This window comes from Phaseolus vulgaris, chromosome 7 (genome assembly GCF_000499845.2).
Source record: "Phaseolus vulgaris cultivar G19833 chromosome 7, P. vulgaris v2.0, whole genome shotgun sequence".
Taxonomy (NCBI): Eukaryota; Viridiplantae; Streptophyta; class Magnoliopsida; order Fabales; family Fabaceae; genus Phaseolus; species Phaseolus vulgaris.
Genome location: NC_023753.2, coordinates 28734153 through 28846384, shown reverse-complemented (window position 1 = coordinate 28846384; position 112232 = coordinate 28734153). Strand labels below are relative to the sequence as shown.

At 32.3% G+C, this 112232-nt stretch overlaps 5 protein-coding genes and 1 long non-coding RNA gene across 8 annotated transcripts; 2 read left to right on the top strand and 4 right to left on the bottom strand.

The window, feature by feature from the left end:
* Positions 1-37194: 37194 nt before the first annotated feature.
* LOC137829709 (mitochondrial Rho GTPase 2-like) lies at positions 37195-50226 on the bottom strand. The gene is made up of 14 exons (XM_068636591.1): positions 49794-50226; positions 49438-49570; positions 49184-49333; positions 48511-48687; positions 48169-48420; positions 47365-47433; positions 47182-47237; positions 44635-44716; positions 39343-39554; positions 39125-39194; positions 38825-38937; positions 37929-38079; positions 37646-37829; positions 37195-37526 (listed from the first exon to the last, which is right to left on the bottom strand). Exons 1-14 carry the CDS (start codon positions 49997-49999, stop codon positions 37450-37452), a joined length of 1932 nt encoding a protein of 643 aa, XP_068492692.1. The 5' UTR covers positions 50000-50226; the 3' UTR covers positions 37195-37449.
* An 11773-nt stretch (positions 50227-61999) lies between these two features.
* On the top strand, positions 62000-64689 carry LOC137829707 (pentatricopeptide repeat-containing protein At4g02820, mitochondrial). The gene is made up of 2 exons (XM_068636590.1): positions 62000-62414; positions 63081-64689. Exons 1-2 carry the CDS (start codon positions 62136-62138, stop codon positions 64335-64337), a joined length of 1536 nt encoding a protein of 511 aa, XP_068492691.1. The 5' UTR covers positions 62000-62135; the 3' UTR covers positions 64338-64689.
* A 2980-nt stretch (positions 64690-67669) lies between these two features.
* On the bottom strand, positions 67670-73986 carry LOC137829706 (uncharacterized). 2 transcript variants are annotated; one of them, XR_011084064.1, is made up of 3 exons: positions 73834-73986; positions 73651-73729; positions 67670-68466 (listed from the first exon to the last, which is right to left on the bottom strand). It is a non-coding gene; the product is annotated as an uncharacterized lncRNA (long non-coding RNA). The 2 variants fall into 2 exon arrangements; XR_011084063.1 differs by lacking the exon at positions 67670-68466 and adding an exon at positions 72473-72961.
* On the top strand, positions 68100-70524 carry LOC137829705 (uncharacterized). Of its 2 annotated transcripts, XM_068636589.1 has the most exons (5): positions 68100-68233; positions 68394-68486; positions 69250-69412; positions 69888-69977; positions 70083-70524. In XM_068636589.1, the coding sequence occupies exons 1-5, from the start codon at positions 68141-68143 to the stop codon at positions 70238-70240; spliced, it is 597 nt and encodes a 198-aa protein (XP_068492690.1). In that variant the 5' UTR covers positions 68100-68140; the 3' UTR covers positions 70241-70524. The 2 variants fall into 2 exon arrangements, with proteins under 2 accessions (XP_068492690.1, XP_068492689.1); XM_068636588.1 differs by having other exon boundaries at positions 69888-70490.
* A 1831-nt stretch (positions 73987-75817) lies between the features above and the next one.
* On the bottom strand, positions 75818-77704 carry LOC137829371 (uncharacterized). The gene is made up of 2 exons (XM_068636176.1): positions 77161-77704; positions 75818-76881 (listed from the first exon to the last, which is right to left on the bottom strand). The coding sequence occupies exons 1-2, from the start codon at positions 77702-77704 to the stop codon at positions 75818-75820; spliced, it is 1608 nt and encodes a 535-aa protein (XP_068492277.1).
* Positions 77705-80093: 2389 nt separating this feature from the next.
* On the bottom strand, positions 80094-94514 carry LOC137829702 (truncated basic helix-loop-helix protein A-like). Its single transcript, XM_068636586.1, has 8 exons — positions 93706-94514; positions 93264-93518; positions 90925-91021; positions 90290-90304; positions 90077-90133; positions 89461-89986; positions 80866-81407; positions 80094-80773 (listed from the first exon to the last, which is right to left on the bottom strand). The coding sequence occupies exons 1-8, from the start codon at positions 93807-93809 to the stop codon at positions 80378-80380; spliced, it is 1992 nt and encodes a 663-aa protein (XP_068492687.1). The 5' UTR covers positions 93810-94514; the 3' UTR covers positions 80094-80377.
* Positions 94515-112232: the final 17718 nt, after the last annotated feature.

Sequence of the window (112232 nt, the reverse complement as noted above, 5' to 3'; positions counted from 1 at the left end):
CGACCACCGACTACGCACACATGGAGGGCGCCGCTTTATCGACTGGCGATCATATTGGCCTTCCACGTGTCCTCATCCACATCGCCCCTCACTTCCAATGACCTTCTGTTCTTCAAAGACAGCGATGATGCACAACTTCGGCGACCACCGACTACGTACGCACGGAGATCGCCGCTTCATCGAAACTTTGGCGACCACCGACTATGCGCACATGTTGCGTACTTGATAAACAAGATTTCAACCTATCATTATAATTCAATACTAATTTGAAATAATAAGATTCGAATATAAAAATAAATTGTACCTGAATGGAGAGATGGGGACCAGGCACGGTCGGTTGACGTAGTATAATTGCTGATGTGTCGATCTTCTTCTCCTTCGGTCGGTCATTCCTTCTTAGTGTCTCCTTCGGTCGGGCGGGGGAGGGTACCTGCGAAGGCACTCCGACGCTCAAGTAAGTATGAGATTCCAAGTGATATTTAGTAAGTGAATGAAAACGTACCTTTCTCTGGCTTGAGCATAGTATTTATAGGATTGCCTAATGGGCTTTCTATCCCTTGGGCTCAGGGTGGTTATGGATAGGTCATGCCAGTCGTGCTCCGGAATACTCGAGGAACATATCTTCTTTAAATGCGTATTCCTTATTCTTCGGAGGTGTATCTTAACCACCTTAGTTTGTCACATAAATGCCCTTACATTTATTATGCATTCGGTCGGTCGGCCACGTGCGTTCGTCCGGTGCCTACCGGTACACTTGCCTCCCAGGCTCGAGGTGAATAAAAGTCGAAGAGTCGTAATGATTGTTGTGCCTTTCGAGGTGTCAGGCATTAAATGTAACGGAATGACGAGACATTTTGCTTTTGATTGGAGGGGACAGAGATCGATCCGACGGTGGAGATCGAGTGACGGTTCGACTTTCGACTGGCTGAGGCCGTCGGATGAATGTGCATCTAACGGTTGGGGGAGGAGGAGAATGCTATAAATAGCGTTCGCATTTGGATTAAGTTCGTGTTTTTGTGAATTTGGCATCCGAGTCGCTCCGAGTGTCGAGTCTATATTGCGAACGTGTGTTGCTGAACGAGCTGTAGTTGCCGACCGGCTGTTTGTTTTTGCACGTTGATGTTAGTTATGTCGTCTCAACTTTCTTCAAATAGGATAGTGAATATAGAGTCGCCTGGGAGTGAGGGCTCTTCGTCCGGGAGTGGTGAAAGTACAAGTGGGTCGAGGGGTCCAACGTATGATTGGGTGGATGTTAGTGTTAGAAGTTTTCCTACTATTTTTAGAAAACCGGACAACCTAGATAAGGTGATAGCGAGGGCACCGGTTGTGCGGTCGGGTTTACCCTCGGATATTCTAATAGCCGAAATATGTGGGTATTCCGACCGGGTTTGTCACGGGAGGGAGAATGCGCCGGTAGATTTTTTCTATGTGTATACCACATTATTTACTGATTTGAGGGTGACCCTGCCGTTCGACGATTTTACTATGGACGTGCTGCGAATCCTTAACCTAGCTCCGACACAGCTTCATCCGAATTCATGGGCATGTTTACAAGCCTTCCGAATGGTGTGTCAACTTTTTGAGTTGACACCCATGGCGGAAGTGTTTTTGTTTTATTATAGCACATATCCGGTTAGTCCGGTAAGCTGGGTTTCCTTGGTGAGCCGCCCGGGGAGTGTGCGCTTTGCGGCGTTTACCACATCTTACAAGAATTTCAAGGAATGGTATTTTAAGATATTCGTGGAGCCGGACGACCGAGAGTACTTTTACACTGCTGAGGGTGGAACTAGGTTTCCATTTCATTGGACGCAGAATCCCGTTGCCCTTAACTCTAATTCCCGTACAGCCGTGTCGGTGCTGGGTAAGGCTGTAATGGCGATATTCGACCAGCTCCCTCATAAGTTGCCGACAAGGGAAATAATTGCATTATATGCGTCGCCCGATCCCTGGGCGGATTTTATTGGTATGTGATTGCAAATTTGTTGTGATTGAATAACTTCATTAATAGTGTTTAATTCTTGTGTGTTTTGCAGAAATCATGACACGAACGGATGCATCCTTGAACGAGTATATGAACAACTTGCGCCAACAGAGGAACCGGCAGGCTGGTTCTCTTGAAACAAGTGGGGCGTTGGCCACCCGACCGACCTCAGTGGTGCCTGCTGCGGGGGCCACGGCCGCGGCCGCAGCGAAGAAAAGGGGTCGACCCCCGAAGGGAAATCAAGAAGGCCGATCGGGGCCTTCTCGAACGGTTGCTGAAGGCCAGCCTGGAAATAGCGACCCATTTGCAAACGGAGCTGACGGCCGAGGAGAACGAAGTGCTTTCCACCATCCCTACAACAAAATTGATGGTGGAGACATTAGAATTGCAAAGTCGGGCGCTCGTGGCAAGCCGAACGGTGATCGAAGAGCTCGAGAGAGTTACGACCGTCACCGTTCCTTGTTTGAAGAAAGAGGTAACTGAGGCCAACCAAGCTGCGAAGGCGTCGACCGAGATGGTCGAAAAGTTGAAGGCTCAAGTGGAGGAGAAGCAGGCGGCCGTGAAAGCGCAAGAGGGACTGACGAAGAACCTCGAGGCGCAACTAAAGGAAAGTTCCGACCGGGAGGAGGCGTTGAAAGCGGAAGTGGCCAAGTGCCAGGACTTCATACTTCGCATTAGCGAAGAGTATTTTCGGTTAGGCATCCGACAAGCGGCCTGTCTGCATGGAGCACCAACTGAGGACGACCGGTATGACATAGAAAAAATAGTAGTTGATGGAAAGCTGGTGCCGGCCAACCTCGATGATGACTTGGATGAGGAGGCCGAGGCGGAGACCCCTGGCCCACAGCCGGACGCTTCATTTGAAGAATTAATGAACAATGTTCCATAAAAAATTGTTGGACCCGGCATGTGGGCAATATACACTTCCATTTTGAATGTTTATAATTTCAGTTAGTACGTATAGTGCGTAGGCCGAACGGGTTATAGTTTCTAAACATGGTTTGGTTTATATAAGTAATGATTTATGAATTCGGATGCCGAACGAGGCGTAGGTAATTTCGATTACGTTAGTAATAAGTGAATCCGGATGCCGAACGAGGCGTAGGTAATTTCGATTACGTTAGTAATAAGTGAATCCAGATGCCGAACGAGGCATAAATAATTCCGATTACGTTAAAGTAATGATAATTCTGATGCCGAACGATGCATAAATAATTCGGATTACGTTAAAGTAATAAGTTAACTCGGATGCCGAACGAGACATAAATAATTCCAATTACGTTAGTAATAATGCGAATGCCGAACGAGGCATGGATGATTCTGATTACGTTAGTAATAATGCGAATGCCGAACGAGGCATGGATGATTCTGATTACGTTAGTAATAATGCGAATGCCGAACGAGGCATAGATTGAGAGTAATAAAAGGAATAGGAGACTTGGATTTTAATCTATAGTGCCTCGTTAAAACCTTTTCGGTCGTAAACCCTCCTTAGGGAAAAACCGACCGAGCGAGGAAAGAGTACACGTTCATTAATTTCAACTGTAATAAAATTTGAGATGCGTGGCATTCCATGTTCTCGGTATGTCCTTCCCAGATAAATGTTCTAAGTAATAGGCTCCACCAGCTGTCGTATCTGCTATGCGGAATGGTCCTTCCCAATTGCTAGAGAACTTGCCTCCTTCCTTCCGGGCGCCACTTCGATTTCGCCATACTAAGTCACCTATGTGGAACAGTCTCGGTTTGACCTTGGAATTGTATCGTCTGGCAGCCCGGATTTTGCATGCTTCTTCTCTAATTCTACACTTGTCTCGAAGTTCGTTGATGAGGTCGAGGCCGACCGAGAGGCTTTCCTTATTCAGATCAAGATCAAGGGTTTGTCGGCGGAGAGAAGGTTCTCCGATTTCAACGGGGATCATGGCTTCAGTGCCATACGTTAGGCTGTACGGAATTTCTTGTGTAGTCGTCTGAGGGGTACAGCGATATGTCCATAAGACTTCCAAGAGTTCTTCAGTCCAGTTACCCTTTGCTGGGCCGAGACGTTTCTTCAATTCGTTCAGAATGACCTTGTTTGCAGCTTCTGCTTGTCCGTTTGTTTGCGGATGTCGACTGAACTGGCGATGTGTTTGATGTGGAGCTTCTCGTAAAATTCAGCTAACGTCCGGTCGGTGAATTGCCGATTGCTATCGGTGATGATGATCTGTGGGAGGCCGAAGCGACAAACAATATTATTCCATACGAAATTTTGGACATTGCGAGCGGTGGTCGCAGTCAGAGGCTCGACTTCAATCCACTTGGTAAAGTAATCAATGCCGACCAATAAGAATTTACATTGGCCTTTACCGGGGGCGAAGGGGCCAATGATGTCCATACCCCATTGGATGAACGACCAGGGTGATAGCATAAAATGAAATTCCTCAGGTTTTTTATGGGACAAAGTACCAAACTCTTGACATTTAAGGCATTTATGGACAAAATCGGTACAGTCGCCTTGGACGGTCGGCCAATAGTATCCGGCTCGGACTACTTTGGCGGCCATTGTTCGCGCGCCTGAGTGAGTACCACAAATACCTTCGTGCAATTCCCGGACGACATAGGAGGCTTGATCGGGTGTCAAACATTTAAGGAGTGGCCGGGTATAACCTCGGGGATAAAGGTCGTCGCCGATTAAGACGAAACGGGCGGCCTGCAGCTTCATGGTTTTTTCACCTAGAGGACTACATGTACCATCAAGTAAATATTGCTTAATTGGGGTAATCCAAGTAGATTCCGCGTCAGTCGTTAGGCATTCCTGTAGGTCGATGCTTGGGCGTACAAGCGTAACATGGATGACCGACCGATGTATTCCCTTACACTTCGTGGTTGCCAGCCGGGACAAGGCGTCTGCGCGAGTATTGTGATCGCGTCGAATGTGTTGCATGAAAATTTTTGAAAATGTGCTCATCAACTGTTTGACTAAGTGATAGTATCGCTACAGAAAGCTTTCTCGGACTTCATATTCGTCATTAAGCTGACCGATGACTAGCCTGGAATCACTTTTACAAATTAACTTAGTGATTTCCAATTCTTAAGCGAGGCGTAGACCGGCTAAAATGACTTCATATTCGGTCTGATTGTTTGAAGTTTTGAAGTCGAATTTTAGGGCTTGCTCGATAACAATCTCCTCGGGTCCTTCCAGAACGACTCCAGCGCCGCACGACCTCTTGTTGGAGGAGCCGTCCACGTATAAAATCCACGATGAGTGTTCAGTCCCGGCCGAGGAAGGAGTGAGTTCGGCTGCGAAATCAGCAAGAGCTTGCGCCTTGATGGCTCCTCGTGGTTGGTACTGAATATGGAATTCGGATAGTTCGATCGTCCATCCGATCATTCATCCGACTAAATCGGGTTTAGTGAGAATCTTTACAATAGGGTAATTTGTCCGAACAATAATACGATGATTTTGAAAATACATACGCATTCGTCGGGCGGTAATGATGAGAGCCATAACCACCTTTTCGATCATTTGCTATCGGATCTCGGCGCCATGGAGGGCGCGAATAACGAAATAAACTGGACGTTCCTCACAATTGATTTCTTGCACCAAGACTGAACTAACGACTTCGTTTGAAACGGCGAGGTAGACTATAATCGGCTCTCGGGCGTCCGGTTTCTGGATGACTGGTGGGGAGGATAGAAAGGTTTTCAATTGGAGGAAGATTTCCTCACATTCGGCCGACCACTCAAAGCGAGATGCTTTTTTCAATAATTGGACGATGAGTCTCGTTCGTTCTGCAAGTTTAGGAACAAATCTGGATAAGGCGGTGAGCCGACCGATGAGTCTTTGAATTTCTTTAATGGAGTTGGGGCTTCTCATTTCGAAAATAGCTTTACATTTCTCAGGGTTAGCTTCTATGCCTCTATGGGTAAGCATAAAACCTAAGAACTTTCCTCCCTCGACGCCAAACGCACACTTGTCAGGATTGAGTCGCATCTGGTGCTGGCGGAGAGCTTGAAAAACTTCTTTTAGGTCAGCAACATGTTGCTTACATGAGTCGGACTTGACAACAATGTCATCGACATAGACTTCAACATTCCGACCGATCATGTCGTGGAAAACGTGGTCCATTAGTCTTTGATAAGTGGCTCCGGCGTTCTTGAGTCCGAAGGGCATAACTTCATAATAGAAATTATCGGAATCAGTCATAAAGGCCGTCTTCTTTCGGTCGGCCGGGTGCATTTGAATTTGATTATAACCTGAATAGGCATCAAGGAAGCTGAGGACGTGATGTTCGGCCGCCCCATCAACGAGACGATCGATGGTAGGCAGAGGATAAGAGTCTTTTGGGCATGCCTTATTGAGGTCCGTGTAGTCAACGCACATTCGCCATTTTCCATTTGCTTTCTTTACCATAACTATATTGGCTAGCCATGTAGTGTAATGGGCTTTTCGAATGAATCCGGCTTGTAATAACTTATCAGCTTCGGCACGTGCAGCTTGGCGTCGTTCGTCCCCTAAATTTCTTTTCTTCTGAGCTATTGGTCTAGCTTCTTTATATAATGATAGTCGGTGGGTAATGACCTTCGGGTCTACGCCAGGCATGTCAGCGGCTGTCCATGCGAATAGGTCGGCATTTTTAGCAAGCGTTGTGTCGATGGCCATTCGGTCGTCCGGCTTTAGTGAGGTGCCAATATGTGTAACGTGGCGATCATCGCGAAGTGGGAATGGATGCAAGTCTTCTCCTGCTTCCATGCGAGGGTTGTCCATACGAGGGTCGAGATCAACAAGGGCTATCATCTGACGACGGGACATGCGCTGTCCGGAATGTCGAGTTAGGGATCGTCCTCGTTTTTGTGGGAGTCGGTCGTCCGGATTGGTCGTGTAGGTCGCCGAGTTGGCTCACTTTTCAAACTCGCAACATAACATTCTCTAGCGATTTTTTGATCGACATGGATTGTTGCAATGTTGTTATTTGCCGAAGGGAATTTCATTGCTAAGTGTGGGGTGGAAACAATGGCTTTTAATCTGTTGATGGACGGTCGACCGAGCAGGATGTTGTAGGAAGTATGGGCGTTAACCAGAAGATATCGTACGTTTATTGTTTTATGGAGACCGTCTTGCTCACCAAAGGTTGTATACAAGTCTATATACCCCTTAGTGTCGACTTGTTCACCTGAGAACCCTACAATTTGTTCGTTATAGGGTTGAATGTCTCCTTCTGGAATGCGCATTTTCTTGAAGATTTCCCAGTATAATATATCGACCGAGCTACCCTGGTCTACCAAAGTCTTGGCAATTGCGAACTTGTCAATTTCCAGAGTGATTACCATAGGGTCGTCCTGGGCTGGATCTATGGCTGTGAAGTTGTCGTCAGTGAAAGTGATCGGAGGTATGTGTGGGCGCCTTCTCGTAGTAGCATGAGCGGACTGAATGTCCCGGAGATGTTTCTTTCAGGCGGAATTTGAGCACCCGCCACCGGCAAAGCCTCCGGCTATGTAATTTGCTTCGTGGTTTGGTTCGCCCAAGGTAACGGGTCCAGCAATCATATTGATGACTTCGCGAACTCGTTGACGAGGGCGGGCGTTTCGGCCGGGACTTGTGCTACGGGCCCGTGTACGCCGAACGGGGCTTTCACTGCGTTTCCGCGAAGCCTGGCTATGGTCAGTTCGGCGTTTGTAATTGTTACGGTATGACCGGTCGTCACCACGGGATGGACGATCGGTACTTCGTGGTGGGGATCTTGAATTCCTTATCTTCTTGATGAACTACCGCAAATGGCCAGCCTGGATGAGCTCTTCGATTTTGTCCTTCAACGCTTGACATCCTTCGATCGTGTGGCCGAAATTTCGATGGTACTGACAATGCTTAGCAGTATCTGCATTCGGTGGTGTTTTATATTGTTTTAGTGTCGGAATTAGATCCGTTTGTAGTGCTTCATCTAGGGCTCGTCCCCTCGGAACAGTTAAAGGGGTGTAACTGTTAAACCTGGGGATTCGGCCTCCTCTGTTCCGGTCGAACCTTGGAGTGGTTCGAACGGTCCGTTCGGTCTCGACTTCTCTTTCTTTGTTCGGGGTTTGATCTTTGAGGACTCCGGATCCGACGGCTTTGAACCGTTGGTGATAGTCAATGTGTTCCTCGATTTGCATGAATTTGGTTGCTCGAGTTCGAAGATCTTCCATGTCCTGAGGCGGCTTTTTGATGAGACTTTCGGTAAAACGGCTCGGCCGGATGACCGAAACCAAATGGTGTAATGCGACTTCCTGTTTGAGCCCTCGGATATTCATACATGCCTTGTTTAATCTATCTAAAAAGGTTCTGAGAGATTCACCTTTCTCTTGTTGTACCGCTAGGAGAGACATGGAGGATATTTAATGCGGTCGGCTGGTGGCATATTGAGTAGAGAATTTTGCGGCTAAGACGTCGAAGTCGTCAATGGAATTCGGAGGCAGCTCTGTGAACCAAGTAAGAGGTTCTCCCTGAAGCGACGTGGGGAATACTTTGCACCACACATTGTTATCTGTGGTATACAAAGTCATTTGCGTCTTGTAAACATTTAAATGCTCGTCTGGGTCGGTCGAGTCGTCATAGAGTTTAATGGTGAGACCTCTTCACTTGTCAGGAAGTGGTGTGGTGATGATTTCGTCTGTAAAAGGATGGCCCCTTTTACTTAACTTTCTTTCGACTATTTCAGTTCTGGAAGCAGGATTGGTGTCGGCCGGTGTAGGTATGCGAGAGGCAGTTCGGTCGGCCATATGGGATTGGCCTTCTCGTTCGGGATTATCAACCTGTCGCTGGAGTTGTGTATTTTGCTCTCTCAATAAGGCGATTTCTTCCTCTTGACGGCGTCTATCCTCTTCGTGTTGACGACGGTCTTCAATCCCCTTTTGTCGCAGTTCCTCCATCTGAGTTTGGAGGGTTTGAATCATAGTCATCTGTTCTACCATAGCGTCGTTGTTGTTCCTTGTTGCAACCATTATAGCTTTAAAAATTGAAATCTTGCCTCGGCCCCACGGTGGGCGTCAATTGTACCTGAATGGAGAGATGGGGCCCAGGCACGGTCGGTTAACGTAGTATAATTGCTGACGTGTCGATCTTCTTCTCCTTCGGCCAGTCGTTCCTTCTTAGTGTCTCCTTCGGTCGGGCGGGGGAGGGTACCTGCGAAGGCACTCCGACGCTCAAGTAAGTATGAGATTCCAAGTGATATTTAGTAAGTGAATGAAAACGTACCTTTCTCTGGCTTGAGCATAGTATTTATAGGATTGCCTAATGGGCTTTCTATCCCTTGGGCTCAGGGTGGTTATGGATAGGTCATGCAGTCGTGCTCCGGAATACCCGGGGAACATATCTTCTTTAAACGCGTATTCCTTATTCTTCGGAGGTGTATCTTAACCACTTTAGTTTATCACATAAATGTCCTTACATTTATTATGCATTCGGTCAGTCGGCCACGTGCGTTCGCCCGGTGTCTATCGGTACATAAATAAATTATGAATATATTTTTAATAATAAGATATAAATATCAGTAAATAAACTAGAGTATATTTATCTTATATAATTTTATCATAATCAAAATAATCTAGAAACAAACAGACAATATAATAAATCTTAATAAAAGTAATCAAGAGAAAAAAAATCGTTAAATTAAGATAATAATTAATAAAATAAAATCAAGAATACAAAATTTTTAATCCTTGAAAAAAAAAATTACAAGTACATGAAAATAATTTATTATAAATAGGATTACAAAAACCAAGAATAAATAGAAGATACTAAATGTTATAGCTAAAAAGATATTTATATTTGTTGACTAGATTTTTTTTTTCAAAAAAAATAAATTAAAAGAAATATTTAAGGGGTGTCCAACTCTCGTATAACATTCGCACGAAGATTGTAGACAACCGAAACAACTATTACAAACAAGATGAATCGGTATTCAACACTTTGGTTTGAATATTTTTCATGCTTTTTTCCATTCTCTTTGTTTTAGGTTCTCTTCGCCCAATTGTTGACTTTCTTCATAAGTTTTGATAGCTTAGTCTTTAAAATTTCTTCTTTGAAGTCGCCTTCTCTAACATTAACGTGTTAAGAGCGTCTGAGGTAGCTGATTATGAAGAACTTATTTGTTTGTTTATTTCTTGCCTTAATTCGGAGCAAATGTCAACATGTGCAATAGTACATGTTGAAGAAACATAAGTGTAAACCATCATTATCTCGAGAAATCAATATTATTAAATATGAGAATTGTAGATTATAAATGTGCAGTATTCGCCAACACATGTTTTATTTTTGAAATTATAGAGAATGGGAGTAACGAGTGCAAATTTGAAGTTGAAAGTATTTTATAGTATTTGCAAATTATAGTGAGAAAAATTATAATGAAGAGATTTTTAATTTAGCACAATTACAGGTTTGGTCCTGGATGAGGAGGAAGATTAAATCCTTCAGTTTTGCGCACTCTGATTGGGTATTATATCCTCTAAACTGCTTATATTCCTTATGATATTTATGTTGATTTATGGTATGTTGATGTACGATAGTGTTTGGCTTGGTTAGTTGTAATTGCTTATGTGTAATTAGTTTGAGAATTTTTATTAAAATGGTGCTACACAAGGGTTTCTGTTTATGTATGCAGTATAAGAAAGGCAGCAGCAAGAAAATAAGCATGGAAGGGAATGTGTGGTAAGGTTGGAGAATCAGTTGACAGGAAAACTAGGGAGCTTCCAAAAGGAAATAACAGTAAGTAGAAGAAGTGCCTTGAAGGAAAAAAGGAAGGATGAAGGACTTCATAGAGGAAGGAAGAATCTTAAGCTTGTCGCAAAGCTCTGCAACTGTGCAGTAACCAGAAATGCAAGATGTTGAGTGCAAGGTCAAGAAATAGAAATCAAAGTTGGCAGGGGGAGGAGATTAAGTCTCATATGCTCAAATTTTCTTAAGTTATATTGTTGTTCAGTAGTTAACACCTCAACTAAGCCTACCAACTTGGTCACTCTGTAGGAAATAGAAACCAAAATGGGTAGGGGGAGGAGATAAAGTTGTGACATATAGTTTCACAACGTGCTAAATTTGTAACAATTATGATTTTGTGTTTCTAGGGTCCTTTGTAACTATGGCTTGTTATTGTAGCTCTAGTTAATGGGATTCACGTTAATAGTTTCTATTAACTAAGCCTACCAACTTGGTCACTCTGTAGGAAATAGAAACCAAAATTGGTAGGGGGAGGAGATAAAGTTGTGACATATAGTTTCACAACGTACTAAATCTGCAACAATTATGTTTTTGTGTTTCTAGGGTCCTTTGTAACTATGGCTTGTTATTGTAGCTATAGTTAATGGGATTCACGTTAATAGTTAGGATTGTGTAGCTTCAGGTGTTGTTTGGTTGCTTTGAGCTGCATTCTTGGTTTGTTATTATAACTCTTGGTTTTTGTATACATATTGTGATACTCTTGAAGTATCTCATTTTATTCATTTTATTCATTTTATCATTTGTTTATAAAAAAAATAGTGAGTAAAAAAATGAATTTATAGTGTTTTCTAAAATTTATATTTTTTACTAAATACATTGTCTCATGGATTTCTTAACCAAGACTTTGTCTCTACTAATAAAAGAATACACTTGTTGAAACTCTTAAATTAGACGTTAAAATAAAATCAAAAGTTATATATGTAAGGTAATGATCTTGTAGGATTTTATTTGAGACCCAAAGTTCTTGTTGATATTAGAATGGAAGAGATTTTTTTTTTCCTCACAGGGTGTGTTTGGATTATGGAGGAGAATTGAGAGAGTGAATTTGGAGTGATTTGAGAGAAAACTGTGATTGTTTGGATTGTGATATCTTAAAGTAAATTTGTAAAGAAAATTTATTGAATTTTGTGACTCATATGATGATTGTGTAGAAGTTTTTAATTTTTTTAAAACGTGTAAAATATAAATTTACAAATTTACCCTTACTTTTAAAAATACATCAATAGTAAAAATTAATTAATTAATTTATATATTTATTTTATAATTAATAATAATATTATTATATAAATAACTAGATTTATTTATATTATTATTAATTTTTATTTATAACTATTTTAATTATTTATTATAATATCTATTTCATAAATTTATTATTTATTATAATTATTATTTTCTAGATTTATTAATATTTTTATTATTTTAATAATAATAATTATTATTTTTTATATTATATTATACAATTAATTATATTTATTTTATTATAATATAAATATTAATAAATTAATAATATGAAAATATAAACGTATATATAATAAAATATATATTCTTATGATTTACTTTCTTGCAAATCTTCACCATTATGCGAAGAAAAAAGGCCACACAAATTTTGCCTCATTTTCTGTTTTTAAATAATTTTTTATTTATTGAAGTGTCCATTCTTCACCATTATTTCCTCGCAAAATTGTCGAAAACAATCAAAGCATTAATGAAATATATACAGATATCTAATGACCAGTATTATGAAATATTAATTTATTCTATATTTCCTCATTATTTTTTATATCATTATTATTATTATTATTATTAATCTTATTGCAGAAAATTGACCTCAGATTTTATGAATACAAATATAATCTCTACCACCACATCAAAGAGTTTTTTTCATTATACTATGATTATTATTATTCTTATAATAATTATAATTATAATTATATTATTATAATTATTATTAATAGTAATAATAATAATAATAATGATAAAAATAATAATAATAAAAATAATAATATTCGTAGGTAATTACCTGGAAATATAAATGTGTAGAAAATTACTTACATATTTAAATGTAGTATATGTCGGCATTGATAGATAATGTTAATAATAATATTAATATTATTAATATTTTTTAATAATACTAATAATAATTAATAATATTAATAAAAATATTAAAATTTTCAATATAATAATAATAAGATTATTAATATTAATAATAATAGTAATAATAATAATATTCGTAGGTAATATCCACATGTAGTTAATAATTGTTGTTAAACTAATTCACTGTTACATAAAAAATAATCTTTAGACATGAGTGTTTATTACACAAATGATAAATCGATAATAGAGAGAATACAAGGTAAATTAAGGAACTACAAGAAAAAATTACACACATAAATAATGTGGTTTTGTCGAAGTGTTAATGGATTTCAATATATAGAATTCACTACGAGATTACAACTCAAGATTTCTTTCTCAATAAACTCTTGTTCAACTCTCATAGTTGTACAAACTCTCAGATAACAATTTATACAACATAAAAAACCATAACTAACTTCAGTGAAAGATGTCTAAAATAATAGAGAATATATATGAACAATATTTCTCGTTATTAAGTTGAAACCTAGTTGAACAGCTTCTCAAGATAACTAGTCTTAATAGAAGCTATATAAAAGACTAAAACATTCTTCTAAGACTATTCACCGTATATGTTAAAGTTACATATCTTTTATTAGATGGTTTGATGAACTTAGACAGTTTATAAACTTTAAAAAGATTTTACTTTAAAAAGATTTTACTGGATCTTTTATTTTAAATTTATACCATTATAATGGGATGCATTTTTTTTAATGATATTTTGTGTCATTTTTTATAAGATAATTGTATCCTTTAATAATGTACACCATTATACAAAGGGAGTATTTTTTTAACTACCTTATTATGATTTTTAAATAAAAAATAGATTTTTAATAATAAAAGATAAGTTTTTTAATTTAATAAAATCTTTAATTACATAATTTTTCTCTTCAAAATTGTATTAGTTAAATTAAAAAAATAACACACAAAATGTGAGGATGCATATATTTCCACTAATATATATATATATATATATATATATATATATGTATATGTATATACAGACTTGATTAAATTTGGTGTTTATAATAAATTTGAGTATTTTTACACTACATAATATTATTAAAGTGAAAAGTCTATATAAATAGAAATCCAATTATTCAGGTCTCATTTTAAAAGAATAATCATCTCTCTAAAAACTTATTTTTCCTTTCCTTTACCTTCTCTAAGAGATTCTAACCTCCTAGCTCATCAGATCAACTATCGGAATCCGCCATTAGACTCTTGGCAATGAACTCTACAAGATTGTTTGAGCAAAATCTTAGATAGAGTAAGTTCATTTTGACTCCTTTTCCTTTGAGTTAGTTTTGATCTGATTAGGTTTGCCTTTAGTTTAAGCTTGCATGTGATGTTTTTATATTTATAATTAGTCTATGTTAGCTTAGGGTCCTAGTGATATAGTTAGATTTTTTATCAAGACTTTGTGGTGCAGGTTAAGCTATCCTCGACAATTATAGGATTTGGAGCTCTTAGTGAGCATTTGTTCAAATTCAGGTAAGGTAAGCTAGTTTTAAATTTCCAATAGAACCCTAGGCTAGAAGATCTGGATGTGGGGGTGACGTGGTCACCAGTTCCAAATTTGTTTGCAAGATTGATTGTTTATGAGCAATGCAGGGTATTGTTTGAAATATAATGTGAATATGTTGATTTTGATATGGATGAATTATGGTAGATGTTTTTGTTTGAATCGTAAAATTTGGTTCATTTGTATAGTTGATATACTGTAAGTTACTCTTGAAGTGAATGAGTTGTTGAAATTGTTTTTGTTTGACTCTGAATGATGGAATTAGGCATAATTATGCAGATTTTTCTGCATATCTCGCTCAAGCGAGATAATTCTCGCCCAACCTTCAAACTCGTTCTATCTGCAAACTCGTTCACAACCTTCAAAATATCCTCTTTTAAAATCTCCCAACATAATTTTAAAAAGCCAAAAATTAAAGTTGTCAGGACCAGGACTCTTTGAACTATCACAACTCCACACTGCAAATTTTACTTCTTCTTCAAATATATCTTCTACCAACATTTTGTTATCCTCCCCAGAAACAGAGCTAAAACTAGCATTATCCAATCTGACAGGAACCCCATCGACCCCATCAAACTGAGATTTAAAAAAATTCCTAACCTTATCCTTTACCACCTCTTTATCATCACACCAAAGACCGTCCACGAAAATACCGTTTGAACCGTTCCTCACCCTCTCCTCCACTTAACATCCGAATGGAAAAAACTTGTATTAAGATCTCCCTGTTTCAACCATTGATGACAGGCTTTCTGCTTCAAAATGGCTTCTTGCTTAGAGAGAAATCGATTATGTTCTACCAGCAATAATCTCATTTCTTCCCTTCCTTGCTCATCAAGCTCACTTTCATTGTCTCTTGCATCCAACTCTTGTATTTTCTTTAGCATCTTGTCCCTAGCAAGGTTAACGTAACCAAAGACCTCCCTGTTCTAGATTTTTAAATTGGCCTTCAACTTCTTCAATTTTTCTTTAAAAACAAACATAACGTGTATTGATGCGTTAAATGAAGTATGCAATGATGTGAAAGTGTGATCAAAACATAGTATTTTCAGGCAAAGAAATATCGTATTGAGATTTTTATTAGGGTGTATTAATTTGTTAGGTCCTGCTAATGAGACGATCCTGACTCTATCGATATAATGAAATTACATAGATCAAGTTATTCAGTTGGTAAGAGTCAAAAGATGTTCATATGACTTTGTCTGCGGTTTGAAATATAATATGGTCTTTCAGGTCATATGAATTTATACCATGTCATATGAGATAGTGAGATATTGAGATGTTTATGTGTATGGTTGTGTGGATTCACAACGAGTAGTATGACAGGTGCAAGTGTCAAGATGCTAATTTCAATACACGAGTCTTTCGGAAGTAGAGTCAAGTGTCTATGTGTTGTGAGTTAGTAGAAATCTAACATGAGAAAGATGAATTATGATAAACACTTGATAGTTTGTGAAAATGTATGAGAATTGATGTCTTTATGTTGATATTTAAAGTTATAATTATATTATAAGTTTTGAAAATAGCTAGCTTACACTTTATGAAAGAGTTATATATATTGCAAATTATGGTTGTTAGATATGAAAAAAATATAGAGATGTTACAAATGAAAATAACTAAGTAGAAATCAATTTTAGAGATAAAAACTAATTAGTCCCTTTTGTTGACTAAATTAGTGACTAAATTGTTTTTATCTCTAAAATTGATTTCTATTTAGTGATTTTCATGTAGTGTTAGTTGATACCTATTAATTTTATTTATTTATTTGGTACTAAAACTTTTTATATTTTTTAATTTAGTCTTTGTCATTTAATTTTTCCATTAATTATGTGACGTGATTGCTATCTTAACCCATAATATTATTTACTTTGTTTTTATGTGTTAAAAAATGTGAGTTAGTGTGGTTAATATGAAACAATATTAAAATTAATGTACTGAATAATAAAGAACGGTATATATCACCTACATCAATGTTGGTGACAGATTATATGTCGCTTTAGATGATGATGTAAAGGAACACAATTACCTTGTTATCTAACTCATTTTCAATGAAAGTAATAAAACTTTTGTTATTCTATATAACAATAAAATTATTTTATATTGACCATACGTTAACACGTGGATATAAGTAAGTAAAACAAAATTAAAAAATATAAATTTAATTAAAAAATATATAATTTATGTACTTAATAGAAACAAAATTTCAGAAATTAAATTAAAAAAATATTTAAATTTTTGAAAAACTTAAAATTTAATTAAGTGTTATAAACTATGTAGCACATACACTGACACAAACACTGATACGACACGGATACGAAAATACGTACAATCTCTAAAATATAAGAGACGAAGACATATATATATATTATAATTATAAATTATATAAATTGACAATAAAGATTAATGTACACTAAATATGTTTCAGTTTTTTTTGGAATATAAAGATATTTTTTATGACTGGTTCAAAAATATTTGTTTCTTATTTTTATAATATAATAAAATTTTATATAATAAGTTTGAATTTTTTTTAAAATAACATATTTCTCTTTTTAAAATTGTGTTATACCTGTATTATAATTATTATAAATTTAATAAATATGTATCCCTGACCATTTATAAAAGAAGTGTGTCGTCTTCAAATAGGTTATAAATATATAAAAGGAATGTAATAATATGTATTAAGAAGAAACCGAAAACACATTAGTGATACCAGAAGATGTATCCCCACTTAAGAGACACATAGACACGACGTGCTACCGGTGTTAAGGAGAACCAGGTGAACACGTATCCTTCATTCATATCTTATCATTCTATCAACTACACCATCACAAATATTTCTTCATTCTGAAAACCATAAATTCTATTTCCCACTCTTAATTCTACTCTCCTTGTTTGACACGTGTACTCTGAATCCATGGATACTAGGCTATGAATCCTATTGTTGGATCCATGTCATAGGCCAAATCTACATTCCATTTGCTTCTGCCATTTCTTCAGGGGCTTTAAGTGTCCTACATATCACCATTGAATTCGATTTAGATCAAATCCATTACCAAACATCTCTAAGACATATCCCCATCTACCTCCTTTCTTCATTCAACTAAATGCATGCCCAATATCAGAGAACTGGACATGATTAACCAACCATCTTAAGCCATATAATTATAAATTGGAGGACCACATAACGATAACTTATGATATCATCCAAAGGAATAATAAGATAAGAGCCATATATCCTCGGAAAGGACATGGCCCGTCAAGTTGGGGCTGCCTACCTTAGCCACTATCGATCATACAAGCCTAAGTGGGTGGCGCTGATCGAGATTTTCCATCCACCCTGTGCTTTTCTGGGAATTTATTTTGATGATAACTTTATTCTTATTCATAACTGTTTTTGGATTTAACAACTCATTAGCTTAATATCATGGAAATAGCAGAATACACCACAGAAAAAATGTGTTTCATTAATTATGTAAGAAAAACATTGAAAACCATAATTAGAGAAATGGGTCGTTATTGCCTACCCTACCCTTCCCAGCCATTTAGAAAACTAATTAATCCAAGCTCGCGTGTTAGGATGCAATTAACGAAAAGAAAAGAAAATATAAGATATAAGGTCATTAAGATATAACAATATAACATCAATATAAGATATAAATATAATATATATATATATATACACGACACTATACATAGATACGACACGATATTGGGTAGTTGTTCTGTATATTTATTTACGTGTAAGGTAAGAGTAGTGTAGTATTTGTATGGGAGGAAAAGAAGTTAATCCATATTACCTTGCAACATGTGAAAAATAGACTTTAATGGTTTTGTACGGAAATTATAAAGTAAAACTATGCTTAGTTTGAGTATATTGTTTTGACTAGCTAAAATTATTGATGAAGATTTGTCATTAAATATCATTGTAAAAGAAATGGTTGAGTATAAATATTAATTTTGTCCTTACCAAGACTTAGGGGTGGCAATGCGGGCTGGCTCACCCCGCATAGGTCCGTCCCTCACTTGGCCCATAAAAAGTAGGTCGGGTTGGCCCGCCCCGCATAGAATTTGCGAGCTGATTTTTCTAACCCACCTCTTATAAGGGTTAACCTGCGAGTCAACCCGCATAATAAATATTTATTAAAAAAAATAATTTTTTAAATAAAAATTTTGAATTTTTTTTATTTAGATGCATTAAGTAAATTGTCTCATAATATTATTTTCACGAAACATGCGTAATAAGATGTTATTAAAAATTTTGGAATGTAAAATATGAAGCTACATGAAGAAAATATGGGGTGTAGAAAAAAAGTTATACATTTTAAAGTTATGTGGGTCAGTACGCCCTGCCCCGCACTTGGTGTACGGCCTACGGGTTATGCGGGGCGAGCCAGCAGGTTGAAATAAGCAACCGCCCCATGTTTTATCCAGTGGGCCCGCCCTGGCCCGTCCCACTTTGCTACTCCTATCGAGAATTGATAATTCTTGTACCAACATGTGGATGAATTTTTTTTATAAAAGATTATTTGAGTACCAAACATATATAGGCACACAAACTCTCTATCACTCTCGAATCAATTATGAAAATATATACTTTAAGTGCTCATTTATTAAATTATACTTTCTTTTAGTGAAAACGTTATTAAGGATTTAGAGCTTTGGTAAATATGAGTATATAAATTAAAAAAATTATTATGGTTAAAATAGTAAGTTATCTTTTAAGTATAATAATTGAGTTGTTGGTTGGTATTGGCTTTTGGTAGATGATAAATATTTTGTGAAATACTTGAATTTGGATAAGTACACAAAATCCTCAAACATAAAATATGCATAATTTTTTTTGTTGAGTAGGTGAAAATTTTGATTAATTCCTCAATATGAAAAAACTTTACCACTTTTGTAAGTTTTTTTACTTGAATTTCATTTTGGACCTTTCTTAAAATAGCTTATTTTAATGTTCATTTTGAAAAGATTGTAGTAAAATATTTAGTCCACATTTAGAAATATTGAAGCACAATGTTTATTGTTTGCTATAATAAAGATTAAGTATACTTATTTAGTGTTTACTTATAAAAATTAAAATATTTTTCTAGTGTTTGTTGATAAATATTGAAGCTCAATATTTAGCGCTTAATTAATATGATCTTTCTATAAAGATCAACCCACAATGTTTAGTATTTTTCTAAATCTTTTAGATTATTTTCATAGAGATCGGCACATAAGGTTTAATGCTAAACCAATAGTTATCAAAATCTTTTAATAGGATTCACACACAATATTTTGTGAAAATTGCTCGCAATTAAACTCTTTGTATAGATTTGTGTACAATAAATAATATTTAGTACATAATAACCTACATATCAGTGTACACTATTTAATACAATCTGAGACATTTTTGTATAGATAATCTATAACACTTAGTACATAGTAATCAAGCTCTTTGGATATATTTACGTACAACATTTAGTATAAACCAAAAAAGATACCACTGTTCAACATTTTGTATCAAACGATCAAACTTTTTGTATAGATCAATTTACAACCTATATTACAAACCAATAGCGATTAAACTCTTTACATAAATTAGTGTTAAATATTTAACATAAAGCGATATCAATTAAGAGTGATTGATCTCTTAATGCAAATCATTACAACTATAAATATTACTTAAGAGTTATTATACTTAATTTACATCATTCCACACTTTTTAGTACAACTTAGAACAATTAAAGTTTTGACATAAATTGTCATACAAATTTTGATACAGCTTATAGTAATTAAACTTTTACTAGAACTTTCTACGTCAAGTATTATGTCCAATGTAAATTTATATCTCCTACATCCATGTCGAAATATTATTTCACGTAATTAATCCTAAATACTCAATATAAAAAATCTCTTTTGTATTGGTGAATATTAAAGTAGTTAAACTCTTTATATAAATTATTATATACAACTTTTAGTATGACTTAGAGAGATTACATGTATAACTTTTAGTATAACTTAGACCATTTAAACTCCTAATTAATATAATATATATATATATATATATATATATATATATATAATTATTCCAATCATAGAGCGATTTAGTTATCCATAGCATAAAAATATATGAGATGAAGGAAGTGGAGTACAGGAATAATGAGAATTTTTCTACTTAATAAATATGTTCATTCTTAAATATAACCTCTCATAAACTGAGTTAAAATTTAGCTATTTGCGATAGTTGGAACAAAAATTATTGTTTTTTTAAAAAAAGAAAAAGTGGCAGTTTTATCTCAATTTAAATTTACTAAATAAGTCTAATTTATTCAACGACATTGGAAAGTGCGAGATGTGTTTTTAGGATAAAAAATGATGTTTGAGGTGGTGTTTGTCTTTTATTAAATGTATTTTTATTTGCTATTACTCTGGGGATTTTTGTAAAAGATATATAAATAATTTGATGGTATAATTCAAGTTGGTCTCCCAAACCCAAGTAGATAGGTTCTTCTCCCTTCCTCAGTGGATGACAAATTGATTCCAACAAAAAATCTAAAAGGGTATGGCCCTACCACCATCAAAATATACAGCAATTATTTTTATTGACAAAACTTTATCCACTGCACAATTAAAAATTAATCATTAGTTAAACAAGTTATAAAAGATATATATTATCATTCTAAAATTAGTGTTAGGAACGGGTTTAAACCCAATCTATGAGACCATGTTAATTAGTCCAATGTGTAAATGTACAATTGAGGATTGAAGTCAACATCTAAATAAGCTCAAGGTGCAAATCTTGTCCATAAACTTGGTTATCAGTATTCCAAGAATTCATATCAAGTTTAAATGGTTCCACGAAAAATAAATAGAGTTTAACCAATTATTATTTTCACTAAAAGTCAAACTTGATAGTCACATCATTCAACATAAAGTGTTTAACGTGCATTTGTGTATGAAGTAAAGTGATTTAGAATGAAGTAAACCTTATCATTAAAATAGTTCAGGATATTATTATTACCCTCAGGAGTTCCGTTCCTAATAACATAACTTTATTTTCAATTCAAGTGAGGTTGGGGTGTGGAGGGAAACAAAATCGTTTGGATTAGTTAACATTTGTAAATTAAAAAAGGAGATGGGCTTGGTATAAGATGCATTGACCTGTTTAATAAGGTACTCTTGGCAAAATAGTTATAGAGTATGAGATCCCTTCCGTCTGGAGTGTGGAAGGATGTCCTAGAGTCCAAATATGAATCCTGGAGGATAGTAAACTCAAGTACACCGGTTCGAAAAAATGTATAGATCTAGATGGTGGAATGATTAGCCTCTCAGATCAGGAAAGCAGTTGGTTCAAATCAAATATGGTTTGACAAGTACAGTCCGGAGAAAAGTTCAAATTCTGGGAAGATGTGTTGGAGATCCCACATCGACTAGAGATTAGAGCCTTTCATTGTATATAAGTGAGTGCAAACCTCAATCTTATGAGCCGGTTTTATGGGGTTGAGTTAGGCTTAAAGTCCACTTCGTAATATGGTATCAGAGCCATTTCGAGCCTATCCTAGCGAGTATTTGTTGGGCCTATCGTGCCACCCGCTATCGGGCCGCTATCGGGCCGCTATCGGACCACCCATAATATATAGTCCCACGCACGAGTTGGTAGTCTCGGCGTGAGGGGGGTGTGTTGGAGATCCCACATCGACTAGAGATTAGAGCCTTTCATTGTATATAAGTGGGTGCAAACCTCAATCTTATGAGCCGGTTTTATGGGGTTGAGTTAGGCTTAAAGTCCACTTCGTAATAAGATGAGTGGTTAGCAAATTCTCAGCTCAAAGAGAGCTACCCCAGAATCTACAATAACTCATTGCTTAAAGATAGCCTTATTGGTTGCTTCGGAAGGTGGTCTAGTGAGAGGTGGGAGTGGGCTTTTTGCTGGAGAAGGGAGTGGTTCGAGTGGGAAAAACCTATGGTAGAAGATTTTATGTCATGCTTGTCACAGGTTTCCCTACTTCCAGAGAAAGAGGATTTATAGTTATGGAACGACCCCCGTCCTATAGTTTCTCGGTAAAACCTGCTTATAAAAAGTTAGCAAACCATGGAATTGAGGGTGTAACCGAGTCGTTTGCACATCTTTGGAATCTAAAGGTTATGTCATCGACTCAGTTCTATCTGTGGAGGGCCTTATCGGATAGGATAGCAACTAAGTTGAACCTGCACAAAAGGGGTTTGACGTTGAGGGATACATTATATGCGTTATGTGGGAGGGAAGAAGAGTCGACTTCACACATTCTTGTTTCATGTAAGGTATCAACTACAGTTTGGAATTTGTGTAATAATTGGCTTGGAATTAGCTTGGTGAACCACAATGAGTTGATTAATCATTTTGAACAGTTCTGATGTATCTGCTTTAATAAAGAAGGAAATAGATTATGGAAAAGCCTATGGGTATCTGTGATATGGTGTATCTGAAACAGAGTTATCTTCAATCAAGTAAAGATAGATGCAGTGGAAATCCTTACCATGGCACAAGTTCAATCATGGGCATGGATGAGACATAAAGTAAGGAAAGTCAAGTTCTCTTTTTCTGATTGGATCTTATTCCCCTTAATCTGCATTAACATGGTAACAAAATAATTTGTTTGTATTAAAAACTTTATTTGCTCTATATTTAATTGTTTTTTACCATTTGGTGTTAATGGTTTTGACTGAGAATTTTGTTGCATGTATCATTGTTATGAAATAATTCTGGTTATGCTTTGACACCTTCGAACTGGCTGAAAGGTGTGGAAGGTTGAGCTTTATGGTGCAGGGTATGCTATAAATGAGAAGTGTTTTACTGCAAAGAAGTCATCAGAACGTGGCATTGGAATCATAATGTTAAAATTCATCATAAGAAGGAACATTATGGAAAGGTGAGGTTGAGAGGTGCATGATGATTACAAGACTTGTTAAAGATGAAGATAGAGAGGCATCGAATGTAGACGTTCAATTTGGATGGTTAATAGTTGTTTAGTTGTGAAAAAGTGGTGGCAATGCAGGTTAATTTAAAACAAAACTATAAAACAACTTCAATATGCTCTCAATAATGGTGCAAAATTGGGGTGAGAGGAACGGTAGGTAAAGATGGAGAAGATATCTTATTGCATATTATTAGAAAGGCAATCTTGTTTTTCTCCTTTAGTTGTGTAGAATGAAGGAATGTTAAAGAGCATGATGTAGGTTTATTGAGAAGTATTGTTAGTGTTGAGCAAATGATCAGATATGGGTCACCAAATTTTACATATAAAAGGAGCAAGCACACCTATCTGGATTTATGAGCTGTTGAATTTTGCTTATTATGTTTGTTAGATCTGGTTTGTAAGCATGTATCTGGCTGGGATGACTTTCATAACACCAAAATTAGTGTGTAATATGTCCTGCATCTCTATGTATATTAGTTAGGATAATGTAAATATTTAAATATTTTTCATGAATTTGGTTCTTATATAAGGGTTGGGACACACCTGAAGTATTCCTTTTAATTTTATTTATTATTCGCTGAAAAAAATAGTTGATAAGTTTCTGGCATATATACTTTATAATTGGTATAGGTTTATGTAAGCCTAAGAATTTCAGAGGTTATTTTTTTTATAAAAATTGAAATATCCTTAGGATACTTCAATCTATTTTATTCATACACTAAAAAAAATTATTAAATACTAAGTTTAAAAATTAAAATAATTAATTATTATTTAACTAAAATAAAGATAATTTTATAAATTAAAAAAATTATTAATATCTAAAGTAGTTTATATTATTAATAAAAAATTATAAAATAATTTTTAAATTGTTATCTAACCATTAGCTACCAAAATTTTAAGTACTTACTACTTGATATTCTAAATTAGATTTTATTCGTCTTTTAAAGACTAATTTATAATTCAAAATATTAGTAGTTAAAATTTTGGTAGTTAATTTATATACCAATTTAGAAATCATTTTATAAATTTTTACTAAAAATAGAAATCACTCTAGATACAAATACTCTTTTAATATCTAAAATAATATCTAATTTATTCAATATAGTGACTATTATTTTTTATCTCTAAATTTAGTTATTATTTTTAGTGAGATAATTTTTTTTATAAGTGTTTCTTACTTTTGTTTAGTTATATTAGTGTGAAAAATACCAATAAATTTGTTAATAACTATTTGTTTTAAATCTTATTAATCACTTTCGGAGAAATCTGTTAGTCCAATCACACTTTAACAATTTAGGATTAAAGTTGGACATATTAAAGTGCACTTTTTTTTTTGCCAAAAAGACTTTATAAATTAATAGGTTCACTACAATAAAATATTTAATAGTAAATAATTTAAAATTAAAAATAATTATTCAATATAGATATTATTTTAAAAACTAAAATATTATTGATATTTAAAATAGTTTTTATTATTAATAAAAATTTATAAAGTGATTTTTAAATTGGTATCAAACATTATCTACCAAAGTTTTACCTATTTTATAAAATTTTATTAATAATAGAAACTATTTTAAATACTAATAATTTTGTAGTTTATAAAATATTATTTAAGTTAATTGTAACTAATTATTTTTTATTTCTAAAACTAATTGTTATTAAATGATGTTTTTGTAATGATTGTTTCATATTTACAAGTAATTCTGAGTCTTATTACTTACTAATTAGTAAGCTTTAAAAATCACTATGAAAAATAAAATAAAAAGTAAAATAATATATATTATGTATTACAAGAAAGTTCTTAAATATAAATCAATTTTGTAAACACAAAATAATTAGACATTGTATCAATTAAATTAGATACCATTGTAGAGACTAACAAAGTTATTGGCATATACAATCCTGTATATTATTAATAAATAATTTTTAAATTTGTATCTAATTAGTTACCAAAATTTTAACTATCAATTATTTAACTTCAAAAGTTGGTAGCTAATTAAATACCAATTTAGAAATTACTTATTAATAATAGAAACTACTTTAGATATTAATAAAAAATTTTAGTCTCTAAAATAGTATATAATTAATCAATATAGTGACTAATTATTTTGTCTTTAAAATTGATTTCTATTTAATAATTTTCTTCTAGTGAGAATAGTTTTATATAAAATTAAGAAATATAATATTTTATTGATAGATAACATTTATATATATATATATGATGGAAAAGAGAAAAAAGAAAATGACAAATTAAGATATATAATATTATTAAGAATTAACATACTTGTTATTTGGTGGTGCAGGTCTTATGTTTTTTTCAGTAGTAAACAGCGTTGACCTTTTGGACATGGGATGTACTATTTGATTCGGATCGGAGACCTCATAATAATATTCTCATAATTTAATTTTATTCTTTGTTGATAAAAAAACATACTTGTTGTTAAGTAAAAGTAGTAATTACAATTTTTTTCTCGAATAAAATTTTAATTTATTATTATTAAAACTATTTAATAAACTGAAAAATATAAAGTTATGTGTTATACTTAAAATAAATATTTAACACTCTTCTTTATTTTAATATTGTAACCTCTCTTTTTTCTTTTAAGAACCCAGACTTCTCAATGGATAGTGACTTAGTAAAAATATCTTTAATTTGTTTTATATTATGTATTAAATACTAGTTCTATTTTGTTCTCTTCTATGAAAAAATATGACTTAATGTTGAAATATTTAGTTTTTGTTTTCATTAAAGATGGGATTATGGGATATTGCTACTTGGTTATCAATTAGAATAACTAAGTTTTCCTTGTGCTCAATCCTAGGATTAACTAAACTCTTTTTCAACTACAAAGTTTGGTTAACACCTAATTAATTAAATTCAAAGTTAGATTACGCAATAATTTTTTGTTTTTATAGAGTTTAGTGTAGAAAAACTCATTCAAAGTTAAAACAGAATCTTAATTTTTTTTTATCGGCTCTTAATATCTTTCTCATATCATCAATTTGATCACCTCAATCAATATTAAACAAGTTTATTAACTTGATATTTGTACTCAAGACTAAAGTTGAATGTGTGTTTTTGACATATTTAAATACCTTTTTAACAACTTTGAAGTGCTTTTTTACACAATGTATAAATGAAGATAGTACTTACAAAATTTAAGATGTCAAGATGAATGGCTCTAAGATTCATCATGCAATCAATCATGCTTCTAAAATTTTTATTTTTTTTCAAAATATCCTTAACATTTATTTTAACAAATGAAGACTTCATTATCTCCTCTTTGAATTTCATTACAAGAAAGTCATTAGATTGAGATTTTTCATCTCAAACACTATCATCATTTGAATACCTTCTCAAGAATGAGTTGTTTCCTTTCAATAGAGTGTTCTTTGAGGCTCTACAACATATGTATAAATAAATTGCAACTTTAAAGAGTTTTTTTTCTTTTTTTCAAATTGTCAACCTTTGTAATTGGAAATGTAATCCTCAAGTTTAGTGACATCAAGTACCAACCCTTTTTCACTTCATTGCATCATTCCACCCTTGTGATGTTGAGGTGCTTCACTTTTTTCTAAAATTTTATGAGATTTTTCTTATGTGAGAAAATATTTTTCTTCTCCAATATATTTAGAATAAAACCTTTTCCATTGATTTTCATCTTAAAGATTTCTTTATCATTTATATCTTTAACCTAACAATATTTACCTCTAAAGGAAACTTTAAATCCGCATTCAATAAATAAGTTGATTGACACTTTACAAGTTTTACTCAATTTCATAAATAAAAAGAATGTCATAAAAAAGTTTTGTGTTTGTACAACTTGTGATTGCAATTGTTTACTTTCCTTTGACATGAGTACAATCATTATTGCCAATTTTGACTAGTAAGATTGGTTTACCTCAAAGCTTTGAAGAATCTCTTATCAAAAGTTATTGATTGTTATTACTAGTATCAATCAATTAACCTTCACTTGATTATTACTTAATAAATAAGGGTCCATACATTTTTTTCTTTCTCTTAATTAACAATTTGAACTTCTTCCTCGTGATGATTTTTGTTGTTTCAAATCAAAGCTTCATGTCCATTTGATTGCACTTGTTGCATTTTGCATTTGGTCTTCTCCAACATCTAAAAGATGGGGATGACCTTTTTTCCCACAATGTTGACAAAATGAATAGATTTTTCTTTCTTTTAGTGTCTTTATTTTGATTGTTTGTTTTATTGCTTAATATCCAATTCTACTTAAAAAATTGTTCTTCTCAAAATCATGATGTTTGGTTAACAAAACACCTTCAATAATATGATCTTGTCTTATCAATATTCGTTGTTCTTGAACTTGCAAACATGTATCACTCTTGTCAAAGTGATTTTGGACGACAAATCTTTAGTATTCTCCAACAAGATTATAAATTTGTTGTATATCTCTAGTTAGTCTAATTTCCTAACAATTTTAAATCAACAAAATCTATATATAACTTTATCTTGTTCACATATATACTCAATAATTAAGTATAGTATTTAATATGTCTCGTACTCTTTTATCATTTACCAATCAAAGTCCTCTACTAAATTAAACATTTGAATGTTTCATATTCTTTCATTTCTTTCAAATAATTTCTATTTTTTTTTTGTTGATTTGAAAGTCATCATTCTTGTGAGAATGGTCTTATACTAGAAAAAAATGATTTTACTTCTGGCTTTCTTATTTTTCTATCATTATGATTTTTTTTATTTGGGTTTGATAAGACTTTTGCATTAATGAAAGTAATTCACGTTTACTTTTACAACCCAAATATCAAATTTCTCCCCATAAAACTTCACTTTGATTGCCTAAAGTTCATAGTTTTCTTCTTCATCAAAAGATACGAAGAAGAGTAATTTAAAAAAAAAAATCACTTTACATATTTTTGCCCTTATATGAATTATATTGGAATTAATATTATTATAAAATTATTAAATAGAAACTAATTTTTGAGATAAAAAATTTAATTGTTATATTGACTAATTAGATACTATTTTTAGAGACAAAAAATTATTAATATCTAAATTATTTTCTATTATTGATAAATAGTTTTTAAATTGGTATTTAATTAACTGCCAAAGTTTTAGCTACCAACTTTAGAATCTAAATAATTGGTAGTTTAAACTTTAATAGCTAATTAGATACCAGATTATAAATTATTTATCAATAATAAAATTAATTTAGATACCAATAATTTTTTTAGTCTATATAATTAGTTGTTATTTAATATTTTTTTATAGTGTAAGTTAAAAAAATAAAATAAAATAGGAATGAAGGGGAAATATAATATTTTAGAATAACTTAAGTTGAAGGCAAGGAATCTCATCAACAATATTTACATTTATAACAATTAAAAAAATAAAATCTAACAAACTAAGAAATACAATTATTAATAATTAGTTGTTATTTCTCAATTAAAAGTAATAATGGGTAGACTTACTTGTCAATTAACTTTTATGATAATTATTTAGGTAACTCAAACAGAAAAATAGAAGCACATGTAATATAATATAATATATAGAAAATATTTAACAACTAAATTGTATTAATCGAAGTATAACATAGTCTCAACTCAACTCACTAAAATTGAAAAAAATTCTTGTTCGACATAATCTATCCCACCATAAAGATTTTCATCAGTAATCACTCTCTTTCACAATTAAAAAAAAAATCGGCTAAAATAGAACTAAGAAAAACAAAAATATACAATTTTCATTGAGAAATATCATCAGATTCTCTATATTGAAAAAAGCGTTTTTATTGGATTCACTTTGATGTATCCGAACATGCATGTGGGCCAGTAGTGAATGTAAATAAGGAAATGAAATTTGACAGTTTTCAATTTAAGGTAAAATTCAACAAAGGAAGAACCATGCATGAAACCCCCACCCCTGCTGTCTGCCATGCAAGAACCATCATGCCATGTATCACTGCTCTCACTCTGTCTTTGCTCTAATTCAATTGTCATAAACAAGCATTTGGGTAGTTAAAAATTGTACTAAAGTTGAATTCATGTTGTTGAAAGCATGGTGAAAACCCAAACCCACTTTCTCTACTCCAAAAATAGGCTTAATACCTAAAGTAGCTGCCCTTCAAGTAGACGCCAATTTTCTGATAGACTCAAGCCCTTTATCTTGTCTGTTTGGTGCTGTTCTGCTGCTAGATTCTCCGCCAGAGTTGAATTATGTGGACCACATACTTTATAAAAAGATGTACACAAATTCATCACAAAGCACTAATTCAAATCCATCAGAGACTGGTACAAACTTCTACCAAATTAAGTAATGTGCTCTTTACGTGTCGAAAGCCCAGGGTGGTTCTGCAGATTTTCATTTGGATTACTATCATTTTTTCCAGTTCTCTTTATGCATCACGCCTTAACCAAACAGGAAAAGAGATCGTTTTCCGCAGCCACCCGAGAATGCCATCCCATCATATCCTTCTTAATTTGAATCATTGAACCCACTTCTTACATTCTTTTTCATTCTGTATAAAAGGGTTTAAAGCATTTGCATGTGTATCTGTGTGGATGACGAGATCTGAGTAATGTTGATCTACTTGATACACAATTTGCTGTCGTGCTAGTAGTTTCTGAATCCTTCAAAGTTCTTTCTCTCTTACGTGCGTTCTGCCGGTCAGGTACCTGTAATTGTAGTCCGATGCTTAAGTCAGTGCTAGTGATTAGTCTGTCATCTCCGAATATTAAAAACATACATTTTTCCCTTTCAGAAGAAGTCATTTTTATGGGTTAACTTGGATCTTTCTCCCCATGGGTCAGGTAGTTGGTTCCCTAGGACGTGTGTAATGGCCACTGGGTTGTGTGTGATAGTCACCAGGTCTTGTGTGGTGACTTCCTGATATCATAGGGGTGTCTTTCGCAGTGTCATTGACTTATTCAACACCATTTATAACCACTTTGTTACCACATTTTTATTATGTTATATTATTAATTCACGGTCGGGAAGCATGTAATATTCTCTATACATACAATATGATATCCACTGCATTTTAAATTTTATTATTTATTAAAACTGCACTATGAAATAGAGTAGGATTTAACCACGACAAATTAAAGTGAGATAGGATTCACAGCTTCAATATGAGATCTTCAAGTTGAACACTTATTGAACTATTTCAGATAACACTTGATATCTTTCCACATCAGCCCTTTGTCTAGTTCTTCTCATCTTTCTCTAAATTCCTCCTATCTATCATTGGAATTCACTTTCGGTAATATATTTGAATTCTATAGGCTTGCTTTCATGCCCAGATACACCATTGCTTCTATATATTAAAGGGGAAAATTTTGTTATAAGATCACTGTTATTTAGCTGTCTACAACGATCATACAAGTAGTTGCAGAAAGCAGAAAGCAGTTTTCTTAACTTTTTACAAACAAAAGTTAAGTTTGATTAAATTTGATAAACTCTACATATCAACTAAATAAAATCATCCTAAGCGATGTTTGAAGTAATTATTGTAAAGGGAAATAATATTACATATATAGTCATTTAAAAGATAATATTTTTTTAATGTATAAAGGTTTTAGTGAGAATATATAATGTTTGTAAGAGAGGAAGAGAAGAGTAGATTTGTAGTGTACAACATATATGAATGGTTAAAATTAAAATGATTACTTGGTAAAAAGTCATATAAATCTTTCATAATTGATCCAATATTGGTAATGGTTTCCTTTTCTCACCGTCTAATAAAAGTCCTCTTATTTGAAATGAGAGAAAGATGAGAACGTTTTTTCAAAAGTAAACTCAAAAGTGATACTTCGAAAATAACTTTTAAAATCATTAGTTTTTATTTTTTTTAATCTCAGTCAAAGATTAACTACTTCTTAAATTCATTACATTAAAACAATAAGGATAAAGACGAAGAGTAGCATTATTTTCATTTAATCTTAATATAATAATTTTGATAGATAAATTATTTTCAGTTAGATTAAAAAAAATAAAGGATAAAAATGTGATTTTTTAAAATTACTCTTAAGATAAATTAGTCTTTAGTTTCCCTCTCTCACTCTTAAGATAAACAATAAATTAGTCTTAATTTGATATTATATTTCTAATAACTTATATCTAATTTTACGTAAATTAAATACTGATATATTACCATTATCATTATTCACTATAAAAAATTATTAAATTAAAAAAAAATAATCACTATATTCACTAAATTAGATATTATTTTAGATACTACAAAATTATTGGTATCTAAAGTGATTTCTATTATTAATAAAAATTTATAAAATAATTTCTAAATTAATATATAAATTAGTTACCAAGATTTTAACTACTAATATTTTAGATTCTAAATTAATCTCGAATTATATATTATTTAAAATAGAAGTAGTGATCCATTCCTACATAATACATAATAATCACTACAATAAAATCATTAAATAAAAACTAATTTTAGAGACCAAAATAATTAGTCACTATATTTTTTAAATTAGAGACCATTTTATAAACCAAAAGAATTATTGGCATTTAAATTAGTTTTTATTATTAATAAAAATATATGAAGTAGTTTTTAAAATATGCATTCCGGATTCAGAAATCCATAATTGAAAAAAATCATTATGGATCCACCAATCCGTAATAGAAATTAGGCTTCCAGATTTAGTAATCCGAAAATCAATAATTTATGCAAACTTTGCTTCCGGAGCACCCCTCATCCGGAATGCAACATGATTCATTTCTGGATTGATGAATCCGTAGCACACTCCCAAATTCTGAAATTGTGATGGTCAGTTTTGGAATTTACAAAATTGTGGGGTGCAGGAAGAAAACTGTAGGAGTGCAGGAAGAAACTGCCACTCTTTAGTTGGTTATTTGATGTACGCAGTGAGTTTTTATTGGGAGAGAAGTGGCATAGATGTTTTTTCTTCTAGAATATGTATTATTATTTTTTTGACAGATTAATGAATTTGTAAACCAATATTATGACCCAAATTTAGAAATTCGTTATTGATTTTTGTGTTGTTTTTTTCCCTGTTTTATGTGTTGTTTTTGTTGGCTGAGGTTATGTGCAATTTTTTTGGTTGGATGAACTTGTGTTTTCGGATGATAATTTTTTTTTTTAATGATTACTTGCAGATTGTTTAGTTCGCAATACAATTGCGGAACCTAAATTTTAAAAATCTCTAAACCCCATAACCACCCAACCCTCCTGAACATATCTCAGTTTTTATCTCCAAAAGTCAAACAACATTTCAAGACAAAGGTCACACCTCCATCCTTGCTCTGCATAGCTTAAAGCAATCTCTACCAGTGTTAATAATCAGCCAACAAAAACAAGTGTAGCCATGAAAATCATCAACAGTGTGTTTTCAAATAAAAATGATAAGGTTAATTTTGGTATTTTTAAAATGTAGGGATATAGAAAGAAAATTGTAGGAGTGCAGGAAGAAACACTCTAAAAGTTAATTTTTTTATGGATTTTTGAAATTATCATTACTCAAAATCCACACACTGTTGGCAATTACTTTCTCCAACCCCCCCCCCCCCACGCCTCAATTAGGTGAAATGAATGAATTATCAAAATTATTTCTCCCTCCCTACACCCTCATGATTGTTGTCGTCACCATTGTCGTCACTTTTGCAGCATCACCGTTAAAGAAGAAGAAGAGAAGGAAAACGTTAGAAAAAAATTATCGTTTCAAAAACTTTTTTAGAACACATGAAATGTGTTTTGGAAAGATTGTTCTGAAAAACTCATTTCAGAAAATACATTCCAAAGATATTATGTACATTTTGGAAGTTTCTAGAAATCCTATTCCGAAAATTTTATTCCAGAATGTATTACCTGTGTTCCAGAATTTTTATTCTAGAAATCTTGTTCCGAAAAAATTATTCCAATGTATTTCATGAATTCTAGAGAGTGTGTTCTGAAAAAATATTTCAGAACAGGTAATCTAAAAATCACTTTAAAAGAAAGGTAAAATAGTCTCTGTAAAAATTGTGGGGTGCAGGAAGCAATTGCCACTATGGTTACATCAATTAGTGTCACACTCCAAGTCCAAAAGGTTTGGGCCTTTAAGGAGGAATCCTTAATATGCAAATAGGAAAAAAAATAGAGTTTATATACAAGCATGTTTTATTATTAAAAATGTTAAGGGACACATTCATAGATGGTGATAAGGACAAATTGATAGGAATGGTTATGTTTGAAAGTGCAATTATATAAGTTAAGTGCATACATGTTTTTGAGATTGTGAGAAACATGCATTATTGAGATTGCGGATAGAAAAGGAGTAAATTTTTTTTTTCTTATATAATGTTCTTGTTTGGTTTGTTTCCTACATTTTCTCTTCAGCACTTGGGAAAAATTTCACTAATAAATCATTCTTCACAACATAAAATATTATATATTATATGGTGATTTTAGTTGTAGGAACCATTATAGTATTTTCGTTGACTATAATGGTGATGATCACACAAATGAAGGATATTGTTATTGACTTTAAACGAGTAGTAAATGCTCTCTTATTCTATGATGAACAACATCACAAAATTTAGCAACAACTAGATGTTGAAGAAACTTTTAAATCCTTCTACCATATTTTGGATACTTTACTTGATCCTTAATTGACTCTCTTTGCAATCTCAACTTGGAGTATCATTTTCGGTATTAAGTTTTATTTGGATAATGAATTTGTAATCTTACAAGTCAACACTTTTTTTTATTAACATCCATCACCTTAAACGTTTTAACCACTATTGTTATTGTTGAATTGTACATATGTTGGAGATCCCACATCGACTAGATATTAGAGTCTTTCATAGTATATAACCTCACCTCACTGAGCTGGTTTTATGAGGTTGTGTTAGACTTAAAGTTCACTTCTTAACAACACTTTATCTTGCATTCATTTAGATTAATTTAGAACATATTTATTTGCCATCTAATTCACCTTCAAACTTCGTTGCCATGTAAGTTTATTGTTAAAGGTGTTTGCAATTTTGAGGGGTGTGATACCCTCATGCACTCAAGATCATTCCATTCCACTTTAAGAGAGTTGTTTCTTTTATGCACCTTAAGTCATATAGTTATTCCTTCTCTCAAAAGTGTTAGATTGAATTGACTTGTTTAAGTATTAGCCTACTTTTAACTCCCATTATTTTAATAATAGAAAGATAGTTCATGATGCTTTTGTACTAACAATTGGTTGAATACCATAATAGTGAATAATTCTTTGTTAATACCAATAGTGAATGAAGTATTGGATGAACCTAAGATGTTTAATTTTTTTCCAAGATGGATTTACGTTTAGGGTATCACATAACATTGGTCAAACCTAAAGATCATGTTAAAATTTGAGAAGTTTCTTCTTATTTGATGGGTTACCTTCCGATGAATTTTTTGTTATCATTTAATGTTTTTTTAAATTAAAATAAATTGTTTCTCATAATATATGAGAAGTTGAATAGTTTAGTACTTGTGGAGTAAATGTGAGCACTTTTCTAAGTCTACAAAAGTAACTCTTAGAGTTCATTTTGAGTAGTTTGAATTTCTTGTAATTGTGAAACATTTTCTTCTGATAAAATACTCTACCTTCTTTTATCTATCTAATATTATTTTGCATTTACTTTACAGATGATTTATAATATCAATATCTTTAAAGTTAGACAAGACATACATGTTTAAAGTCACCATAAGAAATGGAAATCATATAACAGTGGTAGACAAAGAAGTTATGTCTTTTGAGACTCCCTCAGGCATTTCAAATATTTGATTGGTACCAGTCAGAGTTTATCAAGTGAGGGAAAGATGTTAGAGAAAAAGTATTCTCTAGTTTTGAAAAAATGAAATGTAAAATATTTAATCCATTTGGAAGTGAGTGGATGATTGTTTAGCTGAAAGATATTTTTTCCAATTGAAAGGAAGGAAAAAGAGGAACAAGCATTCGCAAACAAGGTAGAAGACTCGTATTTGTGACACAGAAGACTTAGTCACTCGAGTTTTTTCACTCTGAAAAATATGAGCTCAAAATTACAACAATTGAAAGTCATGAACTCAAAGATAAGTCATGATATGGAATCTACAAAGTAGAACACGAGCATCTCAACAAGAATTTGAAAGAAAATAAGGTTCTTCATGATTTGCAAAAAAAAATTCTTAAGACGTTGCAAAAGAATGTTATGAAAATTAGCTATAAAATGTGTTGAATCTTGCTAAAGGTCTAAGAAGCAAAATGAAAAACTCAATGCTAAAATCATTCACCTTTAGCAAAAAAAATCAAAGGATAGGAAAAACAAAGTTAGATGGTTTGTAGGAGCACCAGATCAAGGAGTCTCACTTTGATAATTTTGTCACATTTGAATGAAACAAAAGTTTTAGTTACACAAGCTTAAACATGTTTTTGAAGAATGTCATGAAGAAGAAGATGAGGATGATAATGATGAGGATGATAATAAAGATAGTGAGGATGATGATAATAATGAAGATGGTCAGGGTATCGATGATGAAGATGATTAATATCATAATAATTATGATTTGAGTTTTAAAGAAACATATCTCAAGAAGGAGTGTTAAAACTTTTAACATATGATAGGGTACTTCTCATGAGTTTAGTATTAGTAAGTATAGAGTAAATGTGAGCACTTTCTCTATGTCTATAAAAGCAACTTTTAGAGTTCATTTTATATAGTCTGAATCGGTTGTGATTGTGAAGCATTAAAATTCTCTTATGATAATACCTTACATTCTCATGTCTAAATTTATTCTGCATTTACTCTAATAATATTTTCATATTTTCCATTGTTAACACTTTAACAGATAATCATAAAACTATTTTCACTTTCATCATGGACATTATGAGTAGTACATTGCCCTTAGGTTAACCAACGCCTCACTTACTTTTCAGTCCAACATGACTAATGTCTTTCGTTGATTTCTACATAAGTTTATGCTAATATTCTTGGATGACATTTTTATCTATAACTCCAAGTAGAACCTCCATCTTGAACACTTAAGTAGTGTTATACAACAACACTTACTACTTGCTAAGCTTTTAAATGTTTCATTTTACCAACACAAATTGGAATATTAAGCCATAACATTTTATATCGAGGTATTGAAATCGACCATTCTAAGGTTTTAGTTTTTAATTGGAGCCTGTCCTACTAATGTTATATAGCTTCATGCGAAACTTTCTCTAGTCTTTCATGTTTGACTACTGAAGTTGTGACTTGGTGATTCGCAAGATCAGCACATTCCTTGTTCTAGTTTCCCTCAACTTCAACTACATTATACTTTTTTTTTCTTTTTTTGTTTATCCAGTGGACAGGCTCTATGTACGTACATGGGAATCTCTATATGACATTAATAAGTAATTTAACTTGGCTTTGCGGACAAGGTTATTTTAACGGGGAAGGTAAGATATAGTTAAAAATATTAAGGATATGGCCTTAAAGGGACATGTTGATGGACATAACTAATCGAAAAAACAATGACATGCGTAAAATGCCTCCACGTTTTCAGGATTACGAGAATCATATATTATTGTAAGTAGAAAGAGGATAGGTTGTAATAGATTTTCCTTCCCCTTGCTTAACATCCCTGCTTTGTTTCCCTGTTGTCAACACTTGTCTTTTGTACGCTAGAAATTTTATCCAATAAATCACTTCATTCAAATAACAAAATATTACTTGAATATTGTGTGGTTGGTTTGGTTTTAGGAACCATTACAACATCTCACAACAAACCTTGTTAGTTAACATCTTCAACAATTATGTTAAACGTCACATTTGACTGGCTTTCATGTTTCCTTACCTACTTCCACAGGTTGACTCCAAAGGGTGTTGGAAGGGATAAAAAATGAAGAAAAAAAAACATGGCTCGGGAGAATAGTAAAGGGCTATCAAAACGTCTTGAAATTTGATCTTATTAGAGAGGTTATAATGTACATCCAATGGAAACCAAATAAAAAAACTAGATATAAATCATATTGAAGAAGCCTTGTTAAAACATGCTTACAACAACAATGAAGATAATCTGTAATTGCTATACATCAAACATTTAAATTTAGGTAGCCCAAGGTTAGAAAGCAAAATACTGGTGATGAAGTCAACTGTTAATAAGTTCGAAGCAAAAGCATAACGGTTGTTTGGTTGCTAAGCAGTACTAGCATTCTTCTTCGCTGCACGCACGCGACAAGCTGTCAAACCGGCAACCGCCATAGCAGCCCCAACTGTAAATTCAAGGTATGAAGTTATTTAAATGGTTTAGTACGTAAAATGGAAAAAATAGATGTTGTGGAAGTTTGTAGTGTATGCGTTAATATATCGAGTGTGGATAAAATAAACGCACCCAAGGCAAAAATAAGAGAGCGATGAAGCTGGTGGTGTTGCTTCTTTCTTCGTGAAATCTCAGTTTCTGGAATGCTCAAATGAGGGTGTTCTGCTGCATTAACAATTTTATTATACACATTACTCGAATCACCTAGTTTCATACTGACGTGAACAGGTGCCTTTATTCCCAATTCCTGGGTAACCTATATAAAAATATAAAAAAAATACGCAACTTAGTTAGACATTACAGATAATCATCGTGTATGCAACTATATTGTAATCATGAGCTGAAAACGCGTTACCTTAAATGAATCTAGTACTGCCCTTGGTAATGGAGATAAATCATCCTTAGCAGCGACGACAAGGCAAGGGGTTCTATAACCAGTTAGTTCTCCATGTCTAACAACCTTCTCAAGCAAATCTCTGGATTTCTTCCAGGAATATTCATCTGAGCTGTAAAACAGGACGCATTTTAAATATTGATACGGGAACGAAATGCAGGAAATAGTTGTACTACAAATATGCAATGAAGATTGAGACAGTCATTCTACTTCGACAGCATTAATGTCCATGTAATAGAACCACAAAAGCTGATATAGTGGATGTTTGCTTGATTATTTATGAGAAAACATTTTTTCTAGAAGGATGAAAAAGAAGAATAAAATACAAATACTTCTCCAAAAATAAGCTAATTTAATACACCAGATTATCTTTTGCAGTGTAAGATGAATTTTGTTACAGAATATAACATCACCTTAATGGTATGTTTGGTTGAAGAGGGTGGAAATAGGGGATAAAAACGGGATTATTTGGTAGGATAGAGAAAAAATTGAGAGAATTAAAAAGTGAGTAGGTCTCACTAGTACTTGTATACTCTATTTGTCATCTGTTTTTTCTCATTCACTCTATCTCTCTTCTCTCTACAAGACTCTAAGGAATTACTGCATTACAAAATAATGCATGCAAAATGGGTTAGAAGATTATAGATAATTAACCAGCTCTTAGGGAAACACAACATGCAATCAACCACTTTAAGTGAATCATAAACATTTCTGAAAGATCTTGCATTACTTGTGTTTCCACGTGCAAAACAAAAGTCTTGCTAAAGTAAATCGATAATGCAAAACAAAAATCTAGCTAAAGTGAATCGATAATCCTGTAACAAATTATTACCACTTAAAATCATTTTGCACCCCACCTGTCATACACAAAAACAGCTACATCGCACGCAGCCAAACAATCCTGATTTGACAAAAATTCCGGTAATCCATCCTCAGGTATCTCACGCAATATGAGAATTTTCCGAGTTACCTGTATAGCTATCATCAGGATTATGAGTATACAGAATCCATCTTATACCCATTTAACTTCCACAACAACGTCTACCATGCTTCCTAATATGGTAATCAGCAATAGAGTATACTGAGACAAAACATGAGAGGAAGACAATTCTGTTTCACAAAATCATTAAAATGGCATAAAATAATATCATCCTCACCCCTTTTAGTTCAATGACATTTGTCGCATACTGCTCAACTGTTGTTGGAGTATAATTATTTGAGAAAGGCCTGTGAAAATGACACAATTAATTGTTGCTTTGGAGGGAGAAAACAATAAAAAGTATGAGTATATCAAATTTCACATGCTGATATGGATAAAAGAAAAGGAAACAACAAAGACAAGGAATTGATTATGAAGATTGGTGCAGAGGCCTGCCTTCCCAGTAAGGAGTACAGCAAAGCAGATTTCCCAGCATGTTTAGAACCAAAAACATAGCATTGGAACACATTTCTTTCTGTCATTTGCTTCTTGCGATCTAATGATCTTTTACGACTGACACGGAGTGCTGCTGCAGGATTACCCTTATATCCGATGTAAATCAAATTAGCCAAGCTAAGTTTTGGATCGAGTAATGTCATGAGGGCCCACTGCACCATATAATTTAAAAGATACATCAACAAAAATACCTCAATTTCCAACTAAATCTGAAGAATTGTAAATAAGATAATTCTTTTCAATTTGTCTGAAATACAAAATATAAATGAAGGAACCAAGTCACGTGGCTAGAGAAAACAACAACCCATCCCATCCAAAAGATGAAGCAAAGAGAATAAACATATATATCAAGAGAGAAAGTGAGGAGGGATTAGCAATCTCTGAAAAAGTTACTCTCATTCCCACCTTTAGTATTTTTTTAATCTAACTGTTACAGTGAGTAACTCATCTTTAACCATTAAAAAAATGAGAATGAGGAGTAACTATTTTAGTGTTACTCATAAAGTAACTTGATCCCTCCTTAGGTAATACACATATATAAGGGAGGTTTTATCCCCGCAACAAAGCAATAGTTTTTAAGTAACAGATGGAACTCAGGGATAGCCGTCCAGATTATCAAAAATCCAAAATTTTCAAACCCGAACAATAATAACAATAAGTAACTTCCTTTAATGTATCTTTCCAAGCAATTAAAAGAAGTAACAACCTCAAAAATTGCTATTCTGAATCTTCATAGCTAGTGATAGACATGTCAATAACGGGTTGGGTTTCAAGAGTGGGAAACATTACAATCCCACTCACTAATGCTAGACAAACAATTGCACCAACTCATTGGGAAAAGTGATGACTTCTAGGAAGAATCATTAGTTGCCATTAAAGATAGAGAGAGGACAAAGAAGAACATGTTATGGTTTGGATCCTAGGGCAATTGATCATCAAGAAAGAGTCCATTCAGAGACCATTAAGTTTAAAGGATTGCTGAATGATTATCCCATATTATGTTGGTGGATAGTAGAGCTCATCACAATTTTATATAGTTACATTACAGAGTTAGTGGTTTATTTGGGATTGAAGGTGATTGACACAAACTTACGGAGTATGTTTAGGAAATGGAAGTAGGTGCAAGGCAAGAGGAATTTGCCTAGCTATTGAAAAGTAAAGGTGGGAAGATATAATATAGTTGTGGATACATGTGTGTTGGATTGGAGTTAGGGGGAATGGACGCTACTTTTGTGTTGGGTGGGCAGTGACCTTGGGGAAAACTGCAACAAATTGGAAGAGGGAGACAATGAACTTTGAGAAGAATGGTCATTTGATTACATTAAGGGATATCAAGTCCAAGATAGAAATCATACTGCATCTTTGCGAGAAATATCATACAAAATGTGGCTATAGAAAATGAGGACAACATGATCAGCTAGTCCTCCTTTTGAGAGTAAGGAACTTGAGCAAATCTTAATCAACACCAATTAGCCTTTCAGAATCCAAAGGTGAACAATGATCACGCCATCACCTTGAAGCCAAATAGTAACCCAATGAGTGTTAGATTGTACAGTCATGCTTACCACCACAAGGATGAGATTGACAAACAATTGGAGGACTTGTTGATTGAGGGTGCAATCAAGCATAGAACTAGTCCAATGATTTTTAGTTAAGAAGGACAAAACTTGGAGAATGTGTGTGAACTCTAGAGCGTTGAATAAGGTAACTATTCAGGACAAATAACCTATTCCAACCATAAATGTGTAGTTAGATGAGTTGAATGGGTCATGTTTTTTTTCTCTAAGATTTCTTTTATTTGGGTTCCATCAAATAAGGATGAGGCAAGAAGATACACACAAAATTGCATTATGCACCCATAAGGGATACTATGAGTATCTTGTGATTCCTTTTGGAATCATAAATGCACCTTCAACCTTTCAATCTACCATGAATTCCATTTTTAAGCCATTATTGAGGAAGTATGTGTTGGTATTCTTTGATGATATATTGGTGTATAGCCCTACTTGGAGGCAGTCTCATCTCTTAGTAAATGGGTTTATGTCTAACTCAACACAAGCTTTTAAGTTGATGTTTGTACCCCACTTATATATTATAATTTAGCTTTATTCCTAGTTGATGTAAGATCTTCAACACACCCCCTCACACTAAGGAATGAATATTTTTAGCGTGAGATTAGATATTTGTAGATGGTCTAAAAGGAGTTCAATAATGGAGGCACACTAGCCCCAATAAACTTGACTATTATAAGCTCTGAATGACTTTAATATCATCTTAGTAAGTAGCTTTATGTCTAAGTCAACATCACAATACTAGCTTTTAAGCTGAGGTTTGTACCCGACTTATATATGATTTTATTGTTAGGAATCCAAGAGTGAGTCTAAGTCCCACATTCAGTAGAAATGAATAAGTTGAACAACATTTAAGGAAAAAAACTCACAAACGCATTACCTTAAGATTTTGGGTTGAAGGTGGTGTCAATTCCTTATGTGGTTTGGCTCAATTCTCATTGGTTTGATCCTCCCTGATGTATCATCTCAAAAGACCTAACATCATCTTTTCCATTTAAATTAAATGGTCAAAGTTTTTGGTCCAACACTAGTTTGTTGTAAATAGAAAAAAAAAATATTCCTTCAAACAACCAAGATTATAATATATTCATATTGTTTCAACACAAGGAGTGGAAATGGACCCTTCAAAGGTTCAAGCTATTTGAGATTGGCTAGTCCCTTGAGATTTCAAGGGAGTAAGAGGGTTCCTAAGGCTCACTATGTACTACAAGAAGTTCATCAAGGATTGTGGGAAATTAGCTTGTCCCTCTAACTAAAAAATATTGGTTTCATTGGGGAAGGAGGCTCAAATTTCCTTTGATATCATCTCAAGGGTTGTTTAGTTTCCTTTGTTGTACTAGTTTTGTCTAATATCACCAAGGAGTTTGTGGTTGAATGTGATTCTTTTGGTTATGGGATAGGTACAGTACAGTCCTCATGTAGGACCAAAGACGGATAACATACTTTAGCAAGGCTCTTTCATCAAGAACAAATTTATCCATGAAAAGATTATTATGGCACTTGTTCTTGTTCTTCAACTTTAGAAGCACTACCTTATGGGAAAAAGTTTCAAGGTGTTTATCGATCATAGGAGCTTGAAGCATTTACTCCACCAAAGAATTATCATTTTTCCGCAACAAAGTTGGCCATGCAAGCTTTTGGGGTACTAATTTGATGTTGTGAATAAACACGGTCCTGAAAACAAAGCCGCAAATGACACACCAATAAGACATGCTATTGTTGAATTGGGAACCATATGTATGAGTCCGCTCTGGTTGGACTTTTCTAAGTAAAAGAAGGAAATACAAATAAATCTAGATTTGATTCAATTGCAAAATACTTTGCAAGCTGACCCAACAAGCAAACCCAGTTATAATTGGTAGCAAGGATTATTTTCTATGAAGGGAAGTTGTTATAATTATCAAAAAAAGTTCATCGTTGATCATGTATCATTACAATAGTTTCATTCCACCCTTTTGGGAAGGCACTTTAATCCCACAAAAACATACAAGAGGTTGGTTAGAAACTTTTACTAGAAGGGAAAGAAGAAAAGTGTTATGGATTTTTTCATGGGTGTGATGTATGTTAATGACACAAATACCAAACATTGTCCCCAACTAAGTTGTTACCACCAATCCCAAAGCAAATTTGGGAAGAGATTTCAATGGACTTTATCATGGGCTTCCATAGTCACATGGGTATGAAGTTATAAAGGTAGTAGTTGATTAGTTATCTAAATATGCACATTTTACCACCCTTAAACCCTCATTTACTGTCAAGACTCATTGAAACTTTTTCCCAGAAAGTCATTTATGGATTTATCTATCACTATGCCTGTGACATGCTTTTCTTGAGCAAGTTTGGAAGGAACTATTTTTCCCCTAAGGAATATTGTTGCACACGAGTACTTCCTACCATCCTCAAATGGATAGCCAAACAAAGATGGTTAACTGATGCCTTAAAACTTACCTACATTGTTTTTCTTCCAAAGAGCCAAAACAATGACATTTTTGGTTGTCATGGACCGAATTTTGGTATAATACATCATACCATACAACAACTAAAAAACACCATTTTAAATTGTGTATGATAGGCCTCCACCAATTGTCATGCGGTTTTTTAATGGGGAAACCTTAGTTGAGTCAAAGTGTGTGTGTGTGTGTGTGTTTTAGTTGAGAGATACGAAGCTTTTTGTCAATTGCAACATCATCTACAAAGAGTTCAACAAAGTATGAAGAAACATGCAAATTCTCGTCACAGACAAGTGACATATGCCAATGGTGATTAAAATGTACATTAAACTGAGACCACATGAATATATACTATAGCAAAGTGGATCAATCCAAAATTGTCTCTATGCTACTTTGGTCCTTTCCATATTGTAGCCCATAACAAGGGAGGTAGCATATAAGCTACCATTTCCAGAAGTAGTCAAGGTTCATTTTGAGTTGAATGTATCCTAGCTCAAGAAATCTTATCAAGGTAAAGCAATAGAAATCACAATGCCCCCTGAGATGGAGGTTGAAGACACGAATCTAGTTGCTCCAGAGGAAGTTCTAGCTTCTAGAGAAAGTAAGTGTAATGGCAAGTAGTCACATAAAGGCTCATCCTTTGGAAGACTAAACCAATTGAAGGAGCTACTTGGTAAGAACCAAAGGGTATCAAGGAGAAGTTTTGTACCTTTTACCTTCAGGACAAGGCAAGATTTATAGGAGGTGGAATTGATTGGAACCCAAACCCAATTTCAAAATCCCCTAAACCCCTTTAGGTGTATACATGTAGACATAAGATTAGTTAGGCCCATTATTACAAAACAGCTCATAGGTTAGGTCTGGGGAAAGTTAGTTAAAGAGAGAGAAATGTTGTTATGAGGGGGATACGCAAATACTAACTGAATTGTCAAGTCTAGATATTCTTCTTTGAGCTGGGAGCTACTGCTCTTTGTTATTTCTCTTTCTTCATTTAATCATACAGAAATATATATAATACTGATGACAATCGCTAGCAGATAACCTATGTCAAGTCTCAACTTCACCCCCACAATCTATTCACTATATTAGCAAGGAAAAAAACCTTTGTAGACCATTAGCATCAATGATGCTAAAGAATCAGGAATCACAAAAATCCTTTCAGACATCCAATCATGAAAGTTAAAGAATAAAGAAAAGTATAAAATAAGCACCTGAGACAGAAATCCATTTAGAGATATATAGCCCATATCAGTTTTCTCTGCAGCATCCTTATATGGAGCATTGTTCCATGGACTGAAATTGAGAAACAAGTGAAAATTTTAGATGCAGAAAACATAAGGTGGAGACACTTTTGTCAAAAACACATCACACTTGAACATGGATAAAAGGTTTAAAATTAATACTACTCCTATTCGTTTCAAGTAATCAATCTAAAAGGAGTAAGCATCACATTTTTCATGTTCAGATTTCTCAAATAAGTGAAACAATCCATTCCCCAAAGTACTGAGTTTTTTTTTTCAAGCCATTATAACTACACTAGTATAAAATGCTACAAGCATCCATACTCACAATCAAGGTTTTTCACAAGGTCAATGACTATGATTTTGACCACAATGTTAAGGTTTTTAGAGTTATTGCAACCGTAACTTCCGACAACAACAAGGGTCGAGACAAAACCACAATTTAAATTGCTCCTCACAATCAATATAAACAAGACACTAATAAGCCCATAGGGCTGATTCAAATGAAAGAAAATATATGCTAAATCAACCTCGCATAACTAGAGTCGATGAATTAGACAAAAAAAACTTACCAGCCCTAAGTTCTCATCATTGTTGGATGAGCATTACCAACCAACGAGAGAAGGATCTTAATAATATAACCTAAGAAAATAATTGAATCCAAATATCCATTATTATTAGCCTAGAACTATTTGCTTGATATTTAGCTCAACATATTTGACCCTTGCTTTTCTTTCAGCAAATTTAAGCCAGTTCCAATCTATCTCTCAAAGAAGTTATGATGCATGTTATGAAACAATATATTTACAAAACCCATTGTGGAGTTGCACAAAACCCCCAAAACAACACATAAAGTGCTAACATTAGCAAGTTCAAGAAGCAAGTCGTTTATATATTCAGCACAATATCTAATAAAAACCTAGGAGTGATTCTCAGCAAGCACAACTAGCATATTATTAAGGAAGTTCCTATTGCAAAATGTGTTAGGCACCCAAGAATGGAAGAGCAGAGATATGGTGGGGAAGAGGGCAAGATTCAATAGAGGCTAACGATAATAGTTGAATCTTTACGACAAAAGGAGATTTCTCCTTCCAAGAGTTCCCCTTTGATAACAAAGGTGCAACTTGGTTTCGCGATGTTAACCTTCAAAAAGGATCCCTCTCCTACCTCCTCCTACTTATGCATGACATCAGGTTGGGATGAGACAAACAACTCCACTCTGTTAGTTACTTCTTGGATACCTGCAGATATTTTTAACCTATGAATTTTTATAGATACTCATGGATATTTTTTTTTAAATTAAGATTATTAAAAGTAATTTTTTTTAAATATAAACTCAAACAAAAATTTGATCTTAAAGTATAATTCAAATAAAATTGCATAATAAAATATCAGTACAAATAAATTTAGTCTTCTAAAAAAATAAATTCAAGTACGTTGCACCCGTTTAAAAAACATTAATCTCTTTAAAGACAACTTTAATTTCTAAGTTGAAGTAAAAAACACAAATCTATAAAATCAAATTTTAAACAATTCTTCAATTGTTAATGTTTCTCTCATCCATAACTTTATTTTTATCACTTGATTTTCAAAAAGTATACAAATAATAGGTATCCGCAGATTGGATAATATGATACATGTACCCATCTCATTAAAAAACGGGTAATTAAAATACCTATTCTTGTTACCCGTGAGTATCCATTAAAGGTACATGTTTAGTACCCATTATGGATTTTACCGGCAGATATCCGCGAGTACAAAATTTTGTGTCATCCTACTATTTAAGCTAAGCCCTTGAACTAAGTTTGTAAATTATTGCGTCCTCAAGGATCCTATCAATATGTTATTGAGTTTTGAACCTAGAAGTTATCTAAAGCACTCCTCTATCTACTAAAGCAATACGCCAAGTTGTTAGAGGTAGTCAATGAGTTGTGGACTACTGATGAGAAAACGGAAGGGGAAATGTTCTGACATTCAGTTTGTGAAAGGATATTAACGTCACACTCAAGAAAGATGAGAAGGTAAGTGATAAGTCACGGAATTGATCGCCATAAGTTACCCTAATAAGATCAAAATTTGGATTCTTATAACTTCGAACTCCAATTTAAATTTTCATAAACAGAAAATTTTATTTTCTTTAGAATTCATATATATCCTTTTATTACATTACAAATACATCTTTTTATAAGCTAAATTATGTACCCCTCTAGACAACCATAATAAGACTTGCTAAATTCCACGTTAATTCCTACTGAGTAGTTTTTAATGTCCACTAGCAATTAACTCCCACTAGTATTGCTTTTAGTTTCTACTATATGCATCATTATTTCCCACCATGAGAACATAAATGGTTCACCTTCATATGTGGGTTTTTTATCTTTCCATGTGACAATTCAACCACTTAATTAAAAGAGAATAACAAAAATTACAAAGAAAACTCAAAATTATATTCATCAAGGTAAGAAATTACAATTACAATAAACATAAAATTAGGATGATACTACTGGGAAAGGTCACCTTTCTGGTGCAGTATCAAATAGTTTATCAACTTCAGCAGGTCGTAGGGTTAGATCCTAGAAAAGTATCAGGTTTCCAAACCGAAAATTAGAAGAGTATATTGATGTTATTCATGGAAAGCCACATAAAGGGGGTGTTTAAAGCACATAGTAGTGGTCAAGATAATCCAAGAGTTATACATACTTTATCTGTATCTAACAATTGAAAGATTTCATTCAGAAACTCTACAGCTTCACCTGTCAGCTCCACACTCTGCATGATAATGTCTAAGAAAGTAAGTTCTTACATATCATTTGCAAGCTATATAGCAATCATAAAGAACACGTTCACAAAAATGTTTGTTGGGACTTAATGCCCTAAAACAAGAGGATGTGCAGTGATTGGTAAAAAGAGAAAACATGTCTCCTGATTCTGCGAAAATGATCATTTGACTGAAGAAGCATGCATCACTAAACTATACCATCAAATATTTGCATCCTTTTTCCAATTCAAAAATGAGAAAAGTGGAATAATATTATAATATGTCAAGTACTAGCTGTAAATTATTACATTCCAAACTTCCATACATTTATAGAAAAGGAAATATTTGGAGTCTGGAAAATGAATAACCACACAACATAAAAGAGCTAAATTTTAGAACAAAAATAAAATCTAGATTCTTTGTAATCATCGATCTAGTGACGTGAGTAGTTCACATCTGTCAGCTAACATTTCCTACTTGTTTGGTTTTGAGCAATCATCAATATTGATACAGAATTAGTAATTAATGGCTAATATTACTAGAACAAGTACCACTCATAGATAACATTTTAGTTTTCCTCATATAACAATTACACAAATTTTCTGTTATGATCAATACAAGTGTAGATAGAGATTATAACAATTGAATGGTTGACCCAATACTCTAACCTCTTCCAATTAACCCAAACAAGAAGATCGAAATGGAATTTCATAAACAGCCAAAACCAAGAGAAAAAAGAGTACAACCTGATCAGAAGCATGCGTAGATGGAACTGGAATGAAGTCATCCCGGAGTTTTAAATCATTATCATATCCAAATTTTCTTAGAACAGCCCACAATGTCTCTGTTCGTCCTTTCTTTAGAAACATGTTATGGACATAAATAAAGCCTGGAAAGGTAAGACCAATAGAGTTGACTCCGTCAGGTACTTTCTGCTGTACAATTGTTTTGACTTTTACTATTTCAGATGGCTGCAATGCTGTATTGAAGCATTTAACCTGTTGAAATATGAATTAGCAAAAGTAAAGGGGATAAAAACAAACTAAATATTCAAACTAAAAAGGGCAGGGAGGGTAATTTATCAAAACCTGAAACTTATTTAGTTCTTCATCATTGAGAGCTTCATCCATGTCATGATCGCATAGAATAAATATTCTTCTTAACGCCCTCACACATCGATCTGTTAAACCATGTCTTTTATAATCAAACAATGGATCAACTGGATGCAGTACTGCTTTTAGGGCAAAATAAAAAACTTCAGGGACCTAAAAATAATCAAATATAACGCACCTGAGTTTTACTAAATAGGGAGTTTAATATAATTCCAATATCATCAAGAAGGTATCCTTATATGCCTAAAGCCAGACCTTGCACTATCACATCAATGCACCAGTTTCTTAGGATTATTGTAATGAATCACACTCTAAGGAAAACAGGAATGAGTGATCTTTAAAAATCAAAAATATGATCCACTCATACATTTTGATGCTGTTTTCTAACCATATAACAGACTAACTATGTATACACTTATAATTTACAAGACTAACAATAGGTAAGCATGACCAAGACTTTAAAACATGGTTCTGCAACTGTGATTTCGCCCACAACAACAAAGTTTCGGAGGTGTACGCAACCACAGTTGTGCCCACATCAGCAGCATATGTCCAAATTTCCAACAATATCAAGAAACACATAAAACTACGACCACAATTTAAAACCTTGAGCACAACCAAGTAGCAATGATGCAGCAAAACAACATGCCTGATAAAGTGTAGCAGCAGAGCATTCAACACAAGTGACAATTTCAGTGAACTGTTGCATGATATTTGTGGTGAGACTCTCTAAGCTCACTAGATGATTTTCATTCCGCAGGTCAAGCTTGCAGCCAACAACAATCACAGGTGCCTTCACCTGCATAACAGTAAACAATAGAAGGCAAACATCAGCTTCACATTCACTTCACACTTTATCACTAAACAGAAAATTTGTCAGTAGCTAAAAGAAGCAAAACTAACCTGCAACTTCCGCAGTTCTGGGAGCCAGTAAGCACTCAAACGCTCAAAGCTCAACGGTTCATCGCAGGCATAGGTTAGGACCACAGCGTCAGCTCGCTTCAATTCTTCATTGCGCGCGTCTTGCTTTTCGAAGCTAAAACAATACAAATCACACGTCGCGACGAAAGTGTTAATTCAAACGAGATAACTCCTACATGAAGTTTAGGTTAAGAAAATTGAATGGCATTCCTTTCAGTTAAATCTAGGGCTTCCGATTAACCAATTATTTACAAAAGTATTATTACTGTCAGTTTTCTTTAGTTTTTCTTGAATTGAATGGTGATGGTGCGGAGAAGGAATGCGAGTGTGGCAGAGACCTGGAAGGTGTGTCAACGAGGGTGAGAGGAACGGAATCGGGGTACAGATTATGGGGCAAGCGAGTGGGAGGAAACACGGGCGGGACGGACTTGGGGAAAGATTCGGACGCAATTGCGGCTACGAGTGTAGATTTTCCGGTGCCACCGTCGCCTGCAACGGCGATTCTAACCACCCTGCGATCGTCGGCGCTGAAGGGGCCAACCATTGCAGGAAAGCACTGAATAGACGAGAAATGTTGGACAGGTTCGTATGGAAACGCGGCGCGGTGTGTTTTTAGACAACTGATCTAGGAGCTTGGAATCTATATATTCCTTGCCAGTTCCGACACAACGAATTTAAATTTGAGTAAATATGAAACATTGGCCAATAGATCCTTAAAAATATGTGTTTATTGTTGAACCAAAATAAATTTTTTATGCTGTTGATTAGGTCAAGTTAACCATTTCTATAACTCCGCTTAAATACAGAACAGAAAAAAAAAACTAAGGACAAATTTACATAAAAAATAATAATTCAAAACCTATTAACAATTTTTAAGAATCATATTTACTATATACATTATATAAAATGAAATTAGTTTAATTGTTTTTTTCTTTTTTTAAGAACTTTACTATATAGTTCTTAAAGCAATAAGACCATGGCCTAATAATTAATCCTCTTAGTTGGTTTATATATTAATATATTATGAAGGTTATCTATTTAGTAAAAAGATAATATGCCGATTTATACTATGAAAACTCGATGTAATCACGATGATACAAGTAAAATTAGTTTTTTTCCCAACTTTTAATTATAAATTACTTGTATAATTTTATTATTTTAAAGATTATTGAAGAGAAAACACAGTATTCTATGAACTAAATTTATCAATTTGGTCTTTATAAAATCATACTACCATGAGTAATATAATAAAAAGACGTAATTATAAAATTGGTTGGGGGTTAAAAATAAATGTTATTTCAAAATTTAAAATTATTTCAAATTTTATTTTTAATTATATTTTTAATTATTAAAATTGACATTTATTATGTAGAATAATAATCCATAAAAGTTATACCATTTTACTAATTTTGTTCACACATGGATACAAAAGTTGTCTTAAGTGGGATAGGAAGTGGTTATAACATAATTCGGGTTTCAATTGATTTATATTGGAGGTATGAATAAGATGGGGATAAGGTAATGGAGACAATAATGATACACGTGGTATGAAATTTTATAGTGAAATGAAGGAAGTAAAGGCTCTTCCAAACCCTTTGCAAAGAGTCTTTATCATAGAGGAATGGGTGCTATTATTTTAGGGTATAATTCAATGATTAAAGAGATGGAGCTGCTTAAAAATAATTCTTTAAATAAATAAAATATGTAGATGATGAGTAGGAGATCAATCCATGTCCTACTATTGAAGTGATTTGATTCAGTTTAAGGAATAGTGTTGTAAGAAAAAATCCATTAATGGTAAATGTTCTTATGAAATGGGTTGTCTTAAGATGATTAAGAATAAAATTTATAAGGAATGGATGACAACATATTTTGCTTGGACATGCCAAATGACTTCTTTTAAGTGCAATTTGTGAAGTAAAAGGTTTAAATGGACAAATTGCTTAATGGGCAATGTACATCACTATTCTTTTTATAGTGATCATAAAATATATGATTATTTTATATGATTAAAATGATGGTTTATATAAAAATACCATAATTACCTATTGAATTTTATATCGTTCACTTGAGAATCAGAAACAAAATTTAATTCATTAAAAATTGATAAATTAATGTCAATTCAATAAAAGTTGTGCTCCAATAGAATTTGTATGGAAATCAATATAAAAACAAAAATTGGATCTATGTTTTAGGTTATGTTATTAAATTGAAATACAAGGGATTTTATTTTATTTTAAATGGGATAAATATGACCTTAAACTAAGACAATATATGAAATTAGTATCAGTAAATTGAGATATCTGAGATCCAGTTAGCTATAGTAGATTAATAAAATTGAAAATTGAGGTGGGAAAGACAATAGATACTAATAATTTTTCGTATGCGTTCTATATTTTGTTTCAACACTAGAACGAGCAACTAAACTCTATTTTTGACTTTCAAAAAAAGTGACTAGATTTTCTAATCATCCACACAATCAAAGGGACTTTATGATCGTGGATCATGGATCATCGAACAATTATTCATATTACTAAATCAAGATGCCTACAACAAAAGGAATTGGAAATTCTTGCAACAAAAGGAACTAAAAATTAATGAAGTTCATAATAGTAATGGGAAAATATTCACAACTTTAAACATACAATGAATCAATTGTAGAAAAAGATAAAAAAAAAAGTGGAGGGTTCTAATCAATTCGAATAAGGGGTTAAAAGTGGAATAAGTCAAATCTCAAGGAATGTGTAATAATGATCAAACAAAAATGTTGACAAATGTCATGAAGCATTACATGGAACCAAGGAATTTGAAAAAAAATAAGTCTACATCGATTTTAAATATTGATAATAATAAATGTGTTTGCAATAGAGTTTAATCCCACCATCATTTATCAATGAATAGTTTAAGTTGGAGTTGTAGAAGAATGAATGCATTATTATGAACTCTAACATCTTAGCTAACTAACACCTCATACTTCACCAATTATCTATCATTACATGGGTTAAATCATATGATAAAAAAAAAAAGATAGAAGACCATGAGTGACCTACACCAAATGTATGTAAAGAAAACAACACAAAAATTCCTAATATTGGAAGTTGAAACCTATGTGGAAAAAAAAATCAAACTAATAATAGGTGGCATGACAAAATACCATTTAAAATCAAGCTTATTCTTAATCCCCAAATTGACTAATTTATCAGCAAAATGGTATTAAGAAATACAATATAGGTATTTTACATATTTTGGAGTATGAAGGACTCCATTCACATTATTAGTATATGCAAGGACAAGATTGGAGGTACTATATGTGAATGATAATAAAAAAAATGGAAAGTGAAGGAGATAGATCAATCCCCACAATTTTGACTTTCTTATGTGGGATAAATGATGATTTCTATAAGTAGTTTATGTGAATCTCCATTTGCAATTTATATTTATCTTTTGGAGGAATTTATGTCAAATTGTGTATCAATTAAAGGAGCCTTGGATCCGTGAGGTGATTTCAATGTAGAGTTTCGTGAGCATGAAAGAAAATGTGGATCTGACATCAAAAGAGCATGTTAACTCTACTGGGGGTTTAATATAACTTAAAAATGCTTTTAGAAAACATAATAATAAAAGTAATGGAAACTTGTTTTTTATATTGGTTCACTTTAAGTGAGTTATGTATAGTTTTTCTTTAAGAAAATTTTAAAAGGTTTCATTATAATTAGAAGATTACATAAGTATTTTTCACTACCACTTTTTGATTTCATGAGTGCACAAAGCAACTTCTAGCTTACACATAAATATATAAACTTACTCTTAACTTACATGAGTGTACAAAGTCACCATCAACTTACACAAGTACATAAAGACATTTATGATTATCCCTTTTATCTTCTCGTGAGATAAAGCACACAAGTATTACTTTTCACCTAGTTACTTATTCTTTCTCGAATTTTATTATTATTAGCAACAACAAGAAACAAGGTTGTTTAAAGTACAAGTTAAAATCTCTAAGAAAGGATGTGGAATTTAAGTATTTCTTATGTGAGACAACTTCACATGGGTGAATGGTTTACAAATAATATTCACTAAATTTTTTTTAATCCGATGGTCTAATGATCCAACACTTGAAAAAGAAAAAGTAAAGCAACATGCAAGTTTCATCACATGTTTTACATAAGATTGGTATATGTTCTACATGGCAAGGTCCTTCTATTTTCATAAACAAGATCATTGATGGTTGCCTGCTAATATTCTTTTCAAGTTTGAGAACTTGATCAAAAGTCAATTATTTTTTGAATTGACACATTTATTGTTAAACTCAACTTATTATGTATAAAACAAATTTTGTTTTTTAATATTATTTTCGTGTAATAACAACATCATGTACTACAATAAAATCATCAAATTGTAATTAATTTTAGAGATCAAAATAAGTAATTACTATTTGACTAAATTAGAGACAATTTTAGAGATTAAAAAAATTATTGGTATCTGAAGTAGTTTTTATTATTAATAAAAATTTATAAAGTGATTTTTAAAATGGTATCTAACCATTAGCTACCAAGGTTTTAGCTACTAATATTTTAGATTTTAAATTAGTCTATAAAAAACTAATTGAGACCAATTTAGAATCTAAAATATTAGTAGCTAACACCTTGGTAGCTAATTTAGATACTAATTTAGAAATTATTTTATAATTTTTTATCAAAATAGAAACCACCTTATATAAATAATTTTTTAATTTCTAAATTAATATCTAATTTAGTTAATATAGTGACTAATTATTTTTTGTCTCTAAATTTAGTTGTTATTTAATTAATTTTTATGGTGATATTTATCATATATTATGATAAGTTTGATTATTTATGTTAATCGATATTTATGAGTCAACTATTAAGCTCTTCATACAGTATAACAAAATTAAAACTGAATTTATGTCTTGTATAACATTACAAATATTATATTATGTTGTCATATCAAGTAAATATTTTAATGCTTGATAATTTGATAACTATAAAATTGTTTTATTAATTGGTTAAAACCTAATGTGAGTTGATTTTAGGATTGTTCATTTTTTGTGTGACACTTTACTTAGATTGAGATTTTAAGCAAGAATATGGTGAGAACTCTAAGAAGATTTCCACTACTGGACACGAACTTAACCAAGTGGTTAAGTAAGTGTGAAGGTTCACTTCACAAGAGCAAAAGGAAAAGACAATTATAAGGTGAAAATGATGCTAGAAGGTGCGGAATTAAAAAACAAGGAAAGGAAACCAAATAGAATTGTCGAATGGATACAAGGAAAACCAAACAAGAACATGATACAAAGAGTAAAAATTGAATGACAATGGAAGAATAGATGAAGGAAGGAGAAAACTTATGTGATGGATTTGAGAAGTGAAACACGCCACTTGGAGTGTAATTGGCCTCCAAGATAAGTGATGATAACCGCCACTTGAGAGCTCTCAATACTCACAAGATAAGACCTAAATGCTAAGAGGAACTCAAACCTCACTAACACCTCACACAATTTGTGCAGGGTAACTCTTCTTCTATTAATTTCAACTTGAAAAATACACTAGGTAGGCCTCCTATTTATAGGTGAAGGAGCCTTGGAGAACAAGCTAAAGGGGTAGGATGAAAAAAGAGAAAAAATGGGCAGTCTTAGGGTTTGATTAAGTCCAACCCGCATCTTAGGCTTGTCCTTGTAAAAACTAGGTCAAAATGCTTTCCAAAATGGCTAAGAACAAGCTAAAATGCTACCCACATCCCCTATTATACTAAACATACCTTATTCTAGCCTATATTTGCTATTTGGACTCTCAAAGTGAGCCCAAATTATTTACAACTTGTTTTATTCTTAAGAAGACCAGCAAGAAGAACTTGAGATGCTCTGGTCTTTATCCATTTCTCCTTCTGGTGAGGTCTTCACTTGAATGTTGAGATGACCTTTCATAGTGTGCATCCTTGGTCATCGTCTTGTTGTCTTGGTTTGTATCAAAACCCTCAAATGAAATTATTAAATTATCAAAATTTGATATTATTGGTGATGAAAAATATAGTTTCATCTTTTTAAAACTCTCTGCTACACATTTAAGACTAGATTATCACGAATGAGAAATGTTTTGTTAACACCCTCTGCCAACTAACACAGACTTGACACCGCAGACGTGGCATTGGGTGAGGATGTGGTAGTGGGCTTTTTTGTAATTCTGATGGGAGTGATGTGGCAGTTTTGTAAGAGTGTAAGAGTTTAGCTTTTGAGTGTGGAAGCGGAACAGTTTCGAACGAAAAGGAAGGTTGAATAAAAGGGAGAAAGAAGCAGCTGTTGAAGCTGGAGGAAGCTTCTTCCCTACCAAGGCTTGATGTGTGTTTGATGAAGAAAATGGCTTGAGTGCTTTGAAGATTGTAATAGGTTTTTAGATTCATTTGTAATTAGGCTTGTAAGTGTGTATGATTGCCTTTTGCTGTGTAACCTATCCTAGATGCCTAACCAAGTCTAGATCAAGCACATGATGTGGTTAAATGGTTTTTGAAAAGCCTTTTGAAATGTTTTTAACAGTTTTAAAACAGTACACAAATAAATCTGTTTTATGGAGAAAGAATCTGTTTATTTCTTCTCTGTTAAAAAGGCTTTCGTTAAATAGTTTTTGAAAAGCTTTTTAAAATGGTTTTAACAGTTTTAAAACAGTACACAAATAAATCTGTTTTATGGAGAAAGAATCTGTTTATTTCTTCTCTGTTAAAAGGCTTTTCTAAATTTCTGTTAAGGCACCAAGGGAAAGCTCAGTTCGTTATTTCAGTTAAGCTGAGCTGGCCTATATGCTATACTTTAATCTGTTTTACTGTGAAAGAACAGGTTTATTCTTTGGTCTGCTGAAAGGTTTTTCACAAGTTAGTTAGGGCACCAAAGGTACCACTCAGACAGTTATTTCTGTTAAGCTGAGTTGGCAGTTTTTACAAAATAAATCTGTTAAGTTCAAAACTGAATCTGTTGTTTTCTTAACTGCTTTTCAACTGTTTTTTGAAAAGAAGTTAGAAACTGTTTTCTATATAAACAATAACTCTCTCACATGAAGAAGTGCTGAGGAATTACGCTTTTGACAGAGATCAATCAATTTCCATGTGAGAAGAAGGATTGAAAGAGTTTTTGAAAGGTTTTCCAAAGAGATTTTCAAGTGTGCTTGTTCTAGGAAACCTTTGAATCTTGGTGAAGCAATCAGCACTCCTATTTCAACAAGTTGTCAGTTGGATCAAGATTCTGCAGGAAAATCAGTGGATCAAACGAAGTATAGGGGTTTAATTGGTTCTTTATTATATCTAACTGCCAGCAGGCCTGACATTATGTTTGTTGTATGTCTATGTGCTAGATATCAATCTGATCCAAAGGAATCACACTACAATGCAGCAAAGAGAATTCTGAAATATTTGCAAGGATCTAAGGATGTTGGATTGTGGTATCCTAACAAGGTATCTCTGAATTTGATTGGTTTTTCAGATTCTGATTTTGCAGGTTGCAAAGTTGATAGGAAGAGCACAAGTGGGACTTGTCACATGCTTGGATCAAGTCTAATCTCTTGGCATTGCAAGAAGCAAGCTTGTGTTGCTCTCTCCACAGCAGAAGCAGAATACATAGCTGTTGGAAGTTGTTGTGCTCAAACCTTATGGCTAAGGCAGCAGCTAAGTGATTTTGGTATTCTGTTAAATAACATACCTATAAATTGTGATAATACAAGTGCCATAAATCTGTCTAAGAATCCTGTCATGCACTCAAGAACTAAGCACATTGAAATTAGACATCACTTTCTAAGAGAACATATAGCTAATGGAACATGTGATATACAATTCATTGGTACTGAATTTCAACTAGCTGGTCTGTTCACTAAACCACTTGCTAAAGACAGGTTTCACTTTCTTTTAAATGCATTGGGTATTATTAGCTTGAATTGTCCTCTGCAGTGAAAATTTCAATCTGTTGTTTTATGTTTTAACATGTTTCGTTCTCTGTTTCAGAAATCACAGCTGTGACTAGGAAAGAGAAAGATTTATTTTTCTCTCTCTCACTTTATTATTGACTGCTTTTACGGTTATTGACCAGCAGATCCATGCAAATTAGTGTGTGGGTATCCTAACTAATTGGATTTTGTGTAGATGCAACAGATTTGATGTACCAAAATCAGGTTCCAAGATATTCCTACGTGAATCCACACCTGAACCTGCTGCACCATTGGAATAAAATCTGCAGCATATCTGTGGGATTTGATTTTTCTTCAAAATTCATTATTTCCAAAATCTGATTACATTGCCCTGAATTAAAATTTGTGCTTTTCAATTTTTGGTTTAACAATCCTATATAAACCTAGCACAATTTAGCTCGTCTCTCACACCATCTCACTTGCACTATAAGCTGTCCAGGTGCACATTGCTTCACCACAGGTTTTGTTTCTGCTTTTGAATAATAATCTGTAATATTGTTTCTTCTAGAATTGTATGGTAATATATTGATGCAGGGAAAAACAGATTAAGCATGGCATCCGCCTCACATAGAAAGAAGAAATCCAAGGAGCAATCTCAAAGCAGCCAAGGTATCTTGGAAAACTGGTTTGCTGGAGATTCAGAGGCAATGACAAGGTTCATACATGAGACTGGCAGGAAGCAAATCAATGTACCCAAGCTGCTTGAGTTCTCATGGCTGAGAGAGGAGAATCTGATAGAAGCCAAAGACTTGCTCAAGCATCAAAAGCTGAAAGGATTTCTGGAGATGAATGGAAATGTTTATCCAGACCTTGTGAAGGTGTTCTACTGCAACCTTGAACAAGAGGGTAAAAATATGGTTTCCCATGTAAAAGGAGTGAAGCTGAAGATCACTAGGGAAATCTGGAGCAGTGTGGGTGGAATCAAATATTCAGGACTGAAAGTGAGCAAAGGAAACACTGCTGGAATTCAAGGATTCAACAAATTGCAATTTTATAGAAGCTGTGTGAGGAATCCCACTGAACCAGTAGCTAGGTATCATGCAGCTTAAGTGGACACTACCAATGAGAGGAATGACTCTATTAAGGCTGCAAGTGAAATAGATAACTCCACACTCATGAAAATGGGATTCTACAAGGATGAAGATGGCTGGGTTTTTAGAAGGAATGCTGGACAAAGGGCTGAGCAAGAAGCTGCTCCTCAAGGAAATGAAGAAGAAGAAAATGCTGATGGTGTGCAACACATGGACGAATCACCAGTACATTCTGCTGAACATGAAGATGTTGCTGCCACTAGTCAGAATGCAATAGTTGCATATGAGGCACCTGAGTACAGAGGTGAACCTCTGTCTATGTTTGAAAGACAGGTGCTAAGCAGGCTGGACACACTCACAGATGAGCAGAAGGCACATTATGAAGCTGGAGGAAGGTTGAATAAAAGGGAGAAAGAAGCAGCTGTTGAAGCTGGAGGAAGCTTCTTCCCTACCAAGGCTTGATGTGTGTTTGATGAAGAAAATGGCTTGAGTGCTTTGAAGATTGTAATAGGTTTTTAGATTCATTTGTAATTAGGCTTGTAAGTGTGTATGATTGCCTTTTGCTGTGTAACCTATCCTAGATGCCTAACCAAGTCTAGATCAAGCACATGATGTGGTTAAATGGTTTTTGAAAAGCCTTTTGAAATGTTTTTAACAGTTTTAAAACAGTACACAAATAAATCTGTTTTATGGAGAAAGAATCTGTTTATTTCTTCTCTGTTAAAAAGGCTTTCGTTAAATAGTTTTTGAAAAGCTTTTTAAAATGGTTTTAACAGTTTTAAAACAGTACACAAATAAATCTGTTTTATGGAGAAAGAATCTGTTTATTTCTTCTCTGTTAAAAGGCTTTTCTAAATTTCTGTTAAGGCACCAAGGGAAAGCTCAGTTCGTTATTTCAGTTAAGCTGAGCTGGCCTATATGCTATACTTTAATCTGTTTTACTGTGAAAGAACAGGTTTATTCTTTGGTCTGCTGAAAGGTTTTTCACAAGTTAGTTAGGGCACCAAAGGTACCACTCAGACAGTTATTTCTGTTAAGCTGAGTTGGCAGTTTTTACAAAATAAATCTGTTAAGTTCAAAACTGAATCTGTTGTTTTCTTAACTGCTTTTCAACTGTTTTTTGAAAAGAAGTTAGAAACTGTTTTCTATATAAACAATAACTCTCTCACATGAAGAAGTGCTGAGGAATTACGCTTTTGACAGAGATCAATCAATTTCCATGTGAGAAGAAGGATTGAAAGAGTTTTTGAAAGGTTTTCCAAAGAGATTTTCAAGTGTGCTTGTTCTAGGAAACCTTTGAATCTTGGTGAAGGTGCTGGTGCAGTTCTGCAGCAAATTGAACTACTGGTTTTGAGTTCTTGCATCTTCTTTTCAGGTGTAATCTTTCCTTTATTCTGTTGTGTAAAGGTGTAAGTGTTAGTCACTCCTTGATAGGGTTTCTTGGAGTGCAAGGTGTGCTGAAATAGGGTTTTTCAGCATTGTGTGTATTGTTCTTGTAGTGTTCAAGAACTGCTGGTTTTGTAAGTGATTGACACTGTTTTTAGTGAATTCCACCTTGGGGTAAGGTGAGACTGGATGTAGCTCTGTATGAGTGAACCAGTATAAAAACGTGTGTATCTTGTATTCTCATCCCTGCACTCTTTTCTGGTTTTTGCTTAATTCTGTCAAGAACTAAATCTGTTCTTTTTAAATTGAATCTGTTAATTCTGGGTTAAGTGAAAACTGTTCTTCCTGATTTGTTGAAGTTTTCTGATCATATACAAGGTTTCTGCATATAATGTTTTAAGTGAATTGTGAACAAACTGATCATTCATTAAAACCTAAGAAAGGATCATACTTCCTGAAATCTTGTGTTGTGTAACTTTTGATTGATTCCTAAGCATAGCTGTATCCCTCATCCTCACAATATTAAGATGATCTGGTTCTGTTATAATTCTTTGTTGAACACAATTTTACATTGAACAAAATTCAAATTGTGCCAAGACTGCTCTGAAGAATCAATCTGTTTCATGTAAAACCAATCTGTTCTTTTTGCCTCTGGAATACTGAAAAATTGTGTGTTCTTGCGAAAATTTTATAAGCTCAATTCACCCCTCCCCTCTTGAACTTAGACACTAATAGACCCAACAGCAGCGACCTCGTCAGATGGAGGGATGGAGAAAGAAGCAGCGAGAAGCACAAACCAAGCAATAAAACAAGCGAAACACAAACCATAAACATCTTTCTTGTGCGATCGTTGCTACTTTTGTGTTTGTTGCGCCATATATTACACCGGTTAGATGGCTTAATCGGTGTAATATGGGTCATATATTACACCCACCCTACCACAAGTTCCTCCACATGTACTGACACACGCAAAATTGGTTACCTGTGTGCTTGTAAGTGGTTACTTCTATGACGTTTATGGTCACCCACTCTTCATGAAAAAAATCATTTTTTTTAATATGGGTCATATATTACACCGGTTGGATGGTTTAACCGGTGTAATATGAGTCATATATTACAGCCATGGTAGAACTGAATACCCACCCTATCATAACTGGTTACCCGTGTGTCTGTAAGTGGTTACTTATGTAACGTTTATGACCACCCACTCTTCATGAAAAAAAAAATCAATTTTTTTAATATGGGTCATATATTACACTAGTTGGATGGTTTAATCGATATAATATGGGCCATATATTACACCCATGACAGAACTGGATACCCACCCTACCAGAACTAGTTACCCAACCACAAGTTCCTTCACGTGTACTAGCACACACAAAACTGTTTACCCGTGTGTCTGTAAGTGGTTACTTACGTGACGTTTATGGCCACCCACTTTTCATGAAAACAAATTCTAGAAGCTTTTTGAATATGAGCCATATATTGGTTTTAACTGATGTAATATGTTCTGAATAAAAAAATAATATATTACACCTGTTGTTACAAAGAACCGGTGTCATATATTCTTTTCCCCCTAATTTAAAGCTTGCGTCTTACTGTTAATTCACATTACTATCTTATTTTTAATTTGTCACGTTACCAAACACAATCTCACTCTGTCACGTCTGCAACATCAAATGTGTCTTACTATCAGACGGTATCAATATATCGGAACTTATCACGAATATATTTCAAGATATATCAAACCCCAAGTCTAAGACATGTCATTTCTATGTCAAGAAATAATGCATTTCGTAAATGCATGTGATTATCACATTAGCTTTTAAGGTGTGTCATACACTTGGCATAGGGGTTGGTTCAATTATATAAGTAGATCCTTCAATATTTTTATTTTCTAATCACATTTTCACTTCTAGAAATAATAAATTTTATTAAAACTAAATAAAAAATGTATTACAAATTATTTTTATACTGTTATCTAAGAATAAATTATCATAAAATTATTATCTTAATTTTATAATAATTTTTAAAAAATTTAAAATTCATATATAAAGTAATATTAATTAGTTAGTAGTATTTTTTGCATTAATAATTTATTAATTTTTTTTTTAAAATATATTATACCTTGATTTTTGTGCTAACGACGGAATTCCTGAACACATCTTGATCCACGTGTGAGTTACAATATTGCAAAAAAAAAAACTGAAATTGCAGAAGAAAATAAAATAGCCAAGGACAATGGAAACTCATTTCCTGTTAGGGTTTAGGAGCTCAAATCAACTCATTGATTATGATGCAGTGGAGTAAAAGGGGAACGTTACTGCGTTTTCTCGCCGTCATTCGCCACTTTTCCGCGGCTGCCGTGCCTGTTCGTGCCGCCGCAGCCAGTTCTAGCAGCGGTGGAGATACTCTAGGGCGGAGGCTTCTGAGCCTTGTGTACCCGAAACGTAGTGCCGTTATCGTCATCAATAAGTGGAAGGAGGAGGGTCGCGCGCCACCCCGCAAATATCAGCTCAATCGCATTGTTCGAGAGCTTCGCAGGGAAAAGCGCTATAAACACGCACTTGAGGTTGGTTCATCATCCCTTGGACTCTGTAATATATGTTAGCTTTAACCTATTAATATATTGAATCCTGAATCATGAGAGATACACTACTGGTTTTCCTTTGGTTACTGGTCTAGAAAAGTTTTATGCTTGGTATATGTAAGAATGTTGAATTTGCAGTACTAATTTTAAGTTACACATACTAGTGCTTGTTGGTATTCACTATTTTAGTGTGTGTTTGGTTTTAGTTGAATGTTCACGTCTTTTGTTTAAAAATGATTTTGAGTTAAAAGAACTTTGGATAGTTTTTAATTTGAGATTCACTTTTAACTTATTTTCATAATTAATTTTAACCTTGGTCAATTTTGCAAATTCTATTTCAGTCAAAATAATTTTTTAAACACTGGTTCAAACACACGTTTAGTTGATTGCTTTAAAAGTCTCTTAACTGAAAATGCATGAATTATAATTTGCTTCATTTATTCGGTGCAGCAATTCTGTTCTTATTTTGGTATTAGACCCTGCTAGGGGAAGAGTAGGGGAAAAAGATGTTCCAACAATATTTCTTGAAACCCGCTTACTTGCAATTTCAAATGCCTCAACCAAGTTATCTAGGCTTTGGGGGATTAATTGGTGTGATTTTTTTACTGGCCTTGAATTTAAAAGGGTTGATCCTTTTTGTTTCTGTAGGTATGTGAATGGATGACCTTGCAGAAAGATATCAAGCTGGTGCCAGGTGACTATGCTGTCCACTTGGACTTGATAACTAAAGTTCGGGGTTTAGAGAGTGCGGAAAATTTCTTTGAGGATCTTCCTGATCGTATGAGGGGCCAGCAAACCTGCTCCGCACTTCTCCATTCCTATGTCCAAAATAATTTGGTTGACAAAGCTGAGGCCCTCATGTTGAAAATGTCAGAATGTGACTTTTTGAGATGTCCTCTTCCTTATAATCATATGTTAACTCTCTACATATCGAATGGAAAGTTAGAAAAAGTTCCTAAAATTATTCAGGAATTAAAGATGAACACTTCTCCTGATGTTGTCACTTTCAATTTATGGTTAACTGCTTGTGCCTCGCAGAATGATGTTGAAACAGCAGAAAGAGTACTGCTTGAGTTGAAGAAGACAAAAATAGATCCGGACTGGGTAACATACAGTACCCTGACCAATTTGTACATAAAAAGTGCTAGCATTGAGAAAGCCGGATCTACTGTGAAAGAGATGGAGAATAGGACCTCTAGGAAAACTCGAGTTGCATTTTCCTCCCTCCTTAGCTTGCATACAAACATGGGGAATAAAGATGACGTTAATCGAATATGGAAGAAAATGAAAGCCTCCTTTCGCAAAATGAATGATAATGAGTATATTTGCATAATATCCTCAATGGTGAAGCTTGGAGACATTGCTGGAGCTGAGGATCTTTATAGGGAATGGGAGTCTGTTTCTGGGACCAATGATGTCAGAGTTTCAAACATACTTCTTGCTTCATACATTAACCAAGACCAGATGGAATTAGCTGAAAGTTTTTGTAATCAAATAGTGCAAAAGGGTGTCATTCCTTGTTACACTACATGGGAGCTATTTACATGGGGGTATTTGAAAAGGAAGGATGTGGAAAAATTTCTCGATTATTTTAGTAAAGCTATTTCTAGTGTGAACAAATGGAGGCTGGATCAAAGATTAGTGCAGGAAGCATTTAAAATCATTGAGAAGCAAGCTCATACTCAAGGAGCAGATCAGTTGTTAGTTATCCTTAGGAATGCTGGTCATGTGAATACTGATATATATAATCTATTTCTCAAAGTTTATGCAACAGCTGGTAAAATGCCTCTCATTGTCGCAGAGAGGATGAGAAAGGACAATGTGAAGTTGGATGAAGAGACTCAGAGATTATTGGATCTAACCAGTAAAATGTGTGTGAGTGATGTTTCAAGGATTTCGTCCTAAGCCTAGCACCAAATAAAGGAGTCTTACGTAGTGTTTGGTTGGTGAGATAGTATGGGACGTAGCTTAATGTGAGCTCTATTTTATGTGCAGTGCATGGAAAGCAGCCAATTTTGTTCTGTTTAAAGGCATGAACCAAGGAAAATGGAACGTTCCATTTCTGTTCATGCGCCAATGCCTCTTGAAGATTGAGTGGAAGACTTTGAACGCTTTGAATGCGTTCCATTTGTATGTTTGTGATGCAACCCAACTTGGCAACACCAATTTTGATACCAATTTTGACTGAACCTTGATTTTGTAGTTAGAATCAGTAGATAATCCGGTTGAATACTTCAATCAATTCACGCCATTAAAATGTTACGCGGACAACATATCACGTTTTGCTTTCGTTACATGGCAAATTCTTCCTCCACTACCAAAATTTCTAATTGCACTCCTATATTTTTTAAAATGAAAAGTGATTTCAGGATTTTTTTGTTCTAGAAATTTTTCAGAACAAGTTTTTTTGGAATTTCTAGAATATGATTTCGGAACTTCGGAATAGAATTTCCAGAATAGAATTTTTAGAACATAAGTTTTAGAACAAATATTCGAAACACATTAAATGAATGAGTTTTTTGGAACGAGTTTTTTAGACAAAATTTCTTGAATGGCTTTTTTTGGAATGTAAATGATGTTATTTAGAATGAGTTTTTAGGAATTAGTTTTTTTTTATCATGGTGTAATGATGATGTGGTGCAATGAGAAGGGTATTTTAACCATTTTCTGTTAGTGTGGGAGTGCGGTTAGTGATAATGGGGTGCAAAAAGTAAAAGCCTCGGTACATTGGGGGTTAAGCCCAAATTGGGGGATTAAGCCCAACTTGTCAGAATTTTGCAACCCTTTGATGTGTGAAATATATTAATTTTGGGCATACGTACCTAAGAAACTCAACCTTATTGATTCAGTGCCACCGCAACCATTATCCATAGCATAATGGTAAATCTTCTAAATGTTCATGTATCAACTTTTCTAATGATCTAGTGCTTCTTAATGGGATTAATTAACTGCTTCACAAAAATCCCATTTACAATATCATTACCATTAATATTGATTATTATGCTATGTTGTGATTGAATGAATATACACGTTGTCAATAATTTATTGTCATTTGTTATGATTTATCTGTCTCTTGTTATAAGTTGTGATTGATTCACGTGTAATCATCAATTTATTCTCTCCTCATATCTCACATAATAATGTGCATTAACTGTGTTATGAACTTCATTAAAATAACATGGGAAGAGTTAATTATTGTATTTAAAACATTGTTTATTTTAAAATTTGAAGTTTTTGTTATATTTTATAAATCAATGAATGAAAAGAATAGATTGTATGATTAGTTTTACTTGTGAAATTCATTTTTTTATTTATTTCGATAGGGAATATTTTTGCTTTATTTATTGAGATAATTTTTGTTTCCTTTACAATTTGACGCTCCTCTCACAATTTTTTATAAATTATTGTCGATATGGATTTTTTTAAGTGTTATGAAACTTTTGGATATATTAAAATAAACTCATTATCTTAACACTAGTGGAAACACAAGCGCCATGTATCTGTATTTTTTATTTTTCTTAGTATTCGTATTTTTTTATTAATGTTATATATCTAGTTTTTTATTTCTATCATTATTGTGTATCTATATTTTTTATTTTTGTTATTAATGTGTATCTTTATTATTTTATTATTATTATTATTATTTATTTATTTATTATTATTATATATATATTTATTATTATTATTATTATTACTAGCGGGCTCACAGGCGCTCACGTATGTGTATCTGCATTTTTTATTTTTATCATTTATATATATATCTATGTTTAATATTAAAATTCGAATAAATAATGTTATTATTTACACACTTATATTAACAATATAAATTTATAGTATATTATGAATAAAAAATATCATTATCATAATCATGTAAAATCATTATCTTTTTTCTCTTCAGTATGGTAGAAAAAGAATGTGGAAAGTAGGTATGTGGAAGGAAAAAGAGAGAAAGTGGAAAGTAAGATAAGTGGTTTATGTGTAGTGGAGAATTATAACAACTCTTTCTTAAATAAATTTTAAAATTGCTACAATAGTGGAGAGTAATTAGGAATAATAAATGTAATGCACATCTCAAACACTTATTTCAAATTTAATATTAACTATTTTTTTAGTTTTAAATTGAAGTAATTATAAAATGACGAAATAACCAAAATAAAATAATAAAATAAAATATTGATATAAATATAAAATAGAAAAATAAATTTATACAACAAAAAACAATTATATGTATAGAGTATGGATAACTAAAATAAAATATTTATTGCTAGATAACTAAATAATTTATTTTGTAAATAAGGTTATATAATATTTTAATACTATTTTTTAATAAAATTACACTAATTAAGAATCAAGATTGACGATTTTTATAAACACTATTCTGGTAAATTACCAATGATATATATATATATATATATATATATATATATTTTGAAATTAGCTTCCTTCTTTAAATAATATTTTAAAATTTCTTGTATGGGTAAAAATGTCTTTAAATTTTCAATTGTTATATGCAAGTGATTATGTAATAATTGCACTTAATTGAGTTGAATGGAAATGTAACGTTGAAAAAATTAGGTTGAGAAAAACTATTGAAAACTATTGATTAAAAAAAAGTTTAAAGAGTATCATTCAAAATATAAGTAAATTTTTTGCAAATCAACTATAGTTGTAGTTATGTAACGTGTTAGTGTCTAATGGATTTGAGAAAAAAAAATGTGGCACGATAAAAAAAAATTGATATATTCTTAAGGTAATCATAAAAACTATCAAATTTGTTGTAACGTAAGAATTTATAATTGGAGATAATAATTTTTTTTACACTATTAGTGTATAAACAGTTCACTCTGAATTAGATAGGACACATATGATTTAATATTGATTTATCGATATCCTCAATAAATAATAAATATTAAAGAAGGTCCATATCTCCAAAGTGGGTGGAATATAAAATGAAAGGCATAAAAGAAGAAAGGAAATATATAGAAATAAAAAGAAAAACCTTAAAATGGAGGGAGACATAGACAATCAATAATTTAAAAATGTGGGAGAATTTTGGTGTGGTGGTTTAGAAAGTTAGTTGAGAGCCTTCACGTACGTACAAAAAACTCAGATAACATACGAATGCTTTATTTTACGTTTTTCTTTGACTAAAACCATTCATCAGTGTGTATTACTTTTTTTTTATATTTTTTATAAAAGTCAAACTGGGATTATTAAGGTTGATGACCAAAATAACAAACTAAGAAGATGACCAAAAACACATTAGAAAAGAGAACGAGTAACTGCAACAACTAGATACGTGGAGGGGTTTACCCAACCCAACCACATCCACGTATAGACCCAAAGACACCAACGTTGTCATCAAATGACCCAAATCTCCCTCCTTATTCCATCAAGGACCTCAACGCCAACACCACGTGAACACACGCGCAACTAAACGACTGTCGTTTTTAAGGTTGGGTGGTAGTAGACAACCGCATGCAGAAAGCACGCGTGGTCTAAGGAGCGTAGTGGCTGTGTCTACGTAGAAAACTGCAGATGCTCACCCACTAACGCCACGTAAGTTATGCAGTTTGTTGCATTGCAGTGCGGAAGCGAAGCTTTAAAAGCCTCTCAAGTCTCAACCGTTTCAGAATAAGGTACCAAAACTGAACTGTCTTCGAAAATCAACCGCTATAACCAAGGTTTCTTTCTCTTTCTCTGTGCCCATGGCTGCTATGCATGACGATGGTGAAGTGGGTTTTGAAGAAGGAATGCTCTGGTTACCCTCTCATGTTCTGGACGAGGCATGCGGCACTAAGGTTATATCTTTTTTCTCTTCTTCATCTTTTTCCTTCTTCTCTTCCTTTGCTCACGTGTCTTGCTTTCTACTTTTGGATTTCATTTATAATTTATGATGTAGTTTCTAGTAATTCGACAACTAGCGAATTGGGTTATATATGTGCTTCAATTGATCTTCAGGAATGTATGAGAAACCGATACCAGAAGGTCCAAAACCATCACCAAATGCGTCAACTTGGTCATCAGAAATCACCTGGAGAACCAAAACCGCAGGTAAATGCTTTACTTAGTTGCATCCATTTGATTCATCTTTGCTTATGGCTGCTGGGGTTCATGAGACAGAGTCTGCAACACACGATACCTCTTTTTTTGTCTGTGTGTAAAAGTTGGTAGGAAAATGCAGGGTATATATATATATATATATATATATATATATATATATATGAATTTGAGAGAAGGGTATATGATTAGGTAGATTAGCAAGTAGGCTTAAAGATTGATTAGGTTGTAGCATGGTACTTTAAAAGAAGTGTACATGTGTTCCACTTGTCCCACAAGTGGCATATGATTAATCAAACAACATCGTTATATTCAGGGCATTTGACCAGCTACATATGATTTGAAGATTTGGCAATTAGCAGTATAGGCTCCTTTTGCATTTTAATTACTTTCTCAAAATTACTTGAATTTCTTAAACAAAAGTTGAAACCGAAAAGATTCACATAAAGATTAGGCAGTAACTTTAGTTAGTGGCTTACCAGAAAAGTTCTAAAGCACATTAAATTAGTACATTTCAATATGCACGCACTCAATCTGGTGTATGGAATTCGGAGGAAGTGTGACTGTGACTGTAAAAAATCAACAAGATCGGGTGAAACACTAAAAAGAAACGAGATTCGGTATCTATTCATATATGGATAATTTGTTCCTACACACTCATCGAACGTACTTCACTACTACGTATTTAGAATTTTATTTTTATATACCTAACTAATAGTTTCTTCACTCTGTTCTTTCACTGAAATGTCCTTTCTAGTTCTCAAAATCTACCTCAAGATCTTCGTATACAAGACCAAAACTTGCCAATGGTGGACCAGGAATGCGAGTTATTTTCTTGGGATCCGCCCAAAGATCCTGTGGCACTGGTGTATTCTTACCACAAAGAGCAGGCACAAACTTTCAACCAAGCAAGAGGCCAGGTTAGAGAACTTGTATTTCCTTGCAATGAAATATATATGTGCATTTGTGCCTGGACTACTTTCAGAAAAATTAAAAATTCTTGCATCCAAAATGAATTGTGTTTTTTCTAGGTGAATACTGAAATTCATCATGTCAACAATTACGTAGTCATGATGCATAATATAATTTGCTTTTAGTGATTACATATAGAGCCAATGAAATTCAATTATCTGAATCACATATATTTTCTGTTGTTTAAAGATGAGAGATTTTAAATTCAATTATAAATTAATATGTATGACAAGTTTTTGAATTTTGCCTCCATCAAAGAATTTATCTGTAATGATTACTAATTATTGCGTATACATATTCCAAATTTATGCATGTGTATGTCTCGAATTCTAACATGAAACAACATGGTCAAAGTCAATGTTGCAGCTTGAATGTTTCCACTTGCCTAATTTGTATTTATTTATACACCTAATTGTTTTGCAGCTTGTGCTCCTGTCCTTCTTCCAGCTCGTGTTGTTCAAGCTCTAAATCTTAATGCCCGTACATTAGGTGTGCAGATTTCACCACCGCAAGGTATTAGATATATTTGTACAGGAACTACCCTTATAAATTTTGTATTTTTCACAGTGATATTCTTGAGAGAAAAGTTAATTACCCTGGCCTTTGATCTGGTTGCAGTTCAGAGATATAACCCAATAATATGCAGAGAGGCATGCAACAATAACTCAATAGAAACGAAAAGTGGTCAGAAAGATGCGTCCAAGCAATGTAGTTTTACTTCTCAGAATCGAAGTTCTTCTCCAGAGATATTTCTCCCAAAGGAATGGACTTACTAGCTAGCTTTCATTTGCAAAGGAAACATTGTACATAGAAAATAATAACAAAAAATGAAAATCATGCATATCATGCAGAAAATGGATTGGTTTAAAGCTTTAAATTTTGTTGCCAGTGTTGCACTGTTAGATTCGTTGATCATGCATAGGTGTTAGTTTGAAATAATAGCATCCCAAGTCTCACGAGGGTCATGTTTGTAATTGCATGCTTCAGTATTAATATAAGTTTAAGTCCTGTAGTATTATTATATTTGATGGATTAATGGATGTCAATGCTATTAAATGTTTATAGTGATTTCAGAAGGATTTTTTTTCCTTTTTTCACCCTTGTTTAAGGGTATCCATTGTTGAACTTGAAAGTGTAAATTCCATTAAGTCAAGGATTGAGGGTAGTAAGAGCAACTTCACTGAATTAACACAGGGGAAGGATGCAATTGATTATGTTTATATGTTGTGTGTTCATATATATGATAAGAGCACTTATGCATGACAATCATCACACACAACTCAAACAATGTTAACTTGTTAACTCATAAAAATATCAACCAATATGTTATCTAGCCAATAGCCAAGACATAGTGTGGAGAAGCTTACCTCAAGCTAAATCCTGGATATTGATGGATGAGAAGGTTAGAGTTTTGACACCTTCACAACTTTGTCAAAAAGTTATAAAAAGGTTTGACAACTCAAGGTCACTTTCGCAGCCCTAAAGTGGTTCATGGGTGAAACAATTGGAGTTTCAAGAGTCTTAAACGTATTCACAAATGTAATGAAGTAATGAGTAAGTGGTTGATGAATAAGTTATATTGAAGCTCTAACAATCACATCACTCATTGAACTAAAGATGAGGAAGAAACAAGGAGGGTCACTGTAATATTAATGTGGTAAGAAAGAAAGAAGAAAAAGACTCATGTAACAAACAAATGCTTGAAGAAGATAAAAGTAAAGTGTTTTTCGCCAATATCACTCAATCATATTTTATGTCCGTTGAGTGCACAACTATAATGTAATGCTTTTATTTTTGGTTAAAAAGAAGGAATGTGAGTTCTACAACTTTTATTATCCTAAGTGTAAACAATGACTAAGTGTAATATATAATAATTTGATTCTCATTTAAAGTATATTATCACAATGTTTTGTATTAAGAAATACCTTATGACACATCAAATATAAAACAATTAGTTGAGACATTAAAAATGTGTTGATGTAACAAATAACTAAAAAGAGACATTGAGAAGGTATGCGAAAATCAAATTTTCCTTTTAAAAGCAATCCCATGGCCTAACTACACCAAATATCTTCCATGATGTTTTTCTTCTTCTACTTATTGTTTTTTTTTTATAAAATGTATATTATTCTAAGTTATTCCTTTGATAATGAATGCATAATTCTTCATTTAATTCTCAAAGTGTAGCACTACAAGAATGTAACAAAGTAGAGACCAAAGTATAACGTTGGTTCAATTATGGGCATTGTTAGAGACGGTGAAAGACACTTTACTGCGACACAACTAAGCTTTGTATGAGTCATGAGTTACCTAGAAATACACAAATAGAAATAAAGTATGTGATGTTAGGGCTTAGTCGTCGCAAGGTCTTGGGTAGGGGATGCTATGACTAAATTGTCACAAGTGTTAGAGGAGGGTGCGGAGACTTAGTCGTCGTATAATGTTAGGTGAGGTTGTTAGGGCTTAGCTGACGCTAAGTAAGGCTTATAGAGCCAAAACAAGTCTCATTTCTCCACGTGGGCCATTTTCTCCAACTTTCCTAAATTCCTAGCTTGTGCATCCCCTCATTCCATGGTGCATTGTTGGCCACAGTGAGATGATGTGGAGGTTCTTGTTGCAATCTTGCAAGGCTCCTTGTTGGCTAAACTAGTGTGGATGTTTGGGTAGAAGTTGGAGTAACTAGTGCTTCTAATTTATGTTATTGGTTTATTTTTGGTTCTTGGTTAAAATGTGAGTTTGTTCTTGGTTATGGTGATTTCATTGTTGAGTTTGTGTTTAATTTTTATGGTTATGAGTTTGGATTATGGGTGTGGAATGCATACATTACTCTACATGCAACTAGAATCTAACCACGTGAAGTTCATTTCTTATGGTTGTTATTGTTGTGGGCTTAATACATGTTACTTGTAGATATCTTTCAAATTACATAGGGCTTCATTCTCATGTTTTTCAATTGTGTGTGCCTTTGATTTAAGTCAATATTTCAAAATAATATTTGACAAAGCGTCTAACTTTTAACCCACTATATCAATTTTTTTTATTGGCACGACAAGGAAAACAAGATCTTTCATCGACCAAAAAGAGGTGCGAATAAGCAAAAACCGACACCTAATCGTTGGATTTACGTCGCCCAACCATTAGACAGAAAACTCGTGGAAGCAAAGTAACATTTTCGTTGGTCAGCGCATGCGACACACATTGCGTGAGCCAAGCCAACGAAAAACGGACAAAAATGTCGTCGGTCATGTCGACGTAAAAGCGACACAATATTGTTGGCTTATGCGTGTGCCAAACTGACGCAAATGTATAAAAATGCCTATGCGTCGATTTGGCTGACGAAGAGGAAAAAAAATTAACATCAAATTTTGCGTCGGCCTGACCGACGTAAAGGCCGATGCACAAATTAATATAAAAAACATAAAAACTTGGGTAAGCTTGACCGACACATACATGACAGCAAAAAAAGAACATTTAGTTTTTGTTCTAGCCATTTTACCCTGTGACACAACAAATACCAAACCAATCAAATTCAAAATTGAACATAACAAATTGTTATCATTCACACTACACTACATTCACAATACAAAAATAATTCAAATAGTTAAAAAATTCATTCAGATAATTTCATCCATCCAAATATTCAAAGTGAATATAAATATATAAAACATAACTTAAAATTAAAATTGTACTTTAGAAATTAACTAAAAGTACTAAAACTTAAAATGTTGGATAATTCAATTACATAAAAAAAAGTGCAAATGAAAATATAAAATGGATTCCATGAAGTAAAAAAAACAGTGATGTGATCTATGAAAAAATTTGATCTTTTACTTAGAAATTAGAACTGTTATATCATTAAAAATAAAAATACATATTTAAAAAGTTTGAGGTAACCTATGAATGATAATGAAGCAATATTTTGGTAGAATAAGGTTCTCAAATCCTTTACATTTGCTTAATTATTGAGTTTATAGTAGATTTTAAAAGATTTTTAATACGTCCATATTGAATTAACTTGCTCAGAAATTTTGGAATTTTAATTTCATACACGTGTATGATGACTAACACATTAGGAATTTAAGTTTTGGTTAAGTTAAAATGTGTGTCACATTCACACAACAACAGAGCAACAAAACAGTAATCCCAAAAAAATTAATAAAAAAATTATGAAATTTTAAAAGTTTACCTCCGGCGTTGGAGCAGAGACGGTGAAGGATATGGAAGCTAACCGTTGTGGAGCAGGAGGTGGAGCTCAATAGTGGAAGCTGAAATGAAGAATGAGAGAAAAACTTATAGCGGAAATGGAGAAGAAGAAAAAAATGAAGACCAAAACAGAAGAAGGGAAGACAATCGGTGAACAATGCCGAACCAGTCACGACGACATAGTGCAGTTGAGCGGAGACGACGACAACGACAAATGGTGGAGTGGATCGATGACAAACGGTGGAGTGAGCAACGACTGGAGGCAAAGTGTGAAAAGGAGAAGTGAAATTAGGTTTTTTGATTTGGGAGAGTGGAAACTGAGCGGGGCAACGAAAAATTTGGTTTAAATAGGGTAGAGTATGCGTTGGCCACGTCCGATGCATAGGTGCTTTTATAAAACTTTATTTTAATTTAATTTAAAATTTAATTAAAAATTTAAAAATTTAATTCAATTTATACAACAAATAAATTAATTTAATGTATAAAAAAATTCATTTAATTTATCCAACAAAAAATTTCTTTAATTTATACAAAAACAATTTAATTTAATTTATACAACTAAAAAATAATTTAATTTATATAAAAAATATTAATTTAATTTATGCAAAATATATTCATTTAATTTAAAGTTACTTTAATTTTATACAAAACAATTTATACAAAAACAAATAATTTAATTTATACAAAAAAATTTAATTATACAAAAAAAATTATTTTAATTTATACAAAAACATTAATTTAATTTATACAAAAAATAATTTAATTTTTACAAAAATAATTAATTCAATTTATATTTATACAACAAAAATAAATAAATAATTCAATTAAACTTTGGTTTGGAAACCATTTATCCTTACAAGTGGTCTTTCTATCTACTATTATCTAAAAATAATCAATTTATTAATGTTTTGACGAAACCAAAAAAATAACTCTCAAGGTGTGATATTGAAATAAAGGTTCCCTTTCATATCAAACAAATCCATCAAATTAAGTGTAATTTGTATGTGTCATTGCATCTACTATCACAAATATCAATGAACCATATTATTGAACTTGTTGATGATACCCTCTTTTAGCCTTTACAATGTAGTTCTTAGTTTGCAATATAAAAAAGTACATATGCTCCACCCAAATGGCAATGGGCTAGGGTTACGAACTTATAATCCAAAATCTAATGAAAAACTATTTCATGATTCTAAGTTCATTCTATATCGGGCTCATCTGAAATGGAGTCATACATGTTACATTTATTAAGAATTAAGTCTACTAAAATTACTATGTCAAAGACCTATTATTAATGTAATGAGAATTGTTTTACATGGTACACCATTTATGTTCCTTAATACGAGGCCAATGACATACAATAAAAGAAGCTAAATCTATGAATTTGTTCTTTAGTGCATTGGAAAACTATATTAACACACTTATATGGAATATTGCACATGTGTCATCTCGTGACTCAAAACTTACTACATTATTATGTGTTTAAGTTTGAAAACATCAATTTCTTTTTGACATCATATTCAGTAACTACACTACAAGAAAATTATGAAATAGAAACCAATTTTAGAGACGAGACTAAAAATAATTAGTTGTTATAGTGACCAAATTAGAAACCATTTTAGAAACTTTTTTTTTGTTTCTAAATTAGTTTCTATTATTGTTAAATAGTTTCTAAACTGGTAATTAATTAGCTACCAAATTTTTAACTACCAATAATTTAGATTCTAAATTTGGTAGCAAAAACCTTGGTTGCTAATTAGATACCAATTTAGAAAGCATTTAACAATAATAGAAAGTAATTTAGAAACCAATTTTTGTTAGTGTCTAAAATGATCTCTAATTTAGTTACTATAACAACTAATTATTTTTGGTTTCTAAATTTGGTTTCTATTTCATGATTTTCTTGTAGTGCTATAAGAATTGCATTATAGAACATGTGGTCAAGTTTGGGACACTTTGAGTATTGTAGAGATCTAAGAATTAAGAATAAGTTACTTTTTTTTATCAGCAATAAAAAATAAATAAATGGAAACCACTTCAGGGGTGGTCCAACCCTTTTACATAAAGAGCTAGCGCCTTACCAACCTCCAATCAAGGAACACCTTCCAACTTAAATAAGGAACAACCAAACCAAACTCAAGAAAGCATTAAACAACCAGCCTCATACAATCCACTGGGTTCAAAACCCAGTTGGGGTATGTAAAGGAATTACAACAGGATTTTGCAAAAATCCAAGACCAAACATTTACTTGTACCAGTGCAAATACCTCGAGCGCATCTACCACGCCCCTGTCGAAGGTCACCGAGTTCCTATGTCTCCAAATTCCACTCACAACTCCAACCCAAATCGCCCCCCAAACGTCATTAACCACATCAGAAGCCGAACACAACCTGAATTGTTGAAAGTTTACCAAAGGGTCCTTGTGAATAACAAACGACACTCCAAGCCACTCAAAACAAAGACACCACACCCGTAAGGTAAACTCGCAGGCGGAAAACAAATGATTGGACGACTCTTCCACCTTCCCACACAAACCACACACCAGATTCTCTACCACCACCCCTCGCCTTTCCAAATTCACCATAGTAGCAATCTTATTCTCCATCACCCTCCAAGCAGTGACCAAAGCAGAACGCAAAGCTTTGCACCTCCACAACTTACTGTAAACTAGAGAAACCTCCCCAACTCTATCCTTCCTAACCTGAAAATAGGCTGAGTTAACCGTAAAAGTATGAAACCCCCCTGCCTTCCAAATTGAACAATTTGCCTTCCCCGATTCCAACTTCGCCCCTTGCAGTAACTCAAAGAACTGCTCCACCAAAGGTTTCTCCCATTCAAAAAAGGGTCTACGCCATTCAAAGTGCCACACCCAAACACCATCAATCCAATTCCCTAGTTCAACCACCTTTGCACCTTTTGTCACACTAAGAGAGAAAATTCTCGGAAAAACACTCTTGAACGCTCCACAACTCAACCAACTGTCCTCCCAAAAAAGGATAGCCTTCCCCTCACCAACTTGCCACTCAAACCCATCTTCAAAACTTCTTCCCCAACCCTCCGAAGCCCACACCTCCTTCAAATCTTTCCACCAAAGAGAGACCCTACCAACTTTACCTTCCTCTCTCAAGCTTCTCCACCCACCGTACTTAGAAACGAGGATCTCTTTCCACAGACCACCCTTATCCGTACCCAACCTCCAGATCCACTTACCTAATAGAGCCAAATTAAACAACCTTAGGTCAATAATACCTAGCCCCCCATAGTCACGAGGCTCACAAACCTTTTTCCAAGAGGCCCAAGCGATCTTCCTACCATCTGAACCTCATCCCCAAAGGAAATTCCTTTGTATTCGAACTAACTTCTTTGCCACCACAGAAGGTAACTTAAACAGTGACATAAAAAATAACGGGATTGAGGAGAGAACTAATTTTAACAAGCAAATCCTCCCAGCCAACGACAGGCACCTGCCTCTCCATCTTGACAATTTACCTTGAGCTCTCTCTATCACCCTGCTCCAAAACGCACCCCGTTTGTGACAACCTCCTATCGACAACCCTAAATAAACAAAAGGAGTTACCATCACTTTACAATTTAGAATAGCCGCAAAATTCTGAAGCAAGCTTTGATCCAACCCCAACCCACTGATAGTACTCTTCACAAAATTGACCTTAAGCCCAAAAGCAAGCTCAAAGCAGAGTAAGATCGCCTTCATATTGAAGACACTTTTTGTATTAGCTTTACAAAAGAATAAAGTGTCGTCAGCGTATTGTAACATATTTACCTTCACTTTATCCCTTCCAACCTCCAGACTGTCAATCAAACTCTTCTCTTCTGCCATCCTGGAAACCCCAGCCAACCTTTCCGCAAGTATCAAAAAAAGAAACGGTGCTAACGGATCACTTTGACGAAGTCCCTTCCCAGGAGTAAATTCCCTAGTTGGACTACCGTTCACAAGCACCGAGACTGAAGCAGATTCTAAACACCCCTTAATCCAACGAATCCATTGAGCGCAAAAGCCCAACCTTTCTAGCATATAATAGAGAAAATCCCAACTTACCGAGTCATATGCCTTCTCATAGTCAACTTTAAAGAAAACACAACTCTTCCTTTTCCTTTTATATTCTTCCAAAACCTCATTCGCCACTAACACACTGTCTAACAAACCCCTACCTTCCAGGAAAGCCGACTGTCTAATATCAATGACTTTACTAATCACCTTTTTCAAGCGTAGAGACAACGCTTTAGAGATGATCTTATATAGGCACCCGACCAACGAAATAGGTCTAAATTCGCCAAGTTGTTGAGGGTTTTCTACTTTTGGAACAAGAATAAGTTACTTACTCACATACTTATGTTTGTATCATATACATTCTCGATAAATCTTTAAGATGACCTTATGCTTCATTTATGAGAAGTATCAACTTTTAAATCACAATGGATATTAAAGCAAAATTACCAGTTCATTCATCTATTACACATATATGACATTCAAATTTATGAAAAGTTTTATCTAACTTTTTATTTTCTTAAGTTTACTTTCAGATTTTAAGATAAAATTGACTCTCTATTTTTACATATATCCATTACATTTTACATTAATTATTTACTTCATGTTAAATTTATGTTCCTAAATTTATGTATATTTTATATAATATTTACAAAATTTAAATACATATTTTTTTATTCAATTATTATTTTTCTACATTTTTAATTCTTTATAAATATTTTAAGATAATTTCTTTAAATAATTTTAAAATTAAACACTTAATAAATTTAATAAATTTAATTTAACTAACTTATATCAAAATTTTCAAAATTAAAATATTATAAATTAAATGAATTTAAAATAAATAATCTTTAAAAAATTAAAATATTTTATATAACATTTACAAAATTTAAATATGTATTTTATTTACTCAATTTTTATTTTTCTACATTTTTCAATTCTTTCTAAATATTTTAAGATAATTTCTTTAAATAATTTTAAAATCAAATACTTAATCAATTTAATAAATTTAATTTAACTAACTTATATAAAAAAAATTTAAAATTTAAAATTAAAAAAATTAATTTTAAAATAAATACAATAAACAATTAAAAATTAAAATATTTATTACAATATTATACACTAAAAAAATAATCTTAAAAAAATTAAAATATTAAAATATGACAACGTTGGCTAGCGACACAACATATTTATTCTTAAAGGTATCGTACGCATAACTTAATTTAGACGTTGGTCGTGGACGACACAAAATCAATTTTTTTTTTCAGAATCTCTTCGTGCATCCATTATACGTGGGACAGTCTATGAAAATCAAATTTGTGTCAGTTTTGTGTGAATTTGGCCAAAAAAAAACATCTTCCCACTAAAATGTTCAACCTATTTTTTCATCTGAGGACTTAACCTACGCTAATAGCTTCCCCTTAAAAAAAAAATTAGCCTAATAACTTCTCTTTTTGTAAAGATTGAACCCACTCTATTAGTCTTATACCGACTCTACTTATTAGGTTCCATGTATAAAGTGTAGATTTTTTTGAGCCACAACTCTAACGCAAATTTGGCTGCAGAGTTGATTTTTTTATTTTTTTTTCTATTTGAGACGCAGGTTTTCTTGTAGTGTAGAATTACAAATCTATAATTTTAATTAGCCAATATTTTTTCAACAATTAAATTTATTAGTAAGACTAAATAATTTCATTATTAAATTTTTTTGCTTTTATCATTAAAATTGAAATATAAATTATTTTTAATATTAATAATTAAATTTTTAATTAAGAAAATTATCGGTATATATATATATATATATATGGAATAAAAAAATGGTCCAAATTATTTTTAATGCTATATATATTAATTTGTTTTGATAATTAAAAATATTTTACAAAAATTAAAAATTCATATGTATTCTTCTTCTCCCACAATCCTTTACCATTATAATGAACTCAAACTAAAATATTGTTTTCAACAAGAGATTAAATAATAATAAAATCAACAAATAATACACACACAAAAATCCAATCTTCATAAATTCAGAACATTTCAAGAGATTAAAAAATTATTGAACAATAAAAAGTTTACAGAAAACTTGCTAAAAGAAATTCTTCTATATATGACATTGTGAAACAAAGATAATGATACGTTCACAACTCATATTTCTTATATAACCAGATTACAACTCTTAATATTATTATTTTAATATTTTTTTATATTATTTAATTTCACATCTAAAGTTGTATAGAACTCTATGGGTTGTCAAACTATCATTTTCCGTGAAACCAAACATGGATCTATTGATTCGGCGGTTGTTTTGTAGCGTGGGAGAGGAAGAAAAAGAAACAACACCTTGATTGCAAAGACATGCTACTTGAACCATAAAAATGATACACAAATTACATCAGATATTCTAAGAAAAATAATGTATACCAAATAATCTGCTATATTATTATTGTTATAAATAGAATAGATGGATCATACATAACTAGGAGACTAAATAGAATGTGAACTAGTTTAATTAATAACTAATTAAAACTCTAATGACAGCATTGGTTCCTAGTTTGTTTTTAGTTCATGAGGGTTTGTGATTATTCACATCTGGCTTGAATCTTAGATACACATTAAGCCATTGTGATTGGATATTACAAGAAAAATGAAAGAGCAGTTAAATTCATGAAGTTAAGCCATGAAAATTCGAAGAATGGTTTTTCAGTGGACAGCGTGGGGAATGATTCGGTTGAGTGCCTTCTTCACTTCCACAATGCTAACCTTCTTCCCGTTCGCATGTTCCTTCACCTTTGCCCTCAACTCCGCCATGAACACCCCATTGTTAAGTGATGATTGCACCCCAATAACCTCTATCCTCACCTCCCTCAGCATCTGCATCACGTCAAGAAGCAACCCTTCTCTGTGGAGGCACTCAATCTCCAACAGTGCATCGCTCTCAATGATCGAAACTTGCACTGATGTTGCCGCCTCAGCCTCCACCGCCGTCGCCTTCGCAGCCACCCCTTCCACGATCCTCACCTTCCTCTTCTCCATCACTGTCACCCCACTCCTCTGCTGCTCCTTGCTCGAATTGCTACTCGTCCTTTGAACCGTTACCTATTCACATTCATCAACACATCCACAAATCATGTCACCAAAATCAACTTTATAATATGGATAATCTCATTGTTTGTTGATTCTAAAATCACCTCAGGGAGCTTGGAACGGTGTTCGGCCTCAGTGTGGCGGTTTCGCGCCTCCAGCTCCTGGATCTTCCGCCGCAGCTGCTTTACATACTCGATGGTGTCACCCAGAATGGATGCCTTGTCCATTTTCGTGACGAAGGGGACCAGTGACCGCAGGATTACGAACCGCTCGTTCAGCTTCTCGCGGCGGCGGCGCTCCGCGAGCACGTGGTTGGCGCTCAGCTCGTCCTGCGGCGTTCCCTTGCCGCGCAGCTTGGGGTCTGCGGCGGTTTGGGGAGAAGTGTCGGCGGGGTTCTTGGCGTGGAGGTAGGGGACCGTGAAGAGAATGTACTTGAGGAGCCACTGGCTGGGGCCGTCCACCGCCGGCTGGAAGAGGTGGCTGGCGCGGCTGCTCCACTTTGCGAAAGCTGAATGCGGGGAATATGTGATGTAGCCAACGGAGGTCGGCGAGGTTGGCCACCGGCTGGACTGGTTTTGGAGGATGTTGGATACAGTTTCAGAGTAGTGATTGTCCTCTTGAGTTAAGTCTTCTAATAGATGAGGGGCTGCAAAATACATCCACACATTTAACACGTGGAAAATTATGTGTAAAATTAGTATAACTAAAGAAAAAGAAAAAGAAAAAACATTACATTGACAACTTTATAGGTAGATAAACCAGTTTATATTTTTTTTTTCCATCAATTCACATATGATGTGTCTCTCTCAGTAAAAATATATTTTTTCTTTCAATTTTAACAGTTATAATATTAAATCTACTAACTAAATTATCAACACTTTCTTATATGTAATATTATCTTTCATATCAATTAGTGCAAGTTTTAAGGAATGTTTTTAAAATTGAATCCCTAAAGTCTAAATTGATTATTCAACCAATCTAAGTATTCCTTTCAATAGTGAAATTTATCATGATTCAACTGGTATAAATAAAAGAAACTAGTAAGAATTATACAATATGAGAGTTAAAAGATATAAAAACACGACTTCACAGCATGCATTCCAAAGCATAAGGTTCTACAGTATATACACATGTTTTTTTTTTATACATGTATTCAGAGTAATAATAAGTCTCAAAATTCAGTATCGATTGTTATTTCTCTCAAAATAAAAATATGCTTTATAAATTACAAATCTCGAGTATCATATATAGGTCTTTTTTTAAGATAAGGATATGTCTCACATAAGTTATTATTTGTCTGAAGGTTAATGTAAAAATAAAGTACAAGTTAATATTGATATCATAAAAAATATATATAATAATGCAAGTCAAAATATTAAATGTGTACAAGTACAATAATAATAAATAGTTTTATGAAATTACCATTTTAAGTTAAAATATTTAAAATTCTTTTAATTAACCCATTCAACCAAATTAACTTTTGCCCTAGTTTGTTTTAATACATAGAATATAAAAATAATAGTTTAAACATGTTTTTAGTTAATGTAGATATTATTCCATCTATTTTTAATCATTACAAAAATATTTATTAATTTAAGTTCTTGATATTTTTTTTTAATTTTTATTTTTTAATCATATCACTAACTATAGTTAAGTTTAAGCTAAGAATGAAAAAATATTAATATAATTAAGATAAAAAAAAATCACAATTAAGATGATTACATTTTTCTAGACACTCAATTTAATTAATTAATATGCACATTATCATTTCTTATTTTAATCTCTATAAATTTTGTATCACTTTTAAATCTTTGACGATTATATTAGTGTGTTTTTTTATATTTATTAACATATACTGAATTTGGTAAGCAAATATAAAAATATTAATTAAAATAATTATATTAATTTTAATTTCATTATTCAATCAAAAAATATATTTAATATTTTTTATTAATAAGATAACCACTTATATTTTTAATATATTATGAAATGTAATTTTTATTTTAGAATAATAATGATTTTTTATTAATCAAATACTATTTAAATATAATTTAAATATATTACAGTTGATAATTATAAAAATATAAGGCATATTTATATTTATCTTTTTAGAAAAATTCAAGTTATGAAACTATAAAATAAGTCATGTTAAAATTAAATTATTGAAAAAATTAGAAAAATATATATAATTAATTTATTTATATTAATAGACAATATATTACTATTTAACTAAAGTATGCATCTAAAAAATATATTCCTGTTTTTTTTGTTGTATTAATTAATATTTTCTATTTTAACATTAAAATAATCAAGAGTTATAAGAAAGTATAGAACAAAACAATTAGAAAATATTAGAGTTTTAATAAGAAGATATTTTCATAAGAACTAAAAAAAGACATACTCATATTTAATTTTATATATATATATATATATATATATATATATATATATATATATATAAACGAGAGATAAAAAAAGTTAATTATAAGAATAAAGATGATAGATATTTTGAAAGATAATGAAGATAAGATTTTAAAGTTCTAGAATAAATGTAAAAGTTAAAGTATAAAGAAAATTCAGGTTTACATTAAAAACAATCATCAACAAAAATCAAGGATTATAGATGTGTTTCAAGCTCTTAATTGTATACGGATTCAATACCCTTAAAATATCTCCTTTTAATTTATTTTATTTTTTTTATAAAAAAAAAAAATCAAGGATAAAACGGTAGAGGAAAACAATATCAATAAATAAAATAATAAATAAAAAAATGGTTGAGAAAGATGTATAAATACGCTATAAGAAATTCATTAAATAAAAATCAAAATTAGGGATTAAAAAAATTATTGGTATTTAAAGTAGTTTCTATTCTTAATAAAATTTATAAAGTTTCTAAATTAATATCTAATTAGCTATTAATTTTTTAACTACCAACTACTCTAAATTATATGGTTGGTAGCTAAAATCTTGATATTTAATTAGATACCAATTTATAAATTATTTATTAATAATAAAATTAGTTTAGATATAAATAAATATTTTAGTCTCTAAAATAGTATCTAATTTAGTCAATATAACAACTAATTATGTTTTATTTATAAAATTAATTTCTATTTAAAGATTTTATAGTAGTGTAATATATAAAATTGTTTTTTAATTTTTAGTATACTTCTTAATCCATCCATGTAACACTATTTTGTTTATTTTCTTCTACTTCATATATTCTCTTTCAAACACGGGATAAAATTAATCATTTAATTGAAGTATAATTTATTTTTATAACTTTTAAGTTATTTTCTCCCTAATACTACATTTTGTTTGTATTAAGAAATATATTAAAACTAAAATATATTAATATTTTATAACAATACAATGAGAAATATTTTTTTTATATACATCTTACCTTCTAATATAATCTTTAATACATATTTTGTTACTTTTCTTATCTCAATCTTATTTTTAAATAACTTCTAATTGTGGCAGAATGTCTAACATGTCTAGGTGGAAAGTGATGGTCATATGAAGATTATAAGATATTGAAGTTGGAGCAAGGAGAGTAATGGTAAATATGTTACAATTCACAGGAGATACTCTATGTGCAAGGCGAAAAGAAAGAACGTTATAACTATTAAGAGCTATTTTTGAATTAAGTTTTGGATTGACAACCAATTCTATAAAACTATTATATGTGATATATATTTGTGTTGATCAACATACTTTGGACATGTTTTATCTCTTGCTCAATTACAATCAGATGTCCATACCTTTCACATACCTGGGAGGTAGGGGAAATAAGAGATATAAACTCACTTCTAGAATGATATGTTAGATAACATAAAAAAGAGGTTAGCTAAGTGGAAAGACAAACACCTCTCTTTTCCAGGAAGAGTAACCCTCACAAAGTCTGTTATCACAATTGTGTCTTTGCTCTATATGTTTGTGTTTAAGGTACCCCTAAAGTTAGGAATAAAATCCAAAGAATCCAAAGAGAATTTATTTGGGGGTTGAGAGCATAGTAATAAGAAAATTGCATGGGTTAAATGAAGGGATATGTGTAAGTGAAAAGAGGAGGGGGGATTAGGATTAGAGATATCCATACTTTTGAAGTAGCCTTATTAGGTAAATGGAAATGGAGATTGAAAATGGAACATGGTGTGGGTTGTGGAAAGAAGTGCTAGACTCAAAGTATGGTTCTTGGAAAAGCCTAGATAACCAAAATGAACATAATATAGAGTCTTGGTGGCGGAGATATATAAGGAAAGTGTGCGGGAAAGGGACAAGTAATAATTGGTTCAACAACAACATAACATGGTCTAGGGGAGACGAAGATCATATTAGATTTTGGAAACATAATTGGATGTGAGGACTCACTTCGTGATAACTATCCACATTTTGTTTGTTAACTCTTGTGCAAAAGAATGTAGCTTAAGGAACATGACTATCTTGGGTGGGAGAGGTAGGGAGTTGAATCTAGAATGGCACAGTGATTTGATTGGGAGAGAGATCAGGTATCAACATTTATGATTGACTTGGGATTATGTTATATCCACGAAGGTAAAATAGACACTTGGGTTTGGAAGATACATAATATAATACCTATACTATTAGGTCAACGTATAATAGAGCGAGAGATATCCTGGTGGGGAATGAAGTTCATACAGTACAAGAACTATGGTTGATTAAGGCTATGCCATCTGCTTTGCATTTTGTCTGAAAATTAACTATTAGTAGAATTGCCACTAGAGATAATTTGGATAAGAGAGGTGTGAGTGTTGTGTGTCCTCTTTTTGTATTGTGAGGGATGAACACAGAGTCAATCCAACACCTATTTCTTTTGAATGTGATGTATCTTGGAGGGTATAGAAATTATGTGATAAATGGATTGACATAAACTCTATTTATCAAAACTCTGCCTATCCCAATTTCCTATGTCAGGGATGTCCAAGGAAGGAAAAAAAAGTATGGAAATCCATGTGGGTTGCTATAGTGTGGTATATTTGGTTACATAAGAACAACATCATCTTCAAGAGTTCAACTCTGGATATGAGACAGTCTTTGTCCACTATTCTGCATAAAAGATTCAGTAAGTTAAATTTCTAATCTTGGTAAAAATTATAACGTCATGAATCAGTTTGGTTTTGAGGGTGGTTAACACAACTCTTTCATGTCAAGTTTTGTTATGCTATTATTTTTGGAAATTCCTATTGTGTTAGCTTGTATAAGTATTGCAGAGCAGGGTTAGGGAATTTTTACATGGTTATGTAGGAGGACCTCTTGGATCGTGCATCATGCTCTTGGAAAGTGTTATGTCCTCCTCCTGCAAAACCATTTTGGTGTAACTATAACACAACAAAATGGGTATGCATTAAATGTTGGGAGGGCTTCTTTAAATGATGTCATAGTTAGGGGTGGCAAAATGGACTAACCCGTTTCGTTTTGACATGACACGTCACTGGTCCGCCAGGGTTATACGGGTTGAAATTATTAACCTGCCTATCGTAGGGTTGGTTGGTGGGCTAGCCCGCCACCTTTCATTTTTTTTTCTTTTTCTGTTTTGAATCTATTTACTTAGTTGTAGTCCTCGATATCACTTTTTGAACAATAAAAATGCAAGAAAAAATAATAAAATTGAATCAAACTTTAATATTCTAATAAAAGAATGTTTAATGCCTAACAAAATAAAGTAAATATCAACAATACTTCAATGAATCAAATGATATATAAAGAAATTATTGTAAATAAAGTTTTATTTAAAACATTGACTACCACCAATTTTAATTTAAAAAACATAGTCTTTGTTGAAACGGTAAAAAACATAGTCCTTCTCCCTTTGTCATTCCTAGCCATAGTCTTTATTGAAACCATAGATTAATGAAGTTAATCATACTTTGTTGTATCAAAGAAATGATATTTTTGTATTATCCTTTCACCTCAAAGAAATGATATTTTTGTATTATCCTTTCACCTCTTAATTTTAGTTTGAGTTAATGTAGTTACTAATGTCTTGCTCTTTTTGTGGATTGAGCATCATATACACACATGTGCAACATGCTTTTTATGATTGGCCTTTTGTGTATATTGATTTTATATGAGTTAGAGTATCCAAAATTATTTAAGATTCAAATTATTTTCTTTGACATTTCAATTTTCTTTATGTATTAAAAATATATTAAAAGTGATATATATATATATATATATATATATTAATATGTAAATAATAAAAATATAACAACAATTAAATTTAGTTTGATAATATAGAATAACACGATAAAAATACGTATGTATTTCCAATTTGATTTATATAAATTATATTTTTATTTTTATTTGTTTATAATATTATATTCTATGGTGAGAAAGAGAAAAAAAAAATTAAGTTTATTAAAGTAGAAGTGTAATTGTACGGGATGAAACTTACTTTAAATTTTAAAGAAAAACAGTTTTATTTGAAAAATACATAGTTAAAATTAATATAAGTATAAACAATAGAAAAAAAATCATTAAAAATCAATTAATTTAGAGATAAAAAATTAATTAATATATTAGTTAAATTTAGTACTATTTTATAAATTAAAAAAATATTAATATCTAAAATAATTTTATTACTAATAAAAATTTATAAAATAAGTTATATCTAAAATTAACTATCAAGATTTAACTACTTACTAATTTAATTTTAAATTAGTTTCTAATTAAAACAATGATTAATTTTATTATTTAGAGACTAATAAATTAATTTCTAAAATACTTTCTTTATATTATAAAATTTAACCAAATAAAAATAATACAGTGCGAGACAATGTGGACATATCCTAGCACATATGTTTCCACTGTTATTTAATAAATTAAATTTACTCATTTATACACACCTTGATATCTTTTAAAGTAGATAATATTTGGTGTCCATTTATGTTCACTATCTTGAAGATGCATTACTAAGTCTAATAAAAGTTTATTAAAAATCAAGGACTTGTAATTTATTTGTTGCGAAAAGTACATCTTCTTTTTCGTTTGCAGTCTGAGATTTTGGAGTCTATTGAAATAGTGGCAATGGCTAGAAACTTAGACATATGTTGGTTTTTTCTACCTAAAACAAGGGCAAGAAAGAATATTCTACACTCAACTTATTTGATGTCTTTTTGTTGACATTATAATATCTATAATGTTTTGGATTTATCTTCCAACATGTCCAATGATCAGGTGTTGATTGATTTTGGAGATTTTTTTATCCAAACAATGCATATCTTTACACAAACACATCTAATCATTAAACAATGCTTTAGTTCCTCTTTGCCTGCAACCACTTATATATTGGTGTGGTTTGAGAAGAAATTAAAAGAATAGATTTTCTGTATTAAATTTTATTTATTTTTGTGATTTTATTAATTTCATCTCTATTTATCTTCAATAAGATACTTTTAACTTTTTTTTTACTCATTCAGTCTATTTTCACTCATAATTTTTTCCCGACTCCTACAGAATACTCTCAAACCATTACTATTTAACAAGTAGTAATATTACCTAGGCATCTCTCTCTCTCTCTCTATATATATATTATGCATTATCTCTTGTTACTATTATGATTATAACAATTTCAATATTCTCATTTTCTCTCTAAAGATAGATAATTAATTAAAAATAAATAGTTATATCTTAAAATTTCAAAACGAAAAAAATAAAAATAAAATTCTTCTAGATTCATGAATGAAAATAAATAAAAAGAAATACAATTTTATATGTATGTAAAATAAATTGGGGGCCAAACCTCTTCAAACGCCATTAAACTCGACCACTCCTCATAACAATCATCATTATTATTATTAAATTATGAACACCATATTTATTTATTATGATCATTAATTAATGTGTGTGTCATGGTTATCATTATTATCAACATCTTGTATTGTTCTATTGTAGTCTATACTGTTATAGTTTATCGTATTGACAGTAACTAGTCCTAAAAATAATGTAAGAGAGAGAGAGAGAGAGGTAGATAACTAGTGATGAGTATAAAATGATGATATATGGTATTTAGTTTACCAGTAAGAAATTACTGTCCAAATGCATTAATAATGGTTGAATAAAACGATAGCTTTAATTATGGTACTTGTTGGGTGTTTTATTTACTTTGAATGCACCGTATACTATTTTTGTCTTCTTTTTTTGACTATGCATAAACTTTCGCTTTTCTTTCAGTTGTAGCAGTCATATTTTCGTTTTGTAGTGTGTACATGGACAAGGGTCTTTATTGTGACATATTTGCATGGGGATCACGGTGTTTGTTTACGTACATATATACTGTGGGATCACTACTTTCATGCGTCAGCATTCAAAACCAATTTGGTAGTTTAGACTTTTGGGGAGGACCCGGGGACCCTCCCTAAATGCTTTAGACAATAAATCTTTTAGGATAAGGACCACATGCCCTAGCTAGCTAGTGACAAACAAACTATTATAGCTCTAGATCCTTTAATTAATAATAACTCATAACTACCTAATTAATATCTTTTTTTTCTTGGTGAGCTCCTAACGTGGTCCACACTATGTTTATGTTGTTGTGTTACAAACTTATTGAACTTAGCATGTATTTTATTTTAGGTGTTGAATGTTTGGTGAGTGGCCGTTGTAATGCTATATCAAGCCTTTTATCATTCATATCTATGCATCACTGTTTCTGCAGGACTAAATAACTACCGGTTTACCTGAAGCTGGTAGTTGAACTTGTAATGCCTCTTGACTCGGGCCCCATCTCAGGGTCGACTCAGCTTGCCCCGCCGCGCTCCCTCCTTGACTCACCGCCAGCAAATGGAAGTCCGAGTCCAAGTTGTTCGATCCGTCGTTTGGAGACCCGACCCGGATATCCTCCGGCATCTCCAGCTGCATCAGCTCGCTCGGCTCCGCCCCCGTGACGTCCTCCATCTCCGGCGTCGTGACCTGCCCGGGAATTCGGCCTCCGGTTTCTTCCTCAGAGGCGGACTCCGCCTCCTCCTCTTCCTCCTCCTCCTCCTCCTCCTCTTCGTCCTCTTCCTCCTCCTCTTCGTCCATCTCGTCGTTTTGGGTAGGATTGGGTGGGTCTGCGACGGTGTACATGACGGCGGGGTTGTGGTCGGAGGAGGAGATGGGGTTGGAGGTTGAGTGCTCGGACAGGGCGGGCTTGGGCGGCAGAGGGTGGTGGTGGTCTGTGAAGAATGTCTTCACGTGGTGAATGAAGTTAAGGTCTTCTTGAACCTAAGCAAACAAATGAAGATATCGAAGACAAAGGTTGTTACGTTAAGAGTGATTTGTTAGTTTAGGAGGGAGTGAAGATTGGTTAGTTACCTTATCCGTTGTACCGAACTCAACCACTCCGTCCAATAAAGGAATGCACACCACTGTCTGTATGTTACAAATGACAAACCCATCATATTTTATTATATTTATATATTCTTATTCACTTTAATTTTCCTCTCTTTTTCTGTTTTTTATTGGACTTCAATGCATTTAGATGCAGAAGTACACAATGAGAAAGAAAGATAGAAAAAGAATGGTTACCTGTATTCGAGCACTCTAGGATCGTGGAAAATTTTGCAACCAGAAACCAGAGGAAAACACAAGGTAGTTAGTAAATTAATAAATCACCCTTCATGTTATTCAATAAATTCAAAACCAAAAGCAACTCGTGTAACTTTCTTTATATCCAAAATGAATAAAGTTTCTTTTAGAGTATAATACACTAAAAAACAAGCATTCAACAATCGATTTTATAATTATGGAGTTAATATTTCAAAAAATTAAGTAAATGTAACTGAAAAAGCACAGCACGAGTACAGTAAGTGTGAAATTATCAGGTTGTTTAAATTAAATCAGCGACTAAGAAAATCGTTAGACATACATAATACATACATAAACTTTGAAGGCATGTATGTTTATGTTCTGCATTATTATCCTTGTTAGCTTTCCTATATTATATTCTGCACTCCCCTTCATCGATGCTGTAGAAAAAATGTAAGCTTTTCCCAGTTAAAAAAAGTAAGGTTAATGTTTATGGAAATTGATTAGAATTTAATTTAATATAGTAATATTTTATATTTTTTAATGTAATAAACTCTTTTCTTTGGATACTTTCTACTTTTAATAGCATTTGTCTAAAAATTTTATATTAACTGTTTGGTACATAGAAGAAGCACCTTGGCTAGAATAGCTCGTGAAAATGTTTTGCTGTCCACCTCGTTTGCACCAGTGAGCCAAACATGCTGCCTCCTAGCATATGCCTTTCCAGGCAACCTTATAGTGCAGTTCAGTAATATGTGTCAAATACAAAAAAAATAAATTAAAAAATAATCATTTTTTTTGCAAATTCCATACTTCAATTATTATACCACTACAAGGTAATTAAAAAATACGTTAATCTAGGAATACAACACGTTTGCAGATTATTGTAACCTGAGTAGTTAATTGTAAATTTCACTCTTAATTTATTATTGATTTTTTTATCCTATGATTTACTTTTGCAATGTCAGCAATACTATACTTATTGAAACAATTAAATTGATATATTTTATAATAAACCAATAACGAGAAATCATTCAATTTATGTTACTAAGATTCCCATAATTGTAGAGAATCTAAACAATAGTCACAAATAATCATTTGCTTCATACAGACAGATGAAGATCCTGATATGTTAAAAGCAAACATAATAATGTCCTACATATTAGAGAAAGATACAAAAACAGTTATATATAGAAAGATCTACAATTATTTATATATAGTTCCATAATTTAATTTTATATCTTTCTCTCTTATAACAAACACAACATTGTCATATTTCTTTCTAACATGAAATAATCGTAATCGCACAAAATCTTATATGCCTTTAACATTAGTGCATTATTATTAGATTCCTAATATAGTCCTGCTCCACTCAGCTCTATTGAACTTTTTATTTGTCCTTCTCCCCACCATAGTGTCTCTTACAGAAAATATATATATATAAAAGCAAAGGGATGATAGCTTTGTGTGTGTGAATGTAGACCAGCCTAAATTCACACCCTATCTTTTACATAATTGAGAACTAAATAGTTTACTGCAACATTTGATAGGAGCATGCATCCATCTGTTATATAGGGAGCAATTGATGTTATATATCCGTTTGATGATAGAGAAAATGGTATTAGCAATTTAGGAGAAACTAGGAAGGTATACATGTATCACTCAAACACGGATTCCTAGTAATTTATTTTCCAAAATGAAAATATGATGGTGGAAAAAGTTTGATCCTGGCGGAGGAAGAAGAAAAGGAAGATGGAGGTGTGATTGCAAAAAAGTTCCAAATGCAGGATGCTAGCAACAGTGGAAACTTTTTGCAGCTATATCGCTTTAAATTTGAACGCTTTAATTTGTCTGGTTTCTCAAAATAGGCAATTCCCTCTAGCAGCAGTCCTATTCAAGCATATAATGCGCAACTAAATATTGACCAGCTCAGCAAATTCTTTTTTGACAGAATGCTCCGAATATATTCCCCAACACATTCTAACATAACTCTCAATATCAATGCTGTCAGTTTGACAAATTTACGTAATCTAACTGTGCTTCATTTACTCCTGAAAGCAGAATCTGAGAAACCTCCGAATAGGAAGAAGAAATAAAGTCCCTCAACCACCTTTTGGTACGTAGAGACAAATGATACCATACGTGAAACACTTCCAACAAAAAAGTGAAATTGCGCAAGTTTTACCGTCTCTTCTCTTTTTCCACAAAAAATATCAAATTCCTTTCAGTTTAGAATCCGAACTGAGCAGCATCTCTTTAATACAATATTTTCAATAAACACTTCTTTTTCGACTCAAATGTGTAATCATTCATAAAATGACACGAGTTTTGCAACTTATTTAATAAATATCTGTACAATATTAGAGAGGGAATCAAAGAAAGCTTGTTATATACCTTTTTTACTGACACTTCATAAATTCGAAGCTACTCAGATTGCATTTAAACTACACTCACAGAAGCCTCTGGGCTTGCCTTCATGCCTCACCAAAATGCACTTCTAGGTGAGGGAAGTTGCATTGATGCTTCATTGAAAGCCTCTAGCATAACCTCTTTATGAGAAAAGGATTTAACATCTTTAATTTTCTCTAAACAAAGTAAGGAAGGCACTTGTTTTCAAAAGCCAAGTTAGCAGAAATGGAAAGTTATTAAATTTTTGCAGCTGCTATCGTTGCATTTAAATTCACAAGTCACAGTAGCTAGTCTCTCCCTCTCTCTTTTACTAAGGGACTCTAATATTTCTCCTCACCCTTTACTAAAGCTACCGTTCCACTTATCTTCAAAAGGTAATTAACTCAAATTTTGAACTGAAACTATACATATGTAGAAAATGGCCTATCAGATAGTAAAAATTCACCAGATCAAATATAGTTCAACATTTAAAAAGAGTCTTAAAGAACTGATAAAGTTAAAGTTATTAGATTTCTATGTAAAGACATAAAGAGAGCTTTATGAGAAATAATGAAACATGACTTACCCAACACCAGGAGGAAAGGAGAATGAGACACACATCAAATAGAACCATTCGGATTCTGTTAGGTCCTCTGGTGACAAGGCGGCGCAAGGCCGGCGAGTTGGTGGATTTGTCTCTCCGGCAGACAATGATTCATAGAGTTCTCTAAGTTGCTGGCTTCTTTGAAGAGATGCCTCCTCAGCACTCACCTCCATTGGTTGCACCGTCTTCCTAGTCTTGATTGCCCCATTGTAGTACCCATCACCCCAAACCAGAATCCTAAACCAACATAATTAACATATAACACATGACCTTAAAATAACAAATTATAATTTAGTGGCACACTACTTACAAACACGCACATGTGTCGGTTAGAGAGATTGAGAAACATTAATTAGAAGACTATTAGTCATTATATATCATATGGGACAATTAGTGTGGACAAAGTGAATTAATAACCACGTACACTTGTTGTGGACAAAGTTGCCAGAAGAGGCTATAAGTCCAGTGAACAGATTGCACCGCAGCCTGCAACATGCTTTGGAGCCTATTGCCTAGTGGTGCAGCCATTGTTCCCAACAGGGTTTTGGAACAGCAGGCTTTTTGGTTACTTCTGTGGAACCATGTCTACCTTGCTTCAAAAAACTTACCCAAAAGTGGGAAAAAGGTGAGAAAAAGGAAAAAAAAAAAAAAAAGGGTTCTTGGTTTTGATGAGAAGTTAATAGGCAATGAAAAAAGAGTGGGATCTGAGCCGAAAATCAAAGCATTAAGTTATTCGGAATGAAAGGAAGGGAGACAATAAGGTAAGAGGGAGTTCGAAAGGGAGAAGAGAAGGTCAAGAAATGCAGATGGATGTGTGTGTTGCGTATTGGAGAGAAAGAGATCTTTAAAAAGGTGTATGACTTTGAGGTGGATACGCGGGCGATCCAAGAATTACGATATCTCTGTAAGGAGAAGATCTAGGAACGTTTGTTGGTTAATGATCAGAAAGAGAGAGATAGAGAGAGAGAGAGAGAGAAATAGGGTTTTGAAACTCAAGAAAATGTATGGTTTTGACTGGTTGGTCTACCAGACAGTTGTAGCTAGCTATGAGGTTTGTGAATGATTAGGCTGAGGGTGTGTTGTGGTTTGTTAGTTGTGTTATTTTGGACACCCCTCCAGGATTCTGGTGCTAAGAAAGAAAACAAAATTACTTTTTAAAATCTATTTGGGTATGTATACTTGATGAGTAAAAGACACATAGAAAGGATCCATGTGTGTGTGATAGACTTTAGGATAACAGAGCAACAAATACTAACAACAATACTTATAAATGACACAAAAATCAACCACCGGTGTTTCATAAAAAAAACGTGGGATTATGTCAAACCCCTAAATTCTAATCATAAACATAAATGAATTAAAAATTGAAAGAAGTGTTCAACCCTTATACAACTCATTGTTAACTTTTAAATTATTGGTTTAATTTTCAGATAGGACTGATATAAAGATTTTGAGAAAAGTTAGCAATATATTAATTTTACATATGAAAAATAAGGTCAAGCAAGGAACTCAACAGTAAGTACATGTATCTACCAATAACATTTTTACATCCACCGTTTATTTCTTATCAATTAGACTAATATATTTGTTGATAATAACATATTGTTTTTCAGATATCTTTTTTATTTTATTAAAATTAATTTGTTAGAGTGTTTTTTTTTTGTTAGCACTCTCAAAACAATTATACTATTAATATTTAATAAAAACTTTAGATGTAAGTTAAAATTAATTACAAAAAATAGAAATGACAATTTATTACTGAATGACGATGAAAAAATAATCATACAACTGTTGTGCTTTAGTGACAGAAAATAATTAATTAACTAAATTAGAAACTAAATAATATTGGTTTCTAAATTAGTTTCCATTAATGTTAAATGGTTTCTACATTGGTATCTAATTAGCAACCAAAGTTTTTGCTACCAAATTTAAAAACTAAATAATTGGTAGTTAAAACCTTGGTTGCTAATTAGATACCAATTTAAAAACCATTTAACAATAATAAAAATTAATTTAGGAACCAATTTTTTTTTTTAGTTTCTAAAATGGTTTCTACTTTAGTTACTATAACAACTAATTATTTTTTGTCTCTAAAATTAGTTTCTATTTTATGTTTTTCTTGTAGTGTTTAATTAATTTCTTTAAATTTTTATGATATATATATGAATTTTTATGATATAATTTTATGAATGTACACTTGCATACTTACTCAAGCTAAATAATTGAATTTAAAATTACTTAGCAAATTTCAAATCATTTATATCAACTTGTTTATGTGAGAGGAATTTTTTTTAAGTTACTTTAAAACTTAATTATAAATTAAGAATTGAAAATTTATTAGCTATTTGACAGTTTTAACTTAAGATCCCTATCAAGCTGTAGTACATCTAATAAATAATTCTGATTTTTTAAGTATGTATAGTTAGTTGTTTAGTAATTAGATTTGTGTGTATGAAAAACATTTTTGAAAAAAAAATCAACTTCTAGTTTCTACCAGCCGGTTGTGTTGTTTCAAGCATCTTTGAGTGAATGTGAGTTGTTATAGATATTTTTTTTTTCAACTTTTGGCCTTCACTATATTTCTTTTTCAGATTCATAATTTTTTTTCTTGATTTTGTTATTTTCATATACTCCAAATTTTGAACACAACTCATAAACAAGATCAAATTTTCACTCTCCTTCAACTACAGATGCATGTACCATGTTAATGAGAGAAATTCAACTTTACAAACTCCAGATATATGGCATGGAATGACATGATTTTACTGCAGGTTTTTATGGATTTATTTATTTATTTTTCTTATTAACTAAAAGCAAAAGAACTTAAACAACAACAAAAAAGTTGTTTTTGAGAGGAATTTTGTGTAAAGCAAAAAAATGGGACAACTTTTAAGAATTTATGACATCTAAATGACTAGAACATGCAATAGGAAATCCTAATCATTTATTCAAGAATGAAGAAAATAATTACTAGAAAATCATTCAATAGAAATCAATTTTAGAGACAAAAAATAATTAGTTGCTATTTTAGAGACTAAAAAAATTGTTGGTATGTAAATTAGTTTCTATTATTAATAAACAGATTCTAATTGGTATTTAATTAGCTACCAAAATTTTAGCTACCAATTATTTAAATTTTAAAGTTGGTAGCTAAAACTTTGATAACTAATTATATACCAATTTAGAAACTTTTATCAATAATAAAAACTAATTTAGATACTAATAATTTTTTAAGTCTTTAAAATAGTATTTAATTTAGTTAATATAACAATTAATTACTTTTTATTTTTAAAATTAATTTCTATTAATTTATTTTCTTGTAGTGAAGCAATTGAACAAATTAAGCATGGAGAAGTATTGATATAAAACTACCCTAAAGAAAAGTAAAGATGAACAAGACGAAAATTAAGACAAGAAAAAAAAACTTATCTCTGAAAGACCTCCTTCAAGACCACCAAGAAGAATACTTCCATTTTTAAGTGATTTGGAAAAGCAAGAACACAAGGAGGGGGTAGACCTCTATTTATAAAAGGAGATACTCAAAACACTTCATTCACTGAGGAATGTGGGACTAATTTTGTAAAGCAAGTCCCACATTGTTCAATTCTTTGATTTTTCAAGTGTTTATAAGCTTCAATGCTCCTCCATTTGTTGATTGGGTCATGTGGCCTTGTAGGTGAACATGTAGACTCTTTTTTTACCTCTTTAATTGAGTTTTTGACTCCAAATCAAGGCCTATTCAAGTCGAAATTAGGTCCATTAGATAAGTACCATGAATATTATTATTAATCATATTAATATCATTATTGGTGTTATTATTATAATATGTTTGGAAATCATTAGGTAACAGATGACTTTATTTACCTACAATCCAATTATTATTACCTACGAATGTCAAAATTATGTATAGAGTTTACCTTAAATTACTGTTGTCAAGCTACTTTATGTACGGACAAAGTCAAGCTATTTTATTGTTATGCACAAACAAAGTCGTAGATTACTCTATTTTACTGTTCCCGCCGGCTGATCGGATTATGCTTCGTGCGTAGCTAAGAATCGCGTATCAAGGACTCCCTCGTCTTTGCTCCAAATCTCCACCCTTCACCGCCGTGAGTACCTGAAAGAAGTGAACAAAGGGGCGCCCTCGCGGCCATTTTCACTCCGACGATCAAGTCAACAAGCGAGAAACATCAAAGACACACCTCCGTATCAGAGCATCGTGAATGAATGCTCTGAAGGTGGTAAAATAACCGAGTAACTGATTTCTCCCTAATTGCCTGTGCGTACAGTGGGTTCGCGAGCAAGCAACTAGAGTGTGTGTAAAACTGAGTCTGGATCCCCGTCTCAAACATCTAAAGCCTCTTTTGAACGTCTAAAGCATTCAAAACGTCTTAAAGTGCATTTAAAGCGTCTTAAAGCGCATTTAAGGCGTTTAAAAACGTTCAACGCGTTTAAAACGTTCAAAGCATTTAAAGCTTTTAAAGTGCTTTAAAGCGTTTGAAACGTAAACTGAATAAAAACGTACCTTAGCAAACTTTCAGGGAAACTTATATACCTTGACGTTTCAATGCTTACTGCCATGTGTTCTTCTGACTTGATCGCTATTCTACGTGGAGGGCCTTGCAGCGCCGTAACCCAACTTAGGGATAATCCATCGTGTAAGTCCTCCTTTCTTGAAGTGCATCTGGCGCAAGGGGTGACTTTCTGGGTGCTAACTTATGCGCCCCAACCTCTGGTCACTTGCCCTGAGAGTGTATCTACCTTTCTCTCGTACTACGCACATGGTTCGCCCCTGGGCGTGGCCCTCTCCTGGGTCGTATCTATCTCAGGAGTCTCCCAAAGGTGGCGTGGGTACTTCACAAGTCAGGTTACTCCTCACTAGTACTGGGAATATGGCCTTGAAGCCACCTGTCTCTTACTGCTCTGAGGTACTGAGGCCCCTCGTGGTGTCGCTCCCTCCACGGTCTTTCCTATCCGTGGGTATCAGGGGGTGACACCGTCGATGCCTTAACCTGGCGACGCCTCATCCTAGCGACGCCTACACCTGGCGACGCCTCATCCTGGAGACGCCTTAAGCGGTCAACCTGTTGACTTTCCTCCCTGGGCTCCCTGGATGGGTCCCACCTTATGTCTGACTTTGACTTTGACTTTGGTCAACGCCCGGGGACGGGACGGTACATTAACCTATGAATTGTAATTCGTATATAAATCCTAATTTATATAGAGATCTAAATTTGTATGTAATTATCAGTAGGTAATAACAATTTTTCTTGTAATGCAAGTCCAACTACTTTTGCTCCTTCATAATCACATGGCTCATGTGGAAGCTCATCAAAATAGTTATGGACCCCTTTCCCCTTTCCTCGATCAAAATAAGTCAAAAGAAACTTCTTGATGGTTAGGAAAGAGAAGAAAGGAATCCATGACATACCTCCCAAATCTTTGCTCAAACAATCACAATCCGTCACACCTAGTGGCTCACTCCCGCTCTTCTAACGGTGACCAAGATACTCTTGCGAAACAAACACCCAATTAGAAGTAGGTAGTGACGAAGATTGAAACAACTATGAAGGGAAAATGAAATTAATCAAAGTCAAGACTACAAAAGAGTTAACCAAGTCTTTGACTAAATAAATCGAGGGGAGTAGAGGAATTAATATACACCATTATCTACTAGATCAAATTCAATGCACCAAAGAGAATCAAGGTTAGTCACACAATCTACGAGCAATTATATCTCTGATAGGAAACATTTTGAATTGTAATAGATTGTTTTGGATTAAAATGATACTCTTGAAGCGTACAAACGATGGAACATAGGAAAGGAATTGGGGGTTGTGTATGATGGTAAGGAAGATACAATAACAGGAAAATTTCAAGAGATGGAAGAGAGAGATAAGATTCTAAAGAAGAAACGTGAAGAGGGACAATCTAAAGTTGCTTAAATGAAAATTCTATTTATGAATATTAGAGGCTTAGGAAGGTTTATGAAAAAGATATATTTAAAGGAAATGCTGGCAAAGGAAAGACCAAATTTTGTATGTGTACAAGATGTTGAAGAAGAGCTTTGATGACTCCAAATCTCCATGTATTGCTTGAAGGCTGATTGTAGCTTAGTTGAGTGTGTTATGAGGTAGTTTGAATTTGTTAATTCACTCTTAGTTTGAATCCAAAAACTGGTTTATGAAGAAGCGAAAAAACAACCAGTTGTTTTATCGTTTCAATTGGTTGTTTCATACTTAAAGTTTTTGAAACTGGTTTTGGCATATTTGAATTTGGTTGACTATGCAGTCAAACCAATTCAATCGGTTCTTTCGACAAAACAACCGACTGTTTTTTTAACTGCCTTAACAAAATTTTGTTAAGTTTGTTAAATCTGCTTTAAATGATTTGAAACTGATTTGGCTTTTATAATAAATGTTTTCAACTTCTAATTGGAGTATAAATGTTCCGTTATACACTCCTAGCAAATAAATTACAAGATCAGTTTTTGAAATCAAGTTTTCTCCAATATTGCTTAAAGCTTTGAATATTTCTCTGAGTGAAGTAGGACTTGTTGTGTACTTTGATTTGATTTGTACCAGGTGCGATCAATCCTATTTCTTCTTGATTTGTAATTTTGTAAAGTACTGGTGTTCACAAAGTCAGAGGGTGTTCTAATTTGTGGTGTGTTTGTGGTGTGCCAAAGGAAGTGTGTGTTCTTGAGAGGATCAAGATCACTTCTTTGATGGTTGTGTGTTTGTAATCTGGTTTTTGATTACTTAGTGGATACCCAGAGGTCTCTGGGAACTAGATGTAACTCTTGGTATAAGAGTGAACCAGTATAAAATTGCTTGTGTGATTCTTTCTCTCCCTTAACTCTTGTATATCTGATTTTAGTTCTTTTTACACTCTGCTGATAAAAACAACCAGTTGAATCGCAGAAATAACCGGTTGAATTTATGGAATTCAAATAAAACTGATTTCTATTTTGTATTCTTTTATTCCTTTGGCTATGACTCTTCTTTGACTTTCTTCATACCTTCAAAACTTTATGAAAAACGTTTGAAAACAATTCACCCCCTCTTGTTTAAGGCCTACAATTCTAACAATTGGTACCAGAGCTAGGTTCTTGAAAGATATTCAAGTTGATCAAAAGTTCTGAATTAACAACTGATTGTTTTTTTAACTGCCTTAACTGAATTCTGTTAAGTTTGTTAAATCTGCTATAAATGATTTGAAAATGATTTGGCTTTTATAATAAATGTTTTCAACTACTAATTGGAGTATAAATGTTCTATTATACGCTCCTAGCAAATAACTTACAAGATCAGTTTTTTAAATCAAGTTTTCTCCAATTGTCCTGCAAATTGTCAAAACAACATTCATATGTTCATTTTAATAGAAATAAGCCTTGTAGTGCTTGTCATCTATTTGTCCTTTTGCATGTTGATATTTGGGGACATTGTCCGAATATTTGTTTGCATGGTTATAGGTACTTTCCTACCATGGTAGATGAGTGTATTTTTCACTTGGATCTATGTTATTTGTAATAAAAGTGAAACTGGAAATTTGTTAATAAATTTCATCATATATGTGGAAAAATAATTTGAAAAATATGTTAAAATTGTGAGATTTGATAATGGCCTAAAGTTTGTCCTGAAAATTTATGTTGATTCAAAATGAATCTATATGGACAAAGGGGGGCCCAGATAGTACCGAAAACTAGTTGTACAATTGTTGATGTGCCAATTGCCTCCTCGTTCCTTTCTTCAAGTCTCCTCCTTTAATTGTTTGTGCTCGGTAGGTCGGAGGGGGTACCTGCGATTGTACTCCGACAATTAAGTCAACGCTACGATTATAGGTGTATTCTAGCAAAATGTAAAACGTACCTTACACTTTCGCCAATGGTTTTATTTATAGTGTTAGTTATGGACCCTTGCCATGATGAGTCGTATATCAGTTATTGACTAATATGCATCGTGATCTCTGATTAATAAGGAGGTATATTAGTATATAGGTATATTGGAATATTTAGAGAATATTTGTAACATCTTTCGGTTAATCAGTATTTAGCTGATTTGTCGGAGATATTTCCCGCATATCTCAGGATATGTGACTCATTAAGTGTTATTGTAACTGTCATTACTCTTATTTATTGTGTAACTTGAGGTGTTATTTGAATCGGTCGGTCGGTCACCAAGCCTGAGACTGGCTCGTCTGGTACCAACCGGTAAACTTACCCCTCAGGCTCGAAGATGAAATTCTGAAGAGTCGTAAAACAGTTGTTGGGCTTCCCAAGTTGAGATGTGATAGTTGGGTATATTTAATATTTGTCAGAGGTGTGACGCATGCTTTCTTGAAAAACTACAATTTTCTGAACATTAGTCGGAGAGATCTAATGGTTGAGAATTAGTGACGTTTCAGATGTCGAGTGGCATGAATCCTTGGATGATTGAACACTTAGAACATTTGCAATGTTTAAATCCCCTCTGAATGATAAAATTTCGATATTTGACTCTGATTTCTTTACGATAATGTCTTGAACTTGGTAAACCAAGTCTTTTGCAATGTGTTTTTAATAAGTTGTTGTTAAAGCTCTAGCAATGCTTTTCAATCACCGAAGAAATAGATGGTGTGGTTTTGACAAAGTATAATATAATAATTTGGTCGAAGCCGTAATCATAAATCGATGTACTTGGTAATGGCTGATCGAGCCTATAAGTTTCCTCAAATAAATTGTAGTTATCGTAAAAAATAGGAGATATGGCTAACGCTAAGCCGAGCCTTTAAAGTAGAATTGATGAATTCGATTGAAGTGAAAACTTCTATTTTAATCTGATTGCATGAGACGATAGTAGGTAACATATCATAATTGCACTGGTCGAGGAGTTTCGATGAATTCGGTTGGAGTGAAGACTCCTATTTTTATTCTGATCGCATGAGGTTATAGTAATTTTAGTTGGTCGAGGAGTTATCCTCGATGAATTCGATTGGAGTGAAAAATCCTATTATACTGATCGCCTGATATGATACTAACTTGAGTTGGTTGAAGAGTTATTCTTAATGAATTCGATCAGAGTGATACTCTTATTTAATTCTGGTCGCGGGGCGAAGATAATTTTGATTGCATGGGATGATAGTAATTCCGATCACACACGGTGATACTAATATTTTTCTGGTTGCACGGGGCAATAATAATATTTTCTGGTCATGCGCGGCGATAATAATTTATTCTGGTCGAGGCTTCGTCCTCGATAAATTTGGTTGGAGTAAAAACTCCTATTTGATTTTGGTCGCGCGGGGCAAAAGTATATGTGCGATCGATAGGTGTCGTTACCGAGTTGGTACGATCTAAGGATTCGGCAAAGTCAGTCCGTTTGAAGAAGTCGTGATGGTCGAGTTGGTCCGATCTTAGGATTCAGCCAAGTCATTCCATTTGTAGAAACCGTAATGGTCAAGTTGGTCTGATCATAGGAATAATGATTGTAGATCGTGAACTACTACACCAGGTAAGTTTTCATGAAAGAGAGGTGGGTTACCAATGGACGTACTTAAATACCAAGTCTTTCCTTGCCAAAACTTTCCTAGACATGTACTTTTACGGTAACAAGAATAATTTCTCTCATGAGAGAGATCATGATAATGATGACGATGAAGCGACATCTCAAGAATCATTACAAATTTAAATGAGGTAATCATAACAGATTTAAATAACAATTATATTTGTTATTTTCATTCAGGAATCTCAAAAGATTTAAATCGTGATAGATTTAAATAACAATAATAATTCTCAACAAATTTAAGTAATAATAATAATTCTCAACATATTTAAATCATAACATATTTAAATAATAATAATTCTCAACATATTTAAATCATAATAAATTTAAATAATAATAATAATTCTCAACAGATTTAAATCATAATAATTCTGGTGATTATAATCATAACAAATTTAAATAACAACAATTATATTTATTTTCAGAAATCTCAAAAGATTTAAATGATGATTAATCTTAACAATAATTATCTCAACAGATTTAAATAACGATAATAATTCTCAACAGGTTTAAATCATATTTAAATAATAATCATTTTTCTTATTACCTCACATCGGGTTTGTATCCGATTAAGATCATATCGGTCAGCGTTCAAACCTTTTCAATTAAGAGAATGTTGGGCTTCCATGATTTGATTAGTAAAGGAGTGTTAATTGTTGGTGCTCGGTCGGAGGGTTACCTGCGATTGCACTCCAACGCTAAAGTCAGTGCTCAAATTTTAGGTGTATTCTGACAAAATGTAAAACGTATCTTACACTTCCGCAAAAGATTAGTTATGGAGTTTTGTCATGATGAGTTGTATATCAGTTATTAACTGATATGCATCGGGATCCCTGATTAATAGAGAGGAATATTGGTATATAAATATATTGAAATATTTAGAGAATATTTGTAACATCTTTCCATTAATCAGTATTTAACTGATTTGTCGGAGATATTTCCCGCATATCTTAGAATGTGACTCATTAAAGGTTATTGTAACTGTCATTACTCTTATTTATTGTGTAACTTGAAGTGTTTTTTGACTCGATCGATTGGTCATCAAGCCCAAAACTAACTTGTTCGGTCCCGATCCGATCGATACAAGATGTACCTAAACACCTCAATAAAATGATTTTTTAAGATAGAAGATCAAGGGATAAAAATATCACTGGTAATATATTATTTCATTCTAATGTCACTTCAAATTTATGATATTTTGTTCAAAAAGCATGTTATTTATTTGATAAATTTCATTTTTACTTTTTACTTAAACAATAACTTTGATAACAAATATTAACATCAAATTAGAAAATACATTAAACACTATTTTTATATTAATCATTGTAAAAGTAAAGAAAAAAGAAAAAAAAGAGAAGAGAAAGGCAACATAATAGAAAATAATCTTATTATCAAAAAATTATATATTACAAAGCCATATAAAGACTCTGTATATACAACCAGAAGAAAAAAAGAAACAAACAAAATAAAAGAAAAACTTAACACAAAATATGTGTCCGATACACACTCTCTACACCTGAAGCAGACTATTTATACCAAAGAGACGATCTACACCAAATGTTATACTTTGGTTAAATAATGACTAATCTCATATATATATATATATATATATATATAATTACAGGAAATAGATTTGTTGTAAATAACATTATTCAACAATCCTTTATAATAATACTATAATATTTTAAATTAAAATAATAAAAATATTAATTTATTTGTTAGAAGTATGTTTTTAATGTAGGCGGTTTCAAGGTATCAGATCCACGATTACACTATCAATTCTTACACATGGTCTCAAATCAATCGTGAATCAAGTCTTGTCACTGAAATTGTCACCCCTAACGCTCTACCTCATCGAAACCAGATGAAGCAAAGGTTGTAACAATGCAGTTGAAAAGACATACCATTTAATAAATTTTGGTACGAAAAATTATTCATAATTAGTATAAAATTCATTTAGAAAACAGTTTTCGAAACCAATAAAATAACGGGTAATCATATATATTTATTATCTACATTTTATATAATGCCATTACTACATTTAATGTTATTATTTAAAAAAAATTATATTATTTAATTTTAAACTTATTTTTTATTATATATTTATTTTTAAATTTATCCTATAAAAATTTATGTACCAAACTAATTTTAAAGATAAAAAATAATTAATTATTATAATGATTAAATTAAATATTTATTTTAAAAATTAAATTAATTTTTATAATTATTAAATAGTTTTTAAATTAGTTATCAAAGTTTTTCTACCAAATTTAGAATCTAAATAATTGATAGTTAAAACTTTAATAACTAATTAGATATTAATTTAAAAATTATTTATTAATAATAATAAAAATTAATTTAAATTTTGTCTAAAATTAGTTTAGAGATGAAACATTATTTTTCAAAGAAACAAAAGTCCGTAGCTCCTTCTCAAATAATCAATGTATAAACCCACAAATGCATTATCCATGATATAAAATTAAGTTTGTTGTATATTCACAATTTTAAGATAAGTATTTTTTTTTTCAATAAAAAAAGAAAAGAAAAGGTAACCGATATACAAATATCAAGCCCTCATCAGATAGACTTAGACTTCTTATACCAAAACAGATACAGCACCATACAAACCAAAACAACACCAAAACTGCACACACAATGATAGAACAATGACAACCTTAGAAACCTAGCACTCATCCAAATTATTCTAACCATAAACATTACTAATGCTGCATTGCTAGACTATCTACAACATGGTATAGCTACAGCTTAACCAAAAAACAGCACATAACCATACAACTTTTTAAGATAGGTATATCATAATCTAATCTAATACAGTTTGTTCCATATACACAATCCACAAAACATCTTTAAGGAAACTCTTCTAAATTATCTTATATACAAATTAATTTTATTATTTTCTTAAATTTGTTTATAATTTTTTTTTCAAATATAAACTCATATTTTGAGTTCATTGACCATAACTTTTTAAAATGAGATTTTTTTGTGTGTGTCGAAGAACATTGTTTACAAACAAGTTGGAATTGAGTGTTCTAATGAATCTTAGTATTGCATATTTGTACAATTCAATGGAGATGAATCGGGACTAGGTTGTTCTGGTTTTTATGAAGGCTTTCTATATATAGAGAAGAAAGACATTGGAAGCATTGACACCCAGTAGCTCTCTATTATTCAGGATATGAGAAATAAGATTAAAACTAAGAAATAGAAAGCGAAAAAAGGAGATGGTAATTTTGAAGAGACAGTGAAAAAAGAAAGAAAAAAAAGAAGAAGATCTTATGATTGGCATTGGTGTTGGCCCCATGTTCTTTTTCAGTGTAATGAAACTTACTTGGTTGTGAGTTGCAGGGAAATAGCTGTGGAAGGTGAAACATGGTCTACCTGTTCCCTCATTAAAATTCTGGTAATGGAGCTTCCTTTAAAGTCATAGTAGTACTTTCGAGAGAAGATGATCGATGAGAGAAGAGATGTTGATATTGCCCATCAGGATTGTCTTTTCTGGCTCTTTCTGATGCTAATTAATGGAGGATGGCTCCATGGAAGCAGGTGAAAATGGCTCACTCAATGCCAGGGGACCCACCATTATCATGCATTACGATACAGACCCTGCTATTGCCATGGTAAATACAAATTAAACAAATGGAAAAACCCTTTATAATCATATTATAATACTTTAGAGTAAAAATAAAAATAAAAGTAATTAAAATATTAATTTATTTGTTTATTAAATATATGTTTGTGCGGTTTACGGCGTGAAGATATCAAGATAAAAAAAAGATAACATCAAGATGATGTATACATCTTTGTTCAAATCATGACAATTGCTTTGCACCTTATCTATCTCATTTAAGACATGCACATTCTGCATTTATGAAGAAATATGCCAAACATCACAGGATCTAATCTTGTCTACTCCTTGTCTAGGAGAACAAAGGGTTTCAAACTAAACCTACTCAAAAATTAACACAAAATTGAGATAATTAACAACATGTTACAGTTTTAATAGATATTTTATTCATAATACATATTTAATATTAATCAAAAAAGAATTTATGACTTGATCGATACAAGATGATGTCTCTGATTACATCCTTGTTTGTCTGGTCAACAGTATTTCATCTCCAAAAACATCGATCAAGCTAACGATAAATGTGTTTTATATCGATTTGAGCCATACAAGATAGGTAGTTCTAGCTAGTTGATACAAATTCACGTTGTTTCTATATTTTTTTTCATTCACTTCTTCATTAATGCATAACCAATATATATTTATCAGATTTCTTTTAGTTTTCGTCCGTTTTTTATTAACGTAAATCTTTATTTTTGTTATATGATAAATTTAAACATGATAATAAGTTTATACTAAAATTTTATCTATTTATATTATGTAATTTATTTCTGTATATAAGATCAATTTGAAAGTAGAAATATAATAGCAACTACAAACAAAATTAATAATCAAATATTTTATTTAACAATTTGTTATGTTTAACAATTTTTTTAAAAAAATATTTAATATTTCATAATAAAAATTGCAAACATTAATCTAAATAAAATCATAAAATATTGATTTGATTTAATAAATTAAAATTTAACTAAAAAATATATAATTTCTATCTTTGGTTGAGATGATTTTTTGATAAAAATCCAATCAAACCAATTCACAAATACCTTCATTAGTAGAACTTTATATCAGAAGCATGGTGCTGCTGCATAAATGCTGCAGAAATACTGCATGATTGCAGAAATACGAATAATTTTTTTTTATAAAATAATATTTAATTTAATGAAATAATAATTAATTATTTTAATTTTTAAAATTAATTTCTTATTTAATAATTTTCTTAAAAGATCAATATATAATTAAATAAATTTAATAAAATTAATATAATAAAATAAATATAATTTAATAAAAAGGACAGTATGCAACTCAAAATAAATTATACGACACATATATAAATTAATAAAGAAGACCAATAAAATAAATTAGGTTGTAAAAATATTAAAAAAAAATCAATCAAGAAATCGATGTGCTACAGACCTCACTCTCTCTTTACCTTTTTCTGGTCAAACTCTGGAGAAGATATAAATTGCAATTTAAAATAACAAGTAGAGAGAGAAAGAAAAAATAACAAAAAGAATTATGGTGGAGAAAGATGGCAGAGAGGGATGAATTTATTATTAATATCGATATATTATTATTATTATTATTATTTATATTTTTAAGATTAATATCTTATTAATATTATGAATATTTATAAATTTTAGTATGCAAGTAATATTCATCCATTTCAATTTATAGATAATATTTTTTTATAGATAATATTTACCAGTTTCAATTTGTAAATGTTATCCACCAAGTGATATTTATCAACTTGAGAGTCTCTAGGTAATGTCTATCAATTTTAGTTTGTGAATAAATCTGTAGGTAATCTTGCATACATTTATTTTATTTTCTATATTTTGATATTATTTATAATTATTTTTTATAAATATTAATTATAATTATTATTTATGAATATTAGTTATGATTATTATTTATAATTATTAATATTATAATAATATTATTCATATTATTTAGATTATTAATATTACGCATGTTAATATTATTTGTATTATAAGAATATTTTTAAAATTATTAACACCAACAAAAAGTAAAATTAGTTGTAAAAAAAAAAGTGGAGGTGATGCTGTGAACGCTAAATAGTGTCCACTAAAACTTCATTATTACAAAAAAAAGTGGATAAACGTGAGTTATATGGACATAAATTAAAAAAAAAAATTACGTAGAAAGATCACAACTAAAACTATAAATAATAAATAATAATAAAAATTTAAAATTTTGTAAGTTAAGCCCACACAAACATAATATATATATATATATATATATATATATATATTAAAATTAAATTTAAATATATAATAAAATTATGAAGGTTAAGTTCACGCTTGTTTAAAACTTGTGTGGTCAATCCGTTGACTAAGCCCACGCTTATTGGAATAAACAATATAAAATATAGTTTTGTGTGGGTAACATGTAGGCTAAGCCCACGCTTATTTAAAAATTATGTGCTCAATATGTAAGTTAAGCCCACATTTCTTTAAATAAACAATATAAAATATAATTTTGTGTGGGAAGCATGTAGGCTAGGTCTACGCAAAAAAAAACACACAACTTGTGTCCCACGCAACCGTCACTATTTTTATGTCGAGCATATTAGCTTCTAAATTTTAATAATAACTACATTTTTGCGTCCATTTATTATAGCTAGTGTCCATTTTTGACCTATCCTAATAAACATATTTTTTGTAGTGTAATATTATTCATATTATTAATTTTATTGATATTTTTAATATTATAATAATATGAATAAAAATATTAATATTATTAATAATGTTAATACAAATATTTATATTAATAACATATTGATTTTATTTATGAATTTATATCTGTGGGTAATATTTCATAGATAATACTAAATTTATCTACAAATTCAAATTCACGAGTAAATCTATTAGTAATCACTACAAGAAAATAATGAAATAGAAACCAATTTTTAGACACCAAAATAATTAGTTGCAATAGTAACTAAATTTGAGACCATTCTAGAAACTAAAAAAAATGGTTTCTAAATTAGTTTCTATTATTGTTAAGTAGTTTCTAAATTGGTATCTAATTAATAACCAAGGTTTTAAAAACCAAATTTAAAAGCTAAATAAATTGGTAGTTAAAACCTTGGTTGCTAATTAGATACCAATTTAGAAACTATTTAACAATAATAGAAACTAATTTAGAAACCAATTTTTTATTTAGTTTCTAAAATGGTCTGTAATTTAGTTACTATTGTAGCTAATTATCTTGGTCTCTAAAAACTGGTTTCTATTTCATGATTTTCTTGTAGTGAATACTAAATTTACCTACAAATTCATATTCGTTAATAATAATTCTGGTAAAACTAATTTTTTTATAGTGTTTATATTTTAAATTAGTCATTATAACACTACAAGACAATCATGAAATATAAACTAAGTTTTAGTGACAAAAAATAATTAGTTGTTATAGTGACTAACTTAGAGACCATTTCTAAAATGTTTTTGGTTTTTAAATTAGTTTCTATTATTGTTAAATGGTTTCTAAATTAGTATTTAATCAGCAACCAATGTTTTTACTACCAAATTTAGAAACTAAATAATTGATAGTTAAAACTTTGGTAGTTAATTAGATATCAATTTAGAAATAATAATAGAAACCAATTTTTTTTAGTTTCTAAAATGGTCTCTAATTTAGTTACTATAGCAACTAATTATTTTTTGTCTCTAAAATTTGTTTCTATTTTATGTTTTTCTTGTAGTGTAAAGAGTAACTTAGAATATTAATAACTAAAATAGTAGTAATATCCAAATCTAAAATTAAATTTTTATATAAATCAAAACTCAACATACATGACAAAAAAAGGTGAATATAAATTTATTTTTTACATTTCACATTTATTAATCAATACATGTATATGAATATTAGATACGTACAATTATATGTTCTCTCTGAATATTAGATACGTACACTTAACTATAGGTTCTTTATAGAGTTAATGAAAAAAATTTAAATAATTTGCGAAAAGATATTGAAGTTTCAACTTTTGTACCTTTATTTTGTATTATCTAATTAGTTATTAGTATAATTATATGCACGATCTAATTTTGGTACCAACAACTAGTAAGTTCTTCATAAAAAAAATTAAACTCTTGTCAATTAGTAAGGGAAATTAAAGAACGTTAAAAAAAACCTAATGTTATTAGTGGAGAAATATTTTTCTTATGCAAATTATTAGAGGAATACTAGTAACATATTTCATGTGGTTTTTAACACTTCTTTTTCTAATTTAGGTAAAACATACAATTTATCTAATTTTTTTTATCAGTAAAGAATTAATTAAATTAATAGGACACTTCAGGGGTGTCTCAACCCTTATACCAGAACCACCACTCCTTCCCTCATGCTTATAAATCAAAACCCCGAATTAATAATTAGCATGGTACAAGGATATTGAATGGTAGTCCGTCTAAAGAGTTCTTCCCAAAAAAAGGACTTCGACAAGGCAACCCGTTAGCCCCTTTTTTGTTCCTTATTGTGGCGGAAGACTTGGCAGGCGTGTCTAGAATGGCAACTGAGAGGAAGATGATAGATAGTCTGGAGATTGGCAGAGAGAAGGTGAAGGTTAACATGTTACAGTATGCTGATGATACTGTTTTCTTTTGTGAAGCTAATGTCAAAAGGCTTTTCAATATTAAGGCGGCTCTGAATTGTTTTGAACTTGCGTCTGGGCTTAAGGTGAATTTTATGAAGAGCAAGTTAGGAGGTGTGGGGGTAAAGCAAATATCGATTCAGCGTTTTGCGACAATTCTTAATTGCGAGGTGATGACAATTCCTTTTGTTTATTTGGGTTTGTCGATAGGAGGGTGTCATAAGAAAAAGGAGTTTTGGGCTGGGGTGATAGATAGGGTGAAAAGAAGACTGATTTGTTGGAAAGGCAGGCTATTGTCTATGGCAAGGCGAATTTTCCTGATCAAGTCGGTTCTCTCTTCTATCCCTTTGTTTTACCTATCTCTTTTCAAAATGCCTGTTGGGGTGGCAAACGAGATAGTGAGTATTCAAAGGAATTTCATGTGGGGCTGGGGCTCTGATAGAAGAAAGGTAGCGTGGACTTCTTGGAAAAAGGTGTGTGAAGCACGGGAGGATGTAGTGCTCAGCGTCATTGACTTAAGGATTTTCAACTCGGCTTTACTCGGTAAATGGATTTGGTGTCTAGGGTCGGATAAGGGTGGTTTGTTGAAGGAGGTAATTGATTCCAAGTACGGGGGCTGAAGAAATTTGAGAGAGGGAAGGGGAGGAAGTTCAGAATCCCTGTGGTGGAAAGATTTAAGGAAGTGTGGAGCTTAGAAGGGTGGGATCAGAATTTTGAAGATGTCGTGGCTTGGAAGGTGGGTAATAGGAAGGAAGTTATGTTATGGGAAGACAATTGGGTGGGTAGGGGGCGTTGAAAAGTGTTTTCCCGAGGCTGTTTTAACTTAGTGTCTCAAAAGCTTCCACGGTGGCAGAGGTAGGGGCTTGGAACAACAATGTTTGGGTTTGGAAGTTTGGTTGGAGAAGGAATCTTTTTGAGTGGGAAAAGAATTTAGAGTGTCTACTGTCTCAGGAAGTTCAGGGTGTGATCTTTAATTTGGAGAAGGAAGATAGTTGGGAGTGGAAGGAAGGGGAGGAGGTAGGGTATTCGGTTAAAACTGGATATCTCCGTCTAAGGGGGGGCGAGTAGGGGAGAGAGAGGGGGAGTTTATGAAGTTCTGGAAGTGTAAGGTTGTACCTTCTGCACATGTTACGGCGTGGAGGGTGTTG

Coding starts and splice junctions, on each gene's coding strand:
- LOC137829709 (XM_068636591.1), bottom strand. CDS start 49,999: ATGGTTGGCCCCTTCAGCGCCGACGATCGCAGGGTGGTTAGAATCGCC. Junction 44,717..47,181: donor TTTGATACTGCACCAGAAAG/GTGACCTTTCCC, acceptor TCTCAATTTCAG/TCCATGGAACAATGCTCCAT. Junction 38,080..38,824: donor GCTGTTTTTGTGTATGACAG/GTGGGGTGCAAA, acceptor CCTGTTTTACAG/CTCAGATGAATATTCCTGGA.
- LOC137829707 (XM_068636590.1), top strand. CDS start 62,136: ATGATGCAGTGGAGTAAAAGGGGAACGTTACTGCGTTTTCTCGCCGTC. Junction 62,415..63,080: donor GCTATAAACACGCACTTGAG/GTTGGTTCATCA, acceptor TTGTTTCTGTAG/GTATGTGAATGGATGACCTT.
- LOC137829705 (XM_068636588.1), top strand. CDS start 68,141: ATGGCTGCTATGCATGACGATGGTGAAGTGGGTTTTGAAGAAGGAATG. Junction 68,234..68,393: donor ACGAGGCATGCGGCACTAAG/GTTATATCTTTT, acceptor ATTGATCTTCAG/GAATGTATGAGAAACCGATA. Junction 68,487..69,249: donor CTGGAGAACCAAAACCGCAG/GTAAATGCTTTA, acceptor TGTCCTTTCTAG/TTCTCAAAATCTACCTCAAG.
- LOC137829371 (XM_068636176.1), bottom strand. CDS start 77,704: ATGCTAGAAAGGTTGGGCTTTTGCGCTCAATGGATTCGTTGGATTAAG. Junction 76,882..77,160: donor GGTGATAGAGAGAGCTCAAG/GTAAATTGTCAA, acceptor TGGCTCTATTAG/GTAAGTGGATCTGGAGGTTG.
- LOC137829702 (XM_068636586.1), bottom strand. CDS start 93,809: ATGGCTGCACCACTAGGCAATAGGCTCCAAAGCATGTTGCAGGCTGCG. Junction 93,519..93,705: donor CAACTTTGTCCACAACAAGT/GTACGTGGTTAT, acceptor ATGTTGGTTTAG/GATTCTGGTTTGGGGTGATG. Junction 91,022..93,263: donor TCCTTTCCTCCTGGTGTTGG/GTAAGTCATGTT, acceptor CTGCACTATAAG/GTTGCCTGGAAAGGCATATG.